Source organism: Asterias rubens, chromosome 5 (assembly GCF_902459465.1).
Source record: "Asterias rubens chromosome 5, eAstRub1.3, whole genome shotgun sequence".
NCBI lineage: Eukaryota > Metazoa > Echinodermata > Asteroidea > Forcipulatida > Asteriidae > Asterias > Asterias rubens.
This window is the reverse complement of record NC_047066.1, coordinates 17,119,262-17,239,849: the sequence shown is the minus strand read 5'-3', so window position 1 is coordinate 17,239,849 and position 120,588 is coordinate 17,119,262. Positions and strand designations below refer to the sequence as shown.

The following is a 120,588-nucleotide window of genomic DNA, read 5'->3' as shown; positions in this document are numbered from 1 at the left end:
GGCAGGAGGTGCTCAAGGTGATCAGAGATTACCACAAGGAACTCGGTCTTCTCCTCGTTGAGCTTGAGCCTGTTGACAATCATCCAAGACATGATCTCACCAATGCATGTTGACATCTGTGAGAGTGCAGAAATCATGGAATTGTGGTTGCCGGGGTCGAAAGAAGAATACACATCATCTGCGTAGATGTGAAACTGAAGGTTGTGCCTATGCAGGATGTTGCCAATTGGAGTGGTGTACATGTAGATGTTGAACTGTTGGGGGCCCACTATCGATCCCTGTGGTATGCCATATTCCAAATCAAGACGTTGAGAAAAGGAGCTGTCAATACATACACTGGTTGTTCTTCCAGATCCTCCAATCCCATCTCGTCCGCGAGCCTGTTTAACATGATGCGGTGGTTAACGCAGTGTCAAATGCTGTGCTGAGGCAAACAGATATCTTCTTCAAGAAATCAAGTCTAAACACAACTGGGGGGACAGATCTTTTTCTATTGCAGCACCTCATCTCTGGAATCAACTACCTCTTCACATCAAAACATCCACTTCCATTCACTCTTTCAAAACATCCCTCAAAACACACCTCATGTCAATAGATCCATTCTTTTGTATTTAATCTGTTCTTTGTTATTTTTGTTTGAATTTTCTATGTAATAGCGCCCTGAGCACTTTTGTGGATTTGTGCGCTCTATAAGACCTCGTTATTATTACTATTATTATTGGTTTCTGAACTGTGCAGCTTACAACAAAATGGTCAGACAGCAGTGAACCTATGTGGCAGTCAGCAATAAGATGATCACTTTCCCAAGGTCCAAGGTATGGCCAAGATCATGGGTTGGGCCAATGACATGCTGGGTCAAACTAGCACTCAAGACAGTAGTCAGAAAATGCGATATGTCACTCTTTGTAGGGACATCCACATGCAGATTAAAATCCCCTGCTATGATTAACTTACTGTTCAAAGAGTTCACGAAGTCCACAAATGAATCAAACTACGAGAGAAATTCTGCAGTTGTAAAGCCGTTTCTTGGGGAGGGTGGGGGTCTATAGAGCCATAAAACAACACTTTTTTTAAAGCATTTAAATAGCACCGTCGGTTTATAAACAGGTCAAAAGGTCAAGAAATGATCACCAACATATCCATTTTTTGTGAAGTACCTAAAGCAAGGGTATGAAAGGTCATGTGATGTACAACTACAGTAAACATGAAAGGTCGTGTGATGTATAGATTGTAAAAATAGCTAATGTGGTTAAGGAAATATGAACTTATGAAATAATGATATATGTGTGTAAGGGAAAAGCAAAATCATACATGTAGCCATGTGAAAACAGACCAAAAGATGAGACTATTTGTGACCACAAAAAAAAACACTTTTGGTGGTAATATACATATAAGCAACACCCAGGTCAAAATTCCAGTTGAACCTAGTTAACTGTGGTCAACTGGTTCAACTGGATAGTGATCAAACTCGTCCATTTTCCATATTAACCAACTGGTTTGGACTAGGTTTAACTGTGTTCAACTAGGTTGAAATTATAAACCAGTTGGTTTCTGTCCATTTTCCATATTAAACCAACTGGTTTTAACTGTGTTTAACTAGTTTATCAACTGGTTTCAACTAGTTCCAGTTAAACCCAGTTTAACTAGGTTCAACTGGAATTTTGACCTGGGCATATAGAGTGTTTTTTTAAGAGAGGACAACGCAAAAGAATATAATATGACCGGAACGCACTCAAATGTTCAAAAGCTCAAAGTTTAAGATTATGAAGTTTTCCCTTGTTAAAGGCTTTAAAGAACGTATGAAGCGTTGTGCATGTATGTTCTTAATAGGGATGGGGGGCGGGGGCGGTTAAGTAGGTGTAGGCAAACGGTAGTGTAAATAATATACATATAAGCAACATATAGAGTGTATAGCCCTGTGAAAATAGACCAAAAGATGAAACTATTTGTGACCACAAAAAAACAGTTTTGGTGGTAATATACATATAAGCAACATATAGAGTGTTTTTTTAAGAGAGGACAACGCAAAAGAATATAATATGACCGGAACGCACTCAAATGTTCAAAAAGCTCTAAGTTTAAGACGGCGTGTTTCTGCGTGTAAGGTTCCGTTCTCCCGCCCCCCGCCCCCCCTGACCCTTCCTCTCCCCGTCCCACATGCTCCCCTAATGCCTGCCTCCGTTTTCCATGATCCTATCCCATAGCAACAGTAAAATACAATGTGCCGTTCCCCGGGTCCCGCTAGAGTTCCGCGCTGTTCCGATTCCACAAAGCACTAAGATTGATCTTAACTTTGTATCAATCTTAATTGCTTTTAGCAAAGAGTGACATCACAATACCAATTACCCTGTCCCTGTCTGTACTCCGTGTCGTTTTCTTTTTCCCGTTCAGTTTATTTTTTTCCCTGTCCCGTATCATTTATAAGTCCCTTTTCTTTTTTCCCCTTCCCGTATTATTTTCCAAGCCCCGTTAATTTGTTTTCCGTCCTGATCATTATTTTCCCGTATTGTATTATTTTTTAGTAGAATTAATTTTTTTTCCCAATTCACCTTGTGTTGAAAACTCAACTGAAAAACAACTGGAATCAAAAGAAAGTAGCACAACAGAACATACCAAGAAAGCCAAACAACACAATGAATATAAATTAAAACAATCACCTTAAATGAGGAAAACACAAAGAAAAAAATTGAATCATTACTGTTTTGCCAATGAAAGAAACTGTAGAAGTGTCAAAAAATCGTTAATGTTGAAACTTAGAGAATAAGCCAAATCACCTTGTATTTAAAACTGGCATCAACTTATGCGCACTGTAACGTGTGTCTTTCTATGGGACGCAGCTTGGCGCAAGCGCAGAACTCCACGGTGTTGCTTCCTGGCATTTCCGAGCTACAAAAGACAATCGTGTGTTGGGGGTTGGGGCTAACAAAAGAGGTGTAGATGCCACAAGGTTTATAACAAAAAGTAATGTCCCAATGCGTAAACTTTCCAGGCGTGTTTTATTTGTTCTAACTACCAAGAAAATAGTGTGTTTGGGGGGTGGGGGTGATAAAAGAGGGGTAGATGCCGCGAGGTTTAAAATAAAAATTAATGTCCCCAGTGTAAACTTTCAAGGGTGTTTTATTAAGTTTGTCATAATTTACTTGAGGAGGGATGCATGTCCTGAAAAAATGGAGATGCGTGTTAGGTGCCGTCCCCCGTCCTCCTGCCCCTTCCTCTCCCCGTCCCACGTGCTCTAATGCCTGCCTCCGTTCTCCATGATCCCGTATAATAGCAATAGTTAAATAAAAGGTGCTGTTCCCCCGTCCCCTTCCCTCTCCCCGTCCAACGTGCTCTAATGTCTGCCTCCGTTCTCCATGATCCCGTACCATAGCAACAGTAAAATAAAAGGTGCCGTTCCCCCGTCCCCCTGCCCCTTCCCTCTCCCGGTCCCACGTGCTCTAAAGCCTGCCTCCGTTCTCCATGATCCCATCCCATAGCAACAGTTAAATAAACTACGTGCCGTTCCCCCGTCCCCTGCCCCTTCCCTCTCCCTGCCAACGTGCTCTAATGCCTGCCTGTGTTCTCCATGATCCCGTTCCATAGTAATGGTTAAATAAAAGCTGCCGTCCCCCCCATCCCCCTGCCCCTTCCCTATCCCCGTCCCATGTGCTCTAATGTCTGCCTCCGTTCTCCATGTTCCCGTACCATAGCAACAGTAAAATAAAAGGTGCCGTTCCCCTGTCCCCCTGCTGTCCCTTCCTCTCCCCGTCCCACGTACTCTAAAGCTGCCTCCGCCATTGTTCTCTCTCCATGATCCCGTCCCATACGCCTCTCTTAATATTTATGCATGACGTCATAATTCTTAATGAGGCTAAGTCCCCCATCACTTGCAGTGGTTACGCCCATCGCCTTGTTTTGGGTTAGCATTGAGACGTACCTCATGCATTATTAAGAGAGGCCTATAGCAAAAGTTCTTTGATTGTACTACTGTACGCGTACGCCGCCCACAGCAACACTTCTTTGCCTGCACTGTACGCGTGCGCTGCCCATAGCAAAAATTAAAACGGCACGCAAAACCACACAAATATGGGTGTTTTTTGCCCATAAATCTGTCAATTCTAAACGGATTTTTTTCAAAATAGATGAGTGTCAAGATGAAGTCAGTGTCTTTCTTCTGCGAAAATTTGGTGAGGTTTGATGCGGTATCCAGGGACGAGATCCAATAACACACAAACACACAAACGTACGTGCACTGTTACGTTAGAGGACACCTATTGTTCTTTCTGTTGTTTATGTATTGAAGCGATCCCCTTTGGTTTTTTACACAAATGACTAAAGAGGACACCTGAAAACAAAGAACCAACTAGTGAGGACCTATTGTCCCTTCTGGAAAATTTCTTAGGAGTGTAGACCATACAAACACACACCCACACCCACACAAGGAAGGACATGTCAGAAACGGTATGCCCCTTCAGTGGCTTCGCCTGTACAGGGCATAACAAAATAAGAGGCGATCCGGCGAACACCTAATAATAATAGGTCTTTGGTGCAATCCAGAGATGATCATTGCGTTGAACAAACACGAACAAAATCAACAATGTGAACACACTAAAATAAATGAGTTTTGTGAATGCGCTTGAAAGCATGCAACTACTATTTGTTAGGATCTTATGGTGTGTGGTAACTCATTCCAAAGAATTGGACTGAAAACACGTAGGTCTACTAACTTCCATCTGCGCAACATTGCAAGGATTCGCAAATACATCATTTCTCGTCTGGACTATTGTAACTCCCTGTTGTCTGGAATCACCAAATCAAATCTTAAACGCCTCACCATTACAGAGCTGCCAAACTTGTTCTCATTGTTAACTGTAGGAGAGCGCATGGAGAAGCGCATCCAATTCAAAACTCTTCTATATGTTTTTAAATGTTTATTAAATGGCATTGCTCCAGTTTATCTGTTTAATATGTTTCTTCTTCGTCCAGGACTCCGTTCTTCTTCTGATAAAACACAGCTTAAAATGTTTTTCCTGTTGTTTTCTCCCGACTCCGACCGATTGAGCCTAAATTTTCACAGGTTTGTTATTTTATATATAAGTTGTGATACACGAAGTGTGGGACTTGGACAATACTGTTTACCGAAAGTGCACGTAGGTGTGTTCGATGTTCGATCGAGGCAAAGTCTGCCTCGATTGACGTCACAAAAGGGGTAGGTGGAGTCGTCCCCCCCCCACAGATTATTTTTTTTTTTTTTACATATAAATCGTTAAAAACAATTACTCAAACAATTATTTTATTGTTCAGAAAAATATACTCTATTTCCAGGTGACAGCTTTTCACCACACGCGAACAAAACAAGTGTCTGCGTAAGTTTCGTGATTGGAGTTGGCACAAATTCTTAATTTTTTTCAAGTAACTTGACCTGAGGTCAAGTTTTAATATTGGTTTTTCTTCGTTATTTTGTTGAATTTATTTGTACTTCTATATACATGTATGTTGTATTTAGTAACTAGTATTACATCTTCAACAACATAATGTCATTTTTATGGTCAGAAGGTACGTTTAACTAAAATAATGGACGAAACAAAATCTCCCCAACGTAAAACTCCATAAGGTTGGGACCACAATGGTCCTGGAAGTTCAAATACAAGCGAGACTTGCGCGAGACTTGTACAGTCTATAGTAAATGGGTGGCATGGCAATATGTAGTGTATTGACTGGTGACAATAACTTTTTTTTTTTTTGTCAATTGGAAGTCAGTGTAGAGAGTTTAACACAGAGGAGATGAGAATGATGACGAGAAAACTGGAATACTGTATACAAAAACAAAATCTCTGTGTTTGCATCCTGACAGGGAGTGCATTAGGATAGTCTAACTTTGAAAGCTTAGGAGCCTGCATTGCAATCAAGCGTCATGTTTTTAAAACCTGCAAATGGGTCATATTTTTTGACCGCGTGAGTGCTTTCAATCACTTCCGGGGGTATATTCATTCATACCCAAAACAGTTATTACAGATTGGAATACAATAACGGACAATAAGACTGTTAAAGGAGTCGTTTTAATACACCTCTAAAGCAAATTGAAACTACGGCGCAACAAAAGTGACAGGGCGAACTAACGTATACCCCCGGAAGTGATAAAAATACTATTTATAGCGCCCTTGCGCGGTCAAAAATAAGGCACATTCTTACACAGATTTAACATGATTTGACATGGTCATGGATATATAGAAAAGGAAGAAAAGATTCTTGATGGTTGAAGATGGAATAACTTCAGTAGACCCGTTCTGGATTGTGATGTTGGATAGCCTTTATGTTGTGTTAGGGAGGCAGTAATAAAGAACTCAGTTGAAGAGTAATCAAGTTTGAGCACATGCAGGCTTTTAAAATAGTAACAATCCAAGGTGATCTTTTTATAGATTGGAGTAACAATGGTTTGTTTAGGTCACCTGGAAGTAGATTTTTTTTTCTTTCAAACATAAGAGTATATGCTTACGAACAATAAAACTATTTTTTTAGTAATTGTTTGTCACGATTTATATGTTTAAAAAATATGTAAAGTTGTTTGGGGGGCTGACTCCGCCTACCCCTTGTGTGACGTCAATCAAGGCAGACTTTGCCTGCAATGCGTATAGTAAACACACGTCCAAGTCGTGAGTTGGTACATTTCAAAAAAGTGTTTTTCTGTATTCAGCAGCAATACACCTGGTCGGCATTGCCGGAAATAAACGTTTTTGAAACGTACAAGCTCACGACTTGGTCCGTACATGTACTTTGCAATTGTGTTTACTCTACGCATTACAGGCAAAGTCTGCCTCGATTGACGTCATGAACAGCGCCCTCTCGGGTCGGGGTCTACTCTCAAATTTGTAAATAACATAAGAACTGATTTTTTAAAACCTTAGTTAACTGTTTGTTCACATTCCACTCATCAAAACACACATATTAGTGACAAAAGCTTTATTTTGAAAAAATACCACTTCCAGGTGACTTTAAGATCCATTTGAAACCCAACAAGAAGTACAAATATTACCAGAGTATTTTCATTAATTTCTTACAGCAGCACGAGGCATGGGTGGGAAATTTATTACAAAATGTCTCTCCTCAAATAGGTACACGTTGGGTGTCGTGGACGAGTGGATAAGAGCACCAAACTCAAGCTCTGGTGCTTCTGTTCAGCAGAGTGTGTGGGTTTGAATCCCGGTCGTGACACTTGTGTCACTGAGCAAGACAATTAACTAAAAATGCTTCTGTCCACCCAGGGGTAAATGTGTACACCTGCGAGGGCAGAGATGGTAATTGTGATTTATTTAGCAGTAAACTCCCAAGGGAGCTGAGATGGTTTAAAGAATGAATTAAGGCCCAGTGACCAGGGGTAATCATGTTGGAAGCGCTTTAAAACGCCCTTCTGGTGTGAAGAGGGCTTTATAAAAACTGGTAATTATTATTACTATTTGGGGGAAAAAAGTAATTAATTAGTGAATGAGGGTCAGGCGGCTGTGGGGAAAAAGTAGACGGCCAAACAAAAGGTATATTAGTCATTTCCTTCTTGGATGTTCAGACCATGAGGTTGAATGGTCTCTCCCTACTCCCTACTCAAACGAACAGTCTCTCTGTGGTTGCCTAGTGCCTCTATGCCCTGTAAAATCATGTCAGAAATTGAGTGATTAGGAAGACTGAAGTGATGTCCTACAGGTCTATCCAGCTTTTCTTGACTGTAGATCTCTCGCCGTAGAAACGCCTCTTGAGTGTAGTTCTTGTTTCACCTATACTTACCTTTTGTTTTGCCGTCTCCTTTTTCCACACAGCCTTTTAGCCTGAGCCTCATTCACTAATTAATTACTTTTTTTCCCCCACTTCCCCACCCTTGATATTGTCCTTTGTGTTTCCATCTTCTTGTTGTCAAGCCAATCCCTTCCCTACAACCCCCCCCCCTTTTGTCCCCCTATTCATTGTTTACCCATTGCTTTTTTAATCACAATTACCATCTCTGCCCTCACACGCAGTTTTGTCCGGGCGCTGCGTTGTGCGTCCGGGTAAAAAAAAAAAAAAAAAAACTTCGAACTCAAACCACCGTTTCAATGCGCTGTATCAACTATCTTTGTGTGTATAATATAGTGTGCAGCGACTGGTACCCAGAGGTCGGCTATTTCGTAAGGGCATTTTTCTCTGTGTCGCAGGGCATCCTAAATACATTTTGACAACAGCGTGGTGTTAGTGTTCTTTCGTTTTGACGGTTCGTTGTACGTGATAAACCGTACCACGAGTACCATCCAAATGGAATTGACACTGAACGCCAAACAAGGCTCACCCTATAATCATTTGATCCAATCATGTGTGCACATCGAGTACATAGGTCATTGATAATCATTAATATTGCTGTTCATTGAAATTTCTGCTCATGAATCACTTATTTATGTATTCAGGGGGGGGGGGGGGTTACAGTTAATGAAACCCAATGGCAGATTCGTACAAAGAGTGGATGCATACAGGTGTCCTTATCTAGAAAGCTGAAGTGTGTTAAAATGAATAATGCATTCCTGCTCATTCATCAGTAATACATGACGGTTCTGTACCCCTTTGGATTGGATGACAGCGTGGTGGGCGGTCGGTATTGTACTTAATGGATTTTGATTGGATATGATGCTGTGTATCGTACACTACGTGTAATAAACTGACTGAAACGAAAGAACGCTACTTAGACTTGGTTCCAAGTCAGTGATCGTGCGGTTTAGTCGTCCTGATCTATTATTGACTAACACAGCGCCCTCTTGTGGATAAACCTCTGTCATTGAGCGAGTTAGAGCGTGGTAGCAAATCTACAGGGAATTCTGCGTGGCTGATGCATAGAAATTACCGCAATCTCGGACTTGAACTCAAGTTTGCGTGGTACTAGGAGACAATTCAGAGATCGAAAAATACCCGGACGCAAATCTGAAACTGTTTTTGAGCGACTGGCACAAAGTGGTCGTGTTAGTGCTGAAATGATTTGAAGATAGAATTAGCTGTTGCAAACAACTTACCAACCAAATGGACCAAGGGTATAAATGCCAAAAATAGTTAATGGCCTGATGTTTCGACCCTAGCAGAGTCTTTCTCGAAGGCTAAATGACAACACAACAAACATGAACAGGTAACTAAGTGAAACATAAGCAGTGAAGTGAAAATACATGAATGGGGTTAGAGAGCATACAGAAAAAAGCAAGGGGTTAACAATTAATAGGGGGACAAAAGGGTTGTAGGGAAGGGACTGGCTTGACCACAAGAAGATGGAAACACAAAGGACAATATCAAGGGTGGGGAGGTGGGGGGAAAAGTAATTAATTAGTGAATGAGGGTCAGGCTAAAATGCTGTGGGGCAATAGTAGACGGCCAAACAAAAGGTATACATGTATTAGTTGTTTCCTTCTTGGATGTTCAGACCATAAGGTTGAATGGTCTGTAGGCGTCTAATCCAGAGTTTCTCCCTTCTCAAAAGAACAGTCTCTCTGTGGTTGCCTAGTGCCTCTATGCCCTGTAAAATCATGTCAGAAATTGAGTGATTAGGAAGATTGAAGTGATGTCCTACAGGTCTAACCAGCTTTTGGGTCTTGACTGTAGATCTCTGGCCCTAGAAACGCCTCTTGAGTGTAGTTCTTGTTTCACCTATACTTACCTTTTGTTTTGCCGTCTCCTTTTTCCACACAGCCTTTTAGCCTGAGCCTCATTCACTAATTAATTACTTTTTTTCCCCCACTTCCCCACCCTTGATATTGTCGTTTGTGTTTCCATCTTCTTGTTGTCAAGCCAGTCCCTTCCCTACAACCCCCCCTTTTTGTCCCCCTATTGTCTACCCATTGCTTTTTTTTCTGTATGCTTTCTAACCCCATTCATGTATTTCCACTTCACTGCTTATGTTTCACTTTAGTTACCTGTTCATGTTTGTTGTGTTGTCATTTAGCTGTCGAGAAAGACTCTGCACTAGGGTCGATACGTCCGTCCATTAACAATTTTTTGCTGAAATGATTTGCACAAAATTATTGGCACAACCAGTCGATCTTGCAGGAATAATAGTTTGAGTAATTGCCAACCGTGCAGGATCGGAATGAATGTTTTGTGGTTTGTGCAATCGGCTTATCTATTTGAGCATGAATAATTTGTGCGCAATATGCCGATAGATATGAAATATTTTGCACAATTTGGAGATCGCGCACGAATTATTTGCGCAATTTGACAACAGTGCAGGAATGATTAGTGCAATTTGACGATAGTGCAGGATTGGTTTAGCGCCTGGACAAAATTTAACCCTGTGGAGAACCCTGCATTAATCCTCTCAGATCTTTCTTTCCTGAAAGTGTGAAAATACTCCCGTAGTACATTCTCAAGATATCTGACATGGTTTTGTTTTCATAGACCTTTCAGAGAATAGTTTCTGCCACTACTCAGTTAGATGCCAAGATCACACTATTTTAAAGCGGTTGACAGACAGGAGCATTTTACGTAGGTGTGTAAACAGATAGATAATAAATATTGCTAAAGTGATGGAAGCAGATGGTGCACAAAGAAGCCTTTACAGTTCAGTTATGTAAACATTTATTGTATATACAACATTTGAAGATATTGCCACCCGCAATATAAAATGGGCTCGTCGAGGCAGTCTCATTTTGCAAGTTACTTCACCGGCAGCCTACAGCTACAAGAACCCTGTTCCAACTGACATGTATACATATACATGTACTCAAGACGTTGGCACAATGAGTATGAGCATTGGTTTTGATGATTGAAGATATGAACTGTCTGCGTCCGAGAGTTTAATGAGACTTTTTTCAACATTGGTGGCTTACTTCCCTCTAGACAATTGATATATGTTCCACAATTTATTGCAGAATTTGTCACCCAAACTAGCCTACACGATTGTGCCATGATAAATATGGTCTGAGAGAAATGGTACAAGCCACAGCATGGGCTGAACAGAAACTCAATGTTAGTTTAAGTGAAATGTGTAACAAGTTGACTGCAGTTTTTGTAAAGAGCACCACTGTCATGTTCCGAGAGTTTATATAAATTGGTGTTTGGCAGCTCTGTCCGTTCATAATTCAACATCAGGCAAGGTGCTTGATTGTGATGATCATGTTGAATTCCATCACCTTCCACCAATCAAGAAGCAATTCTCCTCTGCATCATCATCACCAGTCTCCGACAGATCTTGCTCCTTCACCTCCTCAGTGTTCATTTCACATTCATTTCCTAACAATAAGGAGCAAAATAATAAAAACTAAAGAAATTACAAGCTCTCAGCATCGAACTATGCCAGTATTAACTTTAACCCCCCCCCCCCCAAATAAAAAAACTGCCGTGACAAAATATAACTACATTAAGAGTCTCAATCAGCCAATACTGCGGGTATCGAACATTTTAAAAAACAACTCGAAAGAAGACTATATCATTCAAATATGGGCTGGGACCTACATGCGCCCCACATGGTGTAACCCATATTATGGGCCCCTTCTCATCCTGCACCTGGGATTCTTATTGGGCCCATATTGGTAAGCCCAGATCTACCCCATTTGTCCCACATGGGCCCCATATTATGGGTACCAGCATATTTTCATGTGTGTCCTACATGGGCGATATCGTGTGTCCTGATGGGGTAGTATGGGCCCCACGTGATCCTGCACCCAAGATTCATATTGGCCAAATGGGTTGGCCGATGGGATACATCTGGGGCCCATCTGCATGATCTTGGGGGGAAAAAAATCTGGTTTATCCCATGAGCACTACCTGGGATTCGTATGGGCAATCTGGGCCAATATGAGGGGTCCATGTGGGTGGCACAGAAATGGGCCAGCCCAGATAGCTTAATGTTAATTAGTCTAAAAGTTATCAATGACATGATTTGAGGGGATGACTAGTCGATATTATAACACCCCTAACAAGTATTCTGCCTGCTCATTGGTTTAGACCCATCACATGACATGTCTTAGTTTTGCTAGACGACGGCCGTGTGATAGTGCGTCGGTTTGCCGTGCGCTAGTCCGAAGACTAGCACAGGCGTGCATTACCTAGACGTCCGTTGCGTGTACGAGGATGATTAATAATTATTAATAGTCTATAACCATTTCGGATTGCACGACACTACATGCAGCACAGTAAAAGTTTTTGCAATCTGTATTCGCATCGTCCGTTGATTGTAGGTCTGTAACTTAATAATAGTAGTACAGTATTTAGAAATGTTTGGGGTGTTATAAAACAAATATTTACTCGTGCAATGGTTAGAACTATGACTCCCTCGGTGATCCCCGTAGCGTTCAATTTTCCCTCGGCTTCGCCTCGGGAAAATAGAACGCTCCTCGCCTCGGGAAAATAGAACGCTCCGGGGATCACCTCGGGAGTCATAGTTTTAACCATATCACTCGAAGCAGTCAATTTTTGTATATTAGCTCCCCGAGGTACATGTATTGGAAGTTGACAAACTAGTTCCTGAGGCGAAGCCGACAGAACTAGTTTGTCAACTTCTAGTATTGAGGGGAGCTAATATCGACTACTTACCCAAAATGGTTTGAGGGGATGACTAGTCGATATTAGCTCCCCGAGGTACATGTATTGGAAGTTGACAAACAAGTTCCTGAGGCGAAGCCGAGGGAACTAGTTTGTCAACTTCTAATATTGAGGGGAGCTAATATCGAATATTTACCCAAAATAAACCATGTTAAAAAAATACTTTATTTGTTTTACTACAATGTACACTTCATACATATTCAGCATCAGAACAGAGTGCATGACAAATTGAATAGCGCCCGGGTCTGACATCGGTAATGCGCTTGACAAGTAGAATGTAGCTCCCGGGCTGCCCGGGCGCTGTTCTACTTGTCATACGCATAAACCATGAGCGTGATTACTCGTGTGCATGCTTGGTAAATATCAAAATTAGTACCTGTACTGGTGATGAATGGACCAGTAAGAACTAGACTCTCGATCATAAATATGTATGACGTATAGTAATCTACAAAACCACATTAGCTAAGAACCATATTAGTCAGTTTTACATAACACCCAAGCATATCCTTGCCATTTAATTGGAGGATTGTCCGTCAACTGATAGCAAATAAAAGTACTATTGCAAGCTATGACACTTACCGTGCATTTTTCGTTCTTCACCGTGCATTTTTGTTTCCATCCGAAAAGTACTATTGCACGGTGAAACATCACTGCGTGCGTGGCATCTTTGGTATGCCAGCAGTGTTACTGCACGCACATAATGCACGCACATAATGCACGCACATACATGTAATGCTACATTTGGCGTCTGCATGCCTCAAAATAGCTGTACAGAACGCACATAGTCACTGTTGAATCCAACAGGCCACCCACAAGAAATCTCACAATTAATGTTTTGAAAGTTGTATCCTTCAATCAAAATGACAGTTGGACCTACTTGGATGTAATATAAAACAAATAATGAATGTTTTTCATTCGTGCACTAGTGCAAATATTTTCATTTGTTAAACGGTGGAATGTTCCATTCAACTTGGCTCCGCCTCGTTGAATAGAACATTCCATCTTTCCACTCATGAACATATTCGCACCATTGCACTCATAAACATTCATTATTTGTATTTAATATACCTCTCCTTGCAATTGGCATATGTATTATGTATAGTCAAGGAACTGAGGTACAGTCATGGTTAACAGTTATTTGATCAAAATTGTCATTATTTAAATTGCATGTTTTCAATAATATACAGTTCTGGGGGAAAAGGTTTACATGTATAGATAGCTGATGGACTCAACTTTCATATGACACCAAAAAGTCCGAAAAATAATTCACGTTTGGGTGAACACTGCTCACGTTTGTAAAGGTTATGAAAATTAGGTTGCACAGGAATTAATCTTCAAATTTGTGAGAGGCAAGTCCTTCGGAGCCTACAAAATTGAGATTGATAATTAATGACAAATTCATGATCAATTACAATCAGTTTGGGTTTGCTGAGTGAATTTTGTGGTTCATTAGACCAAACTCTTAACTTTTATTAAACCAAACTTTTGTTCATGAGGGAACAGGAATTGCATTTATTTTAAAGCATTGTAACTTTCCCTGGTACTTTCCCATAACTCAGGTGCGTTCATGGGAGTCAGGATGGGATGATTGTACATGTTGTAATTTCCATAATACAACATAATTTTTTACATCTGTGACTTTGAATTAAACCTTCAAACCTCATTTCAGTTAGTCTAAGATTAGATGAACATCTCATTGATTTACTTAATAACCAGATGGGGATTATTAAGGGAATCAATGTGTGGTGAAGAGGTTTACAACTAGTGGTTCAAACCCGCCGTGGCCTGGTTCTTGATAATTTTACCAAGAGGAAGTTGAGGTAAATTATCAAGAACAAGGCCTCGGCGGGTTTAAACCACTAGTTGAAAACCAATTCAACACACTTTGATTGCCATTCATAAATACCTTTTCGGTAAAAAAACATCAACACTTTTAGGTCAAAAAGTAAAATAAATGCAAAAATTGTAACTGTTCAATGATTGTTTTCAACACAACACCCCTTCAATGGAATGGTAAGGCCCTCGGGTAAACAACTCCTTATGAGGAGATTGCTGTGCGCGTCGCACGTATTGCGTGATGTGGCACAACTGTTCCAGCCTTCGATCAATCGACAAATATGAAACTGATAGAGTTAAGAACTAACAGATCATGGGGGGGATAGGGCCTTTGCTTCAGCAGCCCCTCATTTATTGAATTCATTAAAAAGGTCTCTAGTTAAGGAGGTGAGCGGCATTTTTGAATAAAAGTTGGTAACATACCTACATGTAATTTACCTAATTTGGGATGCTGATTCCGAAAATGATGGATACCAAGGCTAATTTTGAGTCCTTGTCCCTGAAAATCACATTTAAAACGGCACAGAAAACCTAGCAGATGACAATACTTTACATGCAAAAATAGTCAGGTTCTGCTGTAGTTACATACAGCTGTTGTCAGGATTCAGGTACCCAGTTATGTCGAGTATCCGGTTCAGAGTTTTGAGTGTGTTTCACACATTCACACCATGCACTTACAAAGTAGTATCAAAGTGAGTTGAATTCTGCAATCAATTTGCACTTACAAATGATCTCAAGGTACTTTTGAAAGTGTTTGAGTTTCTGGTATTTCCATAAAGAGACACTCATTACTCGGGTTTCCATAACTTTGGCTTATTCTTTGGTGTTTAAAGAACAAGACCGTGGAACATATTCTCTTAAAATGTACGCTGATACACATACCAGGTGCAGCAATACTCAATGATACAGTTAATGTTGATATGTATACATGCATTGTTAATCCACAATCAATTTTTCATTGGTCCAATGTTGGTGAGTAGAGCTCATTGTAAGCGTTCAAATTCATGGTTTAAAATTCATGGTTTAATCTTTCTACTCAAAAAATTTGGATTTTGAAGGATTTTTAAGCAACACATTTTTCGTTCATGCTTGAGAATTTTCTTATATAAATTTAGTTACACAAACAAGGACAACTTTCACAAGTAAAGACGATTTGATTCAGGAACCAAGGACATTATAAAATACCCTTGATCCACCCCTGTCTTTTCGGCTGAGTTTGAGAAACAAGGGATAAACAAACCTACTTCTTTACATAAATTATTTCCGCTCAATCCACAATTACAAGAATAGACTCCTTAGGAAGAAACTATAAATAAATAGTAAACTACACTATAGCGGGTACAACCATGATGTGTAAATCTCTTTTGAGTGAGTGTTGACTCTGATAAGAGCCGGTTCGGTCTCAACGTTTTGAACAGTATACTCTGCTGGCCGAGAAAGAAGTAATTTCCCACCAAAATAATTGAATTTGATTTCGAGACCTCGGAATTTGATTTTGAGGTCCCGAAATCAAGCATCTGAAAGCACACGACTTTGTGTGACAAGGGTGGTTTTTCTTCCATTATTATCTCGCAACTTCGACGACCAACTATGTTCAAATTTTCACAGGTTTGTTATTTTGTGCATATGTTGAGATACACCAAGTGATATTAGGTGTTTGTGAACAAACACAAAGCTGTTCCGTGTTGTTTGGTTAGGATTATGTACTAAAATGACCAATGTGTCTATAACTGAAAAAAAGTTTGAAAATAGGTTGTATATTTCTTGAGATATGATCCCACTTCCGGTTGACCCGGAAGTAGAGGTCAACTTGGGGTCACGGCATTTCAAAATTAATTTCGAATCCCCAAGGAGTCTATAACTACAAACAATTTAAAAATCACCCTTGTACTTCTTGAGATATGGTCTCACTTCCGATTGACCCGGAAGTGAAGGTCAACTTGATTTTCAAAATTAATCTCCAATCCCCGAGGAGAGACTATAACTACAAACAGTTTTAAAAGTCGGCTGTGTACTTATTGAGATATGGTGCTGCAAAGATTTCCTAATTAAATATGCAAATGAGGATCACATGGCTAATTAATTAAGAGTTTTAACATTTTTTACATTAGGAACTAAGAGAAAAACTCATAAGCACTTCTAATTACCGTAGTTTGACACTCGATGACGTCACAGTAAAAAAATGTATTTTTTATACTAACAAATTTGATAAGGAACACATGATGGTCCAATCCAATGCCTTCAAACAAATTCCTATTAAGACGTGGGTTATCCTCTCTCTGTGTCGGATTCCCATTAAAGGCACTGGACACTATTGGTAATTACTCAAAACAATTATTAGCATAAAACCTTTCTTTGTGATGAGTAATGGGGAGAGGTTGATGGTATAAAACATTGTGAGAAACGGCTCCCTCTGAAGTGCCATAGTTTTCGAGAAAGAAGTAATTTTCCATGAATTTGATTTCGAGACCTCAGATTTAGAATTTGAGGTCTCGAAATCAACCATCTAAACGCACACAACTTCGTGTGACAAGGGTGTTTTTTCTTTCATTATTATCTCGCAACTTCGACGACCGATTGAGCTCAAATTTTCATAGGTTTGTTATTTCATGCATATGTTGAGATACACCAACTGTGAAGGCTAGACTTTGACAATTACCAATAGTGTCCACTGCCTTTAATAATAATAATAAACATTTCTATGGCGCTCTACAATTAACACTGCGCCTCACACGAAAAACAAAATAACATACATGTAAGTAGAAAAAAAAAAAAAAAAAAAATACTAGAGGCTCTCAGTGGGGAAACAAAAACGTTTTGAGAGACCGCTTGAAGATCGAAGTAGACACTGCTTCTCTGACGTCACATGGCAGTTTGTTCCAACGCTTAGGAGCTGCATTGAAAAATAGATTGTCTCCAGCCTTTTTATAGGAGCGGGGAACAACCAAGCGTGTGACGTCAGAAGCAGAGCGGAGCCTTCTTCGGTCTTCAGAACGACCAGTATTGTAGAGGATGATGTTTTCTGCGAGGTATTTTGGTGCTTGTTCATGAAGACATTTGTGAACATACAGGAGGATTTTGTGTTTGATTCTTTCTCATACTGGCAGCCAGTGAAGAGATCTCAGCAGGTCAGAAGAATTTTGTTCTTTGCCACAGGCAAACACAAGACAAGCAGCTTTGTTCTGAAGGCGCTGTAGACGCTTGAGATATACTTCTCTGACACCGTACAATAGTGTGTTGGCGTAGTCAATGCGAGAAAGAATCAATGATCTGACAGCATGATGGCATGACGACTGAGTAAGAAACCTGTGAATACGCCATAAATTACGGATATGAAAGTTCACACTCTTAAATACAGAATTTATGTGACTAGTCATGGAGAGGGATGAGTCCAGATTTACACCCAAATTTTTAACAGTAGCAGAGGGGTTGATGGATATGTCATCTAAATCGTGCTGGATGTTGGGAAGTGTGTTAAGAAGCCTCGGAGAGGCAAACACCATAAATTAAGTTTTGGGCTTGATATAGTTGCAACCTATTACTACTCATCCAGGTGTTGATTTGAGAGATGCAGGTAGAAAGATTTCTAAGGGCCCTAGAACCTTGGGGTCAAATTCAGTATAAAGTTTGGTGTTGTCGGCATAGACATGGAAATTTATATTCTAGTATCTGATGATGTCACCAATGGGATGAGTGTACATGATAAATCCCTGTGGTCCTATAACAGAGCCCTGTGGTAAGGAGCATTTAAGAACATGGTTATCAGATACTGCATTTCTAATGGACAATTTGGTACAGCAATCATTTAGGTAAGACTAGAACCATGCAAGGGCAACACCTGTGATACCAAACGGGTCTCAAGCCTATCCAAAAGAATATGATGATCAATTGTATCGAATGCTGCAGACATATCGAGTAAAACCATGAGAACAACTTTGTTTTTGTCAAGAGAATGTGAAATGTCACTTTTGACCTTGAGCTAGGCCGTTTCTGTACTGCGGTGTGCTTTATAAGCGGATTGAAATTTCTCATCAAAGTTGTTGTTGTTGACGTGGTTTATGACTTGACATGATGCACCCTTTTCAGTAAGTTCGGCAAGGAATTTAATATTAGAAATCCGGCGAAAGCTATTGAGTACATTGCAATCCATGGTAGGTTTCTTAAGCACAGGTGTGATGATGGACTGCTTTAATGTTTCAGGGAAAACACCAGACTTCAGCGAGGCATTCACAATTCTGGTTATAACAGGTAGCAGGATGGGTAGACACTCTTTGATTAGCCATAACGGAATAGTGTCAAGTGAGCAGGTTTAAATCGGCCGATGAGTTGTTCAACCTCTGAGTTGGTGAGGGACTCAAAAGTAGGCATTGTTTTGCTGGAATGAAGACAGTCAGTGTGCTGGGCAACCCCAGTGAGTATATGGGTCTGGGGTTGAATATTAGACCTGATTTTCTCAACTTTGTCGACAAAGAAGGACATAAAGTTGTTGGCAAGTTTGGTATCAGAGTCATAGACTGGTAGTATTTTGAAAGGAAGTATTTAGAAGACCATTGATCGTGGTGTACATTTCTTTTGAGCTGGCATTGGTGAATTTGCTTAACAAGTAGTCAATTTTGGCGTTGGCTATCAGCTGACATACTCTGGCTTCTGGGCAGTAAATGTGCTGAAATCGGAATCCGAGCGACTTTTGCGCCATCTGTGTTCAAGCTGACGGCGAGTTCGTCTTTCTTCATGGATCATGTTGCTGTACCATGGAAGTCTGGAATTTACAACACGAACTCTGGTGGTGACTGGACATACTTCATCGAGTACAGAGAGTGTGAGGGATTCTAACATCTCCGACAGTACAACTGGGTCGTCTCCATCTGTTGTAATCTCTCTAAGACGTTCAGCAAGGAGATCTTTAAACAAGTTTAAATTCAACTTTCCATACTCACGAGATGTTCTAGTTATCTTCAGCGGAGAGGGGTTTTCACACATGAGGATGCATTTCACAATGTTGTGATTGGAGTACAGAACAGGGTGTATTTCAGTAGCTTGAACAATGTCATCATCAGAACGAGTGATTAATAATCAAGCGTACATGTATGGCCTAGTTTGTGAGTAGGTCCCGATATGTGTTAACAAAAACCGATGGTTTCTGTAATTGTGAGAAACTGTCGGACGTCCCATTTCTCTGGGATATCAACGTGGATGTTAAAGTCTCCAAGGATCACCAGTTGACAGGGGGAAAGGGACAGTTCATCCAGGAACAGCTCAAACTCAATCAAGAAGTCAGAGGTCTTGAGGCCATTAGCAGGTGACGGAAGAGGTCGATAAACTGCCACAAATAGTATTGTTTTACTCTTGTTCTTGACACAAACATGTTCGAAGTTGAGAGTTTCAAAGCAAGAAGGTGTTATAAACAGATCAAGGGATTTCTAGAAGAGGACCCCAATTCCAGCACCTTGGTTTACGTTTCCGCGGGGAATGATAAGAAATCCATAGCCAGGGGGAGTACACGTACACTCCCATGTCACAACTGTATTATGTGTGGTAAGCCAGGTATCAGTTAAGAACATGATATCAACATCATTCTCCAAAATATAGTCAACAAATGTGCGAGTTTTGTTGCACAAAGAATTGGCGTTCCATGTTTGGACATTGAGGTTTGAGTAAGGTTTGGTCCTAACAAGTGGTGCCAGGTTAGCGGGGTTACATGTACGTCTGTTGTATTGACGATTTTGATTGGTTTGTTCATTGTGGCCTGGTTGAGTTGAAGTTGGGCCGATCCAACTAGATAAACTAGATTGTTACGAATTAGATATTTTCCTACCAGTTCTCGTTCCTCCTCGTTTGCGCCAGCGTTTCGTTGCCGGAACAGGGGAGGCATTGGTATATCCGGTCCATGAAATTGGTGTGTAAGACATGGTCGGCATAGGAGGTTTAGGGAGTCCAAAGTCAGACAGGTCTCGGCAGAAACAGGACATTTCAGAGAGTTGGTGATACATAGTTCACGCAAAAAGATGGCTGAGTATTGGATACCATGTTCAATGGGAGTCAAAGCTGCGTTCTTAGTTATAAATAGAGGCTGATTGCGTCTCATTGTTGTGAGGTACTGAGGCAGGTATGTCACAGTGCAATGATCTGGAGTTCTCAATAGGTCCGGAACAATGGGAAGAGCATTGAACAAAGAACTGCTGTCTTCTAACAAGTAGTGCAGGTTCATTGTTTTGTACACGAATGATACCAGAAACAAGCATAAAATGCATCGGATTGGTAACATTGAACTGGAAACAGAAGCCCTCATCGTGATCTATACATGTTATCATACATATATTTGAGTTTTGAAAGGTGGAAAAAAACTATATGACAGATAAAAGGCAATATTGTCAGAGAGCAGTGAGAAGTGAAAGCTGCCACGTACACGGCGCTGCACATTTCAAGGCAGTCTTCACATAGCCGTGGTTGCGCAATCACCGCACAATTTGCCAGCTAGCCATTGGGTCTGATTTCTCAGTAAATAAATTATACCTTGATTAGTTTTGGATTGTAATAAATCTTTGTGAAATAATAGGTGTTTAAAACTGGCATAATTTTGTAGTTGTACATGCCTTTCATACTCCTGCTAATAGGGGGCGCTCTAAGGAGACATATCAATTCAATATGCAAGATTAATGCAATGTCAAGCTATAACTTCCCCTCAATTAGGTCACCTATCAACAAGGAATTTCACAAATAAGGGAAGCAAACTTTAGAACACAGCCCGGCTTGATGGCTTTGCTTTCAACCAACCTCTGTGCATACAATCATGGAGGAAGGAAGAGAAGGAGTTTGAAGGGACTTCAAAAGCCGAACCCGTGGTACCACAGTCGTTTAGCCTCACCTCATTATCACCCACATACCTTATAGAAACAATGAGCAACCTAGCGTCTGTGACTTTGCGTGTGCGCACTTGGTTCTTCACGCAACTATGGCCTCGTATATCGTATGGATATACATGTAATAAAGAAAAAAAAATCTTTTTTGGAGATGCGATAACATTTTTGGACGCTATCGAACACCTTAACGATGAACACAATTGAATACAAACTACCCTCATGTGCTAATACCCAATTTTTGAACTGCCGCTAGTGACCGGAAAGTTGCCAAAAATTTATTAAAAAAAGCTGTGATATTTCCATGAAAACACCGCAAACGAAGATGAAGAAGTCAGTCACAACTCACCTTCTACAACTCCGCTTTTCATGTGAAAAAACCCCAAAAGAACCGGAAAAAACATCGCAATCGTTTGTACAATGTGCGCATCCATGAAAGACAAAGAAAACACACTACATGTTCGCATGCAAAAACTGTGTATTTTTGCAATTCTTGCCTCCAATGATTCATCTTTACACGCAAGCAACAGTGCAGAGTGGCGGTACCGCACGTTCTGTACAAAGAGATCTAATCGCGCTCACTAATCGGCCGTCCTGCAGGAGGTCTCCTATCTTTTTTCCACTGGTCCGACAGGGGCATTGTCAGGGTTTTCATTTGTTACTCTGCAGTTTGGTGGGCCGTTCAAACTCCTTCTCTTCCTTCCTCCATGATACAACCACCATTCTCCACTTCCTGTGCAAGCGCTGAAAAATCTGCGCAGGCTTCAAAGCAAAGATTACGTGTGATGAGTTTCCCTGCGCACAAGCAAAAATATCCTTTACTAAGCTGGTAAATACACTTAATGTAAGCGCACAATTTCCGCGCTTCTTTAGTGTCAATTTATTGCTTACAGAGTCATGAAATGGGGCCAGTTTCACAAGACTAATTTGTACACAACAAGAAATTTCACATGTTTGACGTGTAGGCCTATATCCTACTTATTACACAGAACAGGGCCAAATTTCATGGCTCTGATTACCACCAAACTCTGCGCTTACGATCACCATTCTCCGCTTACTGTGCAAGTGCGGAATATAATGTGCTATAATGTGCCTGCTAAGCTGTGTAATAAGCTTGACATAAGTGCAGAGATCACTCCTTCGAGCTAAGTGCTGAATCTTTGCTTCTAAAGCAGAGCCATGCGTAGGGCCCATTCGCCAAGATCTTTCATGTGAAGCAAGTTCCCTTCGTGTAGTAGGCATTGGTGGCTAGTGAATACTCAACTAGTCACAACATACGACAAACCCAAGCGACACAACTGGTTCACCAAACAGGTAGCCGTGACTATTTTTGTAGTCATCGTGTTGGCACGCTTAACCAAGTAGAGAAAAACAGTAGTCGCGACTCGAATAAATTTATAGTCGCGAGGTTTACACTAGTCGCACAAGTCGCCTAGGCCTAGATGCACAGGTAAAGCACGGTTCATACTGCATTCGAATGCAAATCAAATTTTTTAGTCACAGTGCTGTTTTCGGAGTGAAAGTTTCAAAGTGAAAGTTTCGCAGGACTTGACCACAATTAGTCAACTGTAGCAAAGTATTTGTTGTGAATTTGTGACGTCAACATTCATCGAATCGCTTTCGCAGGAAGTATGAACCAAGCAGAAGTATTAGGCAAAGTAACCCAACATTGGTCCCAGTCATGGTTCTGCTTACTGCCAAATTTTGCGCTTGCAATCCCTAGTTGATTGTCTCAGCTTACTGCGCAAGCGCCAAACACCTGCGGTAGTTTTAAAGCTATTGTAATGCACAGGATCGATGAAGATATGCACCTGCTAACATTCCCTGCTTAGCTGTGAAATAGCATGGTTGGAGGGCTGGCTTGGCCCAAAATTCTGGTCAGACCAGGCCCTCCACCATTTGCCATCACTCCACCTGGATGTGTGTCTGCACATGCCTCTACAAATCTTTTCGTTCAAGTGCAGTCACATCATTTTCTTCAAGCACCCTTACTTGTATCTAAAGCTTTGAAAGACAACTTCTTCTTTTACATGAATGTTGGCTCTCTAAATAGGTGAGTTTTAGTACAAGTAATATTTGTAACTTGTTGTTTGGAAGTTTTCAGTAAGGTCTCTGTTTAAAGCCATTGGACACTTTCGAAACAGAGTTTTTTTTTTTAAGTTCACAGAAGGTAATGGTGAAAGACTTCTCTTAAAATATTATTCCATGAAATGCTTAATACTTTTTAAGAAAACATTAAAAAAATATCAATTCTCGATATCGAGATTTACGGATTTATTTTAAACACATGTCATGACAAGGGTGAGTTTTCCCGTTATTTTCTCCCGACTCCGATGACTGATTGAGCCTAAATTGGACAATACTGTCTACCGAAAGTGTCCAATGGCTTTAAGTTAGAATTAGATTTCTGATTATTGAGTTCGCAGACAGTATTTAAATTTTCAATTTATATGATATGCATTTCCTTAAATTCCCTGAAGGACTTTTGTTTTAATATTTAGTTTCTTTATGAGAGGTCTATGCTATTTCCTGAATTTGAGAAATAGTAGGCACTGTATATATTTTTAAGTGCTTTGAAAAATTTGCTACAACCTTTTTTTTTTTTAGGAGAGACCTATTTGCTTTCTGTTGATTTTGTACCTTGTACATGTATACTTGATAAGAACTAATACAATAGTCATGACATTTACCACCAGCTGTTTCAGTTGATGCAATGTATTGTGGTAAGTCATGCTATTTGTACAGTCCTCATGTTTTGGACTGGTCTTAAATGCTATCAAGAGATATTTAAGGTCTACTGTATTCTTTATGTTTTACATATTTGAATGGCAATCCTACAAAAGACTCAAAGACACCAAGTGATAGAGTTTTGCAGAAAGCCAGGGTTTTGCTGATGTACCCTAGGGTACTTTATACTCTATTTTATGTATTTTGATTGTCGTGAGTTTAGACAATGTGCTGTTTGAAAAAAACTCTTAGCTTACTTTAGCTTGGACGATTTTAAGTTTGCTAAGCTTTCTTAATGAGACACATTATGATTATTTATATGCTACATGAGGGAGTACTTTCCTTGAAGCCAGAAAGCCAAAAGTATTGGTTGAACTTTGATTAACTTATTTCATATACATTTCCCAAGCGCTCCATCAGTTATCTGAATGAGTACTTTGTATTGTTAAAGAGAAATGTATGTAGTATTGCATGGACTATAATCACTGAATGAGTATGTAGTATTGCATGGACTATAATCACTGAATGAGTATGTAGTATTGCATGGACTATAATCACTCTCTAAATAGGTCACGTACAGAGGACCGTAATGTGGCAAGGAACCTAGACTGGCCCTCTAGACAATTTTAAGAAATCCTCGACCAAGGCAGACTTCCGTCCATCTTATCTGTAACCTTTGCAATATACAAGTATACAATTTTATTAACATTCTTAAAAGCCGCGTTGGAGGAAGATGTATACCGACACGTGAAGTGTCCTTCAACCTTCAGAGCTCTCGACCTACACTTGAGGACGTCTCCTGTATGCCATCGGAGCTATCCAATCGATGTTTTGAGTGGCGCCCGTAGGACGATAACCGCGGTTACGAATTTCCACCTGAGCTCATTTTTAGAATTATGTTAATATTCCAGGATCCTTTTATTGTAAAGTTTATATTTCTTTTGCATTTCTTTTGATGTTGATTTATTGTTTTTAAATAAATCAGTGTTTTCTGTTCTTGTGCATTATATCATGAACTCTCTAAACCTGGTTTTATTTCAAAAGAGAGTTGTAAATTTGGTTTCAGTTCCTGCTCCTGATGGTGAACCCAGAGTTACATTTAATTATTATTGTTATTATTATAACAGCTGAACCTGACTATTTTTTGCATGTAAAGTATTGTCATGTGCTAGGTTTTCTGTGCTGTTTTAAATGTGATTTTTCAGGGGCAAGGACTCAAAACATATGAAGAACTTTGGCCGCATTTTGAGCAGATAATCCCTCACGTTGTGTGAGCTGACTGTGGTAAGGGCTTGAGTGCACAGGCAGAAATGGGACAGTTCATTTACACTTAAGGGGATCAAACGTCTAGCTACTTTGAAAGAAGCGGCAGGAAGCATGAGGTTTATCTAAAACAAAAACCTTACAGTAAGTAGGAGTAATAAATCAATTTCATTGAAATCAATTAAGTCGCATATGTAGAGTAGTTACGAACGTTATACAGAAATATTGAACATAGTTTTATAATGACAAGAAAATTCATGTTGCACAACAAACTTGATTCGTCAAGATATTTCTGTATATCATTTACAAAAAAAGGACATGAGACCCTTCTACTAATGTGTTGAGTGTTAATTTTATGTAGTTCTATATTTTTGGATTTTTTTTAATGAAGTATTAATATTTTTGGCATCCCCACCACATACTCTGCAAAAAATACACCTACATTAACTAAATGTAGTGATCCAGCCACGTCTAGTGATGTTCGAGTCGAAGAAAAGCACAAAATTCCAAGATTAAAACATATTTTTGGACATTAAAAACGCTACAATGTTGAATCAAAATGCTTCTTATATATAAAATTATTGTTGAGGCATAAAGAATGATGAATTAAAACAGAAAAAAGCTTTGCCAAACATCGTATTCTGCTTCCGATTGAACAATGTTTGTGATTGGCGCGGTTTCAAGAGGTATAGCTTTCCGCCACATAACCCACTAGCCATTTGGCTCGTTGTCCAGACTATGGAGGGGTGCAAGCTCTCCCAAACGGACTTCATGATTTGACACAAAAAGTGCCCCTTTTTCCAGTCCACCAATCACAAAACATGTTGCATGGATGGAAAGGTTATTTTATCTAGTTTCATAAACCATGCGACTTCTAGTGGTGCGAGGATGCTAGCGAGTTTGCCGTTGAATTTACTGGGACAACCCCCGCAAAAAATGACAAAATGTGGCGTGACCTCCATAGGAAACTGATTATTTTAGTCAAAATGAATCTTTTTCAATCAAAAAGTGACCCTCATTCCTGGCTCTTAGTGATAGTAAAAGTGTACTGTTACGAAAGAGGAATATATACTATACGCTGCCGAGCGACTTTGTAAGTTTAACAAAATCACTATTCTAAAACTGATGAAAACGTCTCCCGAGTGTGTAAATTTGAAGGGAATTTCCCGTGTTGAAGGGGTCGCCGTGAAAGGTGTTGAGCAGATGCACACTAATTCATCATATGTAGCCTAGGTACATGAATCAATCATTATTCAGAATCAGCTTCTTCAAATTAGGAAAATTAGGTACGTTACCAACTTTTACTCATACATGCTGCTCAAAGTTGTTGTTTTTAAATCTAGTGATAGACTATTATCATCACCCTTGAGTTCATGCTTTGTATAAGCGTTTTAGAAGACACACACCTGATGGCCATAGCTGTTTAATGAGTTCCTTTGACAGGTCTTTGATTGTTTTTAAGTTTGTCATCCACAATAAACATTTCTTGACATTACTTGACTTGTGACTTGACAAGAAACGCAAAATTTGGACTTGGGACTTGACTAAAAATGACTCACCTTCTGCTCCTTCAAGTTTTTGCTTCTTTCTTTCAAACATCTTCTGTTTTTTCTTCATCCTAAAAAATAGTCATCATTATTAAAGCTATTTTTTGCCGCCTTTAAAGAATTTTGGATCTTGGAGTCTGCTTAATGTTTAAGTTTTTTTTAACACCTCTAACATTGTATTCAGAGCTTACAACCCCCCCCCAATTAATTTACCACTTGCGTGGCATGATAAATACAAGACACTAGGGTAAAAGTAAGGGCCTGCAATTGATGTGTATGGTACAAGTTTATATTTGACTCCTCATACCATGGGTATGAGTCGCGATTCTCAATGTTCAGTCTGTGTCATTTGGATCGGTCTGAATCATGAATCCCAAAGGTCGAGTCTGAGTCGCTTGAACTTTTTTACGGAGAAAAAATATAATGTATGTATGCCACGGTTGAAAGTTTTATTTAAATGTCCCCAATTTTCAAGGAACATAGTAATTCTTTGAATAATAAGGTTGAAAAAGGTGTATTTGATTTACTTTATGTTTAACATCCATGTGCCAACGTTTCAGGAAGTGAATTCCAGAGCCTTGGTGTTGTACTGGAAAAAAAAACTTTCCCTTAGTTGGCTAACGAGACCGGGGAACAAGGAGCATGTTGCTGGTGAATCTCAGACCTGGTCTGGTAGTACGGGGAGTCAACAGGATTTGAATGTAGAGTGGGGCTGAACCTCGGAGTGCCTTAAAAGTGAAAATGATTACTTTGAAGTGGATGCGTTGATTCATGGGAAGCCAATTAGATTATAGAGGATGGGAGTGATCTTTTGTTCTTTCCATTGTCCCTGTACCCTAGGTTTTCCCATAGACTTTGTACACAAAATTTCTCATTCTCAAGCATGTACCGAATATGAGAGCACACGCACACACTGTAATATATCAACACTAGAGGGCGCTATTCCCATAACCCTAGTTACCAAGCAATGAGTTACTCTGATGAATAAAAGTGTATCTGGAAGTTACACTCTGTGAAGACATCCACTCATTACATGGCGGTAGCGCGGTAAAAAAAACGTCATTAATAAGGGAATCTGTGTGTGGTGAAGAGGTTTTCAACTAGTGGTTTAATCCCAACGAGGCCTGGTTCTCGATAATTTTACCGAGACGAAGTCGAGGTAAATTATCAAGAACCAGGCCTCGGCGGGTTTAAACCACTAGTTGAAAACCGATTCAACACACTTAGATTCCCATTCATATACCTTTCGGTCAAGTACATCAACACTTTTTGGTCAAAAGTAAATAAATGCAAAAATTATAATTGTTAAATGATTTCTTTCAACACAACACCCCTCCAGCTATGAAATGGTACAGCCCTCCGCCGCCCTCGGGTAACAACCCCTTATAAGGGAATACTGTGCGCGTCGCGCGTAATGCTTGATGTGGCACAACTGCTTCAGCCGTTGTACTCGACCAATAGGATTGAAGAAACTGTCTTATGAGAACAGGTGCAAGGTCCCGCGTCACGCCCATGAATAAAAACTTTTTACCGGTCATAAACAAAGGTTTATACACCCACGTGACGCGCTCTCCACCGACAGGAAAAGCGAAACTGTCTGAGGTATTTATGAATGCCAGATTAATACCAACAACTCGTGGACATGACAAGGTATTGGTGAGTGACAAATAAACACGTAGTTGCTTCGTTCTGTACTGTATTGTCAATTAACGTTAGTGCATGTACATTTGCGGTGCACAAAACTGCAGTGTTTACTTCGTCGCCATATTTATTCAGTGCTAAACTCTGTGTACAACATGAATGACTCAATCACACCCCGTATGTCTTACGATGACCCGGATTTGCCAAGTGCTATCCAGATCTTTCGTCAGCAATGTGAACTATACTTTTCTGTGAAGAATGAGGCAGAAAAACAGGTGGACCATATCCTTCTGTTCATGGGTTCAACAGGACTTCGCAAATACAATTCCTGGAGCCTACATGTACCTGATACTGATGCTAAAAATGCATCTGCAGTCTGGGACCGCTTTATTGCACAGCTAAGTCCACGCACAAATTTCCATGTCGCTCGCCTCTACTTACACAAGTTTCCATACTGTTGTTGATAAATAAATAAAAATGTAAGCATGGTTGGCAGTCCTAAACAAGCAAGTAGTATTGCTTTTTGAAATACACATGTCAGGAATCAAACAGATCTTACTATTGACTAAAGTTTACCTTTTGTTCCTCTTCTTGGTTGTCTTCTCCTCAGCTTTTGATTTATTTTCTTCTAGTTTCTTCTGAAAATCTTTTGCTTGCTCCTCCTGGTGGGTACACATTAATAGTGTCATTTCAATGAGTGTGTAGATGCACCTAAAGCTATGGTTATGAACGCCTGTGTCGGGCAATGGCCCAAATAGGCAATATAACCTTTTTCTGACCACAGTGAAGGGAATTTTAGTTTAGTTCTGTAAAGTTATGCACAAAAAATATGCCATCGTTACAAAAAAGAAGTTTTTTCTCCCAAGAGTTCAACTTAAATGTTTGACGTAAGACTAGAAGAATTCATTGGATAAAATCAGAAGTCAAGGGCATGAACCCCATCAGATAGGCCAAAAGTGGTGATTATAATGATGCATTTTGGGACAGTTTGCAAGTAAGCTATCCACGTATTCTTTGTGATGAATGTCACATCCCATTCCAAAATGCATAGCTAGTTCCTATTGTAAAGGGGTCTGTGAATTGAGGAATATTGGGAAAACAACATTAACAACAGAGAAATAAACATATAATGCCTGAATGACCTGCTCAGCTTTGTTTTGTATGTACATCTGTCGGCCATACTCTCGACGTCTGTAACCTCTATACACATGGAATTCTCCACTACCAGCACCAGCACTGGATCCTGATGGATTGACAATATGTTTCAAGGTAAATAGAAATGTACAAAAAATACTTGATTAAAATAAGGTTAAATATACATATGTATACCAAAGTTGATCCTTGTAATTCAATTGGATGATTGTAGGTAAAGTGGCATTCAATTTAAAATGAAATCATAACATGACCTATATCAAAAGCCATGTCATTGTGGTTCTTTTCACAGTGCATATTTGTCACCAAACGAAATGCCCACAACGAGGGATGCAAGTATACATGTGTACTACCTTTTACTGTTTGTTTCTAGTTTATGTTATATTGAACGACAAATTTACATTGTACTTTGATGTTAAAGGCAGTGGACACTATTGGTAATTAATCAAAATAATTATTAGCATAAAACCTTTCTTGGTGACGAGTAATTGGGAGAGGTTGATGGTATAAATCATTGTGAGAAACACCTCCCTCTGAAGTGCCATACATGTAGCTTTCGAGAAAGAAGTAATTTTCCACGAATTTGATTTTGAGTGTAAGATTTTTTAAGGGTCATGCAGATGTGACAGATGGGGGTCGGCGGAATCCAATTATACTTTGCAACTTGATGTACTATGAAGACTATTTACCAAAATGATATTAAACAAATCTGCAGTACCACCCCTGGAAAATAATGATACATCCTAAAAATGAGCCCAAAATCATGTACAAGAAGCAGCTTAAAAACAGTTTTACTTCAAATTTACAGAAGGTACTACAGAAAAACTAAGCAACCTATTGATCTCAAACAAAAATAAATTTAATTTGCATACCTTTGTGCTTGCACACACAACAGTACAGATGCTAACTACTTTAGCAACATTTTTTTTCTGTTGCACCAAATTACTCCATTTTTCCAAAAAGAAAAGAAAAGGAAAACATGGAATTTTTGCCCTTTTTGGGATTTAAATATTTTCTATATTCAGGCTAATTTCCAAATGTCCTTTATAAAACATATTGCACACCCTTCAGCAACAGCCCTATGCTTTCAAAAGTGTGGGTTCTTATTTTTTCCTTGAGGTAGAGGTCTTAAAGTATTTGTCTTTTTGTGCTTTGTCAAGTTTGCAACAAGTTAGACATTCCTTTTAAAAAACATGATTTTATAATAAATTTCATTTATTTTGCAATCAAGTTTAACAATTAGGATCAGATCAAATTAATTTTGTTAGGATAAAAGTGAAATACAAAAATGGACCTTGACCATTTCATGTTTAATGGTGCTTTAAAGCTATATCTACGGGCAAGCAATTGGGTTATATTATTAGTACCGCGGGGGTAGACCTTGGAATTTTGTTGCTATTACTGTATTTTTTCTTGTTCTATTTTATGATTTTTTTTGTTATCCCCTTAATCAAATTAATTCAGTTAAAGAAAAAAAAATTGGAGATCCGGCACTGGCTTAAGCCAATCACTTGGTGGCGCTATTTTCTGCAGTGGCTTTAGATGGTCACTTTGTGGCGCTATTTACATGTCTCCATAGACCTTTTCGCAAATACCGGGGCGCGCGCGTAAAGCTTGGAATTAGGTGCATTGTGGTCTTGCTGGTATCCAAATTTGATCCATATTTATCCCAAAATGCACCTCATTCAACAGTCTGCGCTTGCGTATTGGTATTTGTGATAAGGTCTATTATGCACACATGCAGACTGCTGTGGAATCACACAAAGCCTGTCATAACAAGTGAGGTTTATATAGAGTGATTTTCGGTGTTATTTTCTGAATTTTTGCTCGAAAATGACTTGTTCATTTGGAACTGACGATTCTCCTTGTGGTGCTGCATATTTTGCTGTTGATAATACAACTATTATTCCTTTGCAATCATGCACTGATGATATAACTGGACATTTGCGATTTCTCAAGTTAACTGAGAAAAGCGGCAGTAAACTTAGTGAATGGGAATTGATCCTAAATAGAGCTGGTCTATTTAAGCATAGTGATCAGGAGAGGGCTGGACTTACAATTTGTCCCAAGCACAGGAGTGGTCTGGGACGAAATTGGTCTGGGGCAAGGCAGCAGGGGGGGGGGGGGTTGCAAATGCCCCCCCCCTCAACACTCCTTGGAAGGGCCTGACTACTTCATGATTCAAATCATGGTATGTTTTTCTTTTTCAGCTGTGTGTGGAAAGTGCCGAAAGAGACACTACGTAACCATCAGAAATACAGAAGGACCATCATGCAGCGGCAGTGCAAGTGTGTTTTAGTAAGTTAGTTAACCTTTTCTTTAATACAATGCAAAGTTGTATACTAATGGACGATAACATGATCATTTCATTTAATGTAATAAATTGGACTGCTGTTTGTCAAACCAACAAAGAGAGACAAGAGGGGAGTGGCAAGTGGGAAGGAATAAGTCTGCTGAATAACTTTGAATTCCGAGATAAGGAAATTCGTGCATGGAAGGCATATGAAATAGGAACTGGTAAATACTTCAAAATAGCAGCAATGGGGAAAAAATTCCGAGGGAAGACATCACTTCAGATTGTGACCGATTTTGAGCCACCTCGAGAGTTGGGAACCATGCCAAGGACATCGATGCCAGGCAGGACAGGTAGATCAAACTTGTTTCCTTGTTCAGAACCAGGTTGCTACCTATGCTTTCGAACACCTCAATAAGTAAATATCCACATGGATACTGGAGTTCATGTAAAAAAAACTTGAGCAGGAATCAGCGTATGATCGCATAAGAAAGCAGTGGGCAGACAAAGTTTCAGGTGTCCACGCTCAACAACAATATACAGTGCCTCTGATACCAGCAGTCGAGGAAGAGTCTAGCACCAGCTCAGGAACTGCAGCTAGATCAGCTGGGGAAATGATAATACAGAACATGGGATGGGCATTGAAAGGTCCAAGAAAAGTATCAGCTTTGTCTGAAAATGTCAAATCTTTTCTGACTGATCAGTTCAACGCAGGTGTAAAAACTGGGCACAAAGCCGATGCCACGCACGTTGCAAAAGTCATGAAAACCTTGAAAAATATTAATGGTCAATTTGTTTTCCTTCCCGCAGAATGGCGGACTGCGAAACAAATTGCAAGTTTTTTTAGTAGGCTTGCAGCTGCTCAGAAAAGGCATCAAGCAGGTCAAGGTCACCATGATGTGGACGTAGATGCAAGTGAAGAAGACTTTCGTACTTGGGAAAGTTCAGAAAATGAAGAAAGACTTCGCAAATCAGTTTATGCTGAAATAGACATTTCCCATCCAATCATATTTGGTGATATCAATGTTTGTACTCTAATTACACAGGGCAAAGGTAAATCAAAACGCATAAGTGAATTGAAAGATTTGTGTGAACACTTTGGATTGAAAGTTGAAGGACCTGAAACGCGCAAAGAAAGTTTCATCAAAGTACTGAACAGCCATGTTGGTCAATGTACCAGCAAAGGTGGCTCCGAAGACGAGACATAATCATCATATTATGCCTTTCACAATGTAACTAAATATATGTAAAAAATTAAAAAGTGCACTTATGTTATCATTTTTAACACTGGTTATCATTATGACTATTAGCAAGGTCCAAAATACAAAAGGCTTGTAATTAATAGAGTACAGTGTATTATCAAAAATAATTGTTTTATATTTTGTTTGCAAGGTAAATCATGAATCAGAAACATAAAAAAGGTATAACAGGTCAAACTGATTTACATACGTATGTCCCAAAAGTGTTATAGATCACGCTATTACAACTGCTATTACAACTGCAACTGTTTCTGATAGCGCCAATATACCATTGCATGCATTCACTGACTTGTGAATGTGATAGGAGAATAGGTTCTCCCTTAAGTAAAAACAAAAAAGAACACTAATAATTTATAAATGTCACGTGCATTTGTCATTACTATAATTTGTTGACTTAAAAAATGGCCCTGAACGTTTTTCTTGAACATGCAATTAAATTGCTATAAAACAATTATTTTGTTGATGCTGTACTCGGTGGCCCAATCTTTAGCTAATATTATTTGTTAAATAAAGATTGTTTTTCTCATGATAAAGTCTACCGCCCACAGCCTCGCTTTGACCCTTAAAGTATGACGTCAGCATAAATATTAAGGAGGGCGTATTGTGCACAATTAGATAAACCACGTGGTTGGGATGGTTTTAAAAAAAAACTTTCAAGGAATGGAATGTTCCAAATTCATTAAAAGTTATTTTTCTGTAAACAGTAAAAGAACAATGATGCTTTGTATCTATTTAGTTATTGGAACTCAAAAGTGTCAATAAAAAGGAAGCGGTAATTCAATTAAACTGGAAAACACGATTTTTTGCTTACAAATATAGGTAAATATGACCCATGTACAAAATTCCCTACATGTACCTCAACAATTTTGAAAAAACCCAAATGTTCAACTTGATATCCTTCAAGTACACAACATAACCTCTTACAAATGTGAGTTTCAATGTTGAACTAGCCTGAATAAAGAAAGTACATTGAATTCAAATTTCAGTAATTTCGGAAGTTTTGAGTAATTTAACAAAACACCATTTTTATGCCATTTTAAAAATTCACTAGCAAAATTTCTAAACCAAACAAGCAAATTTAAGAAATGCAATGTTATTATAGAACACTACAGACATGACCCAAAAATTTTAAAAATCGGTTGAGTTTAAAGCACTTTTCTGTAAAGATAGAATTTAGGGTAATTTCAGTAAAAAACACTATTTTCTTTGCATTGGAGGTGTCCAAATTCAGGGGGGTCTGACCTAAGCTAACAGAGGGGTGCCATTAATTTTTTAACATTGCCAATGGGGAACCATTCACCCCCCTTGATGATCCCCAAAATACAATTGAAATTCGCCGACCTTAATCTTTCAACTTTTTTAACAGCCTGCATGAACCTTAAAAAATCTGACACTTGAGACCTCAGATTTAGAACTTGAGGTCTCGAAATCAACCATCTAAACGCACACAATTTCGTGTGACAAGGGTGTTTTTTTCTTTCATTATTATCTCGCAACTTCGATGACCATTGAGCTCAAATTTTCACAGGTTTGTTATTTTATGCAAACATGTATGTTGAGATACACCAAGTGAGAAGACTGGTCTTTGACAATTACCAATAGTGTCCACTGCCTTTAAAACAAATAATGAACATTTTGCATTTGTGTAGGCCTACTTGAGAGACTATTTTCATTAAACGAAATTGGTTCCATTAAGCTCAGCTTCACCTCACCTTGTTAAATCAAATGTTCCATTTTTCAACTCATGAAAATATTCTCAACATACATGTAAGACTCATCTAAACATTCATACAAGTGCTGTTTAGCCATCTGCAAGGGTCGGAAAGTCAAAACATCATATCAAAAACACAATGACTGGACATCAACTACATGGGAGACTACATCTGGCAAATGATATTAAAATACGTTTTACATGCTCAAATAATTTTGTGATTTTTTTTACTCCTTTCTCCAAAATTAAAGCACTCAGCAAAGCTTTCTTCCATCATTATATTCAAACCGTGCAAGTTAAATGTAAATCTGTGGACATTGTGTTTTGTGTCCTACAAAAAGTACCCAAACCCTTTAATTGAAATAATTACTGTCAGAAGTCCAAGGTGTTAACCTCTGGTCAAAGGTGAATCTTTTTAGAATCCAAAGGGCACACTTTTGGAAATCGTGCCTTTTATTCAGCAGCACCTAATCTATGGAATAATTTGCTATCACAAATGTATTCATAAACCGCACCCACAAAGACTTTTAAATCACACCTTTAAATTTCTTATTAAAAGAACACATTTGGTGATGTGCAGTGAATTTTGGTTTGTATGTGTTTTTTTGTGTGAACTTTGTAATATATTGTATATGCTAAATGGTACCTAAGTTTTTGTTTTTTCCAGTAATATGGTGTTTGAAGGCTTTGATTTGTATTTTGCTTTTTTTACTGAGTGTACCTTTTCCTTAAAACTGTTTCTGTGTAATTTTCTTATGGAATTTCTACTGTTATTATGCACTTTGAACAAGCCGGTCCTAGAGAGACCCCAATACTCTTCTACAGCCATTTTCAAGACAAACCTCAAAACCTGTTTTTTTTTCAGTCAGCCTCGCCACTAATCCTTTGTAGTTTTGTGTAAATTGTTTTTCTTGTTTCTTTGCACTGTTCTTGTTTAATTGTTCAGCGCTTTGATCTAATTGTTTAAGGTGCTATATAAATACCTATATTATTATTATTATGAAGAAGTTTATTTTATGCTATCTACGATACATCCTATAGAGCCGGATCCAGACTAAGGATCTGAGGTGCTAAAGGGGTGATGTTATTTAATGGACAGAATTCTACGTAGTATGTGGGCTGTGCCGTGGAGTGCTATCTTCTGGACTAAGATGATGCTTATGCTGCCAGGGACACGCTCAATGAATTTCTCCAGTCCCTTCTTTACTAGTCCTAGAGCTCCGATGACCACTCGGTCTTCATACTCCACATTCTGCTAATCTCGATCTCAAGGTCGTTGTACTTCAACAGCTTCTCGGTAACTTTAATTGAGGTGTTACGTTTGGAAGGTATGGACACATCAATTAGTATACACCTCTGGTCCTTCTTGTCCTTGATGATGATGTCTATTGGCTTTAATCTCTTTGTCAGTATGGATTGGCATGTCCCAGAGGATGGCGACTACATCAGTCTCTGTGACCATTGTCGACTGGTGTTTGTACCACTCCCCTGTCGTCTCTATGTTGTAATGCCTGCATATCTTCCAGTGAAGGTACGCCGCTGCCTTATTGTGTAGATGAATATATTCCGTCTTCGCCAGCTCTGGGCATCCGGAGACAATGTGGTCTACGGTTTCTTCATATTTTCCGCAGATCCTACATTGTGGGTTCATTCCATCCTTGATGATGCAATGGTGAAATGATCTGGTGGCGAGACTCTGGTCTTGGGCGGCAATGATAAGGCCCTCCGTCTCTGCTTTCAGCCCAGTGTTTTTGAGCCATTGGTGTGTCTTCTGTTGGTCAACATCTGCTTCTTTCGTCCTTTTTGGATACTGCCGTGCATTACCTTGTCTTCCCAGGTTTTCTGTAGTTGTTCATGACCCTTGGTTTTTGCTGTCTTCTTTACTCGTTTTGCATAGATAGTTGTTGCTTCATTATCTGATGGTGTGATTTCTGAGTAGTCAAGTTCTCTTTTGAATTTTACTGCTTCTTTTTTGATGGTGTAGAGCTTTTTTTGTTATCATGTTGTTTCACTATTTGGAGGAGTGGGTCGTTAGTTTTCGTCAGATAAGCATCTAGACCGTTTGCGGAGGTTTTGAAGGTCAGTTCAAGCTGGATCAGGACACGTCCTCCAGATGATCTTGGTAGGTATATCCTGTCAACATGTATGCTTTCAGATGGTGCATCCTGTTCATGGTCATTATTTTCCGTGTCTTAGCGTCCATTCTCTTCCGACAGTTTCCAGTTGATGATATTGAAACTGTACGATACTACAGTTATTGCAATGGTGTTGATAGCTTCAAATCGATTGGCTGCATTAAGTTCACTCTTCAGTATCATCCGCACTCTTCTATAATACTAATTTCGGACCTTCTCCTTCATTGCTGAGTGTTGTATGCCGTCACCTTCATTTATTCCAAGGTACATTACTTGTATGTACCCTCTTGGTCCATCTCCTTGATTTTAGTGACAGTGTCAATGTCTGGGTCTGTTGTTTTGGTGAGTTTTCCCCTCTTGAAGGTGGCTTTGGCACGCTTATCGAGTCCGAACTCCATCCTGATGTCGTCACTGAAGGTCTTCACAATGGTGAGCAGACCCTTTTGCTGGTTGTCATCCTTGGAAAATGTCTTAAGGTCATCCATGTAGACAAGGTGGTTAAGTTTGCCATTTTCTGATGTGTATCCGTAACTACTGTTGTTCAGCAGGTTGCCAAGTGGTGCTAGCGCTAAACAGAAAAGTAGTGGTGATAGTGAATCTCCTTGAAAAATCCCGCATCTGATGTTAACCGGTCTAGATGTTAACGACCCTTCTGCATGGTGGAGATTCAAGGTGGTTTTCCAGTTCACCATGCTTGCTGTGATGAAGTTGACAGTAGTTGGACATATATTGTAGATTTCAAGGCATTTTCTTATCCAGGAATGAGGTACACTATCAAATGCCTTCTTGTAGTCAATCCACGCTGTTGATAAGTTTTTCTTCTTAGATCTGGCTTCTTCCAGTATGGTTTTGTTGATCAGTAGCTGGTCTTTGCAGCCATAGTTTCCTTTTATACATTGTGGGCAGGCAGGTGATTGGTCTATAGTTCTTAGGGTTCCGAGTCTCTTCCGACTTAGGGAGCAGGTAGGTAGTTCCTCTTGTCAGCCATTCGGGGCATTTCTCTGGGTGTTTGACTATGTCGTTGTAGGCCAATGCAAGATCTTCGCGGATGCTAGGCAAGTTCTTGATCCAGATATTCGCAATTCCGTCTAATCCGGGTGCCTTCCAGTTTTTTTTTGTAAAAGGCATTTAGTCCAGGAGAACTGAACATGAACCGTGACATTGAGTACAACTAACATGAACCGTGACATTGAGTACAACTAACATGAACCGTGACATTGAGTACAACTAACATGAACCTTGACATTGAGTACAACTAACATGAACCGTGACATTGAGTACAACTAACATGAACCGTGACATTGAGTACAACTAACATGAACCGTGACATTGAGTACAACTAACATGAACCTTGACATTGAGTACAACTAACATGAACCGTGACATTGAGTACAACTAACATGAACCGTGACATTGAGTACAACTAACATGAACCGTGACATTGAGTACAACTAACATGAACCGTGACATTGAGTACAACTAACATGAACCTTGACATTGAGTACAACTAACATGAACCGTGACATTGAGTACAACTAACATGAACCGTGACATTGAGTACAACTAACATGAACCGTGACATTGAGTACAACTAACATGAACCGTGACATTGAGTACAACTAACATGAACCGTGACATTGAGTACAACTAACATGAACCGTGACATTGAGTACAACTAACATGAACCGTGACATTGAGTACAACTAACATGAACCGTGACATTGAGTACAACTAACATGAACCGTGACATTGAGTACAACTAACATGAACCGTGACATTGAGTACAACTAACATGAACCGTGACATTGAGTACAACTAACATGAACCTTGACATTGAGTACAACTAACATGAACCGTGACATTGAGTACAACTAACATGAACCGTGACATTGAGTACAACTAACATGAACCGTGACATTGAGTACAACTAACATGAACCTTGACATTGAGTACAACTAACATGAACCGTGACATTGAGTACAACTAACATGAACCGTGACATTGAGTACAACTAACATGAACCGTGACATTGAGTACAACTAACATGAACCGTGACATTGAGTACAACTAACATGAACCTTGACATTGAGTACAACTAACATGAACCGTGACATTGAGTACAACTAACATGAACCGTGACATTGAGTACAACTAACATGAACCGTGACATTGAGTACAACTAACATGAACCGTGACATTGAGTACAACTAACATGAACCGTGACATTGAGTACAACTAACATGAACCGTGACATTGAGTACAACTAACATGAACCGTGACATTGAGTACAACTAACATGAACCGTGACATTGAGTACAACTAACATGAACCGTGACATTGAGTACAACTAACATGAACCGTGACATTGAGTACAACTAACATGAACCGTGACATTGAGTACAACTAACATGAACCGTGACATTGAGTACAACTAACATGAACCGTGACATTGAGTACAACTAACATGAACCGTGACATTGAGTACAACTAACATGAACCTTGACATTGAGTACAACTAACATGAACCGTGACATTGAGTACAACTAACATGAACCGTGACATTGAGTACAACTAACATGAACCGTGACATTGAGTACAACTAACATGAACCGTGACATTGAGTACAACTAACATGAACCGTGACATTGAGTACAACTAACATGAACCGTGACATTGAGTACAACTAACATGAACCGTGACATTGAGTACAACTAACATGAACCGTGACATTGAGTACAACTAACATTTTTTTGCTGAAATGAGTCCTCCAGGGGGTCCCTTTTAAAAATCTGATGCATGCCCAGCATGCCCAGCTGGCAGGGTTGAGCATTTTTTGTTATTGCATAAAATCACTTTACCCATACATGTATGTTTGTGTGCAAACGCTCATCAATGTGTTTTATATGATAACGACAGAACTCTTCACATGTTTTCTCGACAAGCAATACTTTCAGGTGTGTACTAACCAGATATTACATGTAGATATTAATTCAGACAAGTGGTTAATAATATTATTTATTTACTTTTACCTCACTTTGGTGAAATTATTTAATCAACAGGTTACTTTTTTTCTGATCTGACCTTTAACCTGGGTTAAACATTTCGCAACCTTTCCATGAATTTATAACACTGAGTAAACTATAAAAAATAGTAGTTTGCCCTTAAAATAAAAAATGCCAAAAAAGGGACAAAATCATGTTATAATTGACCATCATAGTATACAGTACAGTCGTCCTGCTTCTCAGTAAAACATGATAAATGCCAATGTATCAAGCCATTACTTGCAGTTTTTGGGGTGTACCTAAAACAAAGTTTTGTGGTGTCATAATTAACTATAATTGGACAGTGATGTGATGATGTAATTATCTCAATAAACAAGTTTAGTCTCAACCAAATGCCATCAACTCTAGCCAAAATTACCATTCAACTGTGACTGTTCCTCACCAATGAGATGAAGTAAGGGATACCATGGTCAGAGGAGATTCTGATGAGCGTTTGCTATAAATATATAGAAATGTTGCGAAATGTTGCACCAGGTTAAAGGGCAGATCAGAAAGAAAAAAATGCCTGTTGAGTTTGAATTTCACCAAAGTGAGGTATAAGTAAATAAATAATATTATTAACCCTGTGTCTGAATTAATATCTACGTGTAATATCTGGTTAGTACACACCTGAAAGGATTCCTCGTCGAGAAAACGTGAAGAATTCTGTTGTTAACATATAAAACACATTGATGAGCGTTTGTACACAAACAAATGGGAAAGGTGATTTTTTGCAAATAACAAAAAATGCTCAACCCTGCCAGCTGGGCATGCATTGGATTTCCATACTAGACACCTTGAAGAACATATTTCTGCAAAAAAAAATCTTAGTTGTACTCAATGTCACGCTTTACCTAAATTTTGGGGTTTGGCTCCTGGACTAATTGGATTGGGGCAAGTTATACCATCATGTACCTTATGAAATTTATTAGTACCAAAAACACAATTTTAAGACTGTGACGTCATCACATGTTAATTTATGCTAATTAGAAGCTTTAATGAGTTTTCTTTGCAGCACTATATCTCAAGAAGTGTGTGACCGATTTCAAAGTTTTTTCAGTAATAGACTCCTTAGGCATACATGTAGGAGATTTGCCTCGGGTAACCATGACCCCGATTTGACCTCTATTTCCGGGTCAACCGGAAGTGGGACCATTTCTCAAAAACTACACAACCGATTTTCAAACTTTATTCAGTTATTGACTACTTAGGCATTAAATATTAACTTTGAAAACCCTGACCCTATGTTGACCTTTATTTCCGGGTCAACCGGAACTGGGATCTATTTCACAAAGAGGTAGGACTAGTCCTAACTTAGGACTAGTCCAAGGAGATATACAAATTGCATGGATAGTCCTAAGTTAGGACCAGTAACTGGTCCTAACTCGAGATAAGACTAGTCCAAACTCTTTGTGAAACCCACCCCTGGGACCTTATCTCAAAAAAAAAACACAGACCGAGTTATGGCCTCCTTTGGCATTGGACATTCGCATTGGCTAGGCGTGACCCCATGTTGACCTTTATTTCCGGGTCAACCAGAAGTGGGACCTTATCTCAAGAACTACCAACAGATTTTCAAACTTTTTCAGTTATGGGCTCCTTGGGCATTCAAAATCGAGCATGGGTTACCGTGACCCAGTATTGACCTTTACCTCCGTGTCAACCGGAAGTGGGATCATATCTCAAGAACTACACAACCGATTTTTGAACTTGGGTTAAATTTTATTCAACACAATGACCATAACGCCATGTCGACCTTTATTGTTTTGTGTTAAAGCTCCTTTTGATTTAGTATCAGATACAAGACCAGTTAATCACATGTCATAGAGGTTGTAATGTGTGTGTTTTATTGTAGCATAGAAAACTTTTATTAACAAAACATGTGGGAACAGCTGTGTGATTGTTTACACTCCCAATCTCTAGTTATTATTATTATTTTTAAGGGGCCATTCAAAATGTTCAATGTTTTAAAACTTTGATTTCTTTTAGAATTAGTGGGTGGGTGGGTCAAAAGCCTCTTTCTCAAATAATTATTAATCAAAATTCACTTTTAATAATGTTACACCTCAATGATAGGTTGATTTCAAAACACTGATGAATCACATTAAATTTGTCTGGAATGAAAAGGACACAGAAACAGAAATGAGTTTGCTGCTCAACAAGTTTTAGTCAGTACTTGAATTCTCCAGTCATCCACAGAATTACAATATGTAACAACAATGATTTAACTAAACCAATATAATTCACTGCAATTTACTATTCTACAATACCTGTGCTCTAGCCATACTAATTATGCACAGAAATCACCACACTAGAAATGTGTTTGTCTGAAACAGCTCTAAACTGACTCTAGTATCCAAACATAGAAACACATAAAATAACAGGATAAAGAGAAACATTAATTAACTCTGCAATGTCTCCTGTGGTTGATAATAACAAATCACTCACTAGCAATACTTTCTTTAGCATTTATCAATGAACTAAATCTCAACCACAACCCAAGAAGTAGTAAACTCCTTGCAAACTTCAATATATAAACAATGAAATCCGCGAGGCTTGTTTGGTACAACACTTTGTATATATACAACTCCAACCTTGCACCACTGACCAAACCCTGAGGCATGGAGTTAGTAGTGTTCATAGGTTTTGGAGGTACGTCGGCCGGTCAACAACGTCAGAGCCAATGAACAGCTCTGCCTGAGTAGCTCCACCCACAATTTACATAAACGACGACCGTCGACAAGGTTCCTTTTTTGTGGGTTATTACAGCAGGGTGAATATTCATGCATCGGCCTCTGCGCGATGACAAACCACCCAGTGAAGCTTACCTGCGCTATTCAAAGGCGAAAGTATAGACTTTGTGCTTATGACATACCAAGTAACGAATGCATAGACGGTGTGCTTGTGACATACCAAGTAACGAATGCATAGACGGTGTGCTTGTGGCATACCGAATTAAATGAAGAGCTCAAACAGCCAATGTGAGTGGAGACAGGGTCCGATCACAAAGTTTTGCTTAAGCAAAAGTAAACTTGCTTAGTAAAATCAGACAACCGGCCAAGAATCCACTCATTGTATGCTTTTAGTAAACAACAGCTAAATACAGTCACAGGCAATGTTTTTTGTTATGTCATTACACTTCGACCAGTAACTTGTTCAAAATAAGCCGTCTATTTTCGTGCTTAAAGCAAATTTGTCATGAAATTGGGCCCAGCTGCACTGTATCGTAAGTTGGAACATTTAATAATGTGAGAAATTGGTAACAATTGTTGAAAAACAACGAAGTCACTGCAGCAGTTGTTGGATCCATAGTAGCCCAAATATATGTGTACACATTCAAGGAGTTGGTCCAGAAAAGAGAAATGATGTTTCATCATTTGACCCCGTCAAAACCAAAGATTATAGAGCGCCGAAGGTGCAAGATGGGGAAAGGAGTTCCCTATATGGGCGAAATTTGGTAAGCAAATAATGTGTTTTATCATTGATAGCAGTGGTCATTACCTGCACCAAAATGTTTGGATAAAAACATTTCCTTGCTTGATGGGATATTTTTGGGTACAAGGTTACAGCAGACTTATCAGGTAAATGTTAATTGTTAACATTTTTTCTGAGCATGCGCAATTCCTGAGAACGATGGATTTACCTGCTAAGTCTAATGCTTTCTACATGCGTTACCGAAAGTCTATACCATTGTTGCCTAGTGCACATTTCACATACATATATAACGAGGTCACTATTAGTAACTGCACCCCGAAGGGATATACTTTCAACCACAAAGCTCGACAAGCAAGGCGTGGAGGCGGTGTCGGACTTTTGTTCAAATCCTCACTAACAGTTCGACGTGAGTCTGTTGCGCACTACAAGTCATTTGAAGCTCTTCGAGTACTAGTTTCATGTGATTTTCGATCCATTGTACTCATAATTATTTATCGTCCGGATACTGTGGATGAACATGGACAACGCATACTTTTCAGCACGTTTTTGGAAGAATTTACCTCTCTACTTGACACCCTCGTTCTTCATCCCTCTCAGGTTGTCCTGACTGGTGACTTTAACCAGTCAGGACATTCGAACGACTCACATGCACAGCAATTTACTTTCCACCTATGGAATGAAGCAGCACGTCACTGGAGAAACTCATTTACATGGACACACACTTGATCTGCACATCACTCGTTGTTCAGACAATGTCATTTCCAATGTGTCTGTTATCCTCGGTCTTTCTGATCATAATGCGGTTCAGTGTGATCTAAATCTGAAAAAACCACCCTCTGTTCGAAAAACTGTAACAACTCGTCCTCTACAATCGATCGACAGAGAACAGTTTCGATCTGAAGTTCATCTATCTCTGTCTGCAATTGACTTCGTAAACATTGACGTATCCTGTTGCGTGGAAAGATATGACAACTCTCTTTCCATTCTTATAGATCAGCTAGCCCCTAAGAAGACAAGAACTGTGGTCATAAAGCCATCATGCCCATGGATGACTGAGGAGATTCATGCTGCCAAATGTTTGAGGCACCTCGAGCGTAAGTGGAGAAAGACCAAGTGCGATGCTTACCGAGACCTGTATTCCAAACAACATCAAGCCGTGTCTCAAAAAATAAAGACAGCAAAAACACACTACTACTCACAGTCCATTGCAGAGTGCATGGGTGACCAAAAACATCTGTACAGCATCACAGATATACTGATGCATCGCAAGAAAGAGCCAGTTCTTCCTGATACCTCTTGCAACCAGACCTTAGCTGAGAAATTCTCGCAGTTCTTTGTAAACAAAATCACCATGATTCGCGACGACATCGACCTGCATAATGAAACAAAGACAAGCCGTTCTCAGTCCAGTGCTCAAGGGGTTCCATCACCGTCCACACTGATGAAGTAAAGAAAGTTATCATGAGTTCACCAACATCGTCATGTGAGCTTGATCGAATTCCCACGGGCCTCCTGAAGGAACATGTTGACATCTTTGCCCCATACATTGCAGAGATAGTAAATAAGTCTCTCCATTCTGCCATTTTTCCAGCTTGCATGCAACATGCACTCGTGAAACCGCTCTTTAAGAAGCCTCATCTCGACAAGCATGACCTTGCAAGTTACCGTCCAGTGGCGAACCTCAGCTTCCTCTCAAAAGTTATTGAACGAGTTGTATCCATTCGTCTTCAGTCCTACTTGAAAGATAATAACCTTCATGACGACTTCCAATCGGCGTACAGAGAAAATCACGGTGTTGAGACTGCCCTCCTACGAGTAAATAATGACATACTCACAGCAATGGATGGTGGAAAGGTGACTGGTCTCATCCTTCTGGATTTGAGCGGTGCATTGGACACTGTTGACCACCACATTCTGCTAGAGAGATTACAGCAGATTGGCATTGGCGGGAAAGCTCTCCAATGGTTCAAATCCTACCTTTCAAAAAGATCGCAGGCAGTCTATGTCCGAGACACCACTTCCAACACAGTTCATCTCAAGTTTTCTGTTTCACAAGGATCAGTTCTCAGTCCTAAATTGTTTAACATCTACACCCTTCCACTACATAACATCATCAAGAAACACAATCTCTTCTATCATATATACGCCGACGATACGCAGCTCTACTTCTCATGCCCGCCAGTACAAGAACAACTTGACAGATGGATCTCTCGCACCGAAGCCTGTATCAGTGATATCAGGAAGTGGATGCGAGAGAGCTACTTAAATTCAACGATGCAAAAATCGAATTTCTCTTGCTGGGATCAAAGCAACAGATTGCTAAGCTTGAAGTCCAAGACGTACGCATTGGCACCACATCAATTTCCCGTGCTGGTAAAGTCAGAGATCTTGGGGTTATTTTTTACTCCAACATGACAATGGAGTCACAAGTGTCTAACTGTGTGAAACTTGCATTTCACAGTCTTCGTAATATTCGCCTGATTCGCAAGTTTCTCACTCTGAAAACTTCTGAGCAGCTCGTTCACGCTTTTATTACATCTCAAATTGACTGCTGCACTTGTCTACTGCTAGGTCTCCCAAATTACCTAGTTCAGAAGCTCCAACGGGTCCAGAATGCTGCAGCCCGTCTTGTCACAAACACACGGAAATACTCGCACATTACGCCAGTCCCAAGAAGCCTCCATTGGTTACCAGTTGAACAGCGACTTGCATACAAAGTCCTTCTCATCACCTTCCGTGCATTAAAGTCCTCCTCACCTAAATACATCCTCACCTGAGCCATCTCGCTCAGGTCTCCGTTCTTCCAGTGATCTCTCTCTAGTTGTCCCCAAATCGAAACGATCATGGGGTGATCGAGCATTTACTTCCGCCGCTCCTCGCTTGTGGAACAAACTCCCTAACTCAGTGAAGACATGTGAGACTGTTGATAACTTCAAGAACAAACTGAAAACACACTTAATGACACGCCATTTTTAATTACTTTTCTTCTTGTGAGCGCCTTGAGCACCCCTTGGGTGGATATGTTTTGAGCGTTATAAATATCTTTATTATTATTATTATTATTATTATAATTCCCAAATACTGTGCCTTCGGCGCTCTGTAGGTCACAAAAAGCAATCTATTCATTCGCATTTTAACAGAGGGAACTGGTTGTGTTACTTGGCATGTCATAAGCACAAAGTCTATTCATTCGCCTTTGAATATAGCGCGGGTAAGCTTCACCGGGTGGTTCGTCATCGCGCAGAGGCCGATGCATGAATATTCACCCTGCTATAATGACCCACAATAAAGGAACCTTGTACAACGGTCGTCGTTTATGTAAATTGTGGGTGGAGCTACTCAGGCAGAGCTGTTCATTCGCTCTTTTTAGGAATGGTGACGTCATTGATGACGTCATGACAAGGTTTTTAATGTTGAAAAATGACCATTCACGTGTTGCTGTATCTCAACAAATATAAAAGCTATGATGGTCATAGTTAGGCATCGGAAAGATAAAGACTTGGACAACATTTGAATAGTTAAACGCCAAAATCGTTAGCGGTTAACTAATTACGTCATAATGACGTCATCGGGTATTAAGTAACAAATCTGTGTACAGTATCCCGTGCAGGGTGTGCAACATAAAACATGTATTCTAGAGTGGTTTTCCAATTGAGGTGCGGCCCAAAATTTGTTGGCCGATCGGATACTGTACATAACTAATGGCGGGAGACGCCGAACCATTTAAAATTTGTTTTCCTTTAAAATGTTACTTTTGTAAACATGATACACTCACAGTAGAGGACTCAACCAGTAAACATGTCGTTTTATTCCTCGCCATGACAGAATTGATGTCAATGACAAATAAAGAATCTTCTGACAAAAAGTAAAAGCTATTTCCTCGCCATATTATTAACCCGGGTAACATACCCACAACAAAATACAGGGTCATACCATGGAGGAAGGAAACATGCCATGGTTATACACATAAATAACACAAATGCACAATACGTGTATGTAAGTAATTGTTTTGACAGTCAACCTACCCATGACGTCGCGGACAAATTCTGGTGGTTCTCTTGATTTTCTGTCTTTGGGTCTGTCAGGAATATATACAGGTTTCTCCTGCAGAGTGAAAGTACACATTTACGTAACAGAAACGCATAGTATTCAAAAACATAATCTACATATTATGATAGTATGGATACAAGTTAAGTATGCTCAAATGGGGGCAAAGGAAGAAAAGATCCTGTTTTTACAGGGGCTGAAACACTCAATGAACCACATTCCAGTCAAATACTTTAAAGTCACTTGGAAGTGGTATATGTGTTTTGATGAGTGGAATATGAATAAACAATAAACTAAGGTTTAAAAAAAATTGTTTTCATGCTATTTACAAGTTTGAAAATAAGCCGACCCGAGAGGGCGCTGTTAGTGACGTCAATTGAGGCGCGATGAATCGCATGCAGTGCCAACACAAGATAATAACACTTGGCGCAAGCTAAAAACATGCCCTCAAAGTTAAAACAATACCTGATTTTGTTCATTATAAGCAAATGCTTCTAGTCAGGTACCTTCTTCGACTTCCCCACTAGCTGGAAAAATTGTTGGGATGGCGTCATGTTTTAGAAAAGAACTTTTCTCTTCATGTCAAAATGTGTAGTGTATTCCAGATTCTCAAAGCACGACGGCTCAAAGTGTTTGCTGCACAGCGCTGGAAAAGACTTGCAAACTGACCCCATCTTTAGTTGTTTTGCTGCATCCAGCAGCAATACACCTGGTTGACCATGCCGGAAAATGCAAGAAAAAAACTTTTTCGCAAACTACATACTCATGACTAGGACTTGAATGTACTTGCACACTGCGTGTTCGATGTTCGATCGAGGCAAAGTCTGCCTCGATTGACGTCACAAAAGGGGTAGGCGGAGTCACCCCCACACAACTTTATTTATTTTTTTAAACATAAATCGTTAAAGGCAGTGGACACTATTGGTAATTACTCAAAATAATTATCATCACAAAACCTTAATTGGTGACGAGTAATGGAGAGAGGTTGATGGTATAAAACATTGTGAGAAACGGCTCCCTCTGAAGTGACATAGTTTTCGAGAAAGAAGAATAATTTTCCACGAATTTGATTTTCAGACCTCAAGTTTAGAATTTGAGGTCTCAAAATCAAGCATCTGAACGTGCACAGTTTGTGTGACAAGGGTGTTTTTTCTTTCATTATTATCTCGCAACTTCGACGACAGATTAAGCTAAAATTTTCACAGGTATGTTTATGCATATGTTGAGCTACACCTAGTGTGAAGACTAGTCTTTGACAATTACCAATAGTGTCCACTGTATTTAAAAACAAGTTCTCAAAAAATTATGTTATTGTTCAGAAACACATACTTTAATGTTTGAAGAAGAAAAAAAAATTCCAGGTGACTTTAAGCCTACATGTATACTAAAAACCAAACAAGTCATACATGTCATGTTCAGTATTTCCAAAATAAATTTTAAACAAACTTTTCCAAAACTCCTCCCTAAAAATTTGGCAAAATCAAAAAGAATTTCAGGAATATTTTTGGACTTGTTACAAAACAGCCCTTCGTTTAATCTCCAATCACAACTACCGGTACTAGTACATAGCTTCTAAGTATTGTGATAAAAAGTTCATCATTAAATTGTCAATTAGCTGTTGAGTAAAATTTAAGTCACAATGGCTTTGTTATGGTAAATGTACTGCACAATGACAATAAATAAATGAGGGCACAAACTTTGTTGTAAGTTACTATAAAATACCCACCCACAAGTTGAAACAATAGGCCATACTACCTTGTTGACTGCAATGTACAATCCTAACTAAATATAAAGTTTGAAATATGTAATAAATTTGGGGGTTCTATTATGTCACAATTCATATTTTGTGGACCACACTTCATGAGATTTCCTGTAACTTTGAGGAATTTAAACCAAAATAATCCTGTTTTTAAGGTTGTTGAAAGAGGGGGTCCAGTCCTTCCATTGGCTGAACTACATGTATTGCAACACTACAAATCAACTAATTAAGTACCAACAGCCTCATGAACCAGTGTTAACTGTGAAGTATAGCCAAGGGTCACATAAACTAGGGCATTCATAGTTCAAATCCCAAATATTATATGTTGAAGTTGGGTAGGCCTCTTGTTGTAAACACTCTTCAGTATGTAAGTAAACCTCACGGCTAACGGGTGAGTGAGCTACCACAACATTGTTCATTGAGCATATCGCAGATCTTGCCATGTTCATAACATAACAAAGCGCTCATTTGCATTGAGCAATTCTTTTGTCCAGCCCCGAATATGCACAAAATACTATGTTCCATTGTGATGAGCACTGGAGCCTTCCCCAGGGTGGAATAATTGTGTACACTAACCTAAACCAAGACTCCAGTACTACAAACCAGCTAACCAGCAAGGGTGGAATAATTGTGTACACTAACCTAAACCAAGACTCCAGTAATACAAACCAGCTAACCGGCAAGGGTGGAATAATTGTGTACACTAACCTAAACCAAGACTCCAGTACTACAAACCAGCTAACCGGCATAATGTCACAATGATCTCAGTCTCTGCATCCAAAATGTTTTGCTATCTGAGCAATCTCCCGACACATGGAAAACGATCACTCTCAGTTTCTTTATGCGAGGGCTCACTAGCATTTTGAAGCATCTGTGAAGCCTCATGGTATACACAAGTTTTGCTTTCATGACAACTACAATTTGTTAACATGGTTTCTCCCAATAAAAGGAGAGAAAAGTCATAGAAAGGATTAGAAGGTAGTCAACATTTGTGAATCCATTTTTGTACTAGTTTCCCTAGGTTTTTCTTTAATTTCAATGAACATTCAATATCTGCTATTTGAGCACAATTAGGGCCTAACTATTGCTTTAAATGGTGTGACCTGCCAGACTGCGATGCCAGGCCTCTATACATTCTACACATAATGTTCCAACTCTTTTTGTTGTATCCCTGTACACATGTACACGTCGCGTCCCATGTCCTTTTATTGTATGTGTCCTATGATGTAATGAAGGCGAAGCTCGCTAAACAGCGCCGCCAGCGTTAATTGCACATCCAAGCACTTCATTTAGTTTGCACAAAGCGCATTATGCTGTTGCTACGTTCCTTTCATTCCACAAAGTTTTCGTAGAGAGTAGCAAAAGTACTATTATACACATATTGACTGGCAATGAGGTAACTAGTGTACGTCTATTCCCCCGAGGGACTTTGAGTGACCAGAAGAGCGACCTATTTCCCGAGGCCGAGGGCCGAGGAAAATACAGTAGGCCCCTCTTCTGGTCACTCACAGGCCCGAGGGGGATAGACGTACACTACATGTAGTTACCGAATAATGCCAGTCATTATGTGTTTTATAACACAGCTCGGTCTTAACTAAGGGAATCAATGTGTGGTGAAGAGGTTTTCAACTAGTGGTTTAATCCCAACGAGGCCTGGTTCCTGATAATTTTACCGAGACGAAGTCGAGGTAAATTATCAAGAACCAGGTCTCGGCGGGTTTAAACCACTAGTTGAAAACCGATTCAACACACTTGGATTCCCATACATAAATACCTTTTCGGTCAAAAACAACAACACTTTTTGGTCAAAAAGTAAAATAAATGCCAAAATTATAATTGTTAAATGATTTCTTTCAACACAACACCCCTCCAGCTATGAAATGGTAAAGCCCTCCGCCGCCCTCGGGTAAACAACTCCTTATAAGGGAATGCTGTGCACGTCGCGCGTATCGTGGCACAACTGTTTCAGCCGTTGCTCTCGACCAATAGGAATGAAGAAACTGTCTTATAAAACAGGTGCAAGGTCGCCCATGAATTAACACTTTTTACCGGTCATAAACAAAGGTTTATACACACCCACGTGACGCGCTCTCCACCAATAGGAATAGCGAAACTGTCTGAGGTATTTATGAATGTCAAATAAAAACAGAAATCTGGAAAAGAAAGGAAGTTTTGTAGTTACAGTTCACGATTCAAGTCAAGAGAGGGCGCTGTAACCGGGCACTATTTTCAAAGACTAGTACCCGCTCAGGTACTAGTTCCCGCAAAACGCGCACGCGATACCTGACCGTGTTTCAGTCAACCAGAATACAGAACAAGCAAGAGGTGTGTTATAAAAGATAATAAGACACTCGTGTGCTTGTATCCCACGCCTTGAGCTTGCACATTATTTTATGCGACATGTATAATATGGGGCCGTTCGATAGCTCCCTGTCAACATATTTTGGCAGTATTTCAGGCACAGGGTGGAGAGGCACATCTGTCCGGTATGTGGCTTTAACGCAAATATCTAAAACGTCATTTTTTTCGCACTGTCGATTTGATTTCACGACTGCTACTAAGAAAGTTATAGTCTACCCTAGAACTTGAAGAGTATGTGAAATCTTGTTATTGGGGGCATTTACGTCTTTTGAGAGAATCTTTCATAAACTAAGTCATTTTAGACCTTGTTTGATTCAATGAGGGCACTCTCAACAGCGAATTTCTCCCATGCGTCACGTTTCTGCATGCAGTTCTTAATTTGTTTTGAATGACCATATGTATCTGTTGCAAACAGAAAGAGAAAATAATTTACAGAATTATCCAGCTGTCTTGAAAACCTTACAGGGGATAATTTCATCCAGCATTTTGTATAGCAAAACACATACTAACCATATTGAGCAGCGAATGATGATTTTTGAGTAGCAACCTAGGAATAAAGCAAGAAAGGAAGCTCTGAAAGATCGTGACCGGCGGTTGTTGTACAATGAGCTGACAAGAAAAGTCAAAAAGAGCCTGAAAGGTGACAAGGAGAAGTGGTTTAATGACCAGTGTCGGCAAATAGAAAACAACATGCAACAGAACAAGAGCAAAGAAGTCTTCAGCACTATCAAGATCATAAGCAAAGGCCTTGCCAGACAACCGATGACCAAGTGCATTCGCAACAAGCAGGGAGAACTACTATCAAACGCAACAGAAATTAAACAACGGTGGTTTGAATACGGTCAGACACTGTACAACCATAAAACGGGGCAGATCCATCAATCTGTGCGGAAATGCCATCAATGCCTACTGACAGCAAGCTTAAAGCAGGCAAATCTCTGGGAACAGACGAGATACCAGGCGAACTACTAAAAATGGGAGGCGATAGTATGATCCACAGGTATCATCGCATCTGCCACAATAAATGGACATCTGAAAGGATACCGGATGAGTGGACAAAATCTATCATGGTCACATTACCAAAGAAGGGAGACACCAGCTGCTGCGAGAACCATAGGACCATCAGCCTTATCAATCATAGCAGCAATATTCTCCTAGGGGACTAAGAAGGCGCATGAAACCATATGTCAAAGCTATTCTGTCAGAAGAACAGGCAGGTTTTCGAGTGGGCCGCAGCACAGTGGAACAAGTTTTTGCCCTAAGACTTCTCATCCAACACCGATTGGAGATACAAGGTGGAAAGGTTTTTGCTGTGTTTGTCAACTACAAAAAAGTATTCAAACGTGTATGGCATTTTGGTTTGTTCGCTGTCTTGCAACGATATGGCGTCCCTGGAAAACTAATCAACATCACTAAGGATCTGAACAACAAGGCTAAGAGCTGCATCAGGATAGGCAACAAACACACTGACTGGTTTCTAACTACTATACGGGTGTGGCAGGGTTGCCTGTTATCTCCTGACCTGTTCAACTTCTTCTTGGAGAATATCCTGACAGAGGCTTTTGCTGAGTGTGACCAGTTTGGAATTAATGTAGACGGGTACAGACTGCGGGATCTACGCTTTGCAGACGACATCGCTCTGATAGCAGAGTCAGAAGCTGATCTCCAGAATTTACTTGACAGAGTGCATGACACCAGCAATAAGTACAGAATGGAGTCAATGTACCTACGACCAAAGTAATGGTTTTCACACTCGATGATCAAGACACAACATTAAACATCACAATCAATGGTTCAGCACTGGAGCAGGTGTCACAGTTCAAATATCTTGGTGTGACTTTGACACCATCCAACGACTCCTCCTGTGAGATCAAACAGAGGCTGATGCTAGCATCTGTGGTACTTGGAAAACTTCAAAGAATTTGGCATGACAAATACGTAGCACAAAAAACAAAACTGCGGCTCGTGAATGCACTGGTTTATCCAGTTCTTCTATACAGCTCAGCAGCGTGGACCATCAGGAAGGCAGACCAGAAGAAGTTAGAAGCTTTCCAAATGCGCTGCCTGGGCTAAACCCTGAACAACTCCTGGCAAGACAAGGTGCGAAATGAAGGGGTGTGGAGGAGAGCGTCAGCTTGTGGTAACCCACCAGAGTTGATCACTTCACGCATCCACAACATCCAACTTTCCTGGTTTGGCCACTTAGTGAGAATGAAAAACTACAGACTTCCAAAATGCATCCTTCTTGAAACAGTAGCTGGAAAAAATAGACGGGGTAGGCCTCGGAAGAGGTGGGAAAACGACTTCATCATGAACAGCACCTTCTACCTGGAACAACGAAGAGCGCAAGATAGGCAAGAGTGGAAAAAGAAAATTCAAAGAGCCAACGTCCTGCGGGATACGGTGCAAGATTGATTGATTGAACCTAGGAATTTAGTCAAGCATTTTGTTCTGCTATACAAGACAAGGGAAATCTTTCAATACTTGAGTTTAAAATACAATTGATAGCCTACTGCTACTTAATATATTTGTTTGTAAGGGTTCGTTATCATCTTATAATATGTAGATTATCAGCTGCCACAAGGTAAATTCTACACATGTATGTCTACAACCATACTACATTGATTACAGTGATTCTCGTTTGATTATTGAAACTGAGTAACTAAGGGCCCAGTCAGTACCTTTTTTTAAATTTATTTTATTTAATAGCTTCGTTTTTAGTCTGTTTTTAAGGCGTTTTCAACAACTATTTCCCTTTTGGTTCGTAAGTCTCTTCCTCAGTCGTTATTTCATAAGTTCATATTCCATAAACCACAAGCTATTTTGACAATCTATACATCGTATGAAAGGGCTTTACAAAAAATGGATATCTTGGTGACATTCTCTTGACCTTTTGACCTGTATAAACTGGAAGTGCCTGTAAAATGTTTTGAAAAAGTGTTAGTTTTATGGCTTTTTAGGTTGAAACTTATCCTTTAAAGACACTGGACACTTTTGGTAATTGTCAAAGACCAGTCTACTCATTTGCTGTATCTCAACAAATGCATAAAATAACAATCCGGTGAACATTTGAGCTCATCAGATGCTTGATTTCGAGACCTCAAAATTCTAAATCTGAGGTCAAGACCTACCAAGTCTCACGCATTAGGCGTGAGACTCGGGCATTAGGGGTCTGTCTCACGCTCACACGCGCCGCAACCATTTTCTCACGCATTGGGGACAGACCGGAAAAAAAAAATTAAAATAACGAGAATGCATTGCCATATTGCGCACGTGTGTACAAAAACACCATCTACAAAGTTTGCACAATCTTCAGATTGCATGCAGTTTATCAATCATCAACTTGAGCTGCAAACTTGCAGATTGCGCACGCTTTTGCTATCCCAGCAGATTTAGCAGACAATTCGGCAGAGTGCAAAATGCACATTGTGCACAATTTTGTCCCGATTTGTTTAGCAAATTCGTTCAATGTGCTACACGAGCGAAGACTCTTCAACAACAGGCAGGAGCCGAAAATTGATCTTTTGGGGGGAAATAATCTGACACAATCATACCTCCACATTAACCAGCAACATCTCCTGTGTACCTCATGTGAGTTTGAAGTATACTGAAGAGGTTTTTTTATGCGTTTTGAAACACTTTTTCTGTCCATAAATAAATTTCTGGGGAAAAAAGAATTTTTTTTTTTTAGGAGGGGGAGGGTAGGCTTTGACAAATCTCTGGCACAGCTAGCCTCTGAACTTGGCATCTCTGGAGGTCTCAAAATCAAATTTGATGAAAATTACTTCTTTCTTGAAAACTACGTCACTTCAGAGGGAGTCGTTTCTCACAATGTTTTATACTATCAACCTCTCCTATTACTGGTTACCAAGTAAGGTTTTGTGCTAATAATTATTTTTAGTAATTACCAATAGTGTCCACTGCCTTTAAGATGCTTTACTATATAAGACATCAACTGATTTTTTCTTAATACTTCTTCTCAGCGTTGCTTACAAAGGCACCTTTCCCCAATTTGTATGAACTTGAAACTTCACACATAGTTAGTTCATTATTTCAAAAAATCCTAACTTTTGATCTACACAAGGGATTCTTACAATCAATACATCATCAAAAAGGTCATCATCATTATCATAAGCCTACTGACTTTCATTGAAAACTTGAACACCTAGACTACATTTCTAGTTAGTTTTTATTCTTCCTCTCGACGTTGATTGTCCGCAAGAAAACACATAGTTGCGAAGCTTGAATTAAGTTGAAACTTTGCATGCAGGTAGACAGTAAAATGCTTTGAAAAGACAGTAACCAGTAGATATAAACTTTTGATCTACATAAAATTCTCACAGGACTAGAAAACCGATTATGTGAGAGGGTAGCAGGGGGTTTTTCTTGTCTGCTAGATTCAGCTTCTAGATTCAGCTTTTAAATCCAGATTTATCTACAGTAATTCCATGCCATCCAATCTTCATCTACAAATAAATGTGTTTATGGAACATTGTTGATCAACTAAGCTGTTTTGGGAGGTAACACTTTCATCGAGATTTGGAGATATCTATTTGACTTTTTCTTTACATGTGATTGCAAAAATCCAGATGTCAGCCATTTTATATATCTCCTAAAAATGATCTCTCATGGACTTATCAAATGAAGAATTTCTGGGATAATAACTCACCAGATATTGGTCCATCTACATATACTTCTGGACATGATGTTCAATTGTTATTCATCCCCCATCATTACCGTGGAGTCCTGCAACCTTGTACCACACAACCAACAAGACCATGGTCTGACCATACACAGTACAGTACACAGTACAGTACAGAACCTTGGCCTTTTTGTAAATCCCAGCACTGTTTACCGACCTACACATCGTGGTAAAAAAGCTGGTCGCCGTAGAACTGTTCATAAACCCCCCGTACCCGAAGTTACACTCCCATCTGTTCCAGTACCAGTGACTCCTGCCAAATCTCAACTCAGCCTTTGTGTTGTAAACACACAGTCCATCTGTAACAAGTATGACGATTTTGCTGATTTTGTTCTGCAAAAAGATCTGGACCTTGTTGCCGTTTCAGAAACATGGCTGAGACCAGACGACAACTTAACATGTCGTCAGTGTACCCCTGCAGGCTACTACTTTCATCACATCCCAAGACCTCACAAGACTGGTGGAGGAGTTGCAATACTGTACAGATCTACTTTATCTGTCTCTGTGAAAAGTAATGACGTCCAGTACACAACTTTTGAATCTCTTCATGCTGAAGTTTCCGGAAACTCTAAATCTGTTCGCCTTGTCATTGTATACAGACCTGAAAGAGATTCAAACGGCCAACATGTGACTTTCTCAAGTTTTCTAAGGGAGTTTGAGAATTTAATTTTGGAATATCTGCTTCATCCATCGGAAATCATCATCACAGGCGACTTTAACATTCATGTTGATGACATCCACAACACCAATGCAAACCAGTTTAAGCATCTACTTCAGGCTTTTGGTCTTACCCAGCATATCAAGGAGCCGACTCATCGTCTCGGTCATTGCCTAGACCTTGTCATAACTCGTGAAATCTCCCCACCAATTGTCTCAAACTTTGTTATTCTACCTGGATTATCAGACCATTATGCAGTCATGTGTAACTTGAGTCTGTGCAAGCCCAAAGTCCCAACCGTTACTATAAAGAGCCGACAATGGAAACATGTGAATCCTACCGAAGTGTTCCGTGACATAGGCTCCCATTTAGAAAATCTAGAAGTTGATCACGACTGCTTGGATTCCTATGTCAGCCAATATGAGAGTACAGTCAGTGACATCTTGGATAAATACGCACCTTGGAAAACGAGATCAGTCAAGGTCCGAACTGAAGTCTCCTGGTTCAATGATGATATTCGTACAGCGAGAAAGATCTGTCGTCAACTGGAGCGGAAGTGGCGGAAAAATGGCAAATTGGCGATTCAACGACAAGAATATCGCAACCAATGTAAAGTAGTTAGGAATTTGATCAACCAGGCAAAGATCATCCATTATTCATCTCAAGTAAAAGAATCTTCAGGAGATCAAAAGAAGCTTTTCAAGATAATTGGTAAGTTGTTGCTCAAACCCAAAACCCCTGTCCTTCCATCCACTTACAATGACCAGGACTTAGCAAATGAGTTCCAGAAATTCTTTGTCACCAAGATTTCAGACATCCGCTCATCATTTTCATCAGTCCCTTACAACGTGTCGCAGACATTGCCACAACTTCAACCAGAGTGTAGACTATCTGTGTTTGAGCCTGCGACTGTTGCTGAGATTCAAAGGGTTATTATGAAATCTCCTTCAAAATCCTGTGAGCTGGATCCAGTGTCAACATCCATGATAAAGCAAAACATCGATAGTTTTGTACCCTACATCACTAAGCTTGTAAACGAATCCCTCAGTTCCGGTTGTTTCCCCGATAGCCTCAAAGTTTCCTACATCAGGCCGCTCATCAAGAAACCAAACTTGGACAAGGAGATATTCAAAAACTACAGACCGGTTGCAAACTTAAAATATCTTGGAAAAGTCATCGAACGAGTAGTTTCATCACGTATTTCTGATCACATTCATACTTTCAACCTGTCCGACGTGTTCCAGTCAGCATACAAGCCTTTCCATGGGACCGAGGCTGCACTAGTCCGTGTGAGCAACGATATTCTCTCTGCAATGGACAATGGTAACCTTACAGCACTAGTCCTGCTAGACTTGAGTGCTGCTTTTGACACTGTCGATCACAACATCCTTCTCTCTCGGCTCCAGAATCACCTTGGCATAGAGGACACAGCCCTAGCATGGTGCAAATCGTATCTCTACAATAGAACTCAGCATGTATGTATTGGCACCGCGATATCCGACCCTGTTGTTTTGAACTACTCTGTGCCACAGGGGTCGGTACTCGGCCCGCAGTGGTTTACGCTATACACTTTACCGATTCGTGACATCATCCTGAAATTTAATCTGAATTACCATGTGTACGCAGACGACACTCAGCTATACATCACGTTTAAATCTTCTCAAGAAAACGCCAATGCATCTATTGCAAGACTTGAGAAATGCATCCAAGAGATTCGACGTTGGACACAACAAAACTTCCTGAAGTTAAATGATGATAAGACAGAGTTCCTTCTATTTGGGTCACGTCAACAGTTAACTAAGGTTTCAGTGCCATACATCTCCATCGGTGATGCTCGGATAGCTCCCTCGCTGAAAGCTCGGAACTTAGGGGTTATTTTTGATTCATCAATGACACTTCAGCCACACATCAACAACATTGTTCGTTTATCATCATATCACATCAGGAATATAGGTAAGATTCGCAAGTACTTGGACAAAAGTGCCACTGAAAAGGTCATTCACGCATTTGTTACTTCTCGTCTTGACAACGGCAATGCTCTTCTCTACAGTCTTCCTAACAACCAGATTTCCAGACTTCAACGGCTCCAAAATACTGCTGCCCGCATTGTGACACTGTCTAGAAAATCGTGTTCTATCACCCCCATTCTGAAACAACTACACTGGCTCCCTATCTCTCAACGAATCATCTTCAAGCTGATGCTCATTGTCCACAAAGCTCTTAATGGCAAGGCTCCCCACTATATTTCTGAACTGCTTCAAGTTTACACTCCATCAAGGAATCTTCGATCAAGTTCTATGCTTCTCCTCATTGAACCCAAGTCTCGACACTCATGGGGTGACAGGTCTTTTTCTTCAGCCGCGCCACGCATCTGGAACTCTCTACCACTTAATCTTCGATCTTGTCTTTGTACTGCAAAATTCAAGTCTCTTCTCAAAACTTATCTTATGTCACAGGTTTTCAATGACTAATTTTGTTGTGTCTGTTTTTCTTTGTGTTGTGTTTTGTTTTTGTTTTGTTTTTTGGTTTTACTGCGCCTTGAACACCCAGCAGGGTGGATATGTGCGCATTTACAAGTCTTATTATTATTATTATTATTATTAGTGGGTTCTTCAACTTATCACGGCTGACATTGTACAAACCAAGTACTAGAAGCTACAAGCGTAAGTTTGGACATGCGCCAATCAGCTATTACTCCAACTGTGTTGCCTCATTCAACATTGAACTGGATGTTTGTGGTGATATTGAAAGCAATCCCGGTCCTACTGCAAGTGCAAATGTTCTACCACCATCACTACCATCTATCCAGTCCACTCTCACATCTCAACCATCGGCATTATCCAAGACTACATTGGGACTCTCATCCAAGTCTACCCTTAGTGCAGTTCTGTTCAACGCAAGAAGTATTGTCAACAAGTTACTTCTTTTTCAAACTGAACTAGATGTCTACAAATACGACTTGGTTTTCATCACGGAATCCTGGCTAGACAACTCAATACACGATGAAGAACTATCTTCTGATTGTAACTATGCCATTTTATTTTTAGAAAGGACCGCAACAGACATGGTGGAGGTGTACATGTATTTGTCACAATTGCCAAACATTTATCTCCGGTTCGTAAATATGAGTTTGAACATGTTGATATTGAATTGATTATAATTGAAATACATACTAAACGTGGTCAAGTGTTGCTGGGGTTGCCTGTACAGGCCTCCTAGTGCCTCTGTTACATTTTTTGATCATTATCAATCTGTCGTAGAAAATATATTACAATTTTCTCAACAGTATGTTGCCATATTAATAGTTGGTGATTTTAACATTGATTCCCGTACACAACCATCATCGGCATGTCTGAATAATATCTCTGATATTCTCAGTTTACAGCAGTTAGTCACATTCACCACTCGTGATGGTAATTCACCTACTGTTCCTGGTTCGGTGATAGATTTGTTATTTACAAACAGACCAGACTTGTTTTCCAATGTTACGCAACATCCCGGACTTGGGAACAGTGATCATAATGGTGTTAAGTTCGATATGTTAACCTCTTATGATTACAAAACTATGAATCGGTCTTTGTATCAGTATTACAAAGCTTACATCGATACCTTATGTGACACTCTCCGTATGGTGCCTTGGGACACCTGCTTTTCTTCAGACAATATTGATGAGATTTGGGGTTGTTTTAAAGACCTGTTGTTTGCTGCTGTAAAAGATATTGTTCCTATAGCCAAATGCAAAGGTAGAAAGAAACATCCTTGGATCTCACATGATATCACTGTTTTATCCAAAAAGAAGAATAGATCCTTTAAAGCAGCTATCCATAACAAAGCTAATCATAACTTATGGGCTAAGTACAAAAAGCTTCGGAATGAGGTCAAATATCGTACTAGACAATCGTATTGTGCTTTTATCAATGACATGGCTCTGAACTGTTCAAATAATCCCACACAGTTCTGGTCCTTTGTTAGTACTCAACGCCGTAAGAGTACAATTACAAGTTTTCAAACTGATAATGGTGTCATCAATGATCCAGTTAATATTGCTCAGAATTTCAATCTCATGTTTCAAAGTAATTTTAGCTGTGACTCTAACAATATCATTGACATATCCTGTGATCATGTTAATTCAGTTTTTCGTCTTTGCAACATTTCTACAACCCCAGCTGAGGTAAAACAAATTCATTCTGTAAATGAAATTGAATGTTCAGACAGGTGTGTCAAGCTGGGTCTGCCTCTTTTAATCAACAGGGTTCATTTCCTTTCAATTACGTTTGTTATTAAAGGAACACGTTGCCTTGGATCGGTCGAGTTGGTCTTTGAAAAGCGTTTGTAACCGTCTGTTATAAAATGCAAATAAGTAGAAAGATGTTGTAAAAGTAGAATACAATGATCCACACAAACATGCCTCGAAATTGCACGGTTTTCCTTTTACCTCGTCGACTAACACGGTCGGCCATTGGCCGACCGTGTTAGTTCGCACAGCAAAGGGAAAACACGCAATTTCGGGGCAAATTTGTGTGGATCATTGTATTCTACTTTTAAAACATCTTTCCAACCATATGCATTTTGGAAAAAAACGGTTACAAACGCTTTTTATAGACCAACTCGTCCGATCCAAGGCAACGTGTTCCTTTAAATGTTATAACAAATTTGACATTGACACGGACACTCTAATTCCCATTAATTGTAGACATATCGAATCTGTTAAATTTGTCCATCATCTGGCTCGTTCCAATGCTGCCCATCATTCTCTTTTTCACAGATTACCTAGATTATGGGACGAACTACCGGCCTGCATTAAAGATACAATTATCCATAGTTTATCCTCCTTCACAAATTCCCTCAGAAATCATTTATTAGTCCCTGGACAGGAGGTCCCCTTGACCAAAACAGTTTAACTTTCTAGTTGCCTTGCCCATTCAAATACCTTGCTGCTGGTTTTTTTCTCAAATTTATATTGCCTTCTGCATAATTAACTAGAATCTCTCTTTAACGATTTTGTATTTTTAATGCCCATTAGTGCTTTTATAGTTTTAACTGCTTGTATAGTTCTATATTTTTATACTGTATGCCATGTTTTAATATGATCTGTAATGTCCCTTTTTGTCTCTTCTTAAAATGTGGCATCAGGAGATTAACTCGATAGTAATTTAGTTTACTTTTTTAAAATCCTTCAGGGGTGCTGCTTTTTTTGTAATTTTATTTTGTACGTTCATGTTTTTGTTTTCTTACTGTCCTTATTGTCTGTGCTTGAATTTATGGTTTCCCGGTGAAGCCGTACGTGGAAGTAACATCTGCAGTGACTACAAGTGGTCTGTGAGACTCGTTAGACAGAAGTTGTCTTCATTTTATTCAAAATATTTTTCAAATAACATTTTAAAAAGTAACAACGTAATTTGCAAAAAATAAAACAAATTAAATTTTGTATAAACAGTGTGAATAATTATTGGCTTTCAAATCTGATTTTTATTCATTTTTATTTTGTTCTTAATATTTATAATAAAGCATAAAATAAACAGTGGTTATTGAATCACCGAGCCGAATTTTAATATTAATAATAATATTGATGTGGGGGTTAAAAAAATCTCAAAAAATCTTAGAAAATTATATAAGGCACATGGCTACTTTATTCCCCTGTATTTTTATTTCCAGAACGCTCAGCGGATTGTATGTTCTATGAATGTATGATTTGATAATCATGAATTGTGAATTGAAATAGTGTTTGATGAAACTTTTTTTTGGGGGGGATGGGCAAATATTTTTATATATGGCCTCAACATTATAACATATTTTTGTACCTTGTAAAAATGTCTAAAATACCAAACTTTTTGCACTTACAAATACAAGTGCAAATAACCAGTGGAGTCTTTCGTAATACGTGTTTCTAAGTTTTGGTCAAGGGAGAGGAGACTCTTTGCTTGGCAAATAAAACCACAAACATTTATATAGGGACTGTTTACATCGCGCACAGAGAGGTAACTAAAAGATTGCCACGATTTAAGGGACACCTTGAAAACAGGACCTCCAAGTCTTACGATATAGTTGCCAGAAATTTTGACATTACATGACCAATGACTGACAGATAATGTCAAAATTTTGAAAAAAGGAATACAGCGCCCCATGGATACTGGCTAATAAATAATCATTCTAAATGTAATACTAACAGAATACTATTATAGGTAGTATCACAACATTTTAGATTATATGTGATGGAGCTGTGAGTAGTCTCTTTGCATCGTTCATTTTGACACCAAGTTTGTGGGGATAGGTCGATGGGATGCCGAGTTACCCCAGGTCAAAGGTCATTGTTTTCGGCCCATATTTACATACAAGAAACTGTGACCTTGTGTATTAAAATACCCTATACAATGTGTACAGGTGTATTTTGAGCACATGTTTAAAGGACATCAAATTGGAACTTAAATAGACAATGAGAAAAGTTCCAACCTACAATAAGATTAAGACAAGAGCAAACACTTGACCTTTCTCAGACTCAAGGTCAATGATAGGGGGTCAAACACTTGACCTTTTGATGTCCAAAGGTCACATAATTAAAGGTCAACGGTAACGTTTACCAAAAAGATTTGACAAATCTGAGAAAATTTGCATTTATCATTACTAGTGTACACATATTTATTAACATTCTGTTAATTAAAGTTCTTTCTTCTTCCAGGTAAAGTGCAGACTTCATTGTATGAAGATATTATGGCGCTGACTGTGAGGTTGTGCGCGCATTGTCCAAATATGTGCGCAGACTACAGTGAAGTCGCAGTTTAAAAAGTAGGGTGCCTGCGAGCTAGATGGTTTCTTCCTTCGTAATGCCGCATTCATGCATTGAGTGTACTTCTGTAAAGGATTTTCATTTATTGCTGGGCACTAGGGAAGAGGGCAGTAGTCAAGAAGAACGAGAGCCATGACCTCTGGTGTTAGATGAAGCTTCAGTGAGATGTTTCTTTGGCGCCGTCTGCTAGCTCTGGAGAGATTGCTATTTGATTATATTTTAATTCAATTTTAGTTTGCACTGGTTATTTAAAAATATGAAACAGGAAACTCCCTTGGCACAATTTGTTTTCATAAAGCAGTATGAACCAAGCTTTGCTAATGGAATAAATCTTAAACAGGTGTGTCTCTGGATGATGTATTTAATCATTTGTGTAACCCCCCCCCCAGCAGAATCCCATCATCAACCATACCATGTTTGTTTCATCATGATCATGGAGGTAGGTTTCATTTCATCATCATGACATGTCACTGTCTCAGTGTCTGGTTCCCTTAGTTTTCAATATTAATTTATCTCCTTTGGCAATCTGTAAGACCAAAAAGTCTTATCTTTAATAAAACTAGTAATTTCACTAAAAATAGTAAATTATTCCCCTTTCCTTCCTCAATTCCATGATAATTAATTGTCAGCATCAAGCTAGCACCGGATTCAGCACCGGATTCAGTGTCAAGCTAGCACAGGATTCAGCCTCACATTCACGCGCATACAAATTACTACGGTGTCTCAACAAGGCCATTCGCAAATTTGTATAATACCAAAAGGCCATTCAGAGTCAGAAAGGAGTTGGTTTTCCTTTAGAACACTGACACTTTTTGAGAGATTATTTCACCCAGAAAAGGATAAGATTGAAAAAAAAAATCTCACTAGTGTAATCAGATGGATCGAACAATGTGTAATGTAAATGAGTAGAGCATTCTTTGACGAGGGCTCATAATATTACTCGCTGAGGGTATTCAGCAAGGGATGAAGACAGGGAGGCATCTCAGCGATGAGACAGGGAGGCCTACCCAGCGCAACTATAGATGGTCTGTCTACAGGTACAATTCGAGGCAGAGGCCTCCCTCTGGATAGAAAACGTCACCAAGGGAGTGAGACGAGCAGCGATTGACAGACGCGATGGCGGCAACTCCGGGAGTGCGCCCCCATTACAACCTAGGGACGAGGCGGCCGCGGACGCAACCGAATGATGATAATGAGGGTATTCAATAACATTGTGCGTAACTTCAAGAATCCATATCTCCAAAAGGACGCGGCAAACATTGTTTAAGATTCAACATAATTGAGCTTATATTGTTTCCAACAAACCTGCCAAATTAAAGGGTGGCTCACCAGGGATTTCTATGGTATGTTACACACTGGCTAAGAAATAAACTTTTTGCATTGTTAAACATGGTGCGTAACTTCAAAAATCCATACTTTAAAAATCTTTATATCTAAAAAACCACGCCGCAGAAATTGTTAAGAATTCAATATTATTGAGTTTATATTGTTTCCTACATACCTGCAAAAAGACAGGGTGGCTCATTGGGGATTTCTTATTTTACCGTCTACTACCGGTATGGTATAACACCCTTTCGCATTTTTAACATGAAGCGTTATAACTTAAATAATCCATATCTCAAAAAGCACGCGACAGAAATTGTTTTAAAATAAATATTATAGTTTATATAGTTCCCTACAAACCTGCAAAAATACAGGGTGGCTCACCAGGGATTTCTCATTTTACAATCTACTACCGGTACGGTATGTTACACACTCGCTAAGAAATAAACATTTTGCCATGGTGCGTAAAATCTTTATATAACACCCTTAAAGCAGATCCTTGCCATTTGATTGGAGGATTGTCCGTCACGTGATAGCAAATAAAAGTACCATTGCACGCTGAGTCACTCACCGTGCTTTTTCGTTCCATCCGAAAAGTACCATTGCACGCTGGCAGCGTGCAATGGTACAGCGTGCAATGGTACTTTTTGAATGGAACGAAAAAGCTGAGTAAAAACATCACTGCGTGCGCGTGTCTTTGGTAACGCAGCAGGTGTTACTGCAAAAAGGCATAGTAAAATTACTAGCATTCGACTTCTACAGTTGAAATTGTTTGTTGAGTGAAAGTTGAATAGAACATTCAATCTTTCAACTCATGAACATATTCGCACCATTGCACTCGTAAACATTCATTATGTGTATATTATATCTAAAAAAACATACCAAGTTTATATTGTTCCCTACAAACCTGCCAAAATACAGGGTGGCTCACAGGGGATTTCTTATTTTACTGACCATTACCGGTTTGGTTTGTTACCCACTTGCTAAGAAATAAACCTTTTGCATTGTTAAACATGGTGCGTAATTTCAAAAATCCATACTTTAAAAATCTATCTAAAAAACGACGTGGCAGAAACTGTTTAAAATTCAATATTATGGAGTTTTTATTGTTCCCTACAAACCTGCAAAAATACAAAGTGGCTCACAGGGGATTTCTTATTTTACTGACCATTACCGGTTTGGTTTGTTACCCACTTGCTAAGAAATAAACCTTTTGCATTGTTAAACATGGTGCGTAATTTCAAAAATCCATACTTTAAAAATCTATATGGGCAATTCCACACTAATGGACCTAAGGGATAACTTTGTGAGATCATGGGCATGTGAGAGCTGGACAAAAGGAACTATTTTGTTACAGTCTTTTCCTTTACATTTTAAATATGTTTATAATTGTTCCTATTTATAATTTTTTTTTTAAATCATTGACCTCTAGGAATTACAAGGTCATTTGAAATGTGTTACGTATGTAACAAAAGATGGACAATGGCCTGGAAAGTAAAGACAAAATTTGAAAACAATTACAAAATATTGTGTTAGTAACTTTTCTGACTGTTAAAAATTGTAAGCAATATTTCTTTGTAGTTCCCAGACGCGTGTCGATATGTTTGTACACAAAGCAAGGATCGGGTATTTTTTCTTTCTAGGTCGAACGTGTGCAGATAGTTCTACACATTTGTCCTGGGGAAAAATACGCAGACGGTCGGGGACAATCGGCATATTATTGGCATTAGCGGCAAAAGAGCAGTAGTTGAGAAAATTCACACTCAAAATTCATATTTGATTTTTACTCAAAACCTGTGATGTCCCTATTTGAACAATTCCAAGTGTAGGGCTATCTGCAACTTCTGAAGCATTAGATCGGTAAGTTTCATGATGCAGATCGTTGCAGATGGTTTCCTCAAGGAAGTGAAAGATTTTGATATCAGACGTGCTGGGGCCAAGGATACGGAGTGGATTGGACCGATTTATGGGGCTAAGATAGTAATATCATGACTGTTATTAGCATTGGGTGGGTCTACCAACAAAGCCCCACTTCTTGAGTGGCCAAGGCTAGTTGGGGCGGCTAGCTGAATCCATGGAGGTAGAAACCTCCATGCTGAATCCTAGCTAGCCCATTTGAGCCTTGGCCACACAATTATCGTACTGAGGTCCTGTTTTCAAGGTGTACCTAAAATCGTGGCAAATCTTTTACCTCTCTGTGCGCGATGTAAACAGTCCCTGATACAAAAAGTTTGGTTTTATTTGACAAGCAAAGAGTCTCCTCTCCCTTGACCAAAACTAGAAACACGTAAGGCTCCACTGGTTATTTGCACTTCTAAATGCAAAAAGTTTGGTATTTTATTTAGGCATTTCTACAAGGTACAAAAATATGTCATAATGTTGCGGCCACATACAAAAATTGCCCACCGAAAAAGTTTCATCAAACACTATTTCAATTCACAATTCACGATGATCAAATCATGTGACTGAACATTCTGCTGAGCATTCTGGAAAAAAATACTGAGGCTTAAAGAAGCCATGTGCCTTATATTATTTTCTAATGTTTTTTTTAACCCTCATATCAATATTATTATAAATATTAAAATTTAAACATCGGCTTGGTGATTCAATTACCACTTTTCATTTATACGCTTTATTATAAATATTTAGGGGCAAATATATTTTTAAAAACAATCAGATTTGAAAGCCAATAATTATTCACACATTTTGTTTAACTTTTATTTTTTTTAATTTTTTGCAAATTACCTACTTTTAGAAACTATATAAAGGCTCCCCTGTGAGCCTTTTATAGGGGTCACATATTTAGGTTTTTTTTAACGCTATACGTTTTTCAAATCAGCGTTGATGGGTGAAAGTTTTTCGACCGTTAGCCTTATAGTTTCTAGAAGTACAATTACCATGGTAATTTTTAAAATGTCATAAAAAATATTTTGATTTTTTTTTTTTTTTTAAGACAACTGCTGGCTATATAGAGTCATACACAGAGTCTCACAGAATTCTTGTAGTCACTGCAGATGTTTCTTCCACGTATGGCTTCACCGGCAAATCATTCTTTCTCGTTTACCTTGAAAACAGGAAAAACTCATAACAAACGGGACCAGCCCAGTTGAGAATGGAATACCCGTTGAAACTTGAAGTCATCGAAGATCGGTGTTTGGTGTAAGAATTTCAATATCCATCAAGTTTTAATTTATGTTTTCATACTTGAAGATAATTAGGGCATAAGTTAATATATGATAATATGGCATCATTATTTTTTCCCAATTCAAAGAAAAGAGCATAATACCGTGAAAACTGGTAAGAGGATCGAGGACCAACGAACGAGTCAAACTCAAATTCCAATCAATACTTACTGGATGTCTCATGAGTTTATCAATCTGAAGTCGCTGCTTTTCTGCAACAGATTTAGGTAAAACGAGTGGATTATCGGAATAATCATTTTGACGAAATTGCTTCCCTTTAGATTTTAAATCAGATGTTGATTCCTTGTCACACATGCTGTCAGCCGCTGAATACCAGCCGCTAGTTATTGGGTGTTTATTTTAAGTTTACGGCTTTTTGTGACTTGTATCGGGGGAAATGGTCCCGTCCCTTCCTCTCTTGATCGTACAATTAAGAAGTGGAGGATACGGGAAACCCGACAGTCTCCTTGATTGCGTTCTGGCCCAGTTATAGAATCATCCCAACTGTAGTCATGATGGGCGCAAACTTCAATCCTCGCGCAAACTTCAGCGTAGACTTGTGGACAAGTCGTTAAATCGGCCCCACGCGCTGATTTAATGAATAGTCGAAATCTGGGAGCCATCTATGGGGCGCCGTCTGTCAATTAATTGTTTGGCATTTTTAAGGCATGTTTTTACCAGGTTTATTATAGCAATTAGATGTAAACCATAGAAAGTGTTGCAAAATCCGTTTTATGGTTTACATACCAGTAGTATTTTGTGTGTGTAAGTTTATGGTTTACAAAACATGAACATGCAACAAACATTTATAAATCATGGTTCATAAACCATGGACATTTTACGCATCTTAAAACATGGTTTATAAACCAGAAAAAAATGAAGCATCAAATTCATGGTTTAAAAATTATGGTTTACAAACCATAAAAATTGAAGCATGAAAAACATGGTTTACAAATCATGGTTTATAAACCATGACAGTCGAGGCATCTTGAAAACATGGTTTATAAACCATGAAAACTGAAATGTGAAAATCATGGTTTATAAACCATGAAATCGGAGGCATCTAAAAAACATGGTTTGTAAACCATGAAAATTGAAGCATCAAATTCATGGTTTATAAACCATGAAAATTGAGGCATCAAGTTTATAATAGATGTTAAATTTGCATCGGGGATAAAGAATATTAATTTTGGTTTTTACCCATACACCGATGTGTGTTAGCACTGTATACTCAGTACTTTCCCGAGTCCTGTGAAAAAATATCACAGGCATGTTACTCGGGTGGGATTCGAACCCACGACCCTTGCAATTCTAGAGCAGTGTCTTACCAACTAGACTACCGAGGTTGCCCGGCAGCTAGAGGCAGTTCGAATCCTATGTTTTGGCAGCGGGTACCGCAACGATATAATAGATGTTAAATTTGCATCGGGGATAAAGAATATTAAAAAATGAAGCATCAAATTCATGGTTTAAAGTTTAGTTTACAAATCATGGTTTATAAACCATAACAAAATGTGCACTCAAAAATCATGGTTTATAAACCATAAAAAATGTGCACAAATCATGGTTTATAAACCATAAAAACTGAACGTGGGTTGTGTTCAACCTCCTTCCTAAAACATTCTTGCTGATCTGCAATCTAGACTGGGCCCCTGTCTTTATCCGTCGCTGCCGCTAGATCCAGTGATTCCCATTGGATACAATGCACGTGCAGTGACCATAGTATGGCAGTGACATAGATGCCCATAGTCACTGCTCTCAAGTCCGCAATGGAATTTGACTGCGTATCTATAGACCTTTCTTTTGTTGATAAACAAACCGCCTTGGTTGGCATGGTCGGCCGAATGTTAGTAACACACTAAATCTTAAAAACAGATGTTTTAACCAAATTCAGCATTTTCTGCAAACTTTCAATTAAATAAAATACCTCTCATAATTATTTGTTTTGTTTTTAACAAAATCAACAAATTTGGTTACATTGTTACATAAAAATAGCGATCTTTTCTTAATTTGCACTTACGGCTTACCATAGTTTTCCAATCTGGGTTGGCAAAAACTCGGGCTGTGACGTTGCAAAAGAAAGGTCTATACTGGAAATGACAGAGGTCAGAGGTCAAACTACACGCCGGTTTTGCAATTATGTTTGGAGCCCGGTGTGGCGGTTTCAACTTTCCGCTGTGTTCAGTTTTCCGAATGACCAAATACGGTAGCATTACGTCATGCGATGCCTGCGCACAGCAAGCGAAAGTAGTCCGTTTTTAGTGCCGTATTGAGTCATCCATTACCCTCCGGTAGCTGTCATGGCGGCGTCCACGAGTCGAGTACAACTAGCGGCAAACGCGTGGATCGTATGAGTTGTTTTTTATGCAAGCAGAGTGTGACCTGCCTAATGTTGTACCCATGAATACATGTAAAGATGGGTCAAGAGATTATGTGACTACACAGAAAAGAATCGTAATATAAACAATTTGGGGGTCACTGCTGAGAGAACTACAGTACTCGCCAGGGTACTCGCGGCGGTATCTGACAGGTCACCCGGAAAATTGAACACGCCGGAAAGCTAAAACCGTTTGAGCAACGTATCGAAATTTCCGGCTACGTCACCCGGAAAACTGAACACGGCGGCAGTCTGAAACCGCCACACCGGTGTGTGGCGGTTTCAGTCTCTCTCCGGGTAGAATCCTGGAGAAAATACTACAAGTTTCAAAACTCACATTAAAACGATATCAAATGCCGTATTGCCATTGTATTTAGTACATTTCCGATTGGAATTTTATCGAAATCTCAAATCTTCTAATTTTATTACATGATTATATGGGTCTGTAGATTTTTTTGGGACAGGAATTAGGTTTCGGTTAATTCCTGATTTTCGGTGACATTCAATCAATCCCAAAAGTAAGTTACTCTTCTGACTGAGCGGCACATTTCTATTTGGAATGTACAGACCATTCACCCATCACGGTTCAAATTTGCTCTGAAAGAATTCCATAACGCAGCAAAAATTTGCACCAGAGGTTTCCTTTCATAAGGACTCTATCTATTATTATGAGTGCATCACACAATTTTGCCCTTACATAGAACCCTTCTTCCTAGGAAGGTTTCTGTCGCACGGTTTTTTAAGCACAAAGTGTTTCCAGAAAATATAAGTGCTTATAATTTAACTGTGAGTTTTATTTTATTTTGTTTTTTTAGTACTTGACATATTATCAGGACGAGAACAATTATTTCCCCATGGACCTTGCTTTTAGCTGATGGTTTTATGCTAACATTAATCGATACACGATAGGCGTCGTTTCTGTGGAAATTATTTAAGAAATATAATTTGTATGCTATCCCCATATTTTGTTTTTTAAAACGGGTGCTAAATCTACAAGTTTTCATATTTTTTCTGAATTCTTTGGCATAATAATTATAATTACTATTAAAAAGACAGATTGGCTGGAAAGCGCTGTTTTATTCTTTAACTTCTCCCTTTGGAAAACAACTTGTGGAAGAATAGAATAATAACACGCTTTAGCCCCTAACTAAATATAAAACACTTTACAAAACTTGAACAAGATAACTAAAAACATTGGATCGGTCTATAGTTGGTCTTTGAAAAGCGTTTGTAACCGTTTGTTGTAAAATGCATATGGGTAGAAACATGTTGTTAAAAAGTAGAATACAATGATCTACCCAACAAGCCTCGCAAAATGTGCAGTTTTCCTTTACCTTGTGTGACTAACACGGTCGGCCATTTATGGGAGTCAAATTTTTGACTCCAACAATTAATGGCCGACCGTGTTAGTTCGCAGAGTAAAAGAAAAACCACGCAATTTCGAGGCAAATTTGTATGGATCATTGTATTCTACTTTTAAAACATCTTTCTACCCATGTGCATTTAATAACAAACGGTTACAATGCTTTTTATAGATCAACTCGTCCGATCCAAGGCAACGTGTTCCTTATTTACAACTAATACGAGTTGCCCAACATGTTCAACATGCTAATCACGGTCATACAAAGAGTATGAAAGGGGTCGGAGACCACGTGTGACTTTAAAAGGTTTTTAAAATACGCATCAATTTGAATGAACATTTTTGATAAGTAGTACTTTAGGGCGTTATAACGCCGTAAATTAGGGTGTTATAACGCCGTATGGGGCATTATTACGCCCTATATGGCGTTATAACGCCCTAAATTAGGGCGTTATAACGCCCTATTTTACGGCGTATAACGCCCTATATAGGGCGTTATAACGCCCTAATTTTACGGCGTTATAACGCCCTAATTTAGGGCGTTATAACGCCATATAGGGCGTTATAACGCCCTACTGAAAAAGCGTTTATTTGTTGGCGGAGATCAGCCACCGTAGATTAAATACAGGATAATTTGCTTGGTCTTCACACAAAATTCCCTCATACGATCAACGCGTTCGCCGCTCACTGTACTCGTGGACGCCGCCATGACAGCTACCGGAGAGTGTAACACGGATGAATACGGCACTAAAAATGGACTACTTTCGCTTGCTGTGCGCAGGCATCGCATGACGTGATGTTACCGTATTTGGTCATTCGGAAAACTGAACACGGCGGAAAGTTGAAACCGCCACACCGGGCGAAACGTTGTCGCCGAGTCGAGTGTTGGCTACATACACGGCGGGCGACTGCGCGACTATCGCTTAATGGGAAGGAGGTTGAATTAACTAACTCTATAATTTGTGCGCACTCATAGAGTTATATATAAGAACTTTTATTGAATGCTCACGCGATGCTGTTTGTTTAACTTACTAAATGGCCGCACAAACACACGCTGTGAGATGCCAGTTTTGTCAACTTAGAAAATGGCCGCCTGCGCGCATGCCGGAGCATGTATATAGGCCAGTGCGCCCTCTAGTTCTTATATATAACTGTGCGCACTAGATATTCCACACAAATTTCAGGCCGTGCGCAAATCAAATGCGGCCTTACAGCTAGCCTTTAGTCAAGGCGCAGTGTCAAGCACGACCCCAGATATCACGCAGTCACGCTGTCGCGAGGTGTCGGTCCCCCTCTCCCTTTCCCAGCGAAACGTGCGCAATGATTACCAAGTGCCAGACCCGAGGCTGAATTTACGGCTCGATGATTTTCGTTCCCGATTTTAACCTTTGACGGCTGTTGACGTCCTTTGTATTGGGTGCACATGTCTTAAATGAAACTATGCCAATATAGAGGGCGCTGTTAAATATATTTGTGTTTGTCTTTTATATTTGAGTTTTTTGGTCTTGCCGTTGATCCTTTATATAATTATTTTCGGTGGTCTTCTATATACTTGTTTTGATCATTATATATTTATTATTTTGCTCTTAAATATATTGGTTTGCTCTTATATATGGTTTTGCTCCTTTATATATAGTTTTGCTCCTATATATATGAGTTTGCTCTTATTATGGTTTTGCTCCTATATAATGGGTTTGCTCTTATATATATGGTTTTGCTTATATATATATAGTTTTGCTCCTATATATATGAGTTTGCTCTTATATATATGGGTTTGCTCTTATATATATGGTTTTGCTCCTTTATATATAGTTTTGCTCCTATGAGTTTGCTCCTATATATATATGAGTTTGCTCTTATATATATGGGTTTGCTCTTATAGAAAAAGAGAGGGGGAAAGGGATTAAGGAAAGGATCCAGAAAGAAGCGGGAAAATAACAGCCAATCAAAGTTCCTAGTTTTGCTCCTATATATATATGAGTTTGCTCTTATTATTATATGGTTTTGCTCCTTTATATATAGTTTTGCTCCTATATATATGAGTTTGCTCTTATATATATGGTTTTGCTCCTTTATATATAGTTTTGCTCCTATATATATGAGTTTGTTCTTATATATATGGTTTTGCTCCTTTATATATAGTTTTGCTCCTATATAATGAATAGGGTAGATGGCCTTAGCTTTCGATCCAATCCGGACCTTCTTCAGAGGCATAAAACAAGTACAAACAAATACATATCCATTTATAGAAAAAGAGAGGGGGAAAGGGATTAAGGAAAGGATCCAGAAAGAAGCGGGAAAATAACAGCCAATCAAAGTTCCTAGTTTTGCTCCTATATATATATGAGTTTGCTCTCATTATTATATGGTTTTGCTCCTTTATATATAGTTTTGCTCCTATTTATATGAGTTTGCTCTTATATATATGGTTTTGCTCCTTTATATATAGTTTTGCTCCTATATATATGAGTTTGTTCTTATATATATGGTTTTGCTCCTTTATATATAGTTTTGCTCCTATATATATGAGTTTGCTCATTTAGTCTTAAACGGCCCCTCATACTATGGCCTACGCGACCCGTTTCAGTCTTCCGCCATGTTATAGCGTTCAAAGGTTTTGGAGGTACGTCGGCCGGTCAACAACGTCAGAGCCAATGAACAGCTCTGCCTGAGTAGCTCCACCCACAATTTACATAACCGACGACCGTTGTACAAGGGTCCTTTATTATGGGTCATTACAGCAGGGTGAATATTCATGCATCGGCTTCTGCGCGATGACGACCTAGTTCCCAGAGGGTGATCTAATTCTACCTCCATGATCTATCTCACTGCGCCATTTTTTTTTCCAGCGTGTGAAAATGGTCAACCTTTAGTTGGGACTTTTTAAAATTGCGGCAAGCTGTTTGTCACAGGCCCAATCAAGTACCATTTGTGCTAAAAAGAATTGAAGTTGTAGGGTATACCATGGAGGTAGAATTACCACACACGTACACGTGGACACGTACACACACGTGCAGACGACCGAAAGTAAGCTTCCATATCTGTGTTTTGATTGGCCTACCGAGGTGAGTCAGTCAGACCAATCAAAACAAACCCAGCTACGGTAGCTTTCAGTCACTGCATTTATCCAATGGTATCATTACACCCAATGGAATCACTGGATCTGAATAGCTGGTACCTGTCTTTATCCGTGCGGATAAAGACAGGGGCCCAGTCTAGGCCCAGTCTAGTTTTCACTTTGTTTGAAACTTGCATGTTGAGGGCGCCCTTTAAAATAAAAAGAGTCTGTACTTAACAGTGCTTAGGACCGGCCATCACGACATTCGTCGACATAAAGGTGAAAATAGGTGCTTTTGATTTAACAATTTTGTTTAATCGTCAAACTTGATTGTAGACTGATAATCCAATGAACATTGAAGGTAAATATTTTAAGTATGTAGTTTTTTATACGAATACCGGACACTTCGGCACCTCGCTCGCAAACTCGGCACCCTGAATGAACTCGGCACCACCATCCCCATGCAATGCAAACTCTCGGCAGCCACTCTGCACTTAGAACATTGTAGAATGTCGGCACCATACAAACTCGGCACCGGGTTTTTACTGACCAACAAACTCGGCACCAAGCATAAGGTTGGTGTCAGGACAATTCATACCTTTGCCACTTCAAGGTACGAAGTGACTTTGGACACTTTGTACCTTGGACACTTCGTACCTTCTTACAACAAGACACTTCGTACCTTCTTACAAGACACTTCGTACCTTCTCACGAGTCACTTCGTGCCTTTTCAAGAGACACTTTATTCCTACCTTTGTACTAATTCGGGATTTCTGCATCGTTTATGATTATTTTGTGCTTTGTGATCGGATGATTATGAAAGGATAACTTTCCGTATGGCGCCACCACCTTTTCACTCATTTTTACAAAAAGGGATATCTCATTGAGGTAAACTAGATAACTATATTATTTCATATCGAATGAAAAAGTGGTGGCACCATACGGAAACTTTTCCTTATGAAATAATACTGCTACTAGCAAATCAAACCAACTGTTACTAGGCCTATCTAGTTGGGACCAAGAAGCTATTTTGACGATTGCATGATTGTTTGACTTTAAAATATTTGTAAAAAATATTGGCAGAAGATGTTGTCCTTGGCGGTAATTAACTTTTTTTTATTTATACAAAAATATTAATTTCACATTAAAAATGACATTCACATATTCAAACAAAAATTGTAATTCATTAACTCATTAAGTATTATATTATTAATTTTTATCTCAACGAACATTAAATTATTGAGGGATACACATTTTAATGAAGGTACGAAGTGACTCGGCGGAGGGTATAAAGTGACTCAGCTGATGGTCACTTCGCCCACGATACGAAGTGACCAATTTGGTAATGGTACGAAGTGTCACGAAGGTACGAAGTGTCCAGGGTACAGGTGGCAAAGGTACGAAGTGTCCGACATCCATAAGGTTTATTGCGATTCAGAAACGCAATGCACTGTGGGAAGGAATATGGGGCGGTTTCTATGCAGTTTCTACGACTCACGCACGCAACACCTATACCTTTGTGTGGGTTCAACAGCGCCCTCTCTTGATATTTTGCTATTCGCGATAAACCTTATGCCAAGCATCACCTCGAACAGACAAGTGGTTTCAAAATAAAGTAACGTACGTACGCCAGTGTATCCTCCTCTTACCACTTACCATTTTCTCAAAATAAAGCTTTTGTCACTAATATATGTGTTTTGATGAGTGGAATGTGAACAAACAGTTAACTAAGGTTTTAAAAAATCAGTTCTTATGTTTACAAATTTAAGAGTAGACCCCGACCCGAGAGGGCGCTGTTCGTGACGTCAATCGAGGCAGACTTTGCCTGTAATGCGTAGAGTAAACACAATTGCAAAGTACATGTACGGACCAAGTTGTGAGTTTGTACGTTTCAAAAAAAAAAGAAAAATTGTTTTTTTCCGGCAATGCGGACCAGATGTATTGCTGCTGAATGCAGAAAAACACTTTTTGAAATGTACCAACTCACGACTTGGACGTACATGTACTTTGCACGTGTGTTTACTATACGCATTGCAGGCAAAGTCTGCCTCGATTGACGTCACAAAAGGGGTAGGCGGAGTCAGCCCCCAAACAACTTTATATATTTTTCAAACATATAAATCGTGACAAACAATTACTAAACAAATTGTTTTATTGTTCGTAAGCATATATACTCTTATGTTTGAAAGAAAAAAAATTATAGTTCCAGGTGATTTTAATATTTGTAATATTAGCAGAGGGCGCTGTTCTGTCGCCACTGTTTTCTTTTTTTCTACAGTGTTTGCTTATTTTTATCGGTTTAATCTTTGCTGAGTTTTTGGCATCGTCTTTATATTTATTGTTGACATGTTGTGATATAGGCCTATTTTTGTGCTTTATCCGATTTGTATTGCTTGTTATTTTTAGGTGTTCGGCCAACAGCCGAACAACTGTTGTTATTGTTATGTTGTTGTTTTTTTAGGTGTTCGGCCAACAGCCGAACAACTATTGTTATTGTTATTAGGTGTTCGGCCAACAGCCAAACAACTATTGTTATTGTTCTGTTTTTAGGTGTTCGGCCAACAGCCGAACAACTATTGTTATTGTTCTGTTTAGGTGTTCGGCCAACAGCCGAACAACTATTGGTATTGTTCTGTTTTTTTTTTTTTTTCTCGCGTTCTTCTTTCCCTGCGAACCTTCTCCAGCAATTTTAAAGAAAAGTAAAGCTTGTACAAACTTAAAACTTACTATTCGAAAAGTTAACGCCAAAATCGTATGACGTTAACTTCCGGGTCGTTACCCTGGCCTGGATCAAAGTTCGCCTTCGTGTTTTTTTTATAAAAAAACAACTTTCGAGCTTATCTACGGAATAACTCAAGATTGAGATTGATTTGAACGTTGAAACTCAACAGATAGGTGAACCTTGGTATCAAGACACCACAGACCTAACTATGTCATAATGACGTCATCAGGCATTAAACTACAATAAATCAAAGTTTAAAATTTGTAAAAATCATATGGCGCGCAATTTGGGGGGAATATCCAACGGCGCTCTCTTTGGTCCAACGAAAGAGGGCGCTGTTGGGTATAAAGATTTTAGAAACATTGAGCGCTATGTGCAGAGCGGAAAATCGCAATAGTTGAGTGATAACGTCTCGCACCAAAACCACAACCTTTTTTGAATTGATGACGTCATTGATGACGTCATTACATTAAATAGCTAGAAAATTTATATCTTGAGAATCACAAATGCTACCAATAAGCTATTTTTATGGTCTTTTCCACGACAAAAGTATTTTGTTAGTGTTTGACCTTGCTTTCGTTTAGAACCGGCTTTTTGTCGTGACATAAGATTTTCAGTTGAAAAACTAAACCTAAAAATCCGGAGTGGCTTTGCATTAACGATCGCATTATGGCACACTTTTCTAAAACATTTTAAGGGGATTCTCAAATCTGTAATGCACATTTAACTATAAAATAACGACACATTGTATAAAAAACATCTTTATGGTTCAATGTTTTTGAACCACGTTATCACGTAACGTCCAACCGAACACCGTGTTTTTGTAATTAACAAAAAGCACTATGTCTAGTTTTTCCTCGTCTTCTTCTTTCCCTGCGAACCTTCTCCAGCAATTTTAAACAAAAGTAAAGCTTGCACAAACTTAAAACTTACTATGTACATAGGCAACAGTGGGTAGATGAAACCGCCACTTTTTGGGAATGATGACGTCATTGATGACATCATGGCAAGGTTTTTAAAGTTGAAAAACGACATTTGCTTTTCGCTGTATCTCAACGAATATGAATGCTGTGATGTTCATACTTGGGCATCAGATAGATAAAGACTTGGACAACATTTGAAAAGTTAACGCCAAAATCGTATGAACTTAACTTCCGGTCGTTACCCTGGGTCAAAGTTCGCCTCCGCATTTTTTCATCAAAAAACAACTTTTGAGCTTTAAAACAAAAGTAAAGCTTGTACAAAGTTAAAACTTACTTTGTACATAGGCACTAGTGCGTAGATGAAACCGCCACTTTTTTGGATTGATGACGTCATGGCAAGGTTTTTAATGTTGAAAAATTACAATTTGCTTGTTGCTGTATCTCAACGAATATTGAAGCTATGATGTTCATATTTCAGCATCGGATAGATAAAGACTTGGACAACATTTGAAAAGTTAACGCCAAATTCGTACGACCTTAACTTCCGGGTCGTTACCCTGGGTCAAAGTTCGCCTTCGTGTATTTTACATCAACAAAACAACTTTTGAGCTTTTAAACAAAAGTAAAGCTTGTACAAACTTAAAACTTACTATGTTCATAGGCAATAGTGAGTGGAATAAACCGCCACTTTTTGGGAATGATGACGTCATTGATGACGTCATGACAAGGTTTTTAATTTTGAAAAATGACATTTGCTTGTTGCTGTATCTCAACGAATAGAAAAGCTATGATGTTCATATTTCAGCATCGGATAGATAAAAACTTAGACAATATTTAAAAACTCAACGCCAAAATCGTACGACCTTAACTTCCGGGTCGTTACCCTGGGTCAAAGTTCGCCTTCGTGTATTTTACATCAAAAAAACAACTTTTGAGCTTTTAAACAAAAGTAAAGCTTGTACAAACTTAAAACTTGCTATATTTATAGGCAATAGTGAGTGGAAGACACCGCCATATTTTGGGAATGATGACGTCATTGATGACGTCATGACAGGGTTTTTAATTTTGAAAAATTACCATTTGCTTGTTGCTGTATCTCAACGAATAGAAAAGCTATGATGTTCATATTTCAGCATCGGATAGATAAAGACTTGGACAACATTTGAAAAGTTAACGCCAAAATCGTACGACCTTAACTTCCGGGTCGTTACCCTGGGTCAAAGTTTGCCTTCGTGTATTTTACATTAACAAAACAACTTTTGAGCTTTTAAACAAAAGTAAAGCTTGTACAAACTTAAAACTTACTATGTACTTGTGGCAATAGTGAGTAGATGAAACCGCCACTTTTTTGGAATGATGACGCCATTGATGAGGTCATGACAAGGTTTTTAATGTTTAAAAATGACCATTTGCTTGTTGCTGTATATCAACGAATATAAAAGCTATGATGTTCATACTTGGGCATCGGATAGATAAAGACTTGGGAAACATTTGAAAAGTTAACACTAAAATCGTACGACCTTAACTTCATGGTCGTTACCCTGGGTCAAAGTTCGCCTTCGTGTTTTTTTCATCAAAAAAACAACTTTTGAGCTTATCTACGGCATAACTCAAGATTGAGATCGATTTGAACCTTGAAACTCAACAGATAGTTGAACCTTCAAAATGACGCATCGGGTATTAAATAACAATAAAACAACGTTTAAAATTTGTAAAAATCATATGGCGCGAATGTTTTGGGGGGAATTCCCAACAGCGCTCTCTTTTTGCCTACCAAAGAGGGCGCTGTTGATTATCAAATCTGTGTACAGCATCCAGTGCAGGGGTGAGCTAAATTTTTAAAGGGCTTTCATAAGTTTCAAACAAAAAAACTGATGCCAATCTCACACAAACATATTGCATTTGTGAAGAAACAAGGCGTTCAAAAGTGTGATACAAGTTTAACTATGAAATAACGACACATTGTATAAAATACATCTTTATGGTTCAACGTTTTGAACTACCTCATCACGTAACGTCCAACCGAACACCGTGTTTTTGTAATTAACAAAAAACACTATGTCTAGTTTCCTCGTGTTCTTCTTTCCCTTCGAACCTTCTCCAGCAATTTTAAACAAAAGTAAAGCTTGTACAAACTTAAAACTTACTGTGTACATAGGCAATAGTGAGTAGATGAAACCGCCACTTTTTGGGAATGATGACGTCATTGATGACGTCATGGCATGGTTTTTAAAGTTGAAGAACGACATTTGCTTTTCGCTGTATCTCAACGAATATGAATGCTATGATGTTCATACTTGGGCATCAGATAGATAAAGACTTGGACAACATTTGAAAAGTTAACGCCAAAATCGTATGACCTTAACTTCCGGTCGTTACCCTGGGTCAAAGTTCGCCTCCGCATTTTTTCATCAAAAAAACAACTTTTGAGCTTTAAAACAAAAGTAAAGCTTGTACAAACTTAAAACTTACTATGTACATAGGCAATAGTTAGTAGATGAAACCGCCACTTTTTGGGAATGATGACATCTTTGATGACGTCATGGCAAGGTTTTTAAAGTTGAAAAACGACATTTGCTTTTCGCTGTATCTCAACGAATATGAATGCTATGATGTTCATACTTGGGCATCAGATAGATAAAGACTTGGACAACATTTGAAAAGTTAACGCCAAAATCGTATGACCTTAACTTTTGCGCGTTACCCTGGGTCAAAGTTCGCCTCCGCATTTTTTCATAAAAAAAAACAACTTTTGAGCTTTAAAACACAAGTAAAGCTTGTACAAACTTAAAACTTACTTTGTACATAGGCACTAGTGCGTAGATGAAACCGCCACTTTTTTGGATTGATGACGTCATTGATGACGTCATGGCGAGGTTTTTAATGTTGAAAAATGACCATTTGCTTGTTGCTGTATATCAACGAATATAAAAGCTATGATGTTCATACTTGGGCATCGGATAGATAAAGACTTGGGACACATTTGATAAGTTATCTAAAATCATACGACCTTAACTTCCGGGTCGTTACCCTGGTCAAAGTTCGCCTTCGTGTTTTTTTCATAAAAAAAAACAACTTTTGAGCTTATCTACGACATAACTCAAGATTGAGATCGATTTGAACCTTGAAACTCAACAGATAGTTGAACCTTAGTGTTTTAAGACAACACAGGCCTAATTACGTCATAATGACGTCATCAGGTATTAAATAACAATAAACAACGTTTAAAATGTGTAAAAATCATATGGCGCGAACGTTTTCGGGGGAATCCCAAAAGCGCTCTTGTTTGTCCAACAAAAGAGGGCGCTGTTGATTATCAAATCTGTGTACATCATCCCGTGCAGGGGTAGCTAAATTTTTTAAGGGTTTCCATCAATTGCAAATTAAAACCTAAAGCCAATCTCACACAAACATATTGCATTTGTGAAGAAAAAAGGAGTTGTTAAAAACTGTGATACAAGTTTAACTATCAAAATTAACGACACGTAGAAAAAGTCATCTTTATGGTTCAATGTTTTTGAACTACGTCATCACGTAACGTCCAACCGAACACCGTGTTTTTGTAATTAACAAAAATTCTATGTCTAGTGATGTTTTTGGTGTGGTTTTTATCTCCGGTCGAGTTCACTATTTAACGTGTGCTCATCATGGTTGTTGCCTTTTAGTGCCCGTGCTCGTCTCTTGGTGTTTTTACATCTGATTTTTTATCATACATAAGTCACAGGTTCAAACTTTTCCTGATGCTGAGAAACGAGTATTTTGTGTCTTCACACCAGTACATGATTGTGTCTGACTAATTTTGTTGTGTCATTTTCACCCTGTCATGGGGTAACATTACAGCTGTACCGTACTGGGTTTATTTTCTCTAAAGTTCCATTAGTAAAATGCCATGACCCTCCACATGACATAACAATATTTATATGGATATTGCTGTTAACCCAGGCCCTCGTATTGGATCCCTTAATAATGACGAGTTGCATTTTATACATTCAGATAGTTCTCATTCTATCATGTCTAGTAATTCAACTATAATGTATTCCCGTGGTCAGCTTTTTAATATCCGTAAGACTTCTTGTCACTCCATTCAGCCTGGATTGCTTTCTATTCTGAAAGCAAATGGAATTCTTCGGTTCAGGGGTAATAGAGCGGGTCATTGTAACTATAAGTGTAAAATTCCTGTTCAAATTGGTAACCGGCTTGATAATGTTCATAATGAGAGAGCTTTGGAAAACCGCACTCCTGTCCTGAAACATATCAATTGTTGTAAATCCTGCTATATTAATAGTTTAAAAAAAAAATCCGCTAGAGGGCGCTGTTCGTTTGTGAATTAGATCTTATGGGCGGATTGATATTAGTTTTAGACAGTGTCACTCGGTTCATTCATAAAAATAACCGGATCCAGATGGCGATTTGCTTTTTCTTTTGATCGTGATTGACTCTACGTGAAGGAAAACTTTCGTAATCTTTGAACAAATTACGTCAGAAATGTCATTGTTTTAACTCTTCACGGAGGTGAGCATAGTTAATTACTTAAATTATGCTGTTTTATGCTGTCTTAATAGAAGTTTCATAAGGATTCAGACTAAACATTCCTATCAGATATTCGGATATTAAAGAATATCCGGTTACTTGGTTGTAATTACAGAACTATCCGGTTTATAAATAGGTATTCGCGCCCATTGCGGATATCCGGTTAAGAAAAAAAAGGCATTCGCGGTTACGGATAGGAAAACCTACTCATGAGATGGGTCACACACTTGATCTTGTTATTGCCAGGAAATCAGACATGGTTCTTAACAGCCCGCGACACCTCACCACCTTTTTCTGATCATTTTTCTGTTATTTGCAATTTGCAACAAAACAGGTCTGCTTTTCCTGCTAAACAGATTGTTTATAGGGATATTGTTTATTAGGAGTATCAGGCCTGAACCTTGTGGGTGAGTGCCTTGACGTTTTGCTTCCAGTAATTACCAACATTATAAACTCATCATTAGTTTCTGGAACATTTCCTACTGACTGGAAAGAACCTGTAATTATATGTCCTTTATCAAAGAAACCTAATCTTGACATGAAATTAGAAAACTACCGTCCAATCAGTAACTTGCAATCTATTTCTAAATTAACTGAGAGGGCTGTTTGTGACCAACTTTATAGTCACATGTCAAAACACTCCATGTTTCCGGTTCTCCAATCATCTTACCGAAAGCATCATAGTACAGAAACGGCTCTTATTAAGGTTAAAAATGATTTACTGATGAGGATGAATTCCCAACATGTTATTCTGCTTGTCCTTTTAGATCTGAGTGCAGCGTTCGATACTGTTGATCATGTAATTTTGCTGAAACGTCTTCAGTCTAAATGTGGAGTCACTGGCAAGGTCCTTGATTAGTTTATGCCCTATTTATCAGATAGAAGTGAACGTGTATCAATTCAAGGTACCTTATCAGAGAAGTTTAACATCAATTGTGGTGTTCCTCACCGATCCTGCTTAGGACCATTTTTATTTATTGTCTCTATGCCTCTAAATTGTTTGACATCGTTGAGCATCATCTGCCTGATGTCCATTGCTATGCCAATGACAGTCAGCTGTATCTATCTTTTCGACCCGACGACGACAAATCTTGTCAAGCTGCTGTGACTATAATCGAAGATATCTTTTATATATTTGCCCCTAAATATTTATAATAAAGCGTATAAATGAAAAGTGATAATTGAATCACCAAGCCTATGTTTAAATTTTAATATTTATAATAATATTGATATGAGGGTTAACAAAAATATTATAAAATACAGGGATGCCAGTTTTCCGGCTATTGCCGGAATTCCGGCTTTTTCAAATTTCCCCCAATTTTTTTTCGGCGCTTTGTGTTTCATCTTCCCGGAAAAAAATAAAAAAATAAACTTTTCCGGCACTCCGTATTTCATCTGGCCGGAGAATATATATTTATTGTAAACAGATTTCCTGCGTTCCGTTTTTCATGTGGCTGGAGAAAATATAAGTTTTGGAAAAGATTTCCGGCGCTCCGTATTTCATTTGGCCGGAGAAATATATAAAATAATATCTGCCGTCAACTCGCTGTCAACTCAACCACTTCCAAGATGGCAGGTATGAACTAGTCTTGATCTAAGGCCTCAGCGATCAACAAACATAAATTGCAGTACACACTACACATGCAGTACCAATCATTCACGCCTTGAGGCAAGACTATTCCAAATGCAGGAAAGCGCCCTCTGTTGTCCATTTTGTACAGAGGTGCGTTCCACTCGCGCAAACGTTGCCAACAGTTGCGCACGTTCGCCAACACAATTTCAAGTGGAACGAGTTGCCCGCTGCCACTGTTGGCGAACGTTGGCAACTGTCTAATTCTACCTCCATGGGCGAACATACTTCGGAGGTACTGTTGGCGAGTGGTTTTTAAAATGGCGGACAAGCATACGGTATTATTTCTTTGTCACAAACATAATTACATTGTATTTTCGGTGGATGATAATGCAGATTTGGATTAACAAGTTAATTAGTTGATGTAAAAATTTGCATGGGGTTAAACTTGTTCTTTTGACTGATTTTGGGCCATTTAATTTTTTGGCAAATTTTTAAAATGGGCCTTTTTGAGCCAGGATTTTTTGTAAAAAAAAAAATGCAAGGGGTTAAACTTGTTCTTTTGACTGATTTGGGGCCATTTTATTGGATGAATTCCCAACATGTTATTCTGCTTGTCCTTTTAGATCTGAGTGCAGCATTCGATACTGTTGATCATGTAATTTTGCTGAAACGTCTTCAGTCTAAATGTGGAGTCACTGGCAAGGTCCTTGATTAGTTTATGCCCTATTTATCAGATAGAAGTGAACGTGTATCAATTCAAGGTACCTTATCAGAGAAGTTTAACATCAATTGTGGTGTTCCTTACGGATCCTGCTTAGGACCATTTTCCAATTAAGATGGAACTCTTGGCTTTGTATATGCCCGTACCTATACGCTTGTTCTTTGCATAGCATATAAACAGCGTATAAAGTACAAAAACTCGTAAGTTCTTCCCTTATTAAATTAATTGGGCTGAGCTAATTAGCAGACTTATCAAGTTGGGGCGCTAATCTGATATAGGCAGGGGTATGAAGAATAGATTTATGAAATAAAAACTAATAATTTTTGCCAATTAAGATGGAACTCTTGGCTTTGTAATTGCCCATATCTTACGCTTGTTCTTTGTGTATTGTATAGCATATTATATAATGTACAGCGTATAAAGTAGAAAAACTCGTAAATTCTTCCTTGATTAAATTAATTGGGCTGAGCTAATTAGCAGACTTAACCAGTTGGGGCACTAATCTTATATAGCCAGGGGTATGAGGAACAGATTTATGAAATAAAAATTAATAATATTGTCCAACTAAGATGGAACTCTTGGCTTTTTATTTGCCCATACCTTAGGCATGCAGCGTATACAATACCAAAATTCGTAAATTGTTCCTTGATTAAATTAATTGGGCTGAGCTAATTATCAGACTTAAAACACTGGGGCGCTAATCTGATATAGCCAGGGATATGTGGAACAGATTTGTGAAAAAAAACCTAATAATACTTTCCAATTTAGATGGAACTCTTGGCTTTGAATCTACCTACATGTATACCTTACGCGTGTACAATCCTTCCGCACTGTATTCGACGGGTAATGACGGTCGTTGACAGTTTTATATCGAAATTTGGTGCTAGCACCAACATTTTTTTCCAGCACCAAATTTGGTGTTGGGCCCAAATTTGGTGCTCACTTCAGCCCGGTAAAACAGACTTGTTTTGGTGGAGAGCGCCACCAAGAGACGGCTTCTTAGAGGTTCGCAAATAATAGATTTGCTCACACACACGAGGGTTTTGCTCACACACACGAGGGTTTTGCTCACACACACGAGGGTTTTGCTCACACACACGAGGGTTTTGCTCACACACACGAGGGTTTGCTCACAGGCACGAGGATTTGCTCACACGTACGAGGGTTTGCTCACAGGCACGAGGATTTGCTCACACACACGAGGGTTTGCTCACAGGCACAAGGATTTGCTCACACGTACGAGGGTTTTGCTCACACACACGAGGGTTTTGCTCACACGCACGAGGGTTTGCTCACAGGCACGAGGGTTTTGCTCACACGCACAAGGATTTGCTCACACACACGAGGGTTTGCTCACAGGCACGAGGATTTGCTCACACACACGAGGGTTTGCTCACAGGCACGAGGATTTGCTCACACGTACGAGGGTTTTGCTCACAGGCACGAGGGTTTGCTCACAGGCACGAGGGTTTTGCTCACAGGCATGAGGGTTTTGCTCACACGCACAAGGATTTGCTCACACACACGAGGGTTTGCTCACAGGCACGAGGATTTGCTCACACACACGAGGGTTTGCTCACAGGCACGAGGATTTGCTCACACGTACGAGGGTTTTGCTCACAGGCACGAGGGTTTGCTCACAGGCACGAGGGTTTTGCTCACAGGCACGAGGGTTTTGCTCACACGCACGAGGATTTGCTCACACACACGAGGGTTTGCTCACACACACGAGGGTTTGCTCACACGCACGAGGATTTGCTCACACACACGAGGGTTTGCTCACAGGCACGAGGATTTGCTCACACACACGAGGGTTTGCTCACAGGCACGAGGATTTGCTCACACGTATGAGGGTTTTGCTCACAGGCACGAGGGTTTTGCTCACAGGCACGAGGATTTGCTCACACGCACGAGGGACCTCTCCACACGCACGAGAAAACAGATAAGTGTCCTTTATAGAACACCATACCCAGTAATTTTAATGATGTGCGTTGCTGACACCTACTCCTAGAACTATTTCGGTTTGGTCCGGCTATCGTCTCCCGTTGGACGATAGCCGGACGAAACCGAAATAGTTCTAGGAGTAGCTGACACCGATCGAAAAATTTTTTTTTTTTTTTTCCACCGATCCTCACATTACGAACCCATCAACATGGTTGACAAAAGTATAGTACTATAAAGGCAGAAATAAGAGGGTAAGATGGTCCAAAAATGAAAAATAAAATTTAAAAAATCTTTTTTTTTTTTTTTTTTTTTTTTTTTACGTTTTGAAATTTGTGATATATAAAGAGAGGGGGGTCAGAATTTTCTTTTTCTTTATGTTTTATTAAAAAATTGTTGTTTTTTATAGTTTTTTTGGTCTGAGGGAGGGGGGGGGCGGTGACCCTTTTTCCTTCAGAATTTTTTTTTCAGGCTCTGAAGGAAAGAGCCACTGGCATCCCTGAAAATAATATACGGCACATGGCTTCTTTAAGCTGCTGTATTTTTTTTCCAGAATACTCGGCAGAATGTTCAGTCACATGATTTGATCATCGTCAATGTTGAATTGAAATAGTATTTAATGAAACTTTTTCGGTGGGCAATTTTTTGTATGGCCTCAACATTATGACATATTTTTGTACCTTGTAGAAATGCCTAAAATACCAAACTTTTTGCATAATTTACAAGTGCATTTTAACCAGTAGAGCCTTACGTGTTTCTAATTTTTGGTCAAGGGAGAGGAGACTTTTTACTTGGCAAATAAAACCAAATGTTTTGTATCTAGGGACTGTTTACATTGCGCACAGAGAGGTAAAATATTTGCCACAATTTTAGGGAATACCTTAAAAACAGGACCTCCTACGATACGTGTACTTACACACTGCAAAAATTGTTGTAAAAAAACGCTATTAATTAATGGCAAAATACTACGTACTACTAGTTAAATGGGAGTTTCAAGAATCAAGATAAGAATTCCGAACTTTCGAGAAATTTTAGGCCCTCCGGGAATTTACCGTCGACAAGAACCTTGTTTTTAGGCTATTGGCCTAGCTAGGCTGAATTGCGTCCATGTCAAAGAAAGTGCGACCATTTTTATGGTTTGGGCTTTGGCAAATGTTTATAAGAGTTTGTTTAGTTTGGTTGAGGGCTTTTAATGGATTGTTGCTCTTTTTATCAGGGCGTGATTTGCCGAACTGCGCCGGCCGTGATAGTGACTAATTTCTTGACGGCTCTGCGACAGTTCTGTGCGTGATAGCTTTGTGGCGTGCACAGACCAAAGATCGTTTGTGCAAACACCTTTCAAGTTTAAGGGTTATTTTGTAACGTCCTGTGCGAAATAACGTAGCTTCTATTTCTGGTAAATTTTAGGATGATTATATTCCTATAATATTTGTAACAGGATCAAACTTTTTCAACTGGGTGCCGAGTTTGTATTTGTACATGTGCCGAGTTTGGAAGGTGCCGAGGTTGTAGGTGCCGAGTTTCCAAGGTGCCGAGTTTGCAAGTGCAAAGTTTGCAAGGTGCCGAAGTGACCGGTACTCTTTTATACGTCCTACCTAGTCACTAATTTCTACCTCTGCTGGGGCTGGGCGATTCCACAATCATACAAACAATGACAATACCAGACAACTCGTCCGTCGGACAACTCGACCTTGCGACAATTCGACGGATGGCCAAGACAAGTCGACCTCTGTTACTGATTATGTTTACATGGATTTCCTGTAAACCCTAACCCTTGCGACATCCATGGAGGTACCTCCATGGTTGCGAACGTAACCCTCCTCCTGACGGCTAAGTCGGGAGGAGGGTTACGTTATCACGTTTTGCCATATTGGGGTGTCGTTGCCGAGCGGATAAGAGCACCGAATTCAAGCTCTGGTGATTCTGTTCAGTAGAGTGTGGGTTCGAATCCCGGTCGCGACACTTGTGTCCCTGAGCAAGACAATTCACTATAATTGCTTCTCTCCACCCAGGGGTAAATGGGTACCTGTGGGGGCAGAGTTGGTTCTTGTGATTGATTAGCCTTGATTGCGCTACATATTTGGCGGCACAGACTGTATTCTCCATAGGGAGCTGAGATGTTTTAAGGAATGATTTAAGGCCCAGTGACCAGGGGTAATAATGTTGAAGCGTTAATGTCTGCGTGACGGACCTGAGCGCTATATGAAGCCACTGTTATTATATTTATCATGGGTGGCATGATGGTTGGCTTGTATGTAAAGCGCTCGCCTCTCACCGAGGTGACCCTGGTTTGTTTCCCAACCAGGGCCATATGTGAGTTGAGTTGTGTGTTGGTTCTCTGCTGTGCCTCGAGGGTTTTCCAGACCATCCGGTTTTCCCCCCTCAGGAAAAATCAAACACTTTCGATCTTTGGCTGTGCTCCTTGGTCATAATGGGTTGATGTGGCTGGCACCCAAAGGTGCCCTTGCATGCCTGCTCCTCGGACACGTTTTGTAGCCGTGTCCTTCGCAATTCAGCTCTTTGAGACTCAGCTGAATTATGTAAGGATGATTATGTAAGGATGATTAGCGTTAGCCCCCCAAATTATTAGTGTTAATTAACTAAACCCTTACTGATACTAACACTCGAGATTCACATTTTCAAGAAACTCCTCAAATGTTTTTATACGGCAAAAAATGTATCAAAATTAATTTCATCCAACTGTCTTGAGCACCTTTGAACAACTTAGGTTGATTGTGGCGCTATATAAATTCCCTCTGATTGGTTGATTGATTGTACTGGAAATTATGCTTCCAATTCTCAAAGGAATTAACTGTCTCGTTTTTGCTGAGGGACCAGTGTTTTGGAGCCCTACAAATAATTCTATGGCCCTACACACAGATACTATAATGAATACGAGTAGTATAAATAAACAGCTCTGTGTTGAGTCGGCTGATCGCTCACCTTTATTCGTGACATGTACTGGAGTCCGTTGATAGCCACAAAAATGGAGCTATCCGTTGTGTTGAATAGCCTTTGTTTACTGGATTCAGGATGGATTGTTTCTAAAAGCGGTAGGAATGGTGGTCTTTCTTTGATGGGGTCACATCTCCTCTAATCCATCATTCAGTTTTTACGCACCCTAAGTTATCGTCTTTTGTTATCAGTCTTTTTGTCTTGTCAACACCTTAACTTCACCTTATTTCTTGTGCACTTTGCCTGTGACGTCACTTCTGCACCATCCTAGTATAGCTATAGATAGCTAGATAAGGATTCCACCATTGAAGATTGAAGATGCCACGAGAAATATGACCGCTGACACACGCACGAGTCATCACAGGTGGTTGTGTCAAAACAGGCGTTTCTCATAAGGGGTATAATATGTCTTCAAAATTGAATATTTTCAAAAGTTGCAAAAAATCACAACCAAATTTTGTTTTAGACTGTTCCTGAAGGTTCAGGCTTCTGGTTTTACCGAGACGAAGTCGAGGTTATTTATCAAGAACCAGGCCTCGGCGGGTTTAAACCACTAGTTGAAAACCGATTCAACACACTTTGATTCCCATTCATAAATACCTTTTTGGTTAAAAGGCGTTATAAAGTAAGAAACTCTGGAAAACTTATCTGTTTCCTTCCGAGTGCTTGAGCTCTGTATGTTTCCACCTCCATGGTATGTTCAGTATGCATGTTACATGCACACATACGACGTCTGTACGCATGTGTTTTCCGGTTCCGTTCTTGTGCATGCGCTTATAGTCTTGGTGCATATTCGCTGGTTTTCCTTTCACACACAACGCGGCCAACTCACTGACAGCACCTGCATCGCCCGTAACAAGAAACGTCTTGCATCAAGACTAGCGCCGAGTCTCCGCTCACATTCAGTTGTAAACACTGGTCATTATCAATGGTTTAAACACCCCCGTGTGACGCGCTCTTCACCATAGGAATAGCGAAACTGTCTGAGGTATTTATGAATGCCCATTATGTTCACTGGTTTTGCTGCACTTTTTTACCATTTTGTGATTAAATAAAGGTATTTCAAACCTGTATTTTAAAGTGATTTTTTCATTAACTCTTCCATACAACCATGGGTGTCACATCGATTTACAAAAAAGGTAATATAGTGACATACACATCAAATGAACTCAAATAAATTGACAGGATGGACACAATTCTTATACTTGAAATTAACAAAGTTCTTTAAAAATATAAGGGGAATTGATATTTACAGAAATTTACAGAAAATATAGTACAGTTTGTTATGTCGTAACCTCAAGGGGTATATTCTTACGCCCTGGTTGGCTGAGGAAACCAATAAATCAATTATATCACTTAAAATATACAGCTTTCTTCTTAAATAACTCAAGGGTGCTTCTTTCAAGCCTTGGTTGAAAGAATAAACAATTACAAATCACAACTTTTCTTGTTCACGTTTAACTCAAAGGTACAAGTTCTTTACAATGTTCTTAGATTGAACTCGAGGGTTCGTCCACTCGATTAAATCAATAATTCAGAGCCCATCTTTGGCCAGCTCGCATTAAAACATATATAACAAAATTAATATCAAATAAAACCCGTGTTTTCGGTTGCCACGACTTTGTCTCTTGCCTGCTCGGCGACTTCGACAGTCCGTCCTTCAAGTATACGGCCTTATAGGTCTCGCCCCATGAAGTCGCTCGATGGTTGACTGAACTCGTCACCAAGGGTTGGGCGTCGTGCATTAGAACCGGGGTTTGGTGGCCATGATATTCACAGTGTAGGAGGGCACGGTTCCAGGCTGTGGGCGCCGGTGGAAATCGATCACTGAAGACTTTCCAAAAAATCACAAAATTCTGCCGTGGACTTTCTGTCTCACGGAACTCTTAGAACGGTGGAGTCTGCCCTATAACCTGCGAGGGCTGAACCCACTCGCCGGGTGGTTACAGTCGACCCATTCTCACTCACTCTCTTAATCTCTCTACCGTTACAAGCGACCCTGCTCGGTCGGAGGGAACCTGCAAGGGCTGAACCCACTCGCCGGGTGGTTACAGTCAACCCATTCTCACTCACTCTCTTAATCTCTCTACCGTTACAAGCGACCCTGCTCGGTCGGAGGGAACCTGCAAGGGCTGAACCCACTCGCCGGGTGGTTACAGTCGACCCACTCTTACTCACTCTCTTAATCTCTCTACCGTTACAAGCGACCCTGCTCGGTCGGAGGGAACCTGCAAGGGCTGAACCCACTCGCCGGGTGGTTACAGTCGACCCACTCTCACTCACTCTCTTAATCTCTGTACCGTTACAAGCGACCCTGCTCGGTCAGAGTCATCGTCGATGTTTGTAAAACACTGTACAGCGTTTTGAGATTTTTTATGTAAGACGCTTTATTAAAAATAAATTAGTATTATTATTATTAATAGTACTACTTTACATTAACTATATCCCTACTCACGAAACCTTCCCACGATTGCCACACCTACATTCCACATACCAGGGGTGCGTTCCACTCGCGCTAACGACTCGCAACTGTTCGCGCATAAGCTTTTATCTTTTGAACGATTGGTGCGTATACGCGATGTCAACATGGCGGCGCCCTGAAAAGAAGATGGCGCGCACCATGCGTAGTTTTTTTTTACTTTGTTTTTGCTGCAATAGTCCTCTTTTTGACATCATTACATCAACTAATTAACTTTGTTATTCCAAATCTGCATTATCATCCACCGAAAATACAATGTAATTATATTTGTGACAAAGAAATAATACCGTATGCTTGTCCGCCATTTTAAAAACCACTCGCCAACACCTCCGAAGTATGTTCGCCTAAAGTTGCCAACGTTCGCCAACGGTGGCAGCGAACAACTCGTTCCACTTGAAATTGTGCGCAACTGTTGGCAACGTTTGCGCGAGTGGAACGCACCCCATGTTCATAATGTCCCCATTCACAAAACCCAAACCAAATATCATGACCAAATAAGGAATTCCTAGAACCTCGACCCCAGAACAATAAACAAACTTTTACTACGCGTAACGCCAACACAACGTAAAACGGACCATGGGCTGCCTGACCAACTATCCGCGAACTGAAAAGACTAAAGAATTCCGCGCGACAAAAACTAAATACTTTACAAAGTTCCACAAAATGGAAACACTTTGACAATGGGCCATTAGGAATCAATAAAAACTAGAGGTACATGTACAGTTTTTGTTTACTACAAAAACAAGGTGTTCGTGGTGAGTGAGTGAATGAATTGGTGACAACATTTTACCTCATCAATCCAATGACTGGTTAAGGAGTTATGATTTTTTTACAAATTAAACACCAGCTTCCGGTTTGCATCGGATAAAAGGTCAAATAGGGGTTACTTTTTATGTAGCGCGTGATAAGTTTATTAAGACTTTTAAATGATGGATGGGTTGTAAAAATCCAATATTTGGTTTAGAAGTTATGATTTTTTCAAATATAAAGTTTCAACTTCCGTTTTGAACCGGAAGGTACTGTCAAATGAGGTCACACTTGGTAGCGTTGGTGATGTCTTTTGAGTTCTTTCTTTTGACGTATAGATGATAAAAATCAAATCATGTGGTTTAGGATTTTTTTATTTTTCAAACATTATATATCAATTTCCAACTTTAACTGGAAGTCAAGGTCAAACAGGGTCGCATATTGTATAGCACGTGATAAGTCTATTAAGACCTTTCAGATGATGCATAGATTGAAAAAATCCAATGTATGGTTCAGATGTTATGATTTTTTTCAAATATAAAATTTAAACATCCGGTTTGAACCGGAAGACAATTTTTTCAGGTCACAAATTATAGCGTTAGTAATGTTTTTCAAAGCCTTATCTGACGACGTTCAGATAATAAACAACTAATTTCTGGTTCTCGAGTAATATTTTTTCAAATAGTTAACTGCATCTTCCTGTTTAACTGGATGTCAAGGTTTAATAGTCAATGTTGTGTATCGTTTCTTAAGTTGTTACATACCTACCCAATGGCGTATAAATATATAAAAAATCAAATGTGTGGTTGTGAAATTATTTTTCTTTGACCAATTATTTTCAACCTCTGGTTTGAGCAAGAAGCCAAGTTTAAACTGATTTCATTTGTGTAGATCCTGACTAGTTCATTAAAACCTTTCAGCTGATGTATGACTTGTAAACATTTTATAATTATGTGATGGACTATCTGAAGGTGTGTAATGTATCTTATAACATCAATGCAAATGTATTCCTACTTGTAGTTTTGTAATTACGACGCGTTTCGCCGTGTCATGTGTTTCAACTAAATCCGGAATGCTCGCTACAGAAGAATTGATATTGTTTTAATGTTTTCTCATGGAACAATAATATTTCAAGAGAAGTCTTTCACCATTACCTTCTGTAAACCCTGTAAATTATTTGTAAATCTGTGATTTTTTTTGTCTGTACCGAAAGTGTATATTGGCTTTAATGCAAGTATCAACCGCCAGACAAAAGTTTTGCTGCATTGTTGGGGCTTACATTAAGAAAAGTGTCATTTCAACTTGGTTTCAGATGGTTCCACCGATGTTTAACTCGGGGGTGGGGGTGTCTGGCGGGCCCAATGCAGCAAAACTTTTGTCTGGCGGTTGAAACTCCTTCCTTGCATTAGGAAAAGTGTTATTGGTCATTTCAACTTGGTTTCAGGTGGTTCCACCGACGTTTAACCCGGGGGTGGGGGTGTCTGGCAGGCCCAATGCAGCAAAACTTTTGTCTGGCGGTTGAAACTCCTTCCTTGCATTAAGAAAAGTGTTATTGGTCATTTCAACTTGGTTTCAGGTAGTTCCATCGATTTTTTACCACGGGGGTTGGGGTGTCTGGCGGGCCCAATGCAGCAAAACTTTTGTCTGGCGGTTGATACTTGCATTAAGAAAAGTGTGATTTGTCATTTCAACTTGGTTTCAGTTGGTTCCACCGATGTTTATCCTGGGGGTGGGGTTGTCTGGTGGGCCCAATGCAGCAAAACTTTTGTCTGGCGGTTGATACTGGTACTAAGTATAGAGTTATTGGTAATTTCAACTTGGTTACAGGTGGTTCCTCTGATGTAAACCCAAGGGGTTGGGGGTGTCTGGCGGGCCCAATGCAGCAAAACATTAATTTGTCTGGCGGTTGATACTGCTGGTATTAAGAATAGTGTTTTAATAGGCACAATAGGTCATTTTAGCTTGGTTTTAGATGGTTCCTCCGATGTTTAACCCCGGGGGTGGGGGTGTTAGGCAGGCACAATGCAGCCAAATTACGTATGAGTCTAGGGCCATAAACTTAAATAGCATACACCTTTTCAGCCCTACAGCTGGTGTCATTATTATTGTATGGGCTCTTAAATTTTGAAAAAAAATACCACAACGACGCGCGGCGGTTGTCCATGGACGGAGCTCCAAAAAGGGGAGGTTTTACATATTTTAAAAGGCTGTATCTCGGAAACGATATGGAGTATGGATTTAATTTTTGGTGTGTGTTCATTTGAGCCATAGTGGAACAGTTAGACGAAGTTTCACGTAAATCTGAGCTGATTTGACAACTGGGTAATTTCAACCCATAGGTTTGTACAGTAAACATTTGGGGGAGGGGGTGTCTGGCAGGCCTAATGCAGCAGAAAATTTGTCTGGCGGTTGATATTTTTTACTTAGTATTATTTTAATGACCATTTCCACTTGGTTTCATGTAGTACCTAGAATCTTTGATTCAGCCCATTATTTTGCCTCTTTGCTGGGGGTCCATGCGCCACACGCAGCAGGGGGTCCCCGGCAGACATCCATACCTGACTATGTCAGATTATCCACTAAATGTTCCTGTACTCAAATATTGGTACCTCGTTCCTTTAACCAAAGTGCTCTGGGCTGCCGGTCTATTATGTCTTTATGTGTAAGTACACATTACTGACCTCTGTATGTGTTGGCCATAATCATCAGAGCTTGTATATTATTTTTACTGCAGGTTACTCTTCTTTAATCAACTTGGAAGATCGTTAAAACAATGACAACAGCTGCATTGCAGATATCCAAGAAAGGTGGCTTGGTTTATGACAGCTGTTGGTTCAAAGATGGACGCTTACATGTAAGTACATTGCACATAAATTAGTAAAAAATTGTGATCTCTTTGTGTACGCTGTTTCAGTTTAATGAAAATTTGTAACCATTACATGAACCTGTAAAGTAAGTTCAGTGTTCTTCACATAGAAATTATTGACACTTGGCCTTTCGGGGAGAAATGGGGTGGGGTCGTAAAAAGGGTACATTTGAGATAGTGTTTGACAACCTCTAACATCGAATGGGCAGTTGATAGTGTGAACTTAAGGACTATATAATATGAAGTAGGCCTGGGCGACTAGTGCAACCAGTGTCATAGTCGCAACTATTGATTGATTAGTCGAGTCGAGACTACCGCTTTTCTATTACCGGTAAGCCTCGCCACCACGACTACTCAAAACAAAAGTTTAGTATTGCTTTGTTCACTGTATATAGTCGCCAACCAACTTTGTGTTGTAGTCCAACAATATTTTTCCCCACCCAAGTCTTATTTTCCACAGGATCGTAAATTAGGCCTGGGCGAATTATTCAAATATCTGGTTAATGGCGAATGGGTTTTCCTATCCGTAACCGCGAATGCCTTTTTTTTCTTAACCGGATATCCGCAATGGGTGCAAATACCTATTTATAAACCGGATAGTTGTGTAATTACAACCAAGTAACCGCATATTCTTTAATGTCCGAATATCCGCGGACGTCGGGCGACAACTGATAGGAATGTTTAGTCTGAAAATTTTTTTGTATTATATTTTTTTTTCTAATAGCGCCCTCTAGCGGCGAAAAAAACTATTCGAATATCCGGTTAATTTCGGATAGTTGGCCAGCGGTATCCGAATACCAAAATTTCACTATTCGCCAAGCACTATCGTAAATATTCTTCACTTTTTGATCACAGACCCCAACTTGCTATAGCTGTATAGTGTACATAAAACAAATGGTAGCCCTCGCTACTTTGGGCTGGTGATCTGTGATCCATTTTTCAAAGATTGGGGACAGACTCAGATTACGAATTTAAAAATTGCGATTTAAAATGCAATGAAAGTGGTCCATACAGAAGTTTTATTTGTTTTTTCGTGAACATTTCCATTAGCAATTCAACTCTTGGGTTTACCATTGAATGGCAGCAGTTAAGGTTTTTGGTTCGCAGGCCTGGTAATTCAACAGGGCTGTAATCGCAAGGCAAACTGCCCAGCGATCCCAGAGACCAAAGACAAAGGTCACATGTATTTGGGTGAAAACTCACTTAGCCGCCATAATTATGTTCAATTTGGGTCAAAAATTCAAAATAGATTCAGAATAATCATTCCAACTCAGTCAAATAGTCTAATTGTTCTAATTTATTAATTTGATATTGTCTTCAAAGTAAAAAGTAGGTGACATGTTAAAAGAGAACTGAAACAACCAATTTAAGCTGAAAAGACATTTTAGCACCAAGTAACTGCCAAACATCATATAATACAGACAAATTGAGCTTGAACACAGTTGTCTTTCATTTTGGTTGATCTGGATGACAGGTAAATACCCATGCTTTACAATAACGCCAGCTTTTGTTAAATTTGGACACAGCATCGGCACTCCACTTGCGTGCACCCCTTTGAGTCATTATTATAGGGTTTGGAATCGAGATCATCATGATTAGGGATGCCATGATGACTTCCACTCCTTGTCCTCTCCAGTTGGCCAAACAAAGTAACCCTTTTTTACAACCTGAGTTTGAAAAAAAATGAAAGAAACTTTGGTTTAAGAGGAAAGCAATAACAATATTACCTTCATTTTACTTACATTTAATAAGCAATCTAAGTCATGATCTCAAATACAGAAACAGTCTATTACAGATCTTACCTGGTTCCTTTTGCGACAAAATTTACATTTTCTAGGATTCAAACTACCTCTAGCTACCGGGCAACCTCGGTAGTCTAGTTGGTAAGACACTGCTCTAGAATTGCAAGGGTCGTGGGTTCGAATCCCACCCGAGTAACATGCCTGTGATATTTTTTCCCAGGACTCGGGAAAGTACTGAGTATACAGTGCTAACACACATCGGTGTTAATATTCTTTATCCCCGATGCAAATTTAACATCTATTATATTGTTGCAGTACCCGCTGCCAAAACATCAGGATTCGAACTGCCTCTAGCTACCGGGCAACCTCGGTAGTCTAGTTGGTAAGACACTGCTCTAGAATTTCAAGGGTCGTGGGTTCGAATCCCACCCGAGTAACATGCCTGTGATATTTTTTCCCAGGACTCAGGGAAAGTACTGAGGGGACAGGTTGCTAATACACACATCAGTGTATCATGGGTAAAAAACCAAAAGTAATATTCTTTATCCCCGATGCAAATTTAACATCTATTATCAAATTTACATCTGCTCTTTGTTTTCTAAGCCTACAAAAACATGCAAGGAATCTCTTGAAAATAGTGTAAATTCAGGTCTTATGATTGTTTCAAGACAACAAAATGATCACTTACCTATTCACTGCAGCAGAAATGTTGTACACAGTGTGCTACGTGTATGTGCCTGTAGAACTACATTATGGCTTGTTGTAGTATACTGTTATGAAGTCTATGTATACTGTGTACATCATAAAATACAGGTTTTATGCATACTATCACAGAAATGTAAGCCAAACCAACCCAGACACACACTCCTGTGGAAGTTTTAACAATTTATCTTTTTCATAACCTACATGTAGACTAGAGCCATGGCCCACCGTTTGTATATCCACTGTTAAAAGTTATGTCCGAAACAGCAATATGTCCACACAAGTAAAAGTCAATTTTGAACAAAACACTTCAAATTTCAGCATTACTTTTTGGATAATTGGTGCAAATAAATTAACTACACATTATTTGAGACTCAAGAAAAAAGTTTTTTTCTTTTCATCATTCTTAACTTCCCACATTGAAAACTTGGGCCTTTTGGGAGAGAGACTTCAAATGTGGTGATCATTTCGTAGTTTATGCTAAATTAAAGTTTTATTTATTTCACAATGCCAATTTATGTTTTTAGTTAGTTGAATTGATGAACATTAAATATTCACCCCACCCACATACAAAATAAGTTTACATGTAAGTCATAAAAAAATGTTCAAAGCATAAGTGGATTCTGTACATAACAGTTATGTCCGAAATGTTTTTTTTTCCCCAATATATTTTTGAGTGAAAAGTTAAAAAACTTACTAATGGTGTTAATTGTTTTTAAGTATTGTTCTTTAATACACAAAATAAGAAGTGTCATAGTTTCAATGTTATAACTTGCCCCAAAATGTTTATTCTTCCATTGGACACGTTTTGGACATAACTTCTATTTCGGACATAACTCATGTGGACGGAAAGTTCTTAATCCACCTCCCTCGTGGGGTTTAGGGGTAACTGTTTCAGGTGAAGATTTTTATTAATTGACAAGTCAACATCACTTGTTTCATCTATTAACTTGAATGATTTCTTAATTAGGGGTTTTCTGGTTTCCTATGTTACTAATTGAAAGAAACTAGTATCAAGAAAATACCTTAAAATTGGACAGAAAATAGTTATGTCCAAAATGACTCACTAATGACCTTGTTGTGTTTTTATCAGACATAAATCATTGAAGCTATTGTTGTTATCAGCAAGGCATTTCTCCATTAGGCCTATATCATCATGTAACACGCAGTGATAGCTTTGGTAACTAATGTCTTTAGAGGCAGTGGACACTATTGGTAATTGTCAAAGACTAGCCTTCACAGTTGGTGTATCTCAACTTATGCATAAAATAACTAACCTGTGAAAATTTGAGCTCAATCGTTCATCAAAGTTGCGAAATAATAATGAAAGAAGAAAACGCCCTACTGGCATGTAGTTGTGTGCGTTTAGATGGTTGATTTCGAGTCCTCAAGTTCTAAATCTGAGGTCTCGACATCAAATTCGATGAAAATGACTTCTTTCTCGAAAACTATGGCACTTCAGAGGGAGCCGTTTCTCACAATGTTTGATACCATCAACCTCTCCCCATTACTCGTCACCAAGAAAGGTTTTATGCTAATAATTATTTTGAGTTACTACCAATACTGTCCACTGCCTTTCAAAGGCAAGTGAAACAAAAAATATAGTTTTCTGATTGAACGGGTTTCCGTCCACAAATCGGCCTTTTACCAACATTCTGAAAATCTTGGAAAGCAATTATGAGAAAGTTGTTGCTACTGTAGGTACCTCTAGGTGGGTACTTCAAATGGATGCTTTAGTTATCTTGACATGATGTTTAGTTTATGTGCTACAATGCTAAAAGGGCATTCTAGCTAATTAGTGCCGTTCAGTGAATTTTCACCAATTTAGTGTTGTACATGGTAGCAGGCTGGGCGGCTCGCAACAACTAAAAATTTCTGCCCAGTACTTTGAGCAAAATGCACTGTGCTGCCCAGCACAGGATTTTCCAGAGTAAATCTAAAAATTGTAGACTGTGCATTGAACTCAGACAAAGCTGATAAAAGGTGACTGCTTAGATTGGCAAGATGCTCTTCTATTTCAAGTTCCTGTCCACCAAATAAGATCTTAGGAGTAGGTGAGAATAAATCAGGAAGCACCTTAGTTATTTTTATGCCAATGTTGAGAGACAGCCCCAGACGTGCTTATTAAAAGCATCAATGCTTATTAAAAGCATCAAATTGGCCCAAAACAGCTCTAGTTTACCCAACAAAAACTGGTCTTAAAAGCTTGTGGTATTTATACGATTTCGAACACATTTCCAAGTACCATGAACTGAAAACTAGCAAGGGCCCTGATGATGGGAACATACTAAAATCGACTACAGGATCCTGGATTGGTCGTGGCTGTTTTATGTATAAATAATCGATTAATAAAAACAGATTTCAAATATTCAAATTTTCAGATATGAAGTTAGGATGGTCCTAGCCTCTGAGCATTTCTTTTTATTTTATGGTATCAAAACTTCGCTGTTTTGAAAGCACTTGCAAACGTAAATGAGTTTGAGTTAGTTGCTGCTCATAGTTTCTTCCACTATTGGCTCACTTTAAACCCCAACAACAAAACAGTCTTCACAAAAGCAGCATTCGCACCTCTGTTGTGGTTTGTTATAATTAGCTGACTCATCCAAACAAGCCTGATCTCTACATTTTCAACATTGCCAAACAATGGCGGACCAACGCCTCACTAAACATCTCCTTGTGTGTGCATTGTCTGCTATGCTCCTTGCTGGGTCTGACATTGTAAAAGAGAACACAAGCAGAAAGGTTTTATATAGGACACTTCCAGCTACTGGTTGCCAGTGTTCTCGTAATGCCTCTCTGCTTTCAAGAGCCAAATAAAGTACTTACAACAACGCAGTTCTGATGATCAAATAAAATAAAAATCCCTATCGTGGAAACTTCTTCAATTGTTAACTGCATTTATCCCTATACGGCGAAAATACAACATAGGGAAGGTCGGACATTTTTAACTTGTAAAAACAAATGCTCCCCAATACTCAAATGCCGGCATTCTTATAAGACGAAATACGGATTTGTTTTAAACAAAACAAAAGTTTTGAACCGCAGTTTATCCCAAAACGGCAAAAATATAACAAAGGGGAGGTCGGACATTCTTAACTTATTAAAAAATCTTCTCCAACACTCGAATGCCAGCATTGTTAACCGACGGAAAACGGACATTTTTGTAATAATAAAACAGTTTTTAACTGCATTTATCCCACAACGGCAACAATATTACGAAAGAGGGGAGTTCAACTTCCCCAGTGTTAAAAAAATGATCCCAATACTCGAATGCCGACATTATTAAAAAAACGGGAAGGGGAAGTAAACCTTGGACGGGAATAAACCTACATGTAGGACGGGGAAATAAACCTAGTACGGGAATAAACCTGGCGGGGAAATAGACCTGGGACGGGGAAATGCTTGGGGAGGAAATAAAGGGAAATAAACCTATGACAGGGAATAAACCTGGGACGGAAATAAACCTGGGACGGGGAAATGAACCTGGTACTGTGAAATAAACCTAGGACGGGAATAAACTTGGAGACGGGGAAATATACCTGGGACGGGGAAATATTATGGGAAAAAGAAAAAGGGGAAACAACCCAGGACGGCGAAATAATTATTACGGGACCGAGAAAAAAAAACTGGAAGTGGAAATAAACCTGGGACGGGGAAATGCTTAGGGAGAAAAAAAAAAACAGGAAGGGGAAATAAACCTTGGACAGGGAATGGGAAAAAACCTGGGACGGGGAAATAAACCTGGGACAGGAATAAACCTGAGGGACAGAAAAAAGAGAAAACAACCCAGGACGGCAAATAATCATTACGGGACCGAGAAAAAACCCGAAGTGGAAATAAATTGGGTCGGGGAAATAAACTTGGTACCGGGAAATGCTAAGGGATAAAAAAAAAACAGGAAGGGAAATATACCTAGGACGGGGGAATAAACCTTGGACGGGGAAATAAACCTAGGACAGGAAATAAACCTAGGACAGGAAATAAACCTGGGACGGGAAATAAACCTGGGACGGAAATAAACCTGGGATGGGGAAATAAACCTTGGACGGGAATAAACCCGAGACGGGAAATAAGAAAAAAGGGAAAACAACCCAGGACGGCGAAATAATTAAGTGGAAATAAACCTGGTACGGGGAAATGCTAAGGGAGAAAAAAAAAAACAGGAAGGGAAATATACCTAGGACGGGGAATAAACCTTGGACGGGAAATAAACCTGTTCTGTCAACATGGAAATGTAATACATTCGTTTTTATAACAAAGATGTGTTACACATTTCAAAAACCTTTCTGTGTAGCCCCTCTAGAGAAGCTGTATGGCATCGTCTTCAATTGGGTGTTATTTTTCAATCAGAAATCAACGTTTGTCTTCACGGGTCAGTGATCCTCGAAGACCCCTGGAAACCCCTCGCTTCCCAGTTATTTCTACAGCTATGTGGATCGTGTGGTTTGCGTGCGAGGGATTTGACTTTTCGAGGGGTAAAATTTGCCCTCATTAAAACTTGATAAAACTCGACCTCGCTTGTCTCGCTCGAATGTTTTTGGGGTACTGCCTCGAGATCACCACTGTACAAGCAATTTTGGGCTAAGAAGGATGCAGGCTCGTTTGGGTGGAAATCTACCGCCCGATCGGTGACTGTTTGTCTGTTGCACTGGGGCAGGGTTGAATATATTTCTACTGGGGGTGGAAGAACATAAAATAATGTGACTATAACACAGTTCTGAACTCTTAAATTGCCCCTGGGCAATCTTCTTTAATGCCTCCTGGGCAACTCACTTTCTCATTATTAGCTGTTCCGACCTACCGTCGGAACAGGTATTGTTTTCGTCGAGATTTTTATTATTTTTATTATTAGCTGTTCCGATCCAGTCGGAACAGCTATTGTTTTTGTTGAGATTTTTATTATTTTTATTATTATTATTCTTTGTTTCTCGCCAAAACCCCATTGCATTTGTACACGTTTTTCTTTAAGCCTAATCTCCTAAAGTATAATACGAAAGAGTGAGTTTATTATACCAAATTGAAGCTTAGAACATAAGCTTTACTTAAAATGTAAAAAAATGTTAAAATTCTTAAATAATTAACCACGTGACCCTCAATTGCATATTTAATTGGGAAATCTTTGTAGCACCATATCTCAAGAAGTACTCGTCCGATTCCTACCCTGCTTGTAGTTAAAGACTCCTTGGGGATTGGAGATTAATTTGGAAAAACCGTGACCTCAAGTTGACCTCTACTTCCGGGTCAACAGGAAGTGGGACCATATCTCAAGTACTATACAACTGATTTTCAAACCTTCTTTAGTTTTAGACCCCTTAGGCGTTATAAATAAACTTTGAAAATCTGTGACCTCAAGTTGACCTCTACTTCCGGGTCAACCGGAAGTGGGACCATATCTCAAGAAGTACACGGCCGACTTTTAAACTGTTTGTAGTGATAAACTCCTTGGGGATTGGAGGTTAATTTTGAAAAACCGTGACCTCAAGTTGACCTCTACTTTCGGGTCAACCGGAAGTATGACCATATCTCAAGTACTATACAACCGATTTTCAATATTTTTTCAGTTTTAGACCGCTTAGGCGTTGAAAATAACTTTGAAAAACTATGAACTCAAGTTGACCTCTACTTTCGGATCAACCGGAAGTGGGACCAAATCTTAAGAAGCACAGGGCCGATTTATATACTGTTTGTAGATTAATTTTGAAAAACCGTGACCCCAAGTTGACCTCTACTTCCGGGTCAACCCAAAGTGTGGCAATATCGATTTTCAAACTGTTCTCAGTTAGAGACTCCTTGGGCATTGGAGATTAGCCTTAGGTTACCATGACCCCATGTTGACCTCTACTTCAGCATTTTCTTCCTTTTTCTAATGATAGACTCCTTGGTCATTTTTAGCTCATAATCCAAGCAAAAGAACACGGAACAGCTTTGTGTTTGTTCACAAACACCTAATGTCTAGTTAAATAGTTGAAATTGCAGTTCTTCTCGTTCTATCCCTTATAATCGGGGCCTTTTATCTCTTATAACAAATCATGTTTTCCCGAGTGCCTTCCTCGCAAGCCCATCCACTATGCAGTGGCAAATTTAACAAAATGCACGCGCAAGCACGCCGATTATTTTGCTGTGTTTCTATATTCAAGTCTCCAAATTAGCTAACATACTCAACAGATAATGAACGGCTACTCGTCAACCCAGAGGGTCAACTCACGGTCAATCTCTGTGATCGACGCTTGGCCATCCAAGTTCTCTGCGAACTCAACTATCAGCTGCCACTTCGTCACAACTATTCTGAAAAGGATACTCATTCTCAGCAACACAATCGTAAGCAAACAATTCACGCAGCAATTAAATCAATATCCACACGATATACTGGACCGCAACGAAACAATGCACTCAAGAAGTTACACAATAAATTAATAACAGAACCCAGACATAAGATTGGAGACAGCACGCAATGAGAGTTTCGCTGGATAAAAATAGCAAATAACTCACCCAAATTCTGGCTGGAAATAGCGTCCAAACACAAAGATCAAATAAATTATCAGCACAAAATCAATCCCGTATTTCGCCTGCCGAAGACGAACTTTCTTATTCTGTTTCCAAAAGACACTATTTCAACGCTAATCCCCAAAATAACACTTGTTGCTTGTTCGCTTGCCAAAAACACTCTGGCGGATTCCCAGGCAGCAGCCCAAAAAAACATACCGCTGTGCGAGCATGATCACCCCTCATGGACACTCAGACCCCGCCCAACCAACCCGTGATTGGCTGCAGCCTGCGTGTCCCTGCCTAGCGACAAGCCCGCTGCTACCAGAGTGGTCACTAAGACCCGCCACTCCCGCTGCTGACCTCTCCGACCATGTTACACATAACACAATTTCGTGGCCCTTACCAAATAAGGCAGATTAGACCACACAATCTCGTCACAATACCTACATAATTCAACTATATTCAAAAATTCTGTGGAATCTTGTTACAATTTTAATCCTTAAACGATATGATAAATCAGACTTTTAAAACTAAACATCTTTGTTCTGTGGTGGGCTTTGACTCGTAGTGTGTGTCTAGTGACTGCAGGTGTTCATTTACATTTACACTACATAAAGTTTTACAAGTTTCAAGTCACCAATGGCACGAGCTCTAGTCAAATGTGCTTCTAGGTAGCCCAGACGGGAATTAGCAACTCATTTGTGCGTCTGTTTACTGCTACACATTTGATGCAGTACCAACATTACTTTGACCCACCTTGATAAGAGCGCACAAAAGACGCATGCATCTCGGCATGATCAAACAGCATGATGAACGACTGTTTTCCATGATGTAGAGAAAGTGTCGGAACAATAGGGTTAACCACTCAGCTTCCCGAATTCAAACGACAATAAATAATATGTGGTTGACAAGTTCTTGCATTTGGTACTAATTTATTGTAACAAAACAGCTCCAACACCAATTAATCCATATGTACACTTGCGCAATAACTGATATGTATAACCCCAACATCTTCCTCGAGCTCGAATAAAACCAATGATTATCCCTAGTCCCACTTAGGCTCCACAAATAAAGGCAAAATAGCAAATTATTTACAAAATTGAGGATGGCTATTCCCCACCACTGTTCTTCAAATTAAGTCGTTCTTCACTTCCTAAACTGAAATAACGTCTTGTTGATTCCCTTCACCTTTGGACGAACTCCACTTTACTCACAATAACACAACTCCGTACCTCAGTAATTGCACATCAAACAATTCCTCAGTAGGATATTAAATACTTGGCCGAGGGGAATTCATTCTTGTGCTGTACTCAAACTTGCCCATCCTGCAAATATTGCATCAATGATGGTGGGCGTACGTTCCCCCTCGCCATACTAAATCTGATTATTATACCGTCTCACTTCCACTCCTTCCACGGGTGTTGGTTGATGTACCACAAATGAAAATTACACTTGGGTGCGCCTTGCGCCCGCCCTTCACACTCCGAAAAGGCCATGGTTGTCTCCCTTGCCAAGGTCCAAAAAGATTGGGTTGATAAGCCAAACCCTCGGCACTCAGCTAGCATAATATTAATCTGGTTGCAAAAATAGAATCTGGCTTGCAGAAAAAGTTTCCTTATTTTCACTGGTTTTAAAGGGAAGGTAAACTCTTGGTAATTGTCAAAGACCAGTCTTCTCACTTGGTGTATCTCAATGTCAAAGACCAGTCTCCTCACTTGGTGTATCTCAACGTATGCATAAAATAACAAACCTGTGAAAATTTGAGATCAATTGGTCATCGGAGTTGGGAGAAAATGATGAAAGAAAAAACACCCTTGTTGGACGAATTTGTGTGCTTTCAGAAAGGAATAAAAGACGTCTAGCTAAAAGTCTTTTATTATTTCAGTGAGAAATTACCTCTATTTCAAAATCTATGCTACTTCAGAGGGAGCCGTTTCTCACACTGTTTTATACTATCAACAGCTCTCCAATGCTGTTACCAAGTCAGTTTTTACGTTAATATTTGTTTTGAGTAATTACCAAATGTGTACCTTCCCTTTAAGGAACAGCTCGTACAGGTACATGTATACGTGTGCATTGTGAATAATTAATATTGACCCCCATACAACCATGGCCAACTGGGTCTTAGCACCAAGCCCTTCATGAATATTGACACAAAGTTAAAAAGAACTTCAACAAATTTATGCAGGATCTCTGAAGGAAAGGAATGAATATTCATAAAACATCCAGGTGTTTGCATTTTTTTTGACAGAAAGCAAGGCATGCAGTACTGAAAAATAGTGCAGCGGGAGCAATGTGTTTATGAGTATAAGAATTTTGCATGAAATAATTGGAAGAAGTTTAAAATTTAAAGTCTGCCGCATGTCTTCCAACTCCTGAAAATTTGAGTTTTTTGTTTCTCCACTCGCCTATAAATGTATTGTTGCACGGAACATGGAATCACCAGCATTTTAATAAGCTTAAGAAAGCTTAATTTATGCAAATAAATGCATATTTCCCCTGCTTACTTTTTTCTAGTTTTTGGAATGTTGTTTGAGAAGATTTCCGGGGACACTTGCAAAAAAAATCATTTCTGTTGCAATTTTGTTTTAGGTCAAACCATAGATTGACTAGACTATAGGCTGTGGTGCGCTTGCGATGGGTAGAAGGATTGGTGACGTGGAGCCGGGTAGCTGGAAGTCCCCTGGGATACCCGGCTCACAGGGCCCGCCCTCTTCGGGTTTTACTCGTTGCTCAGGCGTCCCAGTCACCTAGGTTTTCTCCGAGAGGGCCTCAGACCCGGGACCAATCTTCGCACAAGAGACAGAAGACCAAGAAAGACCGTCATGCCCGACATTCACCGTCAAGCTCTGACGTGCTTCCAGAGCGGCAAGTGTCGCCGGGGTAACAAGCTGCTCCCCCGGGACATTCAGAGCCCTCGGAGGTCTGCGTCGGTGACACTTCATCGCCGGGCTCGGAGCCCTTCAACCAGCCCCAGTAGCCTCAGTCAGCTGCGTCGGCTGGCGGACTCCCAAAGGAGGGGAGACTTCCGTTCCCCTTCTTTAGTCAGTGTGCATGGGTCTACCCAATCAAAGGTTAAACATCCCAGCAAGACGAAGAAAGCTGGTGCTGGGGCGATAACCAGGAGAAGTTGGGCTAGGGGTGGCTCCAATCAGGAGTGCACCATACCCTCTCTCAACCCGGCCTTGGGGGGTCGCTGCAGCCGGAGGGCATCCTCTCTCTACACGGCTCGGCTTACCCACCCCTTGCTGGCCATGTGGTTTCCCCCACGATGGTCGTTGATGGGTTTTTGTAGGGCCGCCTCACATCATCCTGTTCACCCTCATCCTGAAACAACTTCACTCAACGAATCATCTTTAAGCTGATGCTCATTATCCACAATATATTTTAGAACTACTTCAAGTTTACACTCCATCAAGGATTCTTTGATCCAGTACCAATGATGCTAATGAACCCAAGTCTCTACACTCCTGGGGTGACAGGTCTTTTTCTTCAGCTGCCCAATGCATCTGGAACTCTCAATCTTAGACCTTGTCTTTTTACCACAAAATTAAAATACCTCAAAACTTATCTTATGTCACAGGTGTTTAAGTACCATTTTGTTGTTTTCTTTAGTGGTTCTTTCTTTTACTGCGCCTTGAACACCCAGCAGGTTGGATAATTGTGCATTACAGGTCTTTATTTCATTATTTTTATTAATTTATTTCAGAAGATAATTAATCAGTGCAACTCCCCACCCAAGCTTTCCGCGGGAGTTTCAAATTCAGGATATCAACAAATCGAGGGCTGTTCTTTAAGACCTCAGGAATCGAACCCATCAGATTCTTGTCAGCATTCTACAACATCTTTGTACAAAAATACCAGACATGATGTCCCCGAAGAAAAGGCAACAAATGATGTCATGACAGTCAAACGAGAACAACAAATGTTGAGGTATTATATGTACAATTTAAGTCCTGTATAAACTAAAAAAATCCATTGTGTGATTCAGGTGTTATGTTTTGATCTAATGTAATTTGACACCTCTTGGCATTGCCATGATGTCATTGTTTAGTTGTGCCACATCACGCGATACGCACAACGCGCACAGCATTCCCTTACAAGGAGTTGTTTACTTGACTGGGCCTTACATACCATTTCATAGCTGGAGGGTCGTTGTGTTGAAAGAAATCATTGACAAATTTAAATTTTTGCATTTATTTTACTTTTTGATCATAAGTGTTGATGTTTTTTGACCCAAAAGGCATTTATGAATGGGAATCAAAGTGTGTTGAATCGGTTATCAACTAGTGGTTTAAACCTGCCGAGGCCTGGTTCTTGATAACTTACCTCAACTTCGTCTCGGTAAAATTATCAAGAACCAGGCCTCGTTGGGTTTAAACCACTAGTTGAAAACCTCTTCACCACACATTGGTTCCCTTAGTTATGTAGCGTTTGTGCAGTGTTTAAAGTTGTTCTGATGATGCAAAGATTGTAAAATTCATGAGTAATTAACATGATAAATGTTGAAAAAAGTTACCTTTGATAATAGTTTAATTGCGCACTCGACAGTGTCATCATGGTTTCATGAAAAATTAACAATCTTCAAATTGAGGTTCAATTGCCTGGTGAACTTCAAGACTCAATTCTATTTCAATCTTGAGTAATGTTGTACAGATGAGTTGATTGGATAAAAAAGAAGAAGAAGAAGAACAAAAAATGACAAAGAAGAGTTTTTCAAGTATGTATTGCATGACCACCTAAAAAACACAGAACAAAAACTAGAGGAGCTTGAAGCCTGATCATTTCTAGTTTTGTATGAATGCACTTATAGTAGTTTCATTGATTCAAGACCTAGGTTTCTAGATGGCCCTCTGCAAAGTTATATTATTTTCCCCAAAGCCGCTGTTTTGTGACTTGCTAATTATTTGAATGGAAATTAATAAAACAAACAAACAAACAAACAAACAATAAATGGGAAAAGGGAGATAACCTTGTCTAAAATGACCATTTAGGACCAAGTCATCACCCTTTATTTTATTATTAAAAAAAAATTAAACTTTGCTGTATTTTTTTCTTCTTATAGAACAAGTGTAATCAACAGTTTTCAGAGCTCAGGCACACCTGATCCAAGTGCATTAGTAGAAGTATCTATTCTTGAATGTCAGCAACACTGGAAAACAGAGTTAAAGGTAAATTTATACATTTGAATGCACAACTCAAGTGCCTGAAATGGCACTACGCACTAATCAAGTGCCAACCAGGTGCTAATTTAGTCTTCACTGATGCCTGCAATATGGCATTCAACAAATAAATACTATTATTAAAACATTCAAACATCGCAGTCATAGGCTAAGAAATAAAGTTTAAAAGACTCTGTGTGAGAGCTATGGACGGCCAGTCGGTGCAGTGGTTTGGCAGTCAGCGAGCTCCCCAACTTTACTCTTGGGGAAGTGCCTGCCAGGCAATATCGCTAAGATTTTACACACAATAGCGCCCTCCACCCTCCTTCCTTCAATGTCCCATGACATGCTTGCCACGAAGTCTACCTCTTTCCTATGAGCCCTACCAAATGTAAGCACCCAAGAACCGAGTATACTCCAGTACAGCCCTTTAGTTGCCATCGAGGCACGGAGGGAAGCTCGCTCGTTTGTCAATCAAACGAGGGCGCCTCTCGAGACGAGGGATCCCACGTTCAGTTGGGAAGCAGCTATACGAGACAAACGAGAGAGGACCCGCGAAACCATCGAGTTCCCACGAAATGAACCTGCACATGCAAGGACAATTTCAGGGATCCTCTTCTTAGCAGTGAAATTAAATTACAACATTTTGAAAATATATTCGCTGTATTGCAAAGATTTGCAGTGAAATGACAGGTTGATAAGATTAGGTAATGTCAGCAGTGAATACTGTTGCCTGTTCATTTAGTTTAAGTTAAGGACGTAAAACGAAAGGAAATAATTACATGCAGTAAACACAAGGAGTGTCAGTATTGATCAATAATGAGAGCAGAGCTGCTTACAAAGCAAAACATTGAAGCGTTGTTATACTTTGTAACAAGTTGCAACAAAGTGTAGCAATTTTATAATGTAGTTACAGTTGCAGCACATCTAAAGGGGAAGTTGTCTGTTAGGCTAGAAGTGGCTGGCTCCAAACTCCTGTCTGTTATAGCCTTTTGAGATGTTCCAATATTGTTTGTTAAAATAGTAAGAATTTTCGATGAACTCCCATGTTGTTAATAATAAACGCTGTTAAGGAACATTAACCATGGCACTCGAAGCAGTCAATATTTGTATAATACAGAAAAGAAAATCCCGTGGATTTGGGGGGATTCTAGTACAGAAAATAGCTCACCTACAAATGCAGAGTAGCACCGTTAAACCGCACCGCAAGATAGGGAGGGAATAGCTGACATGCAGTGTATAGGACCACTGATTTTCCATTTCAGAAAAGTGCAAATTCCGTTTGACAAAAACATGAACTCCGTTTCAGGCACAACAAATTCTGTTTCATGTTTTTTAATTAGATTAAAGGTTGTTTAATACCCAGGGAGACACTTATAAACATAAATTTTGGATAAGTTGCACTGCTGACTTCCTAAATGTTAATTTGAACCATAGAGCTACATATATTGACTAGAGCGCTAACGTGCTCTGCGTTTTGAAGCCACCCTGGGCGCAGACATGTTTGATGTGTTGCGTGAATTCGAAATTTTAAGAGAACACACATTGCCGCGATTATTTTACATTCTGCGTGTGCGTATACGTACACAACTGTCCACTCGCGTACGTCCGCGCTACGAAAACAGTAACTTCGACTTGGTTGCCGTACTAAAAAAAGGTAAACGCGCCTTTTAATCATGACGCACATGACGCTCGCAGTTTGTGCTCTTATCAGCAGATTGTGCGTTCACATTTACTGCATTTTTTGCTTCGATGGCACATAACAAAGAACAGACGCACGATCATGCAAATAGCCGTACAATTGCCGTACAAAATTTCAAGCTACTGTAATGGTTTGTACATAAACATGGATGCGCCCACACGGCTTCAAAACCTTAGTGCGTGTATAACGGGGTGTTAGCGCTCTAGTCAATATATACAGCTCTATGATTTGAACTGACATTTTTCAAAAAAAAACACTAAAAAAGATTTTTTTATTTTTATTTAATTTTCTGCTGATCGATGCATTAGAAACATGTGGCTGCAGTATCAACGCACATGATGTTATAGACTTGACTCCAAGTCTAAAAACTGCAGTTGTTTCTCTGCATCAGCCACATTGCATGCATTGTAGGCTAATGACGGAAGTGTATCCACAAGAGGGCGCTGTTTTAGCATGATCACAGACTTGGGACCAAGTCTATGGACGTGACCGTTCTCCCTCCACAAACAAAATGTCAGCCATTTTGTTTTTCGCTTTGGCGACAGAATGTTGACAGTTTACGGTTTTATTTTAGACCTTTCCGAGATGAAAAAACATTGTATGTGTTCTTATGGATCATAGGTAAGCTAGTTTGTGTATTATTGTTGGTAAAAGGGAGGGAGAAAATGCAATTTGGGTGAAACAAAAATGTAAAAATTGTGCCGTGAATAATGCCCTCCGCAACGTGTGTACTGGGTGGAAATTGGAATAGAATGATCCACGATTACGATCTCGTACTTTTTAATGGTCTGATTTCTGATGCTTTTTTAGTTTGACAAAAAGATCCTTAATAGAGAATGCAATTGCAATAGTTTTGGCCTGAAGAACACGAAAAAAGAAAAAAAAAATCTTATTTTTTTCTTTTCTTTTTCCTAAAACTGAAATACCGTTTTCCGTTTCAAAGGGCGCATTCCGTCCGTTTTCCGCGATCGCGGAAAATCAGTGGCCCAAAGTGTAGTGCCCAGGGTGTACACATCTTAACTAATTATGCCTGAATACAAATGAAAAACAGGAGTTGTTAAAGGCAGTGGACACTATTGGTAATTACTCAAAATAATTATTCGCATAAAACCTTACTTGGTGACGAGTAATGAGGAGAGGTTGATGGTATAAAACATTGTGAGAAACGGCACCCTCTGAAGTGACCTAGTTGTAGAGAAAGACGTAATTTTTCACGAATTTGATTTCAAGACCTCAGATTTAGAACTTAAGGTCTCGAAATCAACCATCTAAACGCACACAACTTCGTGTGACAAGGGTGACTTCGTGTGACAAATTTTCACAGGTTTGTTATTTTATGCTTATGTTGAGATACACCAACTGTGAAGGCTAGTCTTTGACAATTACCAATAGTGTCCACTACCTTTAAGACATACCAGTTTGCTGTGCTTAAGGTGCTCTTACGAGGTCAGGTCGGCAGTTTTTCTGTGTCTCCGGGCTGTTGACTGTGCTGCTGAGTGTAGGACTTGTCTGCCCATGCGGCCGTACGACTGCAGCACATCTCGTAGTTAGCAGGAGGTGAATGTTGATGGGTTTTTCCTGCAGGCTGCTGCATAATCTCTGGAATGGCCACCCCCTGAAAAAGAGCTAAAGAGGTAGTTATACTCCTTGTTTGGTGAGCTCGGATAGGAACCTGGTTAGCTTTTGGAGTTTGGTCCCGAGCCTTTAATGCCTCTCCACTCATTTTTGGCGTACTTGAGGCTTGCAGAGAGGGTCTACTCATAGCCAGCTGAGATGTCATATGCATCTGTGGTGGCTGAGAATGAACCTGGGCGGATATTGGTGCCGCTAACGGTTCTTCCAGAGCCGGTAGAATGGGTATGGCCATAGTAGATGCATGTCGCACCTGTGTCGGCCTATGATGAACCTGAGACACTTTCCGCGCCGTTAACGGTTCGCCTGACAGAGCTGATGCTGGTTGGTCTCCGTATGCTCTACTTGGAGGACCAGGCATTGACCCAGGAGGTTGAGTGGCAGCAGGCCCTGGAGTTGTTATAAGGCTTATAGATTCAACAATCCACCGGGAAATAGAAGTTGTTGATGCAGCATGGTATGGCCGAACTGTCGTGATGAATAGCTGCATTGTGTCACCCCGCAGTCCCTTCAGTAGAACTTCAGAATGCGGACAGGGTACCATATCTTGTCCTCCTTGATGCTTGAAAAACATGTTAGACTTGGGAAAAAGATATCTGGGAGTGAAAAATTTGGCGACTGGTTCTTAGTAAGGAAGCCGATGTGTGGAATTAGAAGAACGCCCCCTGGTTCTAGCGTCCGTCGATATATCAAAAAAACTCAAATACTCGATATTTTTTTGACATCGAAATCGCCGATGTCATTTTTTTAATCATATCAAGATATCAAAAATTTTGATTAATCAAAAATTTTCGCTAATATCGAAAATGTCAATGTCACAAAAACCTACCTCCATGCAAAAAACAGGCATGCAATTCGTCATTCAGCTGAAGAAAAAATGAAGATGAAGATTGCCGTCGAGTGTTGTGTAAATTTTTCATCTGGTTCCGGCCCCGCACCCACTTATACAACCAGCAGTAAAACACAACGGAGCTAGAATGTATAGAAGGTTATGCTGTACAAAAATCGGTAAATACAAACCCTTCTTAAACTGTTGGACTTCGTTTTTTTAAGAACTGTTTTTAATTGGCTTCATCCTGAATCCTGACGGGGAAAAACTTGTTTAATGGAGTATACTCGATATTGAATTTTCGATACACCGGTTATTAAAAAAAATGACATCGACAGACGTTACCTGGTTCCCAGCGCAAGTGGTCTGGTTCTACGGACAGAGCGAGAAGTTCACTTCTCTGACGGGCCGTGGAGGCTGCTAGCAAAAAGGCTGTTTTGACTGTCAGCAGATGAAGAGAGCATGAACCAGCTGGTTCGAAAGGGAAACTTTGACAAATGAAGAAGTACTCTTCCAAGGTCCCAGGAAGGAGTTAGCCTTTTAGTGGGTGGTCTGTCAACAAACATGCCCTTTAGAAGATGTGCAATAGAAGTGTTGTTAGAAAGATTAATGTTATCATCAAACCCTCTATGTATAACCCCAATTGTGGACCTGTAGCCACAAATTTGGTTGTAATTTGGAGGTCTGATTAAAACAGGTGAAGAAGAAAATCCCCAACCTCTGTTAAAGATGCAGAATGGGGACTGAAACCTTTCTTGTTGGACCATTCTGCCATTTGATGTAATGTTGTAAAAAGCGATTGTCATATTTTCTTCTGGTTGAAGGACGTCTACTCTTGGCTGCCAAGGCAGCAGCGTCTTCTGAAAGGCCAGCTGTTCAGAAGTTAGATTTGATAGCATCCAGGCACACAGATGGAGACTGTCTGGGTCCGGATGGAGGAACTTTGTGACTGGTTGTGTCAACGGATCAGGAGATCGAGAATCTGAGGGAACTACACCTGCCTTGGCCAAAGAGGGGCAACCAGAGTTATCTTGCAGTTCTGTCGTTTCATCTTTTGCAGTACTCGAGGTAACAGGGAAATTGGGGGAAAAGCGTACCTCAGGAGGCCTGTCCAATCGAGGCTCAGGGAGTCCAAGCTAGAGCTGGAGCGTGACGTGTGCAAAAGGTTGGAAGCTGGTTGTTGAGATGGGATGCAAACAGGTCTATGTGAGGTGTGCCCAGAATATTGAACATTTGTCGAACTGTGGGACGGTGGAAGGACCACTCTGTTGGCACTGCTCGACCCCGTGAGAGTGCACTGCGATGACGTCTCTTTCTCGGATAGATGGTGCGCCTGTAGTTAGATCTGATGATGAATGCACCACTTCAGAAAGTCCCACGTGTGCATGCAGAGGGAAGGAGAGTGGGTACCCCCATGGCGATTTATAAGCCATTATACACTTTCGATAAACAGTATTGTCCAAGTCCCACACTTCGTGTATCACAACTTACGTACCAGCCGCAAGTAATTCCAAACCCCCGCGAGTTCGGAACGGGTACCCGCGAGTAAACTGCGTGGCGGGTACGGGGACCCCCGCACCCCCGCGTGTATTTTGCGGGGACGGAACGGGGTCCACGCGAGCGGTGGTACTTGCGAGTGGCAAGTTTTGCGGGCCCACACAAGGTCCCCGCAACAAGTCTAGTAATAACTTCACGCATGGGTTAGCATGAATACCTTCAATGATAATAGGAAAGGCGGCCTGAATAATTGTACACAAAAGAATTCTTTAATGCCGCTTGGGACTTTGAAGAATGTCCATTTCCGTCTTTTAATAATGCCGGCATTCGAGTTGGGGTACATTTTTTTACAAGTTAAGAATGTCCGACCTCCCCATCTTGTTTATTTTTGCCGTCCTGGGACAATGAACAATTATTTTTAATGGTAAAATGGCCGCTGTATTCCGACTGATAATATTGCTGGCATTCGAGTTGGGGAACACTTTTTTTAAAGTTAAGAATGTCTGACCTCCCCTTGTTGTTACATTTTTGACAATTTTTTGTAATGGTAGAATGTCCGTTTCCGTCTTTTAATATTGCCCGCATTCCAGTATTGGGGAACATTTTGTTTACAAGCTAATAATGTCGGACCTAGTTATATTTTTGCCGTTGTGGGAAAATGCATTTACATGATATTTTTCTTTTAAATTGTAGAATGTCCGTATTCCGACTTTTAATATTGCCCGTATTCCAGTATTGGGGAACATTTGTGTACAAGTTAAGAATGTCGGACATCCCCTCTTTGTTGTTTTTTTGCCGTTGTATGACAGATAAAGATGTTTCCAAGATTTGGGACATTTTTTAAATTTGAACATATTCAGAACATTGACAGATGTGTATATTTTCAGTGAATTTTCTCTACAGAATCAGGGAGGGTTGGCAATTATGCCATGTATCGAATGCTTCCTTTTCTCTGCCCTTTCTCTGTAAATATTATGGGTTGCTTTTTATGTCTCATTGAAAACAGTGAGGCATGACAACAAGCATGATGTTGCTGGGGAATGCTTGCAACCAGTAGCAGGAAGTGTCCCATAAAAACTTTATATTGTGTCTTCCTTTACAACGCCAGACCATGGCCAGACACAGCAAGTGCATCGCAGACAATGCACACCAGGAGCTGTTTAGTGAGGTGTCGGTCGGCCATTGTTTGGCAATGTTGAAAATGTTTACACCTAACATGACGAGTCAGCCATGGAGGTAGAAGAGTCAGCTAATCCGCAACGGAGGGTGCGAACGCACCTTTATTGTGAAGACGTTTTTGTTGTTGGGGCGGGGGGTCGTTCTATTACATAGAAGAAAATGAGCACCAACTACATGTAAAGGTCACTCAATTTTTGCGTTTGGATGGAAACATCAATTCAGACATTATAAAGATGTTTATTCTTGGTGCGCTTCCAATCCAAAACAGTGAGGTTTTTATAAAGTATAGGGCCCAAAAGAAGTAAAAATAAAAAGCAACGATCCGACCCGAGGAACAATCGAAAAATTGTATACATAAAACAGCCACGACCACTCCAGAATCCTGTACATGCTCTCGTCATGCCCCTTGTAGTCAGTTCATGGTTCTTTGAATTATTTTCGAAGATGTACATGTACCAACACGAATTTGAAAACAGTTCCTTTTGTATAAATTCGTTATAAAAAATATCGCGAAAGAGGGTAGATCTGGTATTTGACAAAAACTGGGACTCCTTAAGCTTATCATCAGCAATATTAAAAGACGGAATATGGACATTCTACCTTAAAAGAAAAATGTTTAAATGCATTTTCCCTCAACGGTAAAAATATAACAACGAGGGGAGGTCCGACATTTTGAACTTGTAAACAAATGTTCCCCGACTCGAATGCCGGCAGTATTAAAAGACGGAATACGTTATAAAAGAAAAATGTTTAAATCCATTTTCCCACAACGGCAAAAATATGAAACGAGGGGAGGTCCGACATTTTTAACTTGTAAACAATGTTCCCGAACTGGAATGCCGGCAATATTGAAAGATGGAATGCGGACATTCTACCTTAAGAGAAAAATGTTTAAGTAAATTTTACCACAACGGCAAAAATATAACAACGAGGGGAGGTCCGACATTTTGAACTTGTAAACAAATGTTCCCCGACTCGAATGCCGGCAGTATTAAAAGACGGAATACGTTATAAAAGAAAAATGTTTAAATCCATTTTCCCACAACGGCAAAAATATGAAACGAGGGGAGGTCCGACATTTAACTTGTAAACAAATGTTCCCCGACTCGAATGCCCGCAGTATTAAAAGATGGAATACGGACATAAAAGAAAAATGTTTAAATCCATTTTCCCACAACGGCAAAGATATAACGAAGGGAGGTCCGACATTTTTAACTTGTAAACAATGTTCCCGAACTGGAATGCCGGCAATATTGAAAGATGGAATACGGACATTCTACCTTAAAAGAAAAATGTTTAAGTAAATTTTACCACAACGGCAAAAATATAACAACGAGGGGAGGTCCGACATTTTGAACTTGTAAAAAAAAAATTCCCCAACTCGAATGCCGGCAATATTAAAAGACGGATTATGGACATTCTACCTGAAAAGAAAAATGTTGAAGTAAATTTTCCCACAACGGCAAAAAATATAAGAACGAGGGGAGGTCCGACATTTTTAACTTGTAAACAAATGTTCCCGACTCGAATGCCGGCAGTATTAAAAGACGGAATACGGACATTAAAGGAAAATGTTTAAATCCATTTTCCCACAACGGCAAAGATATAACGAGGGGATGTCCGACATTTTTAACTTGTAAAAAATGTTCCCGAACTGAAATGCCGGCAATATTAAAAGATGGAATACGGACATTCTACACTAAAAGAAAAATGTTTATGTAAATTTTCCCACAACGGCAGAAATATAACAACGAGGGGAGGTCCGACATTTTGAGCGTGTAAAATAATGTTCCCCAAATGGAATGCCGGCAATATTAAAAGATGGAATACGGACATTCTACCTGAAAAGAAAACTGGACGGCAATATTAAAAAATTCAGTGTCAAAACCAAATGGTTGCGTAAAAAAAATTATACAATGCTGGAAAGTTTCGAAATGGCATAAATTAAAAAGACGAGTAGGCCTATGGATATTCTTTTCTTACAAACTAATTGTTTTGTAAGTAATATACAAATGTCCCACAACCACAAGTTATTAAAAAGATGGAAGTTATATTAGAGAATGGAGGAATGATTGCAATACAATCATGCCAAGCTCGTTCCCACGGGTCAGGAATCCACACTCAGTCATGTTTTATGTAAACGCTGGCATTGAGTGTGAGGAATAAGGGGAAATCCCAGACTGAGCAATATTTGGAGAAACACGTGCACGATGTCACGGACCCTCATTGGACAACACTTTCGGTTGCCAGTTTTCATGAATGAAGTGAACGGGATCAAATCGTTGAATCATTTGACTGGTTGGCCTATAAATATTGTGTAGGCACCTGGTGGATACAATTGCAAGGACAACATTAACTGTAAATCTCCAGAAAAAGAAAAGCTGGGAAGGTGCTGAGGAAATCGTCTCAACATGTGCTGTGCTGTGCCAAACGTCATTTTTGTAAAGAAAATATGAATTTGTAAGAGTGGAAATAAAGACACAAGACACAGGTGTGGTATTTTATTTACTCTTAATAGTGAAATATACCGTTGAATTTTTTTTAGTGAGGTGTGTACTCCATGGAATAAACCTCCAAACGAACGGCAGCATTATGTTTCATGGGTATACAGCACTCGCTGTTGTATTCAACACAACAGCTTTATGCATCAGTGATTGCCAAACAAAGGCCCCCGTTGAGCCCACGAAGCCGTTTGCGGGTTGCGGGGGCCATTTGCGAGGCCCCGCAAATCTCTTGTGTGGTCCCCGTTAATTTTCTCGTGGGCCCCCTCATCCCCGCGGGAGTTTTGCGGGGGTCCCCGCCACGTACTCGTTGCCCCTCGCGGGTTACCCTCGGGGGCTTGGAATTACTTGCGGCTGGTGCTGTATATATAAAATAACAAACCTGTGAAAATTTAGGCTCAATCGGTCATCGGAGTCGGGAGAAAATAACGGGAAAACCCACTCTTGTTTCCGCGCATTTCGCTGTGTCATGACATGTGTTTAGAATAAATCTGTAATTCTCGCTATCGAGCATTGATATTGTTTTAATGTTTTCTCAAAAAGTAAAGCATTTCATGGAACAATATTTCAAGAGAAGTCTTTAACCATTACCTTCTGTAAACCCTGTAAATTATTTGTAAATCTGTGATTTTATTATTTTTATTATTATTATTATTTTCTTTTCTTTTTTCTGTA

At 39.5% G+C, this 120,588-nt stretch overlaps 2 protein-coding genes and 1 long non-coding RNA gene across 3 annotated transcripts; 2 read left to right on the top strand and 1 right to left on the bottom strand.

Moving 5' to 3' along the window:
* Positions 1-10,527: 10,527 nt before the first annotated feature.
* LOC117290295 (PRKR-interacting protein 1 homolog) lies at positions 10,528-68,653 on the bottom strand. Its single transcript, XM_033771606.1, has 6 exons — positions 68,401-68,653; positions 47,439-47,517; positions 29,530-29,630; positions 28,964-29,049; positions 26,759-26,817; positions 10,528-11,205 (listed from the first exon to the last, which is right to left on the bottom strand). Exons 1-6 carry the CDS (start codon positions 68,542-68,544, stop codon positions 11,102-11,104), a joined length of 573 nt encoding a protein of 190 aa, XP_033627497.1. The 5' UTR covers positions 68,545-68,653; the 3' UTR covers positions 10,528-11,101.
* On the top strand, positions 28,303-34,502 carry LOC117290296. The gene is made up of 4 exons (XR_004519033.1): positions 28,303-28,402; positions 29,616-29,656; positions 31,750-31,837; positions 32,643-34,502. It is a non-coding gene; the product is annotated as an uncharacterized LOC117290296 (long non-coding RNA).
* Positions 68,654-75,253: 6,600 nt separating the features above from the next.
* On the top strand, positions 75,254-110,600 carry LOC117290462. The gene is made up of 4 exons (XM_033771877.1): positions 75,254-75,303; positions 96,350-96,469; positions 109,121-109,344; positions 110,477-110,600. The coding sequence occupies exons 2-4, from the start codon at positions 96,389-96,391 to the stop codon at positions 110,598-110,600; spliced, it is 429 nt and encodes a 142-aa protein (XP_033627768.1). The 5' UTR covers positions 75,254-75,303; positions 96,350-96,388.
* Positions 110,601-120,588: the final 9,988 nt, after the last annotated feature.

Bases quoted from the DNA above. Each gene is read 5' to 3' on its own strand.
- LOC117290295 (XM_033771606.1), bottom strand. From the start codon at position 68,544: ATGTGTGACAAGGAATCAACATCTGATTTAAAATCTAAAGGGAAGCAA. The intron at 47,518-68,400 runs GTAAGTATTGAT...TTCACTCTGCAG, and splicing joins ATAAACTCATGAGACATCCA to GAGAAACCTGTATATATTCC. The intron at 26,818-28,963 runs GTAAACTTTAGT...ACTATTTTTTAG, and splicing joins ACCAAGAAGAGGAACAAAAG to GATGAAGAAAAAACAGAAGA.
- LOC117290462 (XM_033771877.1), top strand. From the start codon at position 96,389: ATGACAACAGCTGCATTGCAGATATCCAAGAAAGGTGGCTTGGTTTAT. The intron at 96,470-109,120 runs GTAAGTACATTG...AATTTATTTCAG, and splicing joins TCAAAGATGGACGCTTACAT to AAGATAATTAATCAGTGCAA. The intron at 109,345-110,476 runs GTATTATATGTA...TTCTTCTTATAG, and splicing joins CGAGAACAACAAATGTTGAG to AACAAGTGTAATCAACAGTT.